Below are 105499 nucleotides of genomic sequence, written 5' to 3' on the forward strand. Positions count from 1 at the left end.
GCGGGGGCGGGGCCACCAGCCAGTCCCAGGGTTCCCAGCTCGAGCGCGCGCGGGCCCCGGGCTCCCCAGCGTCCCAGCCCGCCCGCCGCCCGCCGCCGCGCGGGGCGAGCATCCCGGTGCCAGGACCTGCCGCCCGCCCAGCCCGCGAGCGCGTCGCACGAAGGCGCGTCCGCACCCATGTCCCGGCCGGGGCGGCGGCAGCAGGCGTCCGCAGACCCTGGCGTGTGATGCGAGGCTGAGTGCGAGGCTGAGCGCGCGGCGCCCGCTGGTGCCCCGCCGAGCCGGACGCGGGAGGAGAGGGGCGCGCTCCAGCTCTTCTAGCCGAGCGCGGGGCGGGGCGGGGCGCGGCGCGGCTGGGGGGGGGGGGCGCCCCCCGCGGGGAGCAGCGGAGGAGCAGGCGCGCTGCGGGCCCGAGGGAGGGCACCGTTAAAGCTTTGCCATCAATTGCGAGCCCCGTGAGTCCGTCCCAAGCTAACGCACTAACTCCACAGCGTCCATCACGCCCCCGAGCCACCGAAGGCGGCGACACCCGATCCAGCGCACAAACACGGGTCCCTTCTGTCCCCGGATACGATTACGCGGCGGAGACACATTCAAACTCACGCGCAGCAGCCGAGAGCCGAGGTGAGTCGAGGGACCGCGCGGCTCCCGCGGGAGGACGGGGGCGGGCCGGGGGGGAGGAGATGGGCGTTGTTTGCTCCCGGAGGTGAGCGCTGGGCGCGTGGCTGCGATCCCGGGGCTGGGGGGCTGGGGGGCTGGGGTGGAAAGGGCCCAGGGGGCTGGGCTGAGCGAGGTAGGGAGTGGGGCGTGGGGGTGGGGAGCGGGGAGAGAGGTTGAGGGGCTGTGCCGGGGAGCTTTCCCCGCTGCCCGGGGTCGCTCCGGTGCTGCTCTCTGCTCTTCCATATGGCGCCCGTTGGAGGGTCTTCTTGGGCAGGTGCGCGCCGAACTCGAGACGGGAGGGGATACCCTGGCGCGGGTCCGGCCGAGGACCTGGCACTTGACCCTGGAGGGATGGGCGTCCGGGAGCCCCCGGGCGGGAGCCCGCTGCGGGCCGGCCTGGGGGGCCAGGAAGTTTCGGGCCTCCCGGGACAGTCTCCCCCTGCGCCCGCTCCCCGAAGGGCAGCCGAGCCGAGCGTGTGGGGGTGGGGAGTGTCGGGGCTGCGCGCCCCCGCCCCTGCACGCTCGCCGCTCCCTCGGTCGGGACCTTTGAGCCTCTGCCGCAGCCCGCCTGCCGGTGCGGCCCCTCCCCGGGATGCGCGGGGGCGGCAGGGTCGCGCGCCGCTCCCCACGCGGTGGCGGGAGCCCTGCGGCGTGCCCTGGCCTCAGAGCAGCCTGCGGGGAGCAGGGCGCCGTCCCCGGGCTGCAGGAGCGGGGTGCGGGGGACGGGCGGAGGCGGCGGGGCGCGCGCGCCTGCGTCCCGGTAAACTGCGCGGTTGAGCTCTAGGTGGATGGAGTTGAGCGCGGTGGAGGCGCCCCTCGGCAAGCGCTTCCTTGGGGAAAGAGCCGCCCCCGCACCTGTACCGCCGGTTCCCGTCACCTTCAAGCATCTCGGGGCCCTGGGGAGGGCGAGGTGGGGGGCGGGGCGGGAGGACTTCTCCGAGCCCCAGAGGCTAACTCCTTGGGAGGCTGGAGCGTGTTGAACAGCCGCCCTTAGGGAGAGGACGGGCGGTGGGCGGGGTTCCCAGGTGACCCCAAGTCACCTGTACTCTGAGTCAGTCAGTGTTCCTAAGACAGAGCCTTTTATCTCAGGTGGGTTGCACCCAGAAAAGATCACACAAACAAACAGAAACACGACTTTAAAAACAGTCCCTTTAAGGCTGTCCCCTTGTGTATGGAGTTTTTCAAGATTAATAGCCCGAAGGTGTGGCTGGTTGGCTATTTGCCAAGAGTGCTGGGGTTTCTTTTTCTGTAATTTCGTGTTCGAAAAAAGGTCTCCACTCAGAATTGCCGTGCTTATATATCCTTAGAGGGTAAAAAAAAAAAAAAAAAGATTGCCATTTGAAGAAAGGATAGAAGGTCCTGTTTAATTGGTATTCTAATCCTATTAGGATTAATCACACTTTATTCTCTGGAGGTTTTTAAATTAATTGAAGAGTCAGTGTTATATGATAAGGGAATCCAGAATTTGTTAACTAAGTTAAATCATAAATCAGCATTTTTCCCCCCAATCCCAAAGAGGAAACAGTGGATTTAGTTTTCTAATGTAAAAACTATCTTCTGGTAGTTAGTTTGAGGTTTGGCTTTAGGAACCTAACTATTCAGCAACAATTCTAGATCATTCCAGAGGGAAATACTCTAGTATTGTTTGATTTGCCTGCCACCCACAAGATAAAGGTGACATCCAGTGAGTGTTGTGTGATTTAGTGCCATAGGATTGTTTAAAAACTACAGTGAAGTATAATGCTTGGACATTTGGTGAAAGCTTAATAGTGTTTTTGTAGCTGGGCATAACTGAGTAGAAACAATACTTCTGACTTTTTCTGAGGAATGCAAATGTAGAGATCCGAACTCTTTAAATATATAATTTTCAGAGCTTTATGCTTCTTGTAGTAATACTTGGTGCAAAAAAAAAAAAAAAAACAAAACCCAACAACAACAACAACAACAAAACAACTTGGTGCACTCATTAGGAAATTAAACCAGTGGATTAAATAAAGATATTTACAACAAAATTTATTTCTTATGAAATCTATATTTTCATGTATAAAGAGTTTGACATTTGATTTAAGTTACTTAAAACATTTCATAATACCTTGTCAGCTTTATTACCACTTAAATATTGATGATAAAGGAAGAAAAATAACCACATGCCCAATTTTCAGATTCCTTTTCAAAGTTATATATTTATTTGTCAAATAATATTGAGTTGATGCTGGGACGCCTGGGTGGCTTTGAGCATTGAGTGTCTGTCTGTCTGCCTTTGGCTGGGGGTGTGATCCCAAAGTCCTGGGAGTACCTGGATGGAGTCCTGCATCGGCTCCCTGCATGGAGCCTGCTTCTCCCTCTGCCTCACTTTCTCTCTCCATGTCTCTCATGAATAAATAAATCAAATCTTAAAAAAAAAAATATTGAATTGATGCTACTTAATTTACACTAGATTTTCAGATATATCAAGAGAGTATGAACTTTTGATTGTTTTTATAATATATAATAATGCTCTGTTTATGGATATTGATGCCATCTGGGCCGTTGCTTATTTGCATAAGTGCATCTTCTCCATGGCTGTGTCCTCACATCATCAATTACTGAAACTTAAAAATGCAGCTATGAAAGCAAATAATTTCTAAATCTTACACTCCTATTTGCTCCCCTGGATTTAAGCTAATTTTTTTTGTTGGCTTGTCTTCATGAGCATGAATTCATAAAGAATTGAATGGTGCTAATCGTTGAGGTGTATAGAACTGTTTTTGTTTATAGTAAATGGTCTCAGTTTGCCCTGTCGAAATACTAGATTGGAGACAGAAGTACTATTCTTCCTTTTATGGTTTTTCTGGGTTCTCTTTCTGTTATCAGCTATCACTTTCTACTGCTGTCAGGCTGTGAGCGTGTCCTGCTGCTGTATTATCTGTTGTCTTTTTTTTTTTCTGTGAAATGATGTGGGCTATTGACCGAATATAAACCCTGTGGACTTTGTGACAGGTACTTGCTGTTCTCATGCTTTATTTCTGGGCTGGATTGTAAGCTATATGGCTGAGGTTCCTAGTAGGATGGCCTCTGTACATAAATGGTTTTAATACAATATTGTTTTACAGAATATTTTGTGTATAAGATCTTTAGAAGGGTCTCTTAATTTCAGACGGTCCAGTCTACTGAAAAATCTTTGCTTTTCTGAGAAATCGAAGTAGCCCTTAAAAACAGTACTGTTACAGTAGGCCAGATTGCTTTTGTTTAGGAATATGTATACAGTGATATTTTCTGTACCACTTTCTGCCATTGAAACTAGCTAGCCATATGTAATGTTATTAAGTTTTCTTATTCTGGAAGCCAGGAATAAGAAGTATGACTTGATAATCTTGATAACCATAGTTGAAGCTAAGTCAGTCATTTCAATATTATTTTGCTTACCTACGTATGAAGGAGCTACGTAATCAAATTAGTTTGAATAAATTAGTTTAATTTAACCTTAGAAAATAGTAGTAATCAACATCTTTCTAACCCAAACCATTTTACAAGCATTCATTCTTTTATTCAACAAATATTTATTAAGAGCATATTGTATTGTTGTGCTCTGGGGATATACAGACACAGAAAACCCTGGAAGGGCTCTGGCTTTAAGAGGTTAGATAGATTGAAAACAAATTAGTTTCAATAAGTGCAATATAATGCCGTAAAGTCTATGAGTGCTGTGATAAAGATATGCAGAGTGCCCTGAACAGGCATTTGGAAGTGAGCAGAAGACTAGAGACGCTTTGTAGAGAAGGTGACATAAAAGTCAGTGTTATAGGCACAGGCAAGGTCATGGGGGGCTGTTTGCCATCATAAAGAATATGGACCATTTTCTGCCCAAGTTTGTTCCAAACAAAAGAGTGATATGATGAAAAGTTAACTCTCACAGCCATCAACAAGGATGGATCTGAGGAATATGAGATAGGATTGGTGGTTTGGAAGGTATTGGAGTGATCTTGTTGAGGACCTTATACTGTAGTGTGGTAGCAGTGAGGTGAAGAAAAGGGTTTGATCACATGGATGATAAGGTAGGAGAATCTCTGGTGAGTGATTACATGGTAGGTGACATGAGGATGGGATAGGAACTTTAAAGGAGAGGCAGGTTGGAGGAGCAAGGGTGATAGAGTTCCGTTTTGGAAAAGAATGTGAAGTACTTACAGAAAATCCAACCGAAGAGGCTGGCCCAGTGGATCATTGCACAGAAGTTCCGAGTAGAGAGGTCTTGGCTGGATAAATAAGGTAGATAAACGGATGGTTAAATAGGTAGGTGGACAAATGGACGGTTAGATGGATGGATGGATGCACTGATTTAGCAGTTTTCAGTACATGGGTGGTTGAAAAAAAAAAAAAAAAAGGAAATCGATATGCCTTCCAGGATAGGTACAAAGAGTAAGAGGGAGATAAAAGCCTGGGGAATCTTAAAATGTAAACGTTAGGTGAGAAATAGGGGAGCAGTAAGGAATGAGAAGTACAGAGTGAAAAGCAGGAGGAAAATTGGGGGAGAACAGCTTTTTTAGTAGTTGAAGGAGGAAAGAAGTTCAAGAAGTAAAATTAAGTACTAAAATGAAAGGTATTGGACAGTCCTGGTTCTGCCCCTAACTCTGTGCCTTGAACTTAGACTATAGTTCTCATTTACAAAAAGAGAGTCAAAGTGCCTACACCATGTGGCTACGGTGAAGATCAGATGAGATTAAAGTCTGGCAAGCTCCCTACCTAAGAGGTTATTGATTTGCGTTCATTAAATGCTGGCTGTTTTTTATGAAAAGCGGAACTTGGATTTGGTGATTACTTGGTCTGTAGAGACTATTGCTTTCAGCAGTACGTGCTCTCAGGGTTCAAGGAGGGTGATTAAAGATATATTTAAGAGGAAAACTTGATCAGATTTACAGCCTTTGGGGAGGAAGCCGGTAGAATTAGGGGCAATTGGAAGTTTTGAAGGGAGCAGAGAGAGCATCAGAAAGCCTTCCTTGAGGAGAGGGTGGGAATTGCAAGAGCTGGGGGGGGGGGCGGGGAGTTGTTGGGATCCTCAGGACAAGCCACGCTTCTACCAGCCTGGAGGGTTCTGTAGTATACAGGTTGTTTTTTTAAAAGCATCTGGTAGGGGTAGCCCCGGGCAGCCCAGGTGGCTCAGCGGTTTGGCGCCGCCTTCAGCGCAGGGCGTGATCCTGGAGACCTGAGATCGAATCCCAAGTCGGGCTCCCTGCATGGAGCCTGCTTCTCCCTCTGCCTGTGTCTTTGCCTCTCTCTCTGTGTCTCTCATGGATAAATAAATAAAATCTTAAAAAAAAAAAAAAAGCATCTGGTAGTCAAATCGTAGACATTTTAAATGTCTTGTTAAATTATTTTTGGTATTATAAGTGAGTTCTAGTTTTTTAGATAATCTAATAAGGGATAGATTATTCATTTTAGAAGAGTCTGAACAAAAACAAGAAGACAAATGATATTAATATTTGATGATCAGAAGGTACTTTCATATCTTATATGGTCTTAAAAGTCAACACTATGGGAAGCAATTACTAACTTGTATAATAGGAGAAAGACTGATTTATTATTTGTTTTTTAAAAAATTAGGTGTACCATAGTAATATTTAAAAATGCCTACTTTTTTTTTCCCTTGGATTTTCTCTATTTGGATGAGATAATGCTTTATATTGGAGATAAACATCTAAAATTAGATTTCTGTTTTACTATGTATATACATTTTTCACCCTGTAATTAGTGAGCATTTTGAGAAAATGTTTGCATGTATGAACTGGTTTGGGAACCAATCAACAATCGAACATAATGCATATTATTTACTAATTGATTGTAAGGCATATTGGTGATTAACTTGTTATAAATACTATAGATTTTTCTTTTTTAGTTCAAATTGGTATGTTTCAGTACATGCTTATTACCATTATTCACCACTTGTCATTTGGCACTTGGCGTATACTTAGTTTTTAGAATTTAAAAAAAAATATTTTATTTATTTATTCACAAGACACAGAGAGAGGCAGAGACATAGGCAGAGGAAGAAGCAGGTTCCCCATGGGGAACATGATGTGGGACTCAAACCCAGGACCCTGGGATCACAGGATCACGCTCTGAGCCAAAGGCGGATGCTCAACCACTGAGCCACCCAGGTGCTCCAAGAATAGAAATACTTCTGTAGGTATCCCAGTTCACTAAAAAATTTACATTATAACCAATTCGGTAGATATTTGCTTGATATTGGAATATTATTGATATATAATACGTGTAGAATGATTTTGTATTTTTCAATTCTGTTTTTAAAAAATTAATACTTGATATATTTTCAAGAAATCAAGTCATAATTTTTTAGCTGTTACATTGGCTATAACTGGCTTTAATAAGTAATAACTGTGGTGCTGATTTTCCTCCAAGTGAGACATTTTAGTTTAATAATATGTCCCCATGAAATAAAAAAATATATATATATTTTTAAATATATTTTTTAAAGAAAGTAGAATCTAGTGTATGAATATGCTGTATTTGAATAGTTGTATAAAAATTCAGTTTTTATAAACCGAGTCATATTTATAGAATTTAAAATAAAGGTGATGGATATACAGATATTTGTTAATCTTTATAGGACTTTTCTGTATGTTTCATACATTTTACAGTAAAAAATATGGACAAATGTGGGCACTAAGCATATCAGTGTATCAAGAGATGCACTGCTATTTACAGCAATATCAAAGTAAATCTTTCCATAAGAAGAAACCTTTTTCCATTAATCTGCTTTGCAAATTCAAATTTCTCTAATCTATTTAAGCCGATACACACCACTAGCACACCACCACCAAACTTGGACACACCTCTGTACCACATTTTGTTTTTTGTTTGTTTTTTTAAAGATTTTATTTATTTATTCATGAGAGACAGAGAGAGAGAGAGAGAGAGAGAGAGAGAGGCAGAGACACAGGCAGAGGGAGAAGCAGGCTCCATGCAGGGAGCCGGACGCGCAGGACTCGATCCCGGGTCTCCAGGATCACACCCTGGACTGAAGGCGGCGCTAAACCGCTGAGCCACCCAGGCTGCTCTCTGCACCACATTTTGAATGGAGTTCCATCCACCAGACTTTTTTAAACTTCTGGATTTAAGATAAAGGCTTAATGTGATCCCTCATCATAACATCCCTTGTTCCTAAGAGAAGACATCAACAGAAAGATTTCTGTTGTGGTTTTTGTGTGTTCCTGTTTGTTTTAATTAGCAGTGGAATGAATGAATACTTTGGTATGTTGCCTTCCTGCTTTGAGAGAGTTGCTTTAAGATTGGATAGTATTGGATAGTGCAGGGCCTGCAGGCCCTTCCCAGTAGGTTCTCAGGAAGAAAGGCCCTGTGCTTTACATAGCTTTTGCATTTGTTGGGCTGTACCTGTTGTTCCTTTGTACACACCAGCCAATCAGAAAGAGCAGGGCTTAGAGGGAAACTGGTCAAGCAGGTTTGCCCGTCTATTTAAATGGTAAGGAAAGCAGTGAAATTTGTGGATAAGGTCAAGGGTGGAACTATTTTAAGGAATATTAATGCTAATCACTGACTCTTTCTCCAGGGTTTTGAAAATCCTTTGGGGGCATTTGTGAGAACGTATCATCAAGGAGCTAGAGTGAGAGAAAAGGGAACTGAAAGAAGGAAATAAGAAATAGGGAATTAGAACTAGGTGAACAGAGGGAAAGGAGAAACAATAGTGGAGGGGAAAACAAAAAAAGAGGAAGAAGTCAAGTGTTGTCAGTGTCCGTTCTAGGCTTTGTGTAAGCTTTGGTCTGAGAATGAGTTTAATTAAAACAAGCAAACACCTGTGGTCTTCAATATCCAATCTAGGGAACACTTTACAGGGTCAGAGCTGAGGCTTACTGGGAATATTCATGGGAAAATGTTGTAGTTAACATCTCTTAACACTAACTTTGTGTTTGAAGTACATAGTTCCCTTGAACAGTAGTGAAATGTTCTATTCATACAGCTTATTTGTAATCAAATTTCTTACTCATATACCCTAATAGATTTATCCTCATTCCACCCTGAGGGTTGTCCAGGAGGTAGTCATGTTTTATAAACCATGACCTGGGAATGCAGAGCTCTTAAGTAACTTCTGGAGATCACTAGGATAGTCTGTGAGGATTTGGTGTTGGAACACAGGCTTCTTTCCTAGAGCGGTGCCCTGGAACTATAGCTCACCACCTGCTGAAACCTGGATGCCATGGAAATGACCTTTATTTTTATTTTTATTTTTATTTTTATTTTTATTTTTATTTTTTTTATTTTATTTAGTTATTTGAGAGAGAGAGAGAGAGAGAGAGTACGCACAGGAGCGGGGGAAAGGGAAGAGTGAGAAGGAGACTCCCCATTGAGCAGGGAGCCTAGTAAGGGGGTCCATCCCAGGACCCTGAGACCATGACCTGAGCTGAAGGCAGACGCTTAACCAACTGAGCCACCCAGGTGCACCTGAAATGACCTTTATTTAATTAATTTATTTTTTAATAAATTTATTTTTTATTGGTGTTCAATTTGCCAACTTACAGAATAACACCCAGTGCTCATCCCATCAAGTGCCCCCCTCAGTGCCCGTCACCCATTCACCCCCCCCCTTCCACCACCCCTAGTTCGTTTCCCAGAGTTAGGAGTCTTCATGTTCTGTCTCCCTTTCTGATATTTCCCACACATTTCTTCCTTCCCTTATATTCCCTTTCACTATTATTTATATTCCCCAAATGAATGAGAACATATAATGTTTGTCCTTCTCCGTTTGACTTACTTCACTCAGCATAATACCCTCCAGTTCCATCCACGTTGAAGCAAATGGTGGGTATTTGTCGTTTCTAATGGCTGAGGAATATTCCATTGTATACATAGACCACATCTTCTTTATCCATTCATCCTTTAAATAACTCTTTCCTTAGGCCTCACGAGAGACTCTTTACCCATTACCTGAGATTTTCTTCCCCTTGAGCCCCTGGAATGGTTGGCTATTTGCACTCATACACTGCATTTTTATTTTTAAATAGAGGATTCACAGTTTGCAAGTCTAGCTCTGACTTCTTAGGTACTTCCTCTGTAGAGTTTCAGCTCAGCTTCCAGACTCAGGTCTGACCCCTCATTTGCCTGTCTTTGGGCATAGACTTGGGTGTCATTTTGGGATCTAGCCTCCTTTTTTCCCCTTATATCCAGCTGGTCCCTAACTCCATCACTCACTGTCTTCTTCATGAAGACCTTTCACACATTGATACTTTACACTTAGCTTCTGCTGCCTGATTCAGTCCCTGTCACTTGCTGACCACATCAGTGCCTCCTTCTCACCACACCCTGCTCCTTTGTTCCTCTTCTCTCCATCCCTTACTGGGGCCCATTTGGCTTCCAAGAGTGCCATTCAACTGTGCCATTAATTTTCACGTGGGAAATTAAGGCTTTTGGGGCCTTACTGTCCAGTTGCATTCTGATCACCCTCCAATAGGTCCCCATTCCATTTATTCCTAGAGGTATTTGTTTCAGGATATTCCCCCACCTGATTTGTCCTGCCTTTTTTCTCTCTGGACTTGCAAATTTTCATCTTTCACCATATTGACACTTAAGTTCCATCTCAGACTACTGCTTCCCAGTCCCTTTTGATTTTCTTTGACTTTCTTTTCTACTTATATTGATGATCCTTTAATACTGAATTAGGTTAATTCTCTCTCTGAGAAGATATGAGCCCTTAGAAGGTGGGCCTTTGCCCATAGTTGCCTCATAATGTCTCAGACAAACACATTGATCACAGATAGGATTTTAAAACAAAATTGAGTGGTACCTTTAGTGACTAGGGCAGTAAGGGAGACGCATTCTCCAATTTTCTATATGTATGTTGATGTTTTATCTTTGTTTGTTCTTTCCAAATTTGTATAATTCAACCTTGAAATGTTCCCTTATTTTGCTTTTAAGTGAAATGTGCTATGTAGACTGCTGTATCACTTAGTCACACCAAAGTTAGATGTTATTATCTGTTATCTCTACATTGTGAGTCCTTTGTACTCTTTATTATAATATTTATTGTCATTTAGTAGGTTTGTCTTTTTGAATTTACCTGGGGCTACTAATGGATGGAAGTACATGCACAGCTAACTTTAGGCAAGGCTAATAAAAGGAAATAATGACAGAGATAATTACATGTATTTAGTTTTGTATTCTGTGTTTATATCTGAATATAAGCACACCTGATGTCATGAAACAGTAGTTGGAGAAAGAAATGATTACACATATTAGGAAGATCTGACTTAGGAGACATTTGAATTGCTCCCTTCCTCCCCACCCCCAGATAAGACATTTCATACCAATTAATTTAAAGCACCAGTCCAGGCAGAGTTCTTTTTTTCCCTCTTCTGTGCTTTTTTTTAATTAATTAATTAATTTATTTATTTTATTTTTCCTCTTCTGTGCTTATTTCCTCCTTTGGTAATTGGCAAAATGCTCTGGTTCTAAATGTCTCTTCTTCTGTCTCCTTCTGGGCAGGGCAGTAGGAGTGGGAATAGGAATGAGCACATTTTAAGGAATTTCTTCAACCAAACTGAAAAGAAAATAAACAGGTTTGGTTAAACTATTCATAAGAAGTGATGCCAGAGTCTGCTGTTTGCCTCTTCTTAATTTTTTTTTTTTTTTTTTAAATTATTGAGCCCATTTGGGAGGTAACTATGGTATTTTGGTCAGTTAGAATTTATGTAGCATATGCTTTGGGATATCGTTCTTGTCCAGATTTCACAACTACGCAGAATCTACAGAAACAAGGTCCCCTGGCTGTCCTGCTCCTTCCTTTTGCTGTCCCACTCTCTTTCTTCCTACTCCTGCCTGCCCTTCTGGAGGTAATGTTCCTGCCTTTGGTGGGGAAATCAGAAGAGGGACCCTAGTGATTGGGGAGGGGAGGATGTGGGTAAAGGTGTGTGTGGGGTCATAGGGGTGTGCCCATCACTTACACAGGAGCTGGTATTTTATTCAAATCACCTTGTATAGTAGTAGTCCAGCCTGAATAAGAACCCCAACTGCTTTATGCTTTTTCATCGTTATTTTGACAGTAAAGATACTTTAGCTTGCAATTTTGATACTCCTTAAATGCATTCCTATTCCTCCTCATACTTCTCTGCCCAAAAAGACATGAGATGTTTTGAACTAGACATGTTGATTCCTGGAGGTCTGTATAGTGAGTATCTGTAACATAGGCGAATTAATTCAGACATTCATTCAACAAGCAGCCTATTTTTTTTTTCAAGCAGCCTATTATATGATAGAACTCTTCTGCCTTAGAGCCAGAATACATGGTGATTTTTAAAAACCTAGCATAAAATTTAAAAGTTTTTTGTAAAAAGGTTTAAAGAAGGTCATTATTAAAGCTTTTCAGAAACTGCTTTTGATTTGGGTGTCTCAGAATTTAGGAAAAAGTTAATCTATTGCCTGACATATGGCAGTGACCACTTTGGAGGGTCTTTATATGGTACAGATAAGAGATAGTGAATTAGGACCCAGGAAACCTGAGTGCTAGGTCCCACTCTGTCAGTGAGTAACTACAAACTTATCCAGGTGATGCTAGGCAACTGCCTCCCTCCCCTCCCCTCGAGAACTTGTCCCTTTCTTTACAAATGAGAAGATTTGGACTCAGTTATCTTTAGTCTTTAAATTGGGACTTTGTTTTTTTTAAAGATTTTATTTGTTTATTTGAGAGAGAGAGAGCACAAGCTAGGGGAAGAGGCAGAGAAAGAGGGAGAAGCGGACTTCCTGCCCAGCAGAGTGCCCAACATGGGACTCCATTCCAGGACCCTAGGATCATGACCTGAGCCAAAGGCAGACGCTTAACTGACAGAGCCACCCAGGCACCTCATACTTTGACATGTTTTAAATGAAAATACATATTTTAAAAATATTTGGTATCATTTCATAACAAGTGTATTAAGTACCAGTATTCAAGTAAATTTGTATTGTTTCCAAGACTAATAACAATGGTGATGCTATATGAAAGATTTCTCTGGACTTGCTTCATTATGCTGAATACCACGTGTGATTCTAGATGTTAAGAAGGCACAAAATTACATTTTCACCTGTTAGTGAGGAAACATCAGAGAAATGCATTCTGTCTTTCTACAGAACCTACCCAAATCTTTCTCTTCTGGGGAATGATATAACTTTGTTCTTTTCTCTAATAGCCCATAGTAACCTTCTCTTATGATTATGAGGTGATTATGCAGGTATTTTAGAAGACAGCATTGGTTTGTTTGTTGTTTGTTCATGTGGACTTCCAAGGAATTAAACAGAAATATCCAGAAGTTTGTTTTTGGTTATAGTTGTGCAAATGTTTTTGGTTCTAAAATGTGTTTAAGATATCACTTGGCAATTTATTTTGTGAGTGTTAATAATGTTAATGTAGAAAATGTTAAAAATCCACTTAAACCAGTGATATTAACAAAAAGGATTTTATTAATAAGGAAGAGAAACAACCTATGATATTTTGTGATCCTAATACATTTCTGCAGCCTTAAGACTATCATGTAATGATGTCTTAAAAAGGTGTTTCCTGGGGTGCCTTTTTGGCTCAGTCAATAGAACCACGTGACTCTTGATCTCAGGGTTGTGATTTCGAGCCTCACTTTGGATGTAGATACTTTAAAAAAATTATAGTAAAACAAAACAAAACAAAACAAAAACTGTTTCTCCATATGTGAATTTGTCCTGTTGTGTTGATCTGGGTCTCCTTCCCATTCACTGTGGTATTCCACAAGTTAAAATCCCAATAAAAGACAATTCTAAAAAGTCCTAATGAAACATTTTAAAACATTGCCAAACATTAGTTTTCTTTTAAGAAAGCCTGTACTTATAAGAACTTAAAGTGTCATGCAGTCTCATTTATGAAACTTTTTTCGTTTGTTTAAAGATGAGATCAGAATAAAAACAAAGAATTTCCTTATTGTTTTGCTGAATGTTGATCACATGATGCAGTTGCATGGAGATAACTGTACCAGGCTGGTTTTGAAGAGATGAAGAGAAAAGAAACCCACACTTATTCCTGTATGATTTGTATATCATATATATTTTAAAACTGGGTATGGGATAAAAATCAAAAGTGTCTTAATATTAGCCACTATTTTCTTATTAAAAAAGACAATTGCATTTTTTTAATTGCATTTTTTAAAATTGCAAACTTTTATCTCTGTGATTCTTGAAATGGTGCCTGAACTAGCAGTACCAGCATCACCTGGGAATTTGTTAGAAATGCAAATTTTGGGGACCATCCCATACCTCTAGAATCTGAAACTGTGAGGATGAAGCCAATAGTCTGTCTTAATAGGTTCTCCAGGTGGTTTTGATGCAGGCCTAAGGTGGAGAACCAGTGATCTCTGATTGTAAATATAATCAATTCAGTTTTTCCATGTGATGAAAACATTTTCGGGATAAAGAAAAACTAGGTATCGATTTCAAAATGCTTTTCTGTTAATACTTTGCTACATACACATTCTGCTCCTCAGTTTATTAAAAACAACAACCAAAATAGGTTGGATTAGTTGTTTACTTTGGCATGTTTTGCTATGACTGTGTGTAAGGGCAGCCCAGAGGTTCTCAATATTGTAATTACTTGACAAGCATTAAAAAAGCAAAAAAAAAAAAAAAAAAGGTAAAACCAAAGTCTTATCTCCAGAAATTCTGATTTTATTGATAAGCTAAGAGCTGATAGGTTTTCAGGCTTCTCTAGATCCTTTTTTTTTTTTATGATAGTCACAGAGAGAGAGAGGGAGGGAGGGAGGCAGAGACACAGGCAGAGGGAGAAGCAGGCTCCATGCACCGGGAGCCCGACATGGGATTCGATCCCGGGTCTCCAGGATCGTGCCCTGGGCTAAAGGCAGGCGCCAAACCGCTGCGCCACCCAGGGATCCCGCTTCTCTAGATCCTATAGGCATCCCAGGCGATTATAAAGTATGGTTAGAGTTGAGAGCCACTGGAACATAGCCATATGTTCAAAAACTGGCTCACTTAACCACATTACTGTCCCTTAAAAAATTATATAGATAAATTAGGTCCTTTGATTATTTTAAGCAAATCGTCTTTTGTGTATGTGCATTTAAAAAATAATTTGTTTTCCAGTAGTTACTGTATTGTTGACCACTTGAGCACTGTTAATCAGGTTTTATTATTATTAATTCTACTTCTTGGCTTTACCCTGAATCCTTTTTTTTTTTTTTTTAAATATTTTATTTATTCATGAGAGACACAGAGAAAAGCAGAGACATAGACAGAGGGAGAAGCAGGCTCCCTGTGGGGAGCCTGATGCGAGATTGGATCCTGGGACCCCGAGATCACAACCTCAGCCAAAGGCAGGTGCTCAACCACTGAGCCACCCAGGTGCCCCACCTTGAATTCTTTCTTACCCAAAGTGCAGTCCATCTGCCTGCATCATCCCATATCACCAGAAAGCTTAGAAGTAATCTAAGGCTGCATGCTAGACAAACTGAATCAGAATTCTCATTTTAACAGCATTCCTATGAAATTTGCTTCACATTAAAGATTCTTGATAACATAAAGCTTAAAATTGTGGTGAGTTTCCTTTTTCTCCATTTTTTTCTTAGCATCTATCTTAACTACTTTTATGAATGAAATCAGTCTCATTAAGCCTATTTTTAAACCATTGTTTCAGTAAGTTTTTTAATTGTAAGGGATCACCAAGACCATCTAACATCATAGCCTTACCTAGCAGGTGAACGAAATTAGGCACAGAGAAGTTAAACGACTTGTCCCTAAATTACAAAGGCTACTGATAGGGGAATCCATAGATGCATGCCATATGTATTTTTTTTTTTTTTTGCATTACAGATACTTCATTATAGGATCAATTAAAATATTATTTTCATAGTGTAAACAACTTGAAATTGGAGCTGCCTGAAAAGATAGTATTAGGTTACCGAAGTCTGGCATATATCCAAAAAACAAAATTTTAAATAGACATTGACATTTATTTAGATTATCTACCTAGAGTGACATTGATTAATACTTTACTAATACACTGATATTTCAAATTATGTTATAATTTGTGGCATTAAGTGGTAATGAGAAAGTTGAATATGTAATATTTAACTGAAAATTGAAAGGTACAGTCATGGCCTTATAAATTACTAAAATTGTATTCATGTGTTCTCGAGATATCATAGGTACCTTGTAACAGGACATTAAAAACATATACTTTGGTATTGCTTTATTCTGAGTTCCTTAAGATCTTGATCTGGGTATTATGCTTTCTAAGTACCCAGGAAAACTGAGCTTTAACTCTAGTCTTTATATTTCAGATCTACATGCCCTTCAAATAATTTGGATTTTTCAGTGCACGTAAGGATTGAGTATTAGATCCTTGTCTTTCAATCTGGTGGTTGAATTGCATCAAAATCTCCAGATACATATTAGAAATGCAGATTTTTGGATTTTTTTTCCCCCAGACTTCCTAACAGCCAATGTGATGAAGAAACCCTGGAATCTGCATTTTTAGTAACACCACAGGTGATTGTTTTGGACACGAACGTTTGATAACTATTTTATTAGATAATTAAATCTGTGTTTAATATAGTTATATTTAATCACTATTATCAAGCATTAATTTGATATATATTATATACAAGGTACTGAGTGGCAGTACCTTGGTATCCATATTATCCTATTTTCCTTTCCCCTCTTTTGCTGGTTTTTATTTTATTTTTTTTAAAAGATTTATTTATTTGTTCTCACACAGAGAGAGAGGCAGAGACAGAGGGAGAAGCAGGCTCCATCCACACAGGGAGCCCGATATGGGTGGGACTCCATCCTGGGTCTCCAGGATCACGCCCGGGGCTGAAGGCGGCACTAAACTGCTGAGCCACCTGGGCTACCCTTTTGCTTGTTTTTAATCTTACCTTCCCACCTGATGATTTCTGGAAAAGTGCCCCAGGAGGGCCCGGGCCAACTATCACTGATAAGGGTATAGCATTGGGTTTCTCATGACAGGTTCACCATCTGTACTAGATGTCTGAAAAGATACTGGTAGTGTAGAAAAGTGGTGAAGCGCAGCTAACTTGGAATGCCACGGGAACAATAAAGGACACCAGAAATGTTCTTTATAACCTCTCCTTCACAAGGAGGTTTTTCGTGTGCCCCTTGGCCCTCATTAAAATCCCAGGTGCAGAATTAAAATTTTTATTTTTATTTATTTTTTATCTTAAGATTTTATTTAATTTTTTTATTTTAAAAATATTTTATTTATTCATGAGAGACACAGACACAGGCAGAGGGAGAAGCAGGCTGCATGCCCAGAGCCTGACATGGGTCTCGATTCTGGGCCTCCAGGATCACACCCTGGGCTGAAGGCAGCGCTAAACCACTGAGCCACCCCAGGCTGCCCCAGAATTAAAATTTTTAAATGGGCTTGCTACTGATCTATTTCTTTCATTATTTTGTGTGAATAAAGAAAGATCTGCCTGTATGGTACTTTTAGAAATTTATCTTAGTCTCATTTTCTTTAAGATGACATGTCAGTGAAAGAATGTGGTATTAATAATAGAATATCTTCTATTGTGCCTTTTGATTTTGTTATTAGACACAAAAACTATTTTTAAAAACGTGAAAGTGTGTTAGAAATTTTGAATAAAAGCTTTTGACAAGTAGCCTTGGGTTAATTTGTTATTTTTAATTTGTGAAATGGAATGCAATTTCTCCCTTTGCATTTAGCATATTCCAGTTGTATTTCTGTGGTTATGTGTGCGCTTCCATACAAATACATAAGTATCTGATTTTCCCTAATGAATCAAAGCTATTAATTTGAGGAAGTAGTAGACTTTGAAAATCTGAGTTCTCTATCTTTATTAACTGCCAGCAGCCAACCTGAGTGGTTCTAATGCCTATGTAAGGTTTTTAGCCCTATTGCACTCCTAATTAATTAAAAATGCCTGACTACACAGCCAGATTAATAGCAGTATTAACCAACAATAGATGGCCTTAATTTTCTAAATTATTTCTCCCCAGCCTCCCACCCTCAGTCAGGGTGTTCCCATTTCACTGTGTGATTTTAGGGAGCTGCTTCCTTTTAGTAGTTTACTTGCAAGAAGGAAGTCCTAATGAAATTCAGCACAAGATACTGCCTGCATATGGAAGTAAATGCTTAAGCCTGGGGCTGTTGGACAGCTAGGTCTCTAGCAATAAAGCAGTTTCCCCATAGTTTGTCCACAGTTAAAATGTTTTTTCAGCTTCGTTTTCTTCTTCACATGGTGGGATATGAAAGTGGGTTATACGGTTGAGGACCTGAACTTTGGCAGTATACAAGATGCTAGATCTTGCTAAAGTTCTTATCTTCCTCAATCTTATTCTTCTTGTCTGTGAGATGAGAACAACTCTTCTCCCTTGGTGTGGTCTCAGTGTAGAATGAGATCATGCTCATAAAACCTATGAGGTAGGGAAGGTACATAGTACAAAGTACAGCTCTTTTTAAGATCTGCTGTTAATAGTGTTATGTTAGGATGGAAGACCCAAGGGGCACCTGGGTGGCTCAGTCTGTTAAGTGTCTCCCTTCAACTCAGGTCATGATCCCAGGGGCCTGGCATCGAGGGCCAGGTCGCGTTCCCAGCTCAGCAGGGAGTCCGCTTCTCCTTCTCCCCCTACTCATGCTCTTGCTCTCTCTCTCTCTCTCTCTCTCTCAAATAAATAAATAAAATCTTAAAAAAAAAAAAAAATGGATGGAAGACCCGAGCTAGAGGGCGACCAGCTTGTTCTGGTTTGCCCAGATAATGACACTGGCAGTTCCACATCCTGAAAATCCCCTCAGTTCTGGGCAAAGCAGGATGGCTGGTCACCCCAGTGCTGGAAACAGAGGCTCAAAAAACAATGACTTTAGAAAAAAGTAGTTTAGTGGCTTCCCAGAGAATGGTCATAATGGGCATGAGCAAGGCAGGGCTGATAGTCTCCTTCCACAGCGTCACTCACGTAATCTTTGTTGTTGGACCTTTCCTGCTGTATACTTCAGCCTGCATGGTCCAGGATGTTAATCATTACCATGTTTTTCTCCCAGCTACCAGGAAAGTGAAAAGTGAAACCTCTAAAGGAATAAATTAGAGATTGCACGTATCACTTCCGCTTTTAGCCCATGTACTTTCACCAGAACTTACTTTTTATCACTAAAACTAGCTCCTAGACAGGCTATGAAATGACTTTGGTCTTTCTGGCAATGAGCCGAGCTAAAGCAAAGAGGAGGAAAATTATGCTCCAGCTGTCTCTCATATGCCTATTATGACATCCAATAAATTCCAGCTTCTCGTCACATTCTTTTGTTATTTAATATCACAGTCATGGGGATTCCCGGGTGGCTCAGTGGTTTAGCACCTGCCTTCCGCCCAGGGCGTGATCTTGGAGTCTTGGGATCGAGTCCAACATCAGGCTCCGGGCATGGAGCCTGCTTCTCCCTCTGCCTCTCTCTCTCTCTCTCTCATGAATAAATAAATAAATATCATGGTCGTTTTCTTGGTCATTTACACATTGAATGTGTAAGAAGTTAATAAATAAGATGAAAAAAGATCCCTAGATTTAAGGAAAAGCTGAGACGGAATATGTATTTTGCTGCTTTCTTCCTCCAACTGCAATACACATTACCCTAGAAATTTTCTCTGTAATTCAGATTACAATGCCTCAGGCAAAAGCTTTTGATTATGATTTTGTTGAGAAGTAAGGCAATTGATAAAATTGCATTTCATTCATTTAAGATTAAAGGAAAAGATGGGACTGTAGGTGACAGTGCCTGTGGTCCAACTGCATATCCTGGTTCAAAATCGTAATTGCAGTCAGTTCATTCAGTAAATATTTATTGAGTACTTACTACATGGTTAGCAATGAGAATAAAATAGTTACCTGCTTTTACTAAAATCTCTATCCTTTTGGAGCTTAAATTGTGCTAGTGGGTACAGAAATTAGATTTTATTTTCTCTTTTAAATTAAAGTTAGCAATGAGAATAAAATAGTTACCTGCTTTTACTAAAATCTCTATCCTTTTGGAGCTTAAATTGTGCTAGTGGGTACAGAAATTAGATTTTATTTTCTCTTTTAAATTAAAGTAAAATACACATTCAGTGTTATATTAGTTTTAGGTGGCAAATAGTGATTGGACAATTCTGTACCTTCCTCAGTGCTCACCACAGTAACTGTAGTCACTATTTGTCACCATCTGATGTTATTACAATATTACTGACTATATTTCCTATGTTCTACATTTCAATTCCATGACTTAATTATTTTAGAACTGGAAGTTTGTACTTCTTAAACCCTTTTACCTATTTCACACACACCCCTCCCAATTTTCCTTTGGCCACCACCAGTCCTCTATATTTAAATCTGTTTTGGGTTTGTTCATTTGTTTTGTTTTTTAGATTCCTCATATAAGTGAAATTTATACCATACTTGTCTTTCTCTGACTTGTTTCACTTAGCATAATACCCTTTCAGTCCATCCGTGTTGTTGCCAATGGCAAGTTCTCATTTCTTTTTTGTGGCTGAGTAATATATTGTGCATATACACTACATCTTCTTTATTCATCTATCAGTGGGTACTTTGGTGACTTCCTTATCTTGGCTTTTGTAAATAATGCTACAGTAAACATATAAATTTTCAAATTTATGTTTTCATTTTCTTTGGATAAATACCTAGTAGTGGAATTATTGGATCATATGATATTTCTATTTTTAATGTTTTGAGGAACCTCCATAATTTTTTCCATAGTAGCTGCACTAATTTACATTTCCATCAACGATGCATAAGGTTCCCTTTTCTCTACATCCTCACCTACACTTGTTATCTCTTGTCTTTTTGATACTAGCCATTCTGACTGGTGTGAGGCGATATTCCACTGTGGTTTTAATTTTCATTTCCTTGATGATTAGTGATGTTGAGCATCTTTTTGTGAGTTTGTTGATCATTCTCATGTCTTCTGTGGAAAAATATCTCTTTCAGGTCCTCTGCCTAATTTTTTATCAGATTTTTTTGTTTGTTTTTGTGTTGAGTTGTGTAGGTTCTTTATATATTTTGGATATTAGCCCCTTATCACATATATCATTTGCAAATGTCTTCTCCCAGTCACTAGGTTGCCTCTTTGTTTTGTTGATGGTTTCCTTTGCTGTGTAAAAGCTTTTCATTTTTGTGTAGTTCCAGTATATTTTTTGTTTTTGTTTCCCTTGCCTGAGGAGACCTATGTAGAAAAATGTTAAGGATGATTTCCAAAGGATTACTATTCATATTTTCTTCTCAGAGTTTTTTATAGCCTCAGGTCTCAAATTTATGTCTTTAATTCATTTTATTTTCAGTTTTATTTTTGTGTAAGAAAGTAGTCCAGTTTCATTCTTTTGCATGTATCTGCTGTTTTTCCAGCAGCATTTATCAAAAAAACTCTTTTCCCCTTTTTGTGTGCTTGTGTCCTTTGTCGCAGCTTAATTGACCATGTAGGTGTGGGTTTTTTCCAGTCTCTCTGTCCTGTTCTATTGATCTATATGTATGTTTTTGTGCCAGTACCTTACTGTTTTGATTATTATAGCTTTGTAGTATATCTTGAAATCAGGATTGTAATACCTTCAGCTTTGTTCTTCTTTCTCAAGATTGCTCTGGCTATTCAGGTGTTTTGGGGCTCTGATGTAGTTTTGGAATATAGGCAGTATAGGCGGGGTTTGGTACGGTGAGGTCTGGAGCCAACGACCAGGAAAGAATTCTTAAGATGTCTTTGGTGCAAAATGGTGGTTTTACTAAAGCCTGGGGACAGGACCTGTGAGCAGGAAGAGCTGCTGCCCTGGGCTTGTGAGGGGTGGCTGATTATATATATCTGGGAGTTCGAGGTAAGGAAAGGATTTTCTTATGCTGAGGAGGATCTGCAAGATATTGGAGGCCATTGTCAAGTTAATGCTGTTTTTCCTCTGGCAAAGCATTAACATTAAGACTGTTGGGAACTTCCTGGAGGAACATTATGCTCCGCCTATTTCAAGTATCTTGTCTATGGGCTGCAGGTTATTTTTTTTTTTTTTTTTTTTTTGGGCTGCAGGTTATAAGGACATTTAATTGTATCTACATTTCCTTCCGGAAGCTAGGTTATTGATTTAAAAAAAAAAAAAAAAAAAAAAGGGCAGCCATGAGAGCCTGAGGAATGTCACACGTATCCTACCTGGGCTGGGGGTGTGGGGTATCAGTTTATGCTTTGTCCTCAGATAGACTTCTGCTCTCTCATCAGTTCCATACACATTTTAGGATTATTTGTTCTAGTTCTGTGAAAAATGCTGTTGGTATTTATTTAAAAGCACTGGTAATGATTCATAATTAGTCTTTACTTTGATAGATTTGATTTGATTTTTTTTATTTTTAATTTTACTGGATGGTATTTTCCTAGGCTTACTTATAAAAGGTGCTTTGAAGAGAGATGAAATTATTCTAACAATATTTCATGTAGTACCAAGGTTGACCTCTGGTGGTAGTTATGATTGATATATTTTTTCATCTTATTGCAGTCTTCATAATACGAAATACTGGGGAAACTTAAAAGTACTGAGAAATTTAGCTATTCAGCTTGCCAGACTACATAATCTGCTTTGGGGACTAAATCATCCAGTTCATTTTTCTAAATAGCTCAATTCACATAATAGACATGATTTTAAATTTCCCTTTAGCCTTTTTTTGTAAAGATTTCATTTATTTATTTATTTAATGAGAGAGACAGAGACATAGGCAGAGGGAGGAGTAGGCTCCTGGAGCCTGATGTGGGACTCAATCCCAGGACTCTGGGACCATGCCCTGAGCTGGAGGGAGACGCTCAACTACTGAGCCACCCAGGTGTCCCAAATTTCCCTTTAGCTTTTATTTTGTTTTTCCTTTAATGCAAAAACACTTTGATTAATTCTTGTTTAAAATGATTGGTTTTCTTTCAAGTTTTTATTCAAATACCAGTTAGTTAACGTACAGTGTAATATTAGTTTCAGGTGTACAACATAGTGTGATTCCATACTTCCATACAGCACCTGGTGCTCATCACCTTTCTTCATTCCCATCACCTGTTTCACCCCTCTACCACTCCTCCCCTATGGTAATCCTCAGTTTGTTCTCTAGAGTTAAGAGCCTGTTTCTTGGTTTGCCTCTCTTTCTTTTCCCCCTCTTTTTCCTGAATTGTTGAGCTGCTGGGCTGGCAGGCTACAAAAGCTTAAATTCTTTCCTATAGTTTATGTGCTTGCCATTTTTCTTTTCCTGTATAGTTCATCCTCATGTATACTTTTCAGTTCAGCATTATTCATGATTTAGCCTCAAATAACAAAAACCACAGAAATGATCTTTCATATGGTAGCCACTGATGATTCTCTTTTTTTTTTCTTTTTTTTTACTAAATAGGTGAAAATAGCATTTTAAAGTAGGGTTGATAGAGGTCTCCTAAGGTAGCTGTTAGACTGATACTATGACTCCTGCTTGAGAAAATGGGAAAAATGAGGGATTCATGAAATTTATTTTTTTTATCTTAAAAATAAAATCCCAGTAGTATAGGGGCAGTTGGGTGGCGCAGTAGGTTAAGCTTCCTACTCTTGGTTTTGGCTCAGGTGGTGATCTCCGTGTCATCTACGCGCTGAGCATGGAGTCTACTGAAGACTCCCTCTCCTTCTGCCCCTTCCCCTGGCTCTCTCTTTTTTTCTCTCTAAACTAAATAAATAAATCTTTAAAAAAATCTTAGTAGTATATTGGGGTGTTCTGTTGTTGAATTTCAGTGGAAGTGAACCATTGAGGTTTAGGAGCAAGAATGATAGAGCTAATTAAATTTTTTTTTTTTCCTGGTGTTCTAAGGACTTGGCCTTAGATGGATCACTTTTACAAATGAGTGTTTTGGATACACAGCTTTCAAGTAAAGTGCTACTCTCATATCCTTGCTGAATTAATTTGCACTTAAATGTTAATGGCTTCCCTATGGTGAGAGGTGTGCACTCTTATTAAAACTGGCATTGTTTCTTGTCGTGAATGCAAACATAGAAATGATTTTTAATATAAAGAAGAAAGGATGGGCTGATATGTAAAATGAAATTTGTTTAGAGTCTTTGGATTCTGTATTTTCTTCAATACTGTGACAGTGGAATACAGTCAAGTAGCAGTAGCATCTCAGAACTAAGAAAGAATTGGAGGAGAAAAGGGATTATTAGTGTATAGTGTCAGAAAGAAGTCCAATTAGATAAATGTTCAGAGGAAAGGGCATTTGTGTGAATATTATGAGGTATTTAGTGCCCTTAAAATGAGTGTTTGGGCAGAGTGGTGGTGGAGGCAATGCCAGGCTTTAATTATCTGGGGAGTAAGTAGGGTTCACTTACTGATATTTAATATATTTATATATCTTTAATTAATTAAATATATTTTAGTATAGACACTAATACTTCAAGAGATTTGATCGAGGAGAGTGGGAGTAAAGCTCCAGGGGCATGGAAATGGAATGAATGTGTTATAAATATTACATATTTTTGATAGAAAACTTCAAAAACCTGGAAATATAAAAGTGAGAAACAAAATCCCTCAATTTGAAAATCCAAATTGACTACTAGTAACAATTTATTTACTTTGTGAGTGAATATAATCATTTTGTGTATACATGTATGTGATATACATATAATTTTCTATAATACTCCATTGTAAAATGTACTATGATGTGATTAATCCTCAATTGCTGGATTCCTATTGGTTTCTGGCTATTTGCTGTTAAAAGTAAATACAGAAACATCTATGTATGCATGCGGGTATTTCTTTTCTTTAAATTTTATTTATTCATGAGAAGCACAGGAAGAGAGAGAAAGAGGCAGAGACACAGGCAGAGGGAGAAGCAGGCTCCATGCAGGGAGCCTGACATGGGACTCGATCCCAGGTCTCCAGGATCACGCCCTGGGCTGAAGGCGGCGCTAAACTGCTGAGCCACCCGGGCAGCCTGCATGCTGGTATTTCTGATGTAGAGTCATTACATAAATGTAAAATGATGTGCCAGTTGTTTTCCAAAACAGTTGCACCAGTTTACATTTTCATCACCGGCCTAAAACTGTGTTATCATTCAAAATGATGTTCCTGCAAATTTTATAAAGGAAAAATCTAGTTTGCTTTGTTCAGTTATTTGGCAGATTTTAGCTCCTTGCCTCTAACTGGGAGGTTAGGTTCAAACTGTGTATGAATGTGGTGTGGTGTGTTCGGTGGCCAGCGCTTTCTCTAAGGTGCATAGAGAAGGAGCGCAAAGCCACCTCCCGGATGCCAGCTTTAGGAGGGTGTTACCTTGAGTTATCTGTTCTAATCACTCTTTAGGCAGCTTATCTCTCTATCTAGAGAACTGATGTGCATTTTTACTTTGGGGAGTAAATGCAACTGCCTCTGCTTTACCTCCACGGAAGTGAAGGGAAGATGTAATAGATGGGGAAAACTGCTCCAACTCCTCTTTCCAGAGCTCTCCCTTGTGATTTCTTGCTCCACCCACTATAGCTCCCAGGCTTGTCCACTTAAGCTCTCCGCCATTCTGGAAGCTGTTTTCACCTCTGCTACAGGATTCTCTTGTGTGTTCTGGGCATGACTTCCTCCGTTCACTTTTATTCCTCAGTAAGCTATTCTTAGCATTTGTTTTCTAGAAATTTGTCAAAAATCTATTACACTGATGACTGTAGCCCTGCCCACACCTCATTTCCTTATACCAATTCTCAGAGATATTAGATATGCCCTTTTATGTACTTTCCTATCATTTCTAAAGAAGCTTTAGGAAGAAAGGAGTGAAAACATTTGTGCTCAGTCAGTCATCTTGGACTGGAAACCTCTGCTCCAGATGTTTCAAACATTCCAAAAATATTCTATGATTATGTAGTCAAATCTAATAAGAATCTGCAATAAGAATTTCTTTTCTTTCTGCTCACCTTGTTTCCTTCTCTTTCCAGAGATCATTTAAAGCTCAACACTTTTATTGGCTGTATTAAAAAAATTAATGCTATTCTATCTGATTTACTTTGGGGAAAGTCTGAGATAAAAAATTCAGTGATTCTGTTTCTCAAGTATAAAGCCAATTTTTTAACACTCCATTTCGATAGGAAGTTATTCCTTCCTAATCTACTTGTTTTGCTTTCTTCATCTCATGTGATGTTCGTATTTATTCAAGGAATTCTTATTTATATGAATTCTTATACGAATAAATTCGTATTTATTCAAGGCTTTCTACCTACCTTCTTGTAATTCTACCTATTTGAAGTAGAATTCTTAGGCTAAATTCATAGTGTTTTAATTATTTTTAAAAATATGTTTTAACATTTACCCTTGCTGTCCTGAGGCTTTACTGTTAATTTTTTTAAAAGCGTATTCTCTCTTGTATCTTCTAACAAGTGAACATGGGTATAATTTGGTCAAATTCCAAACAAAACAAAATGAACTATCTAGTGGGATTTTGTGAGGAATTTGTTCAGTCTACTTATGGGGAGGATTGACTTTTTTCAAATACCATCTTTCATCAAAATAATAAAGTATTTTTATACAACTAGTATTATTTCTATGTGTATGTCTTTAGGGAAAGGCTTGTTGAACTTAGTATAGCAAACAAATATCCTTTTTAGTTAATTTCAAAAGTACTTTATGTACTTTATTGTTTATGTTTTTTTTTAAAGATTTATTTATTTATGATAGACGTAGAGACACAGGCAGAGGGAGAAGCAGGCTCCATGCCGGGAGCCCGATGCGGGACTTGATCCCGATCTGGGGACTCCAGGATCGCCCCCTGGGCCAAAGGCAGGCGCCAAACCGCCTAGCCACCCAGTGATCCCCTATGTACTTTATTGTTATTGTAAATGAGTTACTTTCATCACATATTATTTAAAAACAATTCTTATGGGACCCCTGGGTGGTTCAGCGGTTTAGCACCTGCCTTCAGCCTAGGACATGATCCTGGAGTCCCAGGATCAAGTCCCACATCAGGCTCCCTGCATGGAGTCTGCTTCTCCCTCTGCCTGTGTCTCTGCCTCTTTTTCTCTCTGTGTCTGTCATGAATAAATAAATAAAATCTTTAAAAAAATAAAAATAAAAACAATACTTATTATTTTTATTAAGAGAAGAGTAACATATGTCCATTATAGAAAATGTTAAATTAAAAATTACTCTTGTAATTTACACTATTATATGCATATCGTAAGTAATATGCATATCACCTAAAATGCATTTAAGTTTCTTTCCTGTCTTTTAATGTTTTGATAGTTCATTTTCTTTTTAGCACTGAGTAATATTCCACTCCAGTTTATTTATCCATTTACCTGCTGGAGGATATGTTGATTGCTTCCAAGTTTTGGCAATTATGAATGAAGCTGCTATGCACATCCGTGTACAGGTCTTTGTGTGCACATACATTTTCAACTCTTGGGTAAATACCAAGGAGCACAATTGCTGGATCATATGTTAGTTTTGTAAAAAACCACCACCTGCCTTCTAATGTGGCTGTACCATTTTACATTCCCCCTGAGAGTTCCTGTTGCTCTGTATTCTTTTTTTTTTAATTTTATTTATGATAGTCACAGAGAGAGAGAGAGAGAGGCAGAGACACAAGTAGAGGGAGAAGCAGGCTCCATGCACCAGGAGCCCGATGTGGGATTCGATCCCGGGTCTCCAGGATCGCGCCCTGGGCCAAAGGCAGGCGCCAAACCACTGCGCCACCCAGGGATCCCTGTTGCTCTGTATTCTCTCCAGCATTTGGCATTATCAGTGTTTTGGATCTTGGCCATTCTGACAGGTGTGTAGTGGTATCTCATGGTTTTAATTTTGCATTTCCCTGATGACTTATGATGTGGAGCATCTTCCTATATGCTCCTTTGCCATCCGTATGTTTTCTTTATGAGTTACCTATTAAGGTCTTCAGCCCTATTTAAAATTATGTTGGTTACTTTCTTATTGTTGAATTTTAAGAGTTCTTTGTGTATTTTGGACAACAGTCCTTTATCAGATGTGTCTTTTACAAATGTTTTCTCCCAGTCTGTGGCTTGTCTTCTCATTCTCTTGACATTATCTTTAGAACAGAAATTTTTAATATTAATTAACTTCAGCTTATCAGTAGACACACTCTGATAAGTCTGGACTAGCAAGAATCTTACTATTTTGTTTTGTTTTGTTTTGTTTGTTTGTTTTTAAGAATCTTACTATTTGTTGGTAGTTGTATTAGTCATTCTGTTATCCACTGCAGTGATGTTTATGAGATTAAAGTACTGTTATAGTCCTTCATACTTAGTCTTGTATTTGAACAGCAGAATGACACACTTGCACAAATGATGCTTCTTTGTTGGTAATCAGTATTTTTTCATGAAGACCTAATAGACATTGTTTTTATAAGATATTTTGTCACAAATATTTGTATTTTTGCATACTTTCAGAATCTATATAGACAGAATATATGCACTTTTCTAACTTTATATTAGTACTGTAGCCACTAGTACTAAATTAATTTAGCCACATGTTAAAATTTAAAATTCAGTTTCCCAATCACAGTAACTACACTTCAGCTGCCCAGTATTGGATAGGAGGGATATAGAACATTTTCATATTCACAGAAAGCTCTATTGAACAATACTGTTCTTGAACACAGGCAGTTGTGCATTTAAAGATTTTTTTCTGTGATTTCTTTTTACTTTATAGTAATTACTGAAATAAAATATTAAAATCAAAAAGCAAGAATAGAATAAGAAGCTCAGTGAAAGGGTTGGTTTCCCTACTATTATTTTTTATTTTGTATCTTCTTTATGGTAGATAAAGCAGTGGTTTTAACTGCTACTGAATAAACTGTGTGTTTGCTGCTCAGCTAAATGCAAAAGACAATGGACAGAGCAGTTCCTATGATTGGTCCCTCAGCTGTTAATGTCTTCTTGGACAAGCAAATAGTGACAGGTAGTATTAATAACAGCAGTGGACCCTAGCTGCTGCAATAACTGTGTTTGCATAAATTTCATCCCTAGAATTAGGAACATCTCTACTGAGAATCCCTAATTTTTAATTCCTTGGATTTGGAGGCTGCACCACAGAGAGACAGTACAGTAGAATAAGGCCAGGGAAGTTTCCTCCAAGATTGGCTATTTAGGGATGCCTGGGTGGCTTGGTAGGTTAAGTGTCTGCCAACTGCTTGGGTCATGATCCCAGGGTCCGGGGGATCAAGCCCCATGTCAAGCTTCCTGCTCAGTGGGGAGCCTGCTGTCCCTCTCCCTCTGCTGTTCCCGCTATGTGTGTTCTCTGGTGCGTTCTCTCTCTCTCTCTCTCTCTTTCTCTCTCTTAAATAAATAAATAAATCTTAAAAAATTTTTTTACAAAAGATTGTCTATTCATTGACCATTTAACTATAAAATAAACTTACTTCATTGTTATAGAAATAATGTTTTCTCCAAATTTATTTTTTTAAAGCCCTTATTTAATTCAAGCAACATTTAACACAGGCTTTTATGTGCTTATAACGTGCATTACTTCTGTTTACTCTTAATGGTATAGGGTCAACATCTAGAAATAGCTTGAAAATTTCATTGGAGAGGGAAAAGGCACCTGGAGATAGATTTTTCATAGTTTAATCTTGATATTGGAAGAATCCATCATTTGCCTGCTATTGACTTTCTTTTTTGTTTTTCTTAGGTTACTTAGGTGTTTGAATGTTGAGAAGGTATAGTTGCTAAAACTGCATTTAGTTGGTGGGAGTTTGTGAGAGTAGGCTGGTTAATATATGATAATGAGTAAAAATAGATATTGATTTGGTAATGTGCATATAAATCTATTTTAAGTTGTTCCTCCAGGTAAAAAGATCCAGCTTGCATGGTTAACTACTGTTTAGATCTTTTTTCTATTTGGAGGCTAACTTAGAGTCTAAGTAAAAATTATACTGGGTAGGGTAGGAGGAGTTTGCACACTATGTAGCCCCCAGAGGTAGGACACTTAATTCTAAAAAATAACAGAGGACAACTCTAACTATTGTACATAATCTACTACCATGAAAGGTAGGAGAAGTGATAGGTGTCATGTGTACAGCCATCCTCTAATTTGCTATTTGCACCTGAGTTACAGATACAACACAAGGAAGTGTGGTCTGGGATATATTCGTTCATCATCAGTTCTTCCATAAGCATTTACAAAGATCCCGTTAATTCTCTTGGATTTTTCTATTAAAAGTTTCTTTCAGTGCCCTGAGATGAATTGGTGAATTGATAGAGATTGCATAAATAGAGACTGCCAGGACACATCAGGGTATTTAGGTAAAGGGGAAATGCACAATAAAGTAATTTTTCCTGTAGAAAAATGTCTTTTCTATAGAACTGTTAACTTAAAAGGATTATTTTTTAAAACATAATCTTTCTTTGATATGCTTTGGTGATAACTGGGAATGTAACTGCTGTGATCAAATGATTTAAAAAGAGACATACATGCTGATGGCACCCAGAAATAAAAAATCTTGGCTCTTCTTCCTGAAATTAGCATTGATGTTTAATTAAAAGATAAACAGATGTTCCATAGATACCTTACAGCGATTATTCAAAGAAGAAAGATCTGCAGACATTCAATCTTAGAAAAGTTTTATTTCAGATTTTCATAAATCTAGTTCTCTAAAAGAAATCTAGTTCTCTATTAATGATGCAGTCATGTGCTCTGAAATGGATACGTTTTAAGTATATTTCAGTTTCTGTCAGCTTTGTGGTCAGCTCTATACCTTAAAAAAATTGTCTTTCAAAAATAGAGATGTAATTAAACCAGTATCAGGATACTTTTATTTTTTTATTATTATTATTTTTTAATTTTTATTTATTTATGATAGTCACAGAGAGAGAGAGGCAGAGACACAGGCAGAGGGAGAAACAGGCTCCATGCACCGGGAGCCCGACATGGGATTCGATCCCGGGTCTCCAGGATCGCGCCCTGGGCCAAAGGCAGGCGCCAAACCGCTGCGCCACCCAGGGATCCCTCAGGATACTTTTAAACAGTGATACTTAGACAGAGTAGTGGATCACGAGAGATACTACGAAAAAAATTCTGTGGTTGTTTTGCAGGGTAAGGATTGTACTTTGTTTTAAGTGGTTTTCCGGTTGTCATTTCAGCTATGAAGTCTTACACTCCGTATTTCATGCTCCTGTGGAGTGCTGTTGGGATAGCGAAGGCCGCCAAAATCATCATCGTGCCGCCAATTATGTTTGAGAGCCATATGTACATTTTCAAGACACTAGCCTCAGCCTTGCATGAGAGAGGCCACCGTACAGTGTTTCTTCTCTCCGAAGGCAGAGACATCGCGCCATCTAATCATTACAGCCTCCAGCGATACCCAGGAATTTTTAACAGTACCACCTCCGATGCTTTCCTGCAGTCCAAAATGCGGAATATTTTCTCTGGGAGATTAACAGCAATCGAACTGTTTGACATACTAGATCACTATACCAAGAACTGTGATATGATGGTTGGCAACCGTGCCCTGATTCAGGGTCTGAAGAAGGAAAAGTTTGACCTGCTGCTGGTGGACCCTAATGACATGTGTGGATTTGTGATAGCTCATCTTTTAGGAGTTAAATATGCTGTATTTTCAACTGGCCTTTGGTATCCTGCGGAAGTGGGTGCTCCTGCCCCATTAGCTTACGTCCCAGAGTTTAACTCACTCCTCACAGACCACATGAACTTGCTGCAGAGGATGAAAAATACCGGCGTTTACCTCATTTCCAGATTAGGGGTCAGCTTTCTGGTTCTTCCCAAATATGAAAGGATAATGCAGAAGTACAACCTGCTGCCAGAGAAGTCCATGTACGACTTGGTCCATGGGTCCAGTCTGTGGATGCTGTGTACAGATGTAGCGCTGGAGTTTCCAAGACCCACTCTGCCTAATGTTGTGTATGTAGGAGGAATCCTAACCAAACCAGCCGGCCCACTACCAGAAGTAAGGTTTGCTGAACTCCTTGGTAATCTTTTCTAAATATAAAGGTCAATTTGTCAGTTTTGATTTTTGGAAGAGATAGGATTGGTTATCATTGGCTAGCAAATGCTACTCGAAAAAGTAGTTAAGACAGTAGAGCCGACTAAGGTCCCTTCCCTTGAGGATGCACCATTTCCCTGGAGCATGTTCCTTTGATGGAGCCTCTCTCCAATGCTGAGAGGCCATTTTGCCACATGGCCAATAGACTGGCTGGGAAATAGACTTTTGATTAATAACTGTAGTATGTGAGGAGAATGTAGTTATGTAGCTCTAATGAGCATAAGTGGTTTTTCTTTTAATTAACCACAGAATTTGCTCTTTTCTCTCCCATATAGCACAATGACCGGTTTCCACATCTAGATTAGGTTCACTGAAGTCAAATAAACAGAAACCATGGGAATAGAGGGTCTTCTTGTAGCAATCATAACCACTAAACAGCTTATGTCCAACAATGAAAATAAAGTAGTAATTTCTATCAAACTAAGGAGCTGACTAATTTTTAGTAAATAACTGTTTTAAAGCAATCCTGCCCCATTGCGATTTCATTTCAAAGATGGAATTGATTGTACTTTAACAAAACCCTGTCTTCTATCTAAGTCAAACGTAAGTCCTTTTTTTCTGGTTGAGCTGTCAGCGAATCCCTTTTGTCTCTTCTCCATCCCAGTTTGTTTTGTATTATTATGTCAAACTCGTAGGGGTCATACCTGCGGATCTCTTGTCGTTGGGGTTTCTTACCTCAGGCTGGCTCTCTGGATTTAATCTCAACATCTGATGGCATTTACCAGGAAGCAACAAGTTTGTTCTATAATTTTGCTCGTTACTGAAACTATTTCTACTCTTGAAAATCTGAAAATAGCCACTTACAACAACTCTACTAAATCTCTGGTCACTACATATCAAAACATTTTTAGAGCCTGACGAAGAGCAAATCTGTATTTTTTCATACAGGCATTGGATAAGGACAGTCACTGGGCAGAATTTTCTGGTGGAGAAATAATGTGATGGCAATATACAGCCTGTAGACTTTTTCTAATCCTTTATTTTTTTTCTAAAGACTTTATTTATTCATGAGAGATACAGAGAGAGGCAGAGACACAGGCAGAGGGAGAAGCAGACTCCGTGCCGGGAGCCTGATGTGGGACTCAATCCTGGGACCCCAGGATCACACCCTGAGCCAAAGGCAGATGCCCAACCACTGAGCCACACAGGCATCCCTTATTCTAATCCTTTAGAAGTGCATTTAATAAGTAATACTTTGATATATTTCATGTAACATGAAAAAAATAGAGCTTGCCAGATTTCAGGCCTGTACCACCTAGTAGTTCAAACCGATGCTGCCAGTGGAGGCCTTTGAGGGCACAGCTGTTCTCTCTGACATCAACTGTAGAGGATAGGAATTAATTTCAACTTTCCTCAGCCATTCATGAATTTAACCAAGCCCATTTCAAATCTTTAAATATTCTCTGCCAGGGTCACCACGTGATGTATTAACTACCCTTGAAGGGAGCTAAAATCAGATTTAGAAGTAGCTTCTAAAAGACTTGGTGAGATAGTCTGTCTTCTCTGAGTCATTCATAATGTTACACAGATGAGGGTTACCTCCAGGTCTTCATTTTTTCCTGACCAGAGAGGACTGCACTTTCTGGTTTCTGTTTGGGGGCTGTATCCCTCTTTTGGTCACATGATTGAAGGAGGGATGGATGATGAAAAGGATTGTTCTAAAGAATCTTTAGTCCCTGTACATTTGTCTTGAATTGCAGCAACTTGAACTATATAGCACAAGTACAGAATTCTATATTTTTTAAAGATTTTATTTATTTATTCATGAAAAACACACAGAGAGAGGCAGAGACATAGACAGAGGGAGAAGTAGGCTCCCCGCAGGGAGCACGATGCAGGACTCGATCCCAGGATCCCAGGATCCCAGGATCACGATCTGAGCCAAAGGCAGACGCTTAAACCACTGAGCCACCCAGGTGCCCCAGAATAATATTTTATGGGTTTTATTTTTCTATCCTTTAGCCTTCATTAAGATACATAGCACATGAGAATATTTCTTTTTTCCCTATAACCCAGGCTTATCTTTTCTTCCATGGGTCCTTTTGCCCATTAGTTTCACTATTTTATTTTACTTTTAAACCATCTTTGGAGTGGTTTTGGAGACTTATATAAGGTTATTACTTAAAATGTTCTCCAACTTGCATAATTTCTAGTTTGATCCAAGCTTGACTGACTCTGTGAGCCTCTCTGTTCTTTTTTTCCTCTTTGGGCTTTTTTTTTTTTTTTTTTTTTACGATTTTATTTATTTATTCACAAGAGACACAGAGAGAGGCAGAGACACAGGCAGAGGGAGAAGCAGGCTCCATGCAGGGAGCCCAACATGGGACTTGATCCCAGGATTCCAGGATCATGCCCTGGGCCAAAGGCAGGCTCTAAACCACTGAGCCACGTAGGGATCCCCACTTTGAGCTTTTTGTTTACAGTGACTACTTTGGCTTTCCCACTCAGGTCACACACACACAGACACATAAAAATATAGCATATGCATGTGTTATATATGTAGACCTAGATGCGTCTGTTATTATCATTGGAAAGTATCTTAGGTCATAAGTGTGAAGGGCTGTTTTCATTTCAGTATGCCATTTGCAAAGTTTTTCGCTAGGGAGTATTTTGAAGGATGAGGTGTCTTACCCTTTCAGATATTTCTTACTCTGTTGAGGTTTTATATGCTTAGGAACACATGTGTTCCTACTGGGATTTCTCTAGTAGATTTGTCTGATACGATAACCTGTACCTCAGGGTTCTAAGAGTTAATAAGTTTCTCAAATGCCTTTATTATTTACAGGTCATGGTTGTGACACTAAAATAATAGACCCTAGCAAGTGACCATTTAGAACACATGATTCACTAATAACAGCTTAATTGTTAACTGCCTTGGTATCTTACACTGAGAATGGATTGGAAGGTTAGAACCAAGGGAATGGTTAGAAGCTTTCATAACATTTGAGCCCAGAGAAACTCTAGAGAGCATCTAGTTCAATTCCATTAATGTAGTTTACTTTTTCCCTCTCAAAATAGAGAAAATAGTCCATTCATTTGTCACATAGGAGATTCAGGGTTTTTGGATGTCTCCTCCAAGGCCATTAAGCTAGTTTGAGGCACAGCCAAGTGAAGTGTCAATTATTTTGCTGTGATTGGATATTTTGTCAAGAAGTCTAGTCTCTTGTTACTCATATTACTCATTTTCACATTTATAGTGTATACATTATATACATTAGAGTGTATTAATCTGTGCAGAGACAAATATTTCTCAGTTCTTTATTTGATATCTTAAAGATTACAAGGACAATATGAGAGTCAAATTTTATTTATTTATTTATTTAAAGATTTTATTTATTTATTAATGAGAGACACACAGAGAGAGAGAGAGGGGGAGAGACACAGGCAGAGGGAGAAGCAGGCTCCATGCAGGGAGCCCGACGTGGGACTCGATCTGGGGTCTCCAGGATCAGGCCTTGGGCTGAAGGCGGCGCTAAACCGCTGAGCCACCTGGGCTGCCCAAAAGTTAAATTTTAAATCATACATACTCTTTCTTATGCTTTAGAAATTTAATAATAGTAATTAGAATCCAAATGCTTTGATTACAAAGTATTGTATTGGCATAAAGTGAAGCAGTTGTGTGCCTTGATAATACAGTCATTTTAAAATGCCTATTAGCAATGTGCCTACTTTATCATATGCTATTTGCTACCTGACTGCCTAGAGTATGAGTCCTTAAAATGTGTCAGTGAAGAGGAGGAGGTCTGGGTTGGATCACATCTACTCTATCATTGCAGGGGGGTAGAGAACATGAATACACATTTCTTTAGAAAAGAACATTTGCCTCAGCCAGGAAGGAGATCTATACACAGATAGATCCCTATTTGACTAGGTCCTTTAACTATTATATGTGAATGAAATAGTATCTAAGAGAGAGTGATTGTAGCTTTTAGCAGTTTTAGTAGAGGGGAATAATAATGATTCCTAAAGATTAGTACATTTACTTAGGGAGTCTATTTTTAAAATGAACGTATTTCAGGTGGTAATTTTTAAGTGATTTTTCATTAACTGAAATGGCCAGACCATGTCAGGCAGCCGATCTCTCCCACTTTTCTGTTTCTACAGCCCCGAACTGTTTTTGTACTTAATAGATTGTACTTTAACTATTGGTTTTTCACATGGCTCTCTCCCTAACTAGAATGTGGATGCCTCAAAGGGTGGATCCCCTACTTACTCATCTTTGTACCCTGAGTATCTGGAAAATGGTAGGCATTCAATGAATGTTTAAGATTAAATGAACTGCATCAAATAGAAATAGTTGCAAAAAAAAATTGGTTTCAGCAATTACAACAATGTGAATATTCTAGCCATTATCTGCTTATTTCAAATTTATGCCCACCTACCATCCCAGCCGCTAAGCAACCAAACATTCCAGGCTAAGTTATTTTAATGAATTAGAATTGCTATATAATGTTATTGGTATTGACAAAAGATCATCATGTGTTACTCAGTTGGTGAACTAAATGGTCTCTACTGTGCTCCAAATATGCATACGACCAGGATTAGTGGTATAACCTATTAGTCAGTGGTATAAATCATTCTACCTATTGGTGTCTTGCAAGATGTTTTGAGGTGATGAGGTACTCATTTGGTATACCTCAAAGGTACTTTATTGCCAGGCTTGGAGTATAAAGGGCATCTTCATTTCACCAGCGGTAGAGACGTTTTTAATTTACGAAAACAATCCCCAGGAGAGATACAGATAAGAGATAAACAGAGGTAAGAAAGAGCATGAGACCAAGGGCGGGATCAGAAAATACTGTCATTTTGTTATTTGCCAGAACTTCCTCCTAGAGAAAGGTTTTAGGGAAAATGAGACACTGGGCAACAGATTCTTTAGATTAACCACTTGTGAGCAGATCAGGTTATGAGAAGCATAAAACTGAGAAGCAAGATAATGGCTTTCCATATTCAGTTTTCATTGATTTGCCTGAAAGCCATTACTTACTATTACATATGGAGATAGAAAGCGGACTTCCCCAATAGTGAATAAAGTATCTAGGCTGAGAAATGGGATTAAAGTATCTAGGCTGAGAAATGGGATTAGAGTCTCTGGGGTTCACAGACTTGCTCCAGGATTACAGCAGATGTGGAAAATTAAGGCCATTTTAATACTATGTAACATATACATTATATTATGAAATATACAGGTAGAGATTGGATTATAGCCTTCGTACCATATTGATTAATTTGTCCACTTTTAGATAAATGTCTTTTAATCAAGATATATATCCTTCATAGCAGGTTCCTTATTCTGAATACCATCACTTACAAGGAATTTTGTAAACTGTCTTCATCTATATAATACTACTGTGCTATTGGTAGCTATGTGGGGATCAGAAAATTGACAACTCTAATGCTTGGAAAAGATTTCACTCCAATTACTAATCCTGAGCTTTAAATATTTACTACAACCTGGTAGCTGGGCAGAAATGATAGATTCACTATGGGAACTCATTAATGTAAAATGTTGTTGCAGATATTTCTTGCAAAAGCTTTATAGGTCGATCATATATTTTGTTTTTATTTTGTAGTGAGAAACCAGATTACCTTGCTAAATGAATCTGTCCAGGAAGTGTATCAGGCATTGTTTGAACCATCAATAACTTACTGTTTACCTCACTGATGTGATAATTTTCTGAGCAGCCCTGTAGTTTTAAATAGCTTATCAGTTGCTTCTGTAAGCATCATGGGTTTACAAAGATTCCCTGATATGATAGGAGACCCAAATATAATTGACGTTACAGAGTCTGATACGATTTTTAAACACCTTCCTTCCTCTGCTAGTAACTGTTTAAGCTTTTGGATTCCCTACAGAATTGTTCATTTAGATATTAATTCAAACAGTGGCTATGTCAAGGGAAATGTATTTAACTGATCATCTTTGCAAAATACAATCTTAATTAAATTGCTGTTGGTACCAGTTTTTTTTTTTTTTTTTTTTGGTATAATATTCATTGCAAAAGCTCTCATTCTAAACCAAACAGTTCTGTTTTTGAAATTAAAATCTCTACTGTCAGTTGAGTTTGCCAGACTTACTCCTGAGTGCAGATTTTGATGAGAGGATGGAGTGAGCTGGAGCTTCTGAAGATTCAGTGTCACTGGGGACAAACTACCTAATTCATAGTTTTGTTTATGGAATTTTTTTATACCAACTTTCCAGGAGCTTGTGGCAGAAGTAGCAAAGTGGAAAAACATGGACTTTTTCAGCCAAATGGTGTTGACTTTTAATCTTGGCCTTAATAGGACTCTTGGATGAGGGAGTCGGCCTCATTAGAGTGAGGATGGCAATGCTTACCTCAGAGAGATTGATATGAGAGCCATGGCAATAGCTGCTGGTGGTAGCTATTGCTTTTTATTTTTTTTTTTTTTTTTTTTTTTTTTTTTTTTTTTTTTTTTTTTTTTTTTTAGCTATTGCTTTTTAAATTGTTTTAGTAACTCTTGGTATTTAATATGAGCTCTAATTACTGAATCACTATTTTGCTGTTTTCTACATGGCAAATAGAATGGTTTTAGGGGTGAAGAAGGTATGTGGAAGAAGTCACTATGGCTTCCCTCTACTTATTTTAGGGATTGGCATTTGGTTCTTCTACTTGGAGTTTTTTTTTTTTTTTTTTTTTTTTTTTTTTAAGATGTATTTATTTATTCATGAGAGGCACAGAGGCAGAGACATAGGCTGAGGGAGAAGCAGGCTCCCTGCTGGGAGCCCTATGGGGGACTCCATCCCAGGACCCCAGGATCACAATTTGAGCCAAAGGCAGACCTTCAACCACTGAGCCACCCACGCATCCCTATCTTGGGGCTGTTTATTTCTCTTTCCTTCATCCTCTTTCTCATCCTTTTCCCCACGTAAATAGAAAGAAAATGACAAATGAGGTATGTGGGCATTAGCCCATCTGAGTTGTAAGAGATTAGCAGAAGCAGACAGTTATTATTTCTCAAGGGTAAGAAAATTAAGGGAGAAACTTCTTAGTACTTGGGAATGCTGACCTCTTTAGGCTCAGTGATACAGTCTGTGTTTTTTCAGGCCTTTATATGGAGGAGCTGAGACTCTTCACCCGTTCTGCTGGCTCTACCCCTGTCTGTTTTTCTACTTCTGTGCTTTCCATTCCTAAAGGAGTTTAGGGCAAATAAATGACTTCCTGCCTTCTAGCTGGAGACTGTCCTCACATTCTCCTCTGCATTCAGACCCTGTAAACTACATTGTTAGGTTAGATAACCTAGAAACCTAAAAAAATAAAATAAAATAAGCTTAAGGTTTTCTTCCAAGATCCAGAATGCAGACTCAGCAACCAATCCAATCTTTATCCTGACTTCTTCCTTTATCTCTGTATCTAGTCCCAATTATAATTACTCTCCTCAGTATTGTTTAGATCACAATGCCGTGACATTCTTGCTAAAACATGGGTGGTAGGGCAAGTTCGTAGGTCTGGGATGGGCATACTAATTTGTGACAAGTTCCCAGGTGATGCTGATGCTGCTGGTCTGAGGACCAACCAAAACTTTGTAGACTAGCTGTGTGATCTATAAATTTTAATTATAGTATATAACATATTTTGCATGAGAATCAACTTTTTTCTGATCCTTATAGGTTTTCTCTTTTCTAGACAATTATTTTCATTATAAATTGTGTGTATGTGTGTATATTTCAATAACTAGAAAAGCCCTGGATTCCGTTGTATATTTGGAGAGCTTATTATCTTACATCTCTGCATTGTGAAATTAAGATGATGCTGTTCAATTATCTGCCATTACTTTAAGATACAGTCCTAAACAGAACATCTGTGTGTAGTTAGCCATGTTAATAATAGGTAAGGTTTTCAGAACTAATACCCTCAACTCTTTTCCCTATTTTCATTTGTATCCCCTATTTTTTACAACATTCTAAAAATAGTCTATCTCACGTTAGTATACAGTATTTGATCAAAACAGGCAATGATTTTATTTATTTATTTTTTTAAAGTAGACTCCACACCCATTGTAGAGCCCAATGCGAGGCTTGAACTCTCGACCCTGAGATCAAGACCTGAGCTGAGATCAAGGGTTGGAAGCTCAACAGACTGAGCCATCCAGGCACCCCGAGCAGGCTATGATTTTAAAGTCATATTATGTAAATTCATGTTTTCTAAAATTCTAAGAAGTTATATTGCCAAAATCTTACCTACAATCTTATATCCAAAATTTAGTACCAAGCAGAATGCCATATACTCTTTATAGCATTCTATAAATGTTCACTACCCATTGTTGATGTACTATAAATACAAAATATGAGAAGAGATTTATTTTTTAGTGTCCGGTCTTTGTGTCAGCTTGCGTACTCAAGAAATATTTTTATGCTCTGAAAACCACTTTATCGTTTTACTTTGAAGGCACCTCTCATAAATTTGCAAATCCTGAACATGCACTCAAGCAAAATACTGGTGCCTGTCTGATATGCCCAGAGTTGACCTGAGGCAGAGAGTTGCTTTGTAGTGGGTATTTTTGTAGCAAGGAAAATCAGGGTGAACAGCCAAAGAGCAATAGGCATTCAAGTAATGGAACAGTTTTTCAGGCACTTCTTAATCCAGAATGTGCTCTAATTCCATCTGAAATCACAGTGGTACAGAAAACTCCTCCCTGCATAGAGCCAATAGAAAATCATTTCACAAAGCACAGGGGAGAGGGCTTCAGGGTGCTAGCAATGCCTGCTCTCCCTCCAATGCCTATATTCAGCCATAGGAACTGGGCGCCAAAATAAAAATGACAGAGCTCTGCAGACCAGAACCCTGAGTATTTGTGAAAGAAGGTGTATTTTTTAAACCTTGGACACAAAGCAATGACAGCCCAAGCGACTCTCTGTATAGTCAGAAGCAATTGTGCTGCCAAGCTGGCACAGAATGGGCCAGAATGGGTTACATATACCTCCACCATTTTCTTTTGGACCTCTGTCAAGTTATATTTTTGTAAATCAGCATTTATTGCTATTACAGAGACCACTTTTAGTAGAAGATTCAAGAATTCTGATTCTATCAATATGAATATAATTAGTCTGTGAACAGAGCATGCATTACAGAAAGCGCTATAAGAGATAAAAGTGCTATGGGGTATGAGAGAGAAAGAAAATGGGGCACAGAGAAGCATGTCTTTTTTCCTAAAAAGGTTTACTTCAAAGAAGAGTCCCTATTAAAATGGCATTTACATACAATTAGATTATTTCATATGGTAGCTTTTTGACAGGGTAGCTTTTCAAGACAATTATGGTTTTCTGATGCAAGAGGGGAAACTTTATGCCATATTGAGGATATTATTTGTTTCCCCTTGATTTTCTTCTGCTTGTTTCCCCTAAATATATGATATAGTAAAAATAAACTTATCAAAGTAAGCTGACCTTATTTTATACTTCTTTGACTACAGCAACTATTTAATAAATGTCATTTGAATGCTTAGAGTACTTAATTAGAGCCAGAGAAAGTTCTTTTAATAGTTGAAAATATTTAGTTTGCATAGATCTTTAAGAAGAACACTAGGTTCTAAAAAACTGAAAACCTTTCAGAAGGAGTAATGGAGGAAGCAAAACTCTTTGAAAGCAGCAATCTCAGCTCTTTTTGTTTTTGTTTTTGTTTTGTTTTGTTTTGTTTTTTTGTTTTTTTTTTAGAGAAAGAGAGTGTGTATAAGAAGGAATAGGAGAGAGAGAGAATCTCAGGCAGACACCCTGCTGAACTCAGACCCTGACACGGAGGTCATTGTGGGGTTCAAATACACTACTCTGAGATCTTGACCTACCTGAGTGGAAATCAAGAGTCGGATGCTTAACCAAATGAGCCACCCAGGCTCATCTTTTATATCCTACCCATTAACGTACCTAGTGCCACCACACTCTGCATGTATAGGCCTTAATGTATATCTTTTGAATTAATGTAATTTCTAATTGTAAAAGCCTATGTATTTGCCCAATTTATTTTCCAAAAATAAGATAAAATTGTTTTTATCGGGGATCCCTGGGTGGCACAGTGGTTTGGCGCCTGCCTTTGGCCCAGGGCGCGATCCTGGAGACCCGGGATTGAATCCCACATCGGGCTCCCGGTGCATGGAGCCTGCTTCTCCCTCTGCCTATGTCTCTGCCTCTCTCTCTCACTGTGTGCCTATCATAAATAAATAAAATAAAATAAAATTGTTTTTATCCTATAGACTTGTCTTCAAGAACTCTGGGAAGTCATGATCTAAGAAGTGAAGAATATCCAGGAAAAAGTAGTACTTTAGAAGCTAAGAAATTAGTGTTTCAAAAAGGGAGAGTCTACCAGTTATCAGTACTGCTAAATTAGGTTTTCCATTTATTAGCTGGGGACCTAGACAGGTGGTCCTATGTCACTGGACAATTTTAGTTGTTTGCTGAGTAGATAAATAGTAACAAAACACTAAATTTAGACTCTCCCTTAACATCCTCTTCTACCTGCTGTGTCAGTCCATTGGTAAAATTGAAAGAGTTCTCACTAGGAACCGAGAGAGTATATATTTTATATTCAGGGTCTCCAGTGAGGTTCTTTTTTTTTTTTTTTTTTCCAGTGAGGTTCTTGAGAAGATCACTTTGTATTTCTGGGCCCCAGGACTTTATTATTAAATTGTGATCACGTCAGTGGGTGGGGATTAGATTCGTTTTTTAGTTTCTACCACTTTAGTGATGGTGTGATATAGAACATTTTGAGCACCATACATTAAAATACATAGGGGTGCCTGGGTGGCTCAGTGGTTGAGCATTTGCTTTTGGCTCAGGTCATGATCTCAGGGTCCTGGGATCAAGTCCTATGTTGGGCTCCCTGAGGGGAGCCTGCTTCTCCCTCTGCCTGTGTCTCTGCCTCTCTCTCTGTGTCTCTCATGAATAAATAAATAAAATCTTTTTTTAAAAAAATAAATACAGCTTATATTCTTAAATCATTTTGATTTCTGGTGCAGTTATGTTGACAGAACCAAAGTCAAGCAGCCCTTTTTGTGCAGGTGTGGTTTAAGTAATAGTTCATAGACATGGAAGCTCAGGGAGGATGGATGAAGATAGCTATAAAAAAGGGTTTTTAGGGGAGCCCTGGGTGGCTCAGTGGTTTAGCACCTGCCTTTGGCCCAGGGCGTGATCCTAGAGTCCTGGGATTGAGTCCCGCTTCGGGCTCTCTGCATGGAGCCTGCTTCTCCCTCTGCCTGTCTCTGCCTCTCTCTATCTCTGGGTCTCTCATGAATAAATTAATAAAATCTTAAAAAAAAAAGGATTTTTACAATTCATATGTAGTGAAACTTTTATTTTTTTTAGTAAGTCATAAGCAATAATTTGAAATAGTATTAAGTCATTTTTGACTTACAAAATTTATAATTAAAAATTCAAACCATAAGTTTTATTTTTCACAATACAGAAAATGCATTTTTTCAGGGAATATAGTTGAATTACCACTTTTATTGAACAATTTTTTTCTTGAACTGTAATCTTGAGAATTTTAAGACACATGAAGTCATACACAATTCCGTTTCTTCTCACTTAACAAATTCTTTCAGCTTTTTATGATAGATAATCTGTGAATAGATTTTGTAAAATGTGTTTCTTCTGAAAGGCAAAAATCGAAATTGTAGGAAAAATGCTTAAAGCCTTTGCAAATTGGGTTTCATTTTGGTAAAGTTCATACTTAGCTGAATATTATATAAAAGTAAAAAAAGGAGGGAATTCGCCCCTTGTGCTGCCAAAGCTTAGAGGCATAAAAACTTGGCTTAGTTACAAATACATAATACAATACAATACAATCATCTGAGGCGTTTAATACTAACCTGTTTTGTTTTTAAGATTTTTTTTTTTAAGATTTTATTTATTTATTCATGAGAGACACACAGAGAGAGAGGCAGAGACACAGACAGAGGAAAAGCAGGCTCCATGCAGGAAGCCTGATGTGGGATTCGATCCCAGGTCCCCAGGATCACGCCCTGAGCCGAAGGCAGGCACCGAACTGCTGAGCTACCCAGGGATCCCTGTTTGTTTTTTATTACTGTGCCTACCGAACAATGCATTTGTTGTTGTTATCAATTTTTTTTTAACTTAAGCAGTAATTTCACTTAAGCTTTAGGTAATTTGCTTCATAAATAAAACTTCAAATGAGATCTATTTATATGATCTTTACCATTTAAGGGTGAAAACTTATATTGACAATGTAATTTGGGTCACTTTTCTCTTATGAAGATAGAAAAATCTCCATCATTTTTAGCTATTGAGAAGAATTAGGTGGTATCAGGAAGAAAATGAGATAGTGAAGTTATTTATGTACTCGATGCACAACTTTTTGCTAGTGAATGCAGAGGAGTTCATTTTTTTCAAAAAGTATATGGGTTTTCTGTAATAATGTTTGAATGTAGATAGTTTAGTTTATCTCTCTAGACTTGTTTAGTAATAAAGTTAAAATTCTTTTTAAATTAAGATCATGTAATGGAGCTCCATATGTAATATGCTATAATGTGAGCTTGACCAGTGAGTGACTCAGGCTAGGCCTATTTTCTTTTAGTCCAAAGAGTTTTTCAACAGAGTTGACAAATACTACATAGCTATTAGCTTTATTAACATATTATGTATAATTGCTGTTTATATTGATCACTTTCCTTCTTCCTGCTGAATAGGGCCTCAAAAGTTTTGTGTCTAGTATTTGAGTACTTTTGTTTTTCTCTTTTAAAAAGTCAGTATTAGGCACTACTGGTTACTACCAGCTGAAGCCTCACACAGCTGTGTATTTAGCATTTAATCATGCTAAGAATTGCTAATTAGAACATCAAACTGGACAAAGCGTACCCAGTGGAGTTGATACAATACCATTTTTGTTTGAAAACCATAAATAAATAATCTTTGCACATTACTGGTTTCATTAATAAGCATTTGTGTCGAGTATGTAAAGCAGCCAATCTTGAACAAAATGTTTTAACCTGCTAGGAATAATTTAGCAATATCCTTTCATCAAAATCCATGATCTCTCTAAAATATGACCAGCCTTAGTAAAAACTGTCAAGTTTACATGCGGCCTTTCGATTTCTCTTTCTTTTCTTCACTTTCCTCATTCTCTTCCCTTTCCACAGCGGCTCCCAGTAGTCTGACTGCCCCCCACCCTCCAACACACAGAAACTTTCTACACCTCTCTTCCCCTCTGCTTTGTTTTACCCCTACTCTGAACCCTGGTGACAGGAACCCCTCTGTAGCAAGCCAGTGAACCTTACTGTGGCTCCCACTGCCTTATGTTTCAAAATCCTCATCTCCTTTTCTTGTACTAAAACCACTTTGTTTCTAAATATCAGATGCCATGAGCTGTAGCAAAGATCAGGTCTAAGAAATTTGTTTAGTGCTGTGTTAATGGCTGATAGCAATTTAACGTATTACCTTTCTAGGAGTAGTGAATATTTTATACTGAAATCTGAGGTCTAGTGACAGTAAGACATAAGTCAGAAGAGTCAATACCAGTAGTGTAATTAGTCTGGTTAGTAAAAGGCAGAGGCAAATGGGTCCAGAGGATGAGGAGCACACTCTGGGTATCCTTCATATCAGTTCTTATTGCTCACTTTATGGGTGGTGATACTTTTAAGGGTTCAGACTTTTTCTAGGGAGGACAAAATGCAGCATTTTAACTTTTCCCACTCTTAATCTCATAGTCATTGTGAGTTCAGGGGTAACAGGAATGTCACCAGGCCTGACGTGGTACTCATATGATGCATGCTTAACGTTCTTATAGACTGGACTTTGCCTTTTCTGTTTCGGAATTAAATAGGCCAGACAAGTAATAATACTACATTGAGAAGCTAAGGTGTGCAGAAAATTTAAATACGTTTTGAATGTTTAAATGGCACGGATTTTATTGAAAATGTTTCCTCATTGAAAAATATGCATTTTGGGAAATACTGAGGTAATGATCATCTGAAATTCAACAAACGCACACACTTAGTAAGTATTGTTGTTAGTAACCTTTGTAGACTACCTCTACTCCACTTACTCACCTGATCAAACCTGTGTTGCTGCAGCAGCACAAGTGTCCTGGGTTACAAGAGACTGGATAGTGAGTCCCATGTCTGCCCCTTCCATCGCTTTGTCATAGCTAGCTTAGCCCCTCTCATCATGAGGCTGATCCACAAGAATTCATCAGATGCAGTTTTCTTATTTGCAAAAGGAGAAGAAGATTTTTGTCTACATTAAAAATGTTGACTGAAGATCAGTTTAATATTTGTCAATATCTATAAATTAGAGTATTACATAAAAGTAAAGGGTTATTGAAGCATTATGTGAGGACTCTACATTATGAATTTTAAAAGATTGTATCATTACCTAAGATGAGCTGCATTTTTAAGAGAATGTTTAATAGAGATCTGAGTTTGGGTGCCGTTTCTTCTGCTAACTCCAATTACAAACAGGCTTTTTCTGGCAGTCTCATCTATTGGATGACAACCAAGAGCTAAAAAAGCAAGTCAAAAAGACATTTGAGAAGCCAAAATAAATGCCAAAATGTCCAGGAACTAATGTTGGTATATTTGACTCACAGTAGGTAACCTTTAGGTCTTCTCCACCCTGAGTTAATTCACTCTAATTATGTACCTGTGAAAAAGCTTGGTTATTTTATCCTTAAGCCCATTGAAGATTAAAACAGCAAATAAATTTTTGAGATAGGCATGCTGAAAACAGTGAAAAGTGACAATTTAATAACTTGAAAGAAAAAGAAGACCCTTCCAGAATAACCATAGGAATAATATAGCCTTGCCCTCTGGAACCACTTAGTGTCTGTCATAGACCCTAAGATGTTTCTCTGTTACAGGGACACAAAGTAGAATTGAGTTCATGTGTTAGGTATTCTTTGTGTAATCAAGGACAGAAATGCATAGTGACTTTTATAAGTACTCTCACCAACAATAGACCTTAAATATCATGTAAACCAAAGGACCCAGAATGATGACGTGCACAACAGGCACCAGATGTTTTATTTTGGTTCATCTAAATGTACTTAGGTTAAGGGATCCAGAAATACTTCATTCGGAATGGCCCAGTTTATTCATTTGCAAAATGAAGAGTTTGGGCTAAACTAACTTTTAGAATTACAGGCCAAAGTATGTAACCTCATAAATCCCTTCTGTCAGATTAATATTGTATGTTTCAAAACCAGCAGATTTCTTATAACAAATTTTCCAATAGCATACAAACAATTCGATTTAGAATGATATGTGGTGTTTGCTTTATTCACTTAAAAAACATCGAAAATTCTTTTATTATTATGATCTGACCATAAAATAAGACTTAGAAATTTTTAGGTCATTTATTCATTTATTTAACAAATATACATTGAGCACTTTCTTAAATCCAGAGACTGCATTAGCTCCTGGAAACACAGGATTTAACAAAACAATCTTCTGTCCTAAGGAACTTAAAACTGGTGTGAAAGACAGATCTTAAGCTTCTAATCACATTAAATGACATTTAGAAGTACTGTGAAATGACAGGTGCCTGAAAAGTTTGGCATTAGAACCTGGGGAAAATAGAACAGGATCCACTAAGAGCTTTTCCCCTGAGGGTCCACTGTAGTTTTTCTGGATCTGTGCTGTGGAAATGCTTCTTGGGTATGACCACGGCCTTACAGCAAAACCCTTTAGGACACCCAGAACTAAAGCTCCTTGAAAGGAAGAGTAAAAAACCCCAGACTAAATTTTGACAGTCACCTGTCTCTGCCCCCCTCCCACCCACCACTTTTTTCCTTTCTTTTGTTGTCATTTCCGTAATTTATGGATGGTCACCATGTATGAGGCAGCATGCATTCTCCGATTTTAAAACTCATCTCTTGGGGCACCTGGGTGGCTCAGTGGTTGAGCATCTGCCTCCGGCTCAGGGCATGATCCTGGGGTCCTGGGATCAAGTCCCACATCGGGCTCCCCACAGGGAGCCTGCTTCTCCCTCTACCTATATCTCTGCCTCCTTCTGTGTATCTCTCATGAATAAATAAATAAAATATTGAAAAAAAAATAAAACTCCTGTCTTTTGACAGGGAGCAAGAACCTCATTCTGCTACCACCGAAGCTAACATTTTAGATCATTCTGATTTTTGGTTCATCTAAATGTTCTCTACTTATTGGAAAGTATTCCTTCCCACAAGCTGCTTGTTTGAGTAATGAATTCTCTTTTTCATTTTGCAGTTTCACCAGATTTTATAGGTTGTCTGTCACCAGCACATCCATATTCTGGTTCAGCTGTCATTCTTAGGGGTCTCTTAAATAGCAGAGGGTTTTTCTAGCTTCTCCAACACTCACTGAAGATTTCTAGGTCTCGAACTTTTCAAATCTGATTGAGATCTCATCCGAGAACATTTCTTCATCCCTGTAAAATGCCCAGTCCTCTTCATACCTATATCTTTGATTGATTGATTCAGTCACTCACTTATTGAGCAGTATCTGTTGAGTGCCTACTATGAGCAGGTGCTGGGATTGCAGAATAAAACATCTGAGTCCCTAAAACTCCGAAGGATCTTATATGCAATCTGTTAAATTTTATAGCCTGCTGGGATTCTAGTGCCAATTACAGTGGAAATGAAAGATAGCAATCTCTCTGCCACCTTCTTTATCAGACTCTCATCACTCATTTCATCCATTCATCAGTTCTGTCACCAGGTATTTACGAGGGTTAGGTGTTCTAAATGTCATGGCCAAGTAGTCTATTAACACATGCCCTCCATTCAAGGAACTGGAAGAGCTGGCCATCCTGAACACTGATGTTGTGGGCATTCTGATGTCCCTGGCTCTTTTCTTTAACAAGGACTTTTGGGGCACCTGTGTGGCTCAGGGGTTGAGTGTCTGCCTTTGGCTCAGGTGGTGATTCCAGGATTCTGGGATTGAGTTCCATGTCAGGCTTCCTGCAGGGAGCCTGCTTCTCCTGCCTATGTCTCTGCTTCTCTGTGTGTTTGTCTCTCATTAATAAATAAATAAAATCTTTAAGAAAACAAAACAAACAAAAAACCCATGGACTTTCATATTCCCATTATGCCTAGACACACAGTTGAGGCCAAGAGTCTCAGAGTGAGATTTCGTGCTCAGAAAGAGGTGCCAGGAAAGGCAGCCTTGCTGGTCTGTAGGTAATTTGGAGTGAAGAATCTGCGCCCTATAATCTTTCCCATTTCTTTTCAATAAACCTATTCCTTGTTTATTGTTCCTTCACTTTTACTTTTGGAAGCCATCTTTGTTGGAACTGATCTGAGGAGGCCTCCTGGCACTGAAGTGAGCTCAGACTTCCACACAAGGCAAACCTGCATTTTAATTGTGATTGCCTCATGTCTAGTTATAGGTTATTGGGCAAGTTACTTAATTTCTCAGAACCTCAACTTCTTTATCCATGAAATAAGAAAAATAATTTCATTGTAAAAATATACGAGGTAAATTGTAAGTGCATGGCACACGTAGACTTAGTTTCCCTTGGTTGCCTAGTGTTGTCTCCCAGAAACGGTTGGTGAGAGGAAAAGTAGACATAGGTAAGCACTGGACTGGAATGGAGATAATGGTTGCTTTATTGGATACATAAAACACAAATTGTTGACTTTACTTTTGTGTGACCTTTTGTGCATTTTCTCTTTCACTATTATGATCTCATAGATTGATCATTTTCATGTAGTTATTAGAAAAGTTCCTAAGAATTTTTCTTAGAAGAGAAATATTCCTCAAGTTCCCACTTGTGTAATATTATTCAAGAATAAAGTTATAGGGGCATCTGGGTGGCATTTTCTCTTTCACTATTATGATCTCATAGATTGATCATTTTCATGTAGAGTTATTAGAAAAGTTCCTAAGAATTTTTCTTAGAAGAGAAATATTCCTCAAGTTCCCACTTGTGTAATATTATTCAAGAATAAAGTTATAGGGGCATCTGGGTGGTTCAGTCAGTTAAGCGTCTGCCTTTGACATAGGTTGTAATCTCAGGGTCCTGGGATTGAGCCCTGCATCTGGCTCTGTGCTCGGCGGAGAGCCTGCTTCTCCCTGGGCCCTCCTCCTGGCATGTTCTTGAGCTCTCTCTCATATAGATAGTAAAATCTTTTTAAAATAAGAATAAAGTTATAGTTGTTTCCTCCAGTTGATACTAGCTGCCATCCAAAATAAATAGAATATTTTTAAAAATCATGTTAAAGTAAAACAAATGTATGGGTCATGTATTACTAGATTTTTTAAAAAATAATCTCTAACCCCAACATGGGGCTCAAGCTCACAACCTGGAGACCAAGAGTCTAATACTCGACCAATTGAGCCAGCCAGGTGCTCCTGCGTTACTGGATTTTATTCGATTCAAAGACTTATCCTAGAAAATATCATGAAAGGATAGTCTCACCTTAAAAGTGAAACCTTGGTTTTTGTGACAAATTATTATTGTCAATCTTAGAGTAATTTATGTGGAGAAATTCTGCTATACTTTTCACGTTGCTATGTTCAAAAACATTCCAGGCAAAATCTAAATGTAATACCTAAAATTAATAGCCTCTCAAAAGGCTGAGGGTGAAGTTTGAACTAATAATTTGTAATGAATCTTTGTCCACCGATAATCAATTGCTGACAAAGAACCACACAAGGCCTACTGTTGTTAGAATCTCTATCTTCATAGATAATAATGTTATCTTAAAATACAGTGTCACTATTAATTTATTACTTCCTTTCCCTCCAACCATCTCAGAGATCTGTCCCTCTTTGCTCAATCTCACTTTGTTTTTATTTCCACAAAGTAATACTTGAATTGGGTTATGTTAGGGACTCCTGGGTGACTCAGCGGTTGAGCATCTGTCTTTGACTCAGGGTGTGATCCCGGGGTTCTAGGATCAAGGCCTGCATTGGATTCCCTGTGAGGAGCCTGCTTCTCCCTCTGCCCATGTCTCTGCTTCTCTCTCTGTCTCTCATGAATAAATAAATAAAATCTTTTTTTTTTTTTTTTTTTAAAGAATTGTGTTATGTTAAATTTTGGGCTTGGTGACTGTCTCAAATGACATAATCATAGGTTCTAATTCATACAAGTGGTGAGAAAGTTATTTTTAGTCATTCCTAAAATATTAGGTCCATAGATTTTTCATAATACCGTGTTAATTAAAAAGAAAAGAGTGTTTAGTGTCCACAAATTTTGATGGTTGCTAGGCAGAGGTTAGTTCATAGACATTTTTATGAGTGGGGTTACAGTGAGCAAAGACCCAAATATATTGACAGTATTTACTGATTCACAAAATTATTTACTTCAATTAACCATTGAAGTAAGTTGATAGAAAAATGAGAGAGAGGGGTAGAGGAAAAAATTATTATGTAGGTTTATGTGTGCATAGCCTCTTCCACAGTCAACATCCTCCACCAAAGTAGTATGTTTGTTACAATTGATAAACCTACACAGATACATTATAATTACACAAAGCCCATAATTTACAGCAGAGTTCATTACTTATGTTGCCCATCTCTGGGTTTGGACAACTGTATAATGATATGTATTCATCATTATAGTATCATGTCGAGTAGTCTCACTGCCCTAAAAATTCTCTGTGCTGCGTTTACTCATCTCTCCTCACCCAACCTCTTGGAATTGTTGATCTGTTTGTATATAGTTTTGACTTCTCCAGAATGCCACATAGTTGGAATCATATTGTATGCAGCTTTTTTAGATTGATGCCTTTGAGTTAGTATTATGCATTTGAGGTTCCTCTGTGTCTTTTCATAACTCAGCAGCTTATTTCATTTTAGTGCTGAAAAATATTTCATTGTCTGTAGGTGGCACAGTTTATATATTCACTTACTTACTGAAAGACATCTTGGTTACCTCCAAGTTTAGCAATTCTGATAAAACCTCTGTAAACATCCATATAAAGGTTTTTGTGTGGACAGAAGTTTTCATTCTCTTGGATAAATACTAAGGAGTATGATTGTGGATTATATGGTAAGGATATATTTAGTTTTATAAGAAACCATGAGATTTTTTGTCTTTCAGAATGTCTGTACCATTTTGTTCTCCCACCAGCATTGAATAAGAATTCCTGTTGCTCCACATCCTTGCCAATATTTGGTGTTACTTGGATTTTGGCCATTCTGATAGGTGTATAGTAATACCTCCTTGTTGTTTTCATAAATGTTTCCCTGATGACATGATGTGGAACATTTTTTCATTAGCTTATCTGTCATGTATGTATCTTCCATGGTGAGGTGTTGGGTCAGGTCTTTGATCCATTTTTAAATCAGGATATTTGTTTTCTTATTAATTGAGTTTTAAGGGTTTGTATATTTTGGATAACAGTCCTTTATCAGATGTGTCTTTGGCAAATATTTTCTCCTTACACTATGGCTTGTCTTTTCATTCTCTTGAAATTATCCTTCACAGAATAGAAGTTTTAATTTTAATTAAGTTCGATTTATCCATTCTTTCTTTCATGGCTTGTGGCATTGTATTTAAAAAGTCATCACCATACCCAAGGTCTTCTAGGTTTTCGCCTATACTATCTTCTAGGAGTTTAATAGTTTTGTGTTTTATTAGGTCTGTGATGCATTTTGAGTTAATTTTTGTGAATGAATGGTGTACATCTGTGTCTAGATTCACTTTTTTGCATGTGGCTGTCCAGCTGGTCCATTTATTCAAAAAACCATCTTTGCTCCATTGTGTTGCCTTTGCAACACAAAGAGTTAATTGACTGTATATGGGTCAATTTTGGGGCTCTCTTTTCTGTTCCACTGACCTATTTGTCTGTTCATTTGTTAGTACCACACTATCTTGATTACTATAGTTCTATAGTAAGTTTTATTTAAAGTGAGATAGCATCCTCAACTCTGTTCTTTTTCAATATTATTTTGGCTATTCTGATTCTTTTGACTCTCCATATAAACTTTGAAATCATTTGTTGATATCCACAAGATAACTTGCTGGGATTGCATTAAATCTATAATGTTGGGAAGAACTGATATCATGACAATCTTGATTCTTCTTGCCAATGATCATGGAATATCTATTTATTTATTTAGTATTTCTTTCATTTCATTCGTCCAGAGTTGTGTAGTTGTCCTTGTATAGATCTTGCTCATATTTTGTTTGGTTTATACCTAAGCACTTCATTTTTGGGGATACCAATTTAAATGGTACTGTGTTTTTATTATCAATTCCACTTATTCATTGGTGATAAACAGGAAAGTGATGGACTTTTATGTATTACCCTTCTATCCTAAAACCTTGATATAATCACTTATTAGTTCTGGGAGTTAAAATTGTTGATTATTTTGGATTTTCAGCAGAGATTATTTTTTTTTTTCCAGCAGAGATTATTATGTCGTGTATGACCAAAGACAGTATTTCTAAATTTTCTGTGTATTTTAAAATTTTCTTCTCTTTTTTCTTTTCTTTTCTTTTCTTTTCTTTTCTTTTCTTTTCTTTTCTTTTCTTTTCTTTTCTCTTCTCTTCTCTTCTCTTCTCTTCTCTTTTCTTTTCTTCTTTCTTTCTTTCTTTTTTTTTTTTTTTTCCTTATTACATTAGTTAGGACTTGTGGTATGGTGTTGAAAAAGAATAGTGAGAGGGGACATTCTTGTCTTGTACCTGATTTAAATTGGAAGGCTTCTAGTCTCTCACAGTTATGTATGATATTAGCTGGAGGTTTTGTGTAGATTATTAAGTTGAAGAAATACCTTTTTATTCCTAGTTTAGTAAGGAAGGTATTTGTTTATCAAGTTGAGGAAATATCTTTCTATTCCTAGTTTACTAAGAGGTTTTGTCATGAACGTGGATTAGATTTTGTCAGATGTTTTTTCTGCATCTATTATATGATCATGTGATTTCTCTATTTTAGTTACTTGATGTGACAGATTATAATAATGTATTTTTGCATATTAAACCAGTGTCACATGCCTGGGATTGTATTAGATCATTTGAACATAAAACAGATACAGTTAAACTTGAACGAATTATAGGGTCTACATTTCTCCATTGCCTGAGTCAGTCTTTTTATCTTCATTTGCAATTTTACAGAAAAACAAAAATTTGTGATCATTATATTTGACATTCATCTGTGTACTGAAAGATATTGTAACATAACTGATAATTTAAAAAGTGAATCTGAAATGTTATAGTGAGAGGACAGTTCATAGGTTTTAGGTATATGGAAATTCCTATTAAGGAAAAATAAATAAACATCAATAAGAAGAGGAAATGGGCTCATTATGCTTTGTAATGTAGTAGCTATGGGAGTTAGTGTTCTCTACGCGCTGAGTAATTGTCTCCTTTTGCTCAAGTTGTTAACATGGCCCTCACATGTTTAATAAAATTGTTTCATCAGATGCAGCAATGACTACCAGGAAGATATTGAGGGTTTTCAAGTTATATTAATCTTGGTGGAGTCTGTTTGTTTGTTTCAGCCACTTATATTTTTGAAATATTAGGGCTTTAAGTCTGCAGTTTTCTTATCTAAATACGGGAAAACTTCCTACCTTCTAGTTCTGTTTTGTTGTCTAAATAGGACAGTAGAGTGAGGAAAACACGTTATTTAATGCCATGACCAGTATATTCTAGATGCTTAGTAATCAGCTATTAATTTATAGCAGGATGAACACAATTTTTTTAGTTAGAATTTTATTGATATGTTCTTCACAGCATGAGATGCTTTAGCTATTCTTTTTACCAACTTGTTAGGCTAGGACTATTTTCTTTCCCGAATTCCACTGCTGTATTTTCACTTGAATGAGCAGCTGTATAATAAATCACCCAGCAAAGGCAGCTGTATAAGCTAGCTCTCAACAATTCAGTAAATAAAACTTCATTTTATTTATTTCACCTTTCTCTTTCATAGCTATTTTAGTTTGTAAGCTATGGGATATAAGTTTGCTATTTGACTTTAGGTTGGTTTATGAGAAAAATGTGTTTATTTTAAAGTAACTTAGGTTAAAAAAAAATAAAGTAACTTAGGTTGTTATAAAGGCCCATGAAAGGATAAGTCACAGAAAAATCAATCAGGTGGAATTACCTGTTTAAAGAGATTCTCCTCTTGCATTTAGAGAATTTTTTAAAATGCAGAATATGATGTTTTTCTTTTGTGAATAATTATCTATAGGCCTCTGAGATATATGATCCCTAGTCGATATCATACTTTGATATCCCATAGTCGATATCAGAACAAAACTAGAAACAGCTGTCCCTTTAAAGGATTCTCTTTCTCCAAGATGGGAAATCACCCTTGTGGGTTTTGAAAGAAAAACAAAACAACCTTTTTGGTTCTTGTTATTTTAATAGTGTTTTAGTTTGTATAATTTTGGCTTAAGATCCAGGGTAAAAACTGTGGAAGGGCAGGGCCCAGTATTTAAGATGCATGGTCACATTCTGTCTGATTATTTTATTTATATTAAGTTATAAAAACAATGTCTGGATGTGAGAAGATGGCATTGACCTCAAATGTGGCTCTTGTGTTCAGGAGGATGGAAAGAAAGACTGTCAATGTAAATTTAAAATTTATTAGTTACATGATATTGATCAATGATAAAGCACCTAAGTAAAATACTTGAATTTTATGTGGGGCAGTTAGACAGGGAAATCCTTGGGAAAAAATGTAGTGCTGAGTCATAGGGTATCAAGGAGAAGTAGTTCATGTGTTTTGTGGCATTCCATTTGGTGCTGATGAGTTGCTTGTGGGGCTTAGAAAAACTGTTACTGTATTTTCCTGAGTGAGTTAATAATACTTTAAATAGCTTCTTCAGGGTAATATTTTAGAGTCAGTTACTGTTTCACAAACCAAAAAATAAATCACTCAAGCTTTATTATTTTTTTTCTTAATAGTGCTGAGCTCATTATTTGGCATATGCAGAGTAGGTACCCAGTGGATCTCTGTTGGATGCATGAATGCATTTATCATCTTTACATTAGTTTCTCAGATGGAAACTCCCGACTTCAGGCATCATACATAGCAGAGTTATAGAAAGGGAATCTCTTTGGCGAACTTAGGCATTCTTCTTTAATATCGTACTGAAAACTCTTGAACCCATGGTACATCAAAAATGAAATACATTTTTTTGTAAACTCCTTCATTGTTTCTCTCTCTCTGGCTTCAGCAAATACTGGTGGTTCTTCACTGGAAATGATGTCTGTCCCTTTCTGTTTTATTTCCACTCCCATTTTTTGCAAATTATAATGACTTCACATGTGAACAATGACAGAGCCTGCTAACCTGTTCCAGGCTTCACCTGTCAGTCTCAGTGGTCTTTTTTTCCCTGACTCTAATCTAGCCCAAAAAAACTATGGGTTAGTCTTCAAGTATTATAGCACTGTGAAGTTACTTCTCTCACGACATATTCTCTGGTTCTCTTACATAAATGATCAAATTCAAAACCTGAGACTTGTAGTCCGATCTACCTGCTTGCTTGTGTCTTTCTAATGTTATTTCTCACAATTTACTCACAACTGATCTGGTCCTCAATTTTTTTCTGCTCCCCATTTTTAACATTGTTCCATTTGAAAGCCTTTCTAGACCCTTTTTTTGAATTCCAAAATTGATTTTAGCACATCACACTGAATTGTGGCAGACACCTTATTTCATCTCTTATGTATGCCTGGAGTTGTAATATTGTAGGCCTTCTGTAAATATGCATGGAATGAATGAGTTCATGCAACTTATAATTGTGGTCTATACATTTTTAATTCTTTACCTGCCTAAAATGTCCTATCTTCATTTTTTAAAAGCTTTTATCTCCTTTCTTTTGTTCAAGTAAAGTTTATTTAGTGCTGAGTACCTGCAAGACACAATACTGGGTGCTTAATATGTAGTGGTGACTGTACTTCTCTGCATGGTCTTTATATAGCTGACAGTGGTGTGCTTGTCTCGTATATTATCATTATAATGTACTGCTTTGCAGGGAATCATCACATTGCTACTTATTCATTGAGATCTTTATGTATTAATATTCCTAACCCGGCTACTGACTCATTAAAGTCATGTTCAGTTTCTAACTATAATTAAACATGTATAAATCAACTCACTACATACTATGCACAGAGGTAGAGGCATCCTGACCATCTTCAAGATTGAAAATAAGGAAACTTTGTGGGAGGAATTCAAACTATATTTACAAAGAAGAAAATTTAATTAGCAAATAAATGAACAAGTCTAGAAATTGGTCAGAAATTGTTAGGAAAGTCATTGTAGAATTTCTTGAATGGGAGTAAACATTCAAGGATCCTTAAAAATTAAATCAGTGGATATCTTTGGTGTGGACTAACCATGAAGAGGCATGAGTGCTTCCCAGGCATCATTCCATTTTATATTCAGGCTTGTTAATTAAACAGAACTGTGGAAGACACGTTGTGAACATAAGCAGATGTACCGGCCTCTGCATAATACAGTGTTCTTGTTTATAGTTACTGTATGTCAATTCAGTGTCTTTTATTTGCCAATTGGGGCGATTTTCTGCCCTGAAGACTTTAAATTTAATGAATTTAGCCTTTCTTCTAAAGACGTTTGCCTCTTTAGTACCTGGAGTTTATAATGAAAGATTCCTTATTTTGATTTCCTTTATTTATCTTCATTGTGTAAGACTCAGCATATTGAACCGATTCTGAGCAGGTCAGTATGTGGTACCATTTGTGTGTGTGTGTGTGTGTGTGTGTGTGTGTGTGTGTTTTAAGATTTAATTTATTTATTCATGAGAGACAGAGAGAGAGGCAGAGACACAGGCAGAAGGAGAAGCAGACTCCACGCAGGGAGCCTGACGCGGGACTTGATTCTGGGTCTCCAGGGTCACACCCTGGACGGAAGGCAGCGCTAAACTGCTGAGCCAGCCACGCTGCCCCCATTTGTGTGTTTTACTAAAACTCCACAGTGTATGAGAAATGGAGAGTATATACTTCTTGCCTGTGATGGGGAAAGGGAGGGTTGTGTCATCAACCTGCTGAGTAGTATTATTTGTTTGTCACCTTAGTTACACAGATAGTCTATTTTTAACTTATTATTATTATTTTTTTTAGTTCAATCCAGAATGCTAAATGACTGATACTTAGGTTTAGGGTTAGGAGACTGTCTGTAACAGGTTGGGGGAAAAGCATTACTTTTTTAAATTTTGCCCTATGACACAGGAACAGGATTTGAGTTATATGTACTTTTCATCCAATTTTCTCATGAATCATAATTAAATTAGAATATATTTATGAGGAAGAAGCAGTTTTTGTACATTTTAAAAACTCCATTAGCAGTGCTTCAGGTGGATTAATACCCATGCATTATAGCAAAAAAAAAAATTAAAGGAAATAAAATAATTAAATGATAAAGTAGAAAACACAAAATATTTAGCAGTTGCAAAATTGGTTAAAATTTCTTTGTGCATGTCCTTGTTTTCCGTCCAATAAACTGCAAAGAGGAGGGTGAAATGTGGTCTTTGAGGGTATAATACAACATAGTATCTTTTCACTGAGCAAGTAAAAAAAAACAAAAACAAAAACACTCTTTATGAACGAAATCCTTGGCTTAATACCCTCGAATTGCATAACATTATCCTTCTTAGGAACTTAAAATAATTTTTGCATTACCTCTTGTCAGTTAGTGACTTGCTTCAGTTTCTTCAGATGTAAAAATATAAATTGTTAGGATAACATGAATTTTAGCTCTTCTTCAAACTTTATTATGCTGGAATGATGCTGGATTTTCAGGTACAATGCCTGGTCCCCTGAGTACTGGATTGGTAATATAGTAGAGTATTCTAGTTTCAGAGCAACACAGATGACCCCGACATTAGTATTATATTAATAATTTGCATTACAGTACTTCTCAAACCTGCAGGCCATGCAATAATGCATGTCGTCACCTGTGTGACACTGGGAAAGCAAGGTCCAATCAACCATAAGTAATGGACATTTATTTGAAGTCTTCTATTCTGCATTCTTCATGATTTCATCACTTAGGATTACATTTTAATATGACTAACAGAAAACAACTAAGTAGCTATCCACAATGGCAGTTATTTCTGCATCACATAAAGGAAGCACTAAGGTGGGCAGTCCAGGGTAGTATGGCAATTGTGTCTCGTCAGCAGGGATCCAGCCCTCTGGTCTACCATCCTGGAAAGCCGCTCTCATCCTCATGGTCAAGATAGACTGCTGCATTGCAGCCATTGGAAGGCCCACTCTGCTTACAAGTCATTTGTCCAGAACATTGGCTAGTTACGTATTCATGCTCAGCGTATTCAAAGGCTGAGAAATGTCTTTACTTGGGCTGTAGTACGCCTAGTTAGCTGTAAGTTGACAATTGTTATTAAGTAAGTGGAGGAAATGGATATTGCTGGGCAATTAGCAGGTCTCTCCTACAGTGATAGACCTTTATTTGTTTTATTATAAAAAAGGATTTAAAAGTTACTTATGGGTTAAAAAATTTATAGGATAATATATTTATTTTATGGCTTTATGGTGTGCATTCCTGGTACACTTGGGTGTTTCCCCACTAAGAAATACAGATTTACATGTGATTGTTTAAATTTAGTAAAGATTGATTTAAATGGTAGGTGAACTGTTATACACAAGCTATGTTTTGAAAAAAAAAAACTGTGTTTTGGATCACAGTGTTTTTTGCTTGTTTTTTATTTGTCTTTTGTTTTGTTTTTTAACTACATTGGATTGGTATGCAGAGATTTTTCCTAAGTGAGCTCACAGGGAGATTCTGCATTTGCCCCGAGGACCTGATGTTTGTTAGGATCACTGAGTTAGTTCCCTCCTCCAGGCGTTAAATTCTTTGCAGGGATTCCAGCCCTGTAGTCACATTGGTTACCTTTGGAGTTTTATTATTTCAAAATAACTGGCAATTGGCCAGCCCTGGAGCCCTTCTTCTTACAATCATACCTATGTATCCTCTTCCTGGAGAATATTGCATATTACAGGTAGCACTTGTTGGATAATTTTCCCACATTCATGTTCCTCTGTATGAGCTACGTTTTAAAGGTTCATATGCTTTTTTTTTTTTTTAAAGATTTTATTTATTCATTCATGAAAGACACAGAGAAAGGGGCAGAGACACAGGCAGAGGGAGAAGCAGGCTCCATGAGGGGAGACCAACGCGGGACTTGATCCCGGGACTCCAGGATCAGGCCCAGGGCCGAAGGCAGGCGCTAAATCACTGAGCCACCGGGGCTGCCCAGGTTCATATGCTTTGAAGCAGTATATATACTACTACTACATACAAATACATTAAAGTTGTCTATTTGTACTTGGAAATGATATACATGCATTCTTACATTTTTATGAAATACTTAGTCCAATATTGTGACTATGGTTTCTAGTTCCATTAAAGAATTTATTTCTTGGTGACGTTTTTGATGCTTGGTTGTTGGTTTCTAATTTATTTGAAGTGTTATTCAATTTGTTGGAATCAGCTGCCAAGTGAGAGGAATCCCGGGTGATCTCATAAATTCAGGAATTCTTTTATTCTCTTTTTTAAATCTTTGAGCTCTCTGGCATCTACTCTTTATCTGATCGTGCTCATTTCTTTCTTTTCCACAGAAAGCAATTTTTCTTCTGTAAATGGATAAGTTGTCTTTCTATTCTGCAACATCTTACTGCTTTTTTTCCATTGAACAAGCCCTTCCCTTTGCCCAAAAGTTCTTTTTTGCTCTACCATTTCCTGTCTCTAATATAAATTTGTCTACTTGTAACTCATCTCTTTAAAAACTCCTTACTCTATTGATCCTAAAAAATCTTATCTTTGTTTTACTCCTTGTTCCTTCTCCATTTTTGTTCTCAGTTTGCCCAATCTTAGATTTTCGGAGCTAGAGGAGATACTTGAGATCTTTGCTGGCAAACATTTTCCTTATAACTTGTTAAGGGGAAGGAGCGCCTTTTTTTTTTTTTTTTTAATAGTTTTCTTGTTTTTCATTCTAGTGAATGATTGTCATACTAATTTTCCTTTGGAGTCCTAGAGTAAAGTAAATCACATATATCAAGAAAATATGTCAACAATTTGAGTTAAAAAAGATTCTTTCTCTTTTTCCTCAGTTGAGAATATTTGAAGAATCTTCTTAAAGAATTACTTAAACCTTTTTCTTTAGCCATATTTCTTTTTTACAATAAAAAATTCTCACATTTTAATTTCTTGTGAAATTTAAGAGAGTTTTAAGACTTAAGACAAATACTAGTTGGTTTTCCATATATTTGTCAGTTTTGCTCTCATTCCTATTGTTTCATTTGGTTTTATTGCTCTCAGTCTTACATGCTCTGATAGGGGCATGCCTTCTCTGCTACAAAGATATTTCAGTTTCATAAACTTTTTAAGTGCTTACTGTTAAACCTATACAGAGGGGTGGTTTTTTTTTTTTGTTTGTTTGGTTTTTTTTTGAACAGGTAGAGTAAGTCTGCAGTCACTGGTGCCCAGGAATGGGAATGGAGAACACGAATTTGCTGTCTCAAAGTTCCCATTGGAACAGTGTTATTAAATGCATCACAGCTAGGTTCTTAAGATATCTTCCAAATGTCTTTTAAATTAATAAATGATCCATAATATACTGAAGTCCTAAAATACAACTTCAAATATCCTGATTACCATGTATAACAATAACATTTTGTGAAAACACACATAGATTTCAGAAAAAGAAGACATACAAATATTGGAATAAATCCATTGGAATTTGGAATAAATCCACTTGTAAGTTGATGGATGTTTACATTGGTTTGATTTAGTAAAGCAATAATGAAAATTTAATGTAAGCTACCAGATAGATATGTATTCAATGAATGTGTGGGTATACATGAATTATGGTCAATGCAATATTTTGGGTGCTTTGATATTCAAGGAATTATAGTCTGCTAAATGCTAAAAATCCTAAAAAGGAAATGATATATGTATACAAATAATTTTATCACAAGTTCAAGTAGAACAATACCATAAGAGAGATATAAAGTACTATCAAAGGAGAGACAATAATTTCTTAAAGTGGACAATATCTAGAATTGGTGTAGAAGGTGGCATTTGATCTGACCTTGAAGGTTTTGTTCAATATGGATAGATGGAAGTAACATGATGCAAGGGGGACCAGAACGAACACAGTCACCAGGTCGGCAGTGATGGTACAGGTTATGAGAATGATCTAGTGTGGTTCCGTGTAGAAAGTGAGAAACAGATTGGCATTGGATTGTCCATGAAAATTTGAAGATTTTTTTCACGGATAAAGTTTAAAAAATGGAATTAAGAACTTGAGCACTAAGTAGAGAGTATCTGAATGAGACTTTTTTAACATGCTGGTTTGGATTGGGCAGTAAACTTTTATGAGAGAGCCCAGGAGTGAGGATAAAAAGAGAATGGCGGAAAAGCAAATTTTGGGCTGCTCATTCAATAATAGTCTTCTACTACACACTTCTTTTTTTTTTTTTTTTAATTTTTATTTATTTATGATAGTCACACACACAGAGAGAGAGAGAGAGGCGCGGAGACACAGGCAGAGAGAGAAGCAGGCTCCATGCACCGGGAGCCTGACATGGGATTCGATCCCGGATCTCCAGGATCGCGCCCTGGGCCAAAGGCAGGCGCCAAATCGCTGCGCCACCCAGGGATCCCTACTACACACTTCTTTAGGAGTGTACTGGTTAATCATATTAATGGAAGAAGTCATGATATTGATGAATTAGAAGAGCAAATGAATCCAAATTTTAGTTCCACAGAGTTGACTTGAGAATGTGAATAATTTGATGGGAGTGCTCCTGTAGGAGCAGTATCCAGAGACAGAATGAGAGGCAGGACAACCCCAAACATGATGTTTCTCCTTCATTTATATAGCCTTTGATGGAACCAGCTAGGATTTTTATTTTTTTCTGATCTTCCTGTTCTCCATCCAAGCAATGGGTGAGATTTGTTTTGTAAATTGTCTTTATATAGGTTAATACATGAAAGATTACACCATCCAGCAGGCACTGTTACCATGGCTCTGCATGTTCCTGCCCCAGGTAGAAGTGCTTTCCCTGAGATGACACAACTGCTCATGCCAGGATCAATGCACCATTGCCCAATACCCCTTCTGGGTCATTGGCTTTGTTTCATAGGAGGCATGTACTTCCTGAATAGTTGTGGAAATAAATTATCTGAAAGAGGAGAGAGGTTAAGGGCAAAGGGTAGATCAGTGCCTAGTTTTCCAGTCTGTACCATCACTCACCTCAAGCAACAGCAGAAGTAAACCTCTCCTGCCTTCTTCCTGTCCATGTACAGTATTCGTGCTCAGCATGGAAAGACATTAGAGTTAGTAGAAATATCTATATAGGATGTGATCTTATTGCATATTTGGTTGTTGTCTAGCTTCATAGACTTTTTTTAGACATTCGAGAGAAACTGACTCAGGTGCACTCTGATGATAGAGGTGCACTCAGAATAGAGGTGCACTCTATTGACGTGGAAGGATCTAATTAAGTGATTTACCCTGGAAATAATATGAACTTGACTGGTTCTAACCAATTTCTGCATTTATTATTCTTTATAGGTTTATAATCTGGGAACACCAAATATACCAGTATTGATATCAGAAACAGAGATTTTCTTTGACTTATAAAGGGATTCTTTAGTTTTGCCAAAGAATTTTTGGAATTTTACTTAATTGAACTATTAATGTGTTTCTAATTGGTTTTGGAACCAGTTACATACAACTTTTAATTGCTGATTGTCACACATTCCATTGGGAATTCAACTCTGAAATCAAGAGAAAACTGAGCTATAATTTATAGAAATTTAATGTAAATGTGTTTTTTAAATCATTTATTTCCAGGGTCTCCATATCCGCAGCATAGAGGGAAGAAATAGGACAAAGCTAGTATCCATGTGCTGCTGATAGTGAAGCCAGAACTGGACTCTGAACTTCTGGATGGGAAACCATACCTATCTATTTTGTAGTCCTGACACCTAGCTCTTGGCACATAGAAAATGACGAATAAAAGTTTAACTGTTATTGAGTTATTGAAGAAACGAATATGCCTGCAGATTAACTACGGGCAGTGCATGCAGTCCTTGGTAATATCAGTATGCTTCAAAAGGGAATAGGGCTGTAAGAATTATTTTGGAAAAATACCAAGTAAATATTACTTTTTCCCCTTTGAAGTATTGATGTGGACCATAGGTCCATTGCTCAAAATTAGGTTCTTTGGGCCTGAGGTTTATTCGTTATCTTACTTTCTTAGAAATAGCAATTTAGATGAGTTTAAAGCCACAAAACTAGGCTTTCAGTGACCATAGTTACTTCCTATTTTCTCAGCCTTTTCTGTGAAAAAAATTCTAGGACTTCATATGAATCTCTTAGCCTTGTTTTTAACATCCATCTGTGACTCTTGAGAAAGTAACCAAATAAAGATCCTTTGGGATGTTTCAGTTACTTGAGCTGCAAAAACAATATTAGTGACTTTCTTTTTTTTAAGATTTTATTAATTTATCTGAGACAGAGAGAGAGAGAGAGAGAGAGAGAGTGAGAGTGCTTTCGCGCAGAGGGAGAGGGAGAAGCAAACTCCCTGCTGAGCAGAGAGCCAGATGTGGGACTCCATGCTAGGTCTCCGAGATCATGACCCAGATGAAGGCAGAAGCTTACCTGACTGAGCCACCCAGATGCCCCTCTTAGTGACTTTTAAACAACTACTTTTTAATGCCCATAGAATCTGTTGGTGAAGGATTGAGGCAGTGAATGACTTGTCTGTGCTTCACGTCTGCAGTCTCATCCGGAAGACTTGAAGTAGAAACTGGAATCATCATTAGGCTCATTCAGTCAGATGTTGGGCTGTTGATACTGACTGTCAGCTGAGACCTCAGTTGGGGCTGTTAGAACTCTTTTTTGTGGCTTCTCCATGTGGCCTGGATTTGCTCGTAGCTCATGGCATGGTGATCAGGCATCAAGGGTGCACGTTCCAAGAGAGAGAGAGAAGCAGGTGGAATCTGTATCCTTTCTGATGACCTAGCTTTTAATGTCACATAGCATTACTTCTACTATATTGAGGAGAGCAATCACGAGCCTGCCCATATTCTAGAGGTGGATATAAACAGCCTGACTTGATGGGGAGTAGCAAGGTTCTGAAAGCACATGCGGGACAGCAGCCATTGCTTTATTGCTGGGAAAATCCAATCTACCACACAATGTAACTTCCATGCCTTGTACTAAAATAAAATGATTGCTCACAAATGATTAATAATTCATAGCTCCCTAGAGCACTTTTACCAAATAGACTATTTACCAATTCCCTGTTACCTATTTTTTAAAAATCTGCAGTTAAAAAATGTGTTAAACAGATGCTGAAATTGATGGAGGGAAGTTTAAAAGTAAAAAAAATAGTGGCTTTATTTTTGGGTAGCCCGGGTGGCTCAGCGATTTAGCGCCACCTTTGGCCAAGGGCATGATCCTGGAGTCCTGGGATCTAGTCCCATGTCGGGCTCCCTGCATGGAGCCTGCTTCTCCCTCTGCCTCTCTCTCTGTATCTCTCATGAATAAATAAATAAAATCTTAAAAAAAAAATAGCTTTATTTTTATTTCTCAGTGTGGTGAGAAATACAGGTTTGTTGATATTTTGGAGGGAAAGTAGTTAGGATGTATAATAAAATGAGATTGTAAAAGGAGTAAAAGGACTTGACTTCATTCTTCTCTTATGTAAGTAAATAATGAATACTCAGCTTCTAGGTAATTCCTCTCAGTTTCTTTTTGCTATATGCTATTTAACTTTTCTCTTGCCTTTAATCTAAGGCGTCTTAGTTCAGACTTACAACAATGGCATACTTTATAGCTCTCAGCTATATTATGTGATTGAACAGGGAGTTATAGTTTATATGGGAATTAATCAAGTTCTAAGAAATATCAAAATTGATATGATCTCCCTTCCTCAAACTTCCTTTTTTGTTTGTTTTGTTTTTTATTCTCTCCTTTTGGGTAAGGTGCTGATTTTGCTAGTCAGGAAGTTCTTTTCTTTTCTGCCTGAGCAGGGCTGAATGCCATTTCTGCTCAGTGTGAAGGTGGGCTGGAGAGTCCTAGCATGGGACTGCCATGATCAGATTAAGTTGGAGTGAACATAGTGGTCATTTTGAGGTTGTGATTTGGTTTGGGATCCTCCCCAAAGTAACTAGATTGATTCTAGGATGAGTTTGATGTTCTATGGGGTTGCTTGGACCAGAAGTGCAAGCATGTACCATCAACTCTTACATTCCAACTTACTGAACTAGAGGATCAATTTTTAAAAAGCGCTGTGAACAGAAGTGTTCCTAATTTATACTGCTAGGTATTCTAGACCCAGAGTCTCTTTTTCTCACCCTTCCTTGAGAATTGCACTAATTTATTTCTTCATCATATTCTTTTTGAGAGAAAGATAAAGTAAGGAGACCACCAGTCCTATTGTCCATAACACTCATGTGTTTCCCCTTGATGTAGTTGAGGTACAAAGCTATGTCTGTAGCACATTGTTTCCCTCCCAAATTTCATATTTCCCACTGCTTTCTAGATAGTTCCACTTGGAACAGAAGTGGACACAGAAATCTCAAATTCATTATGTTCAGCTATAAGCTCTTCTTACTCCCTCAAACCTGCTTTCCTAGATGTTTCTTCCCTTGGTAAATTCTGCAATGATTCCAAGCCAGAAACTTGAAAATCTAAACCCCAACTTCTCCCAAGCCCTCACTAAGTCTTTGGTTCTAATAAACCCTCAGTGCATTCATTTCATATTCTTCTCACCAGCCCAGCCCTGGTTTAGATCCTCATCTGGTCCTCCCTTAGATCCTCCTCATCTCCTCTAAACACCCCATGATGATCTCTCCTTGTATGAATTTTACTTTATTACAGCCATTTCACTCATCTGCCTTCATCCTAGACATGGACTTTGCCTTGTTCATTGTGTCTTTGTAGTGTAATAGTGTGATTATCACAAAGTTTTGGGGTTTTCCTGGAAGGAAGGAAGGAAGACAGCTAGACTGGCTGGCACATCTACCTTTATTTTCTCTAGGCAAGCCCACATAATCTAGTAGCTAAATCTGAATTTAAAAATGAGACATTAAAAAAAAAAAATAAAAAAAAATAAAAATGAGACATTTCTCTAAAATGCTCAATGTTCTCTTTGTTGGCTCAAATTTCAGAGAAAAGACAATCTTGTTTATCTAATTAACTGAAAAAAAAAATAAAGCAATGATGTGTTTATCTTTTTAAGGATGTAGATTACTATTAGGTCTCTTGATTTCTTAAAATACATAGTGAGCACCAAGAAGAAAGTCTTGTGTATAAATTCACACAGAAGTGAGGTGATAAACGTCCTGGGAAAGGAAAGCACCTCTCACAGAGGAGATCAACAGAGAATTAGTATCCTTTGTCAGGGCTTTGGTAAATCACTGTCATGTAAGGAGGAAATCTCAGGCACCACAGGGCAGACTGTATCTGGAGGAATGAAGGGCAGATAAGGTATCCAAATGTGATGGGAGGTGAGGGTAGAAAGTTAGGTTATGGCCGTGCTGTTAAGAATGTAAACTTCCTGAAGACAGGAATTTTTGTTCATTTATTCTAATGATATGTCTCACGTGCCTAAAAAAAAAAAATGTCAGGTATGATAAATAGCAGGTGGTCAGTAGTATTTGCTGAATTAATAAGTGGACTTTTTGAAACCCACCAAATTTATTGGGACACTCTTTGATAATTGTGGCCTTTTTATTCCCTGGCAAAACTTAAAACATTTAGCTGACAGCAGATTGTGAAGGAAAGCATTTTCTGGGATCTCACATCTGTATGCTACACACTAAGATGTGCAAAGAAAACGTATGCCTCCTCTTTCTGCATCTTCATCCGTCCCCTCCATTCTCACTCTTTACTGAAAATAAGCATACTCAGATCTCTCTCACTCTCCCCAAATCTCTGGATTTTAGCTTCCTTTTGTAACAAAGAAAGATTTAAATATCTTTTTTTGGACTGATTTTTTTTTTTTTCTGGTAAGATTTCCATTTCCACTGGCTATTTACCATTGCTCCTTGCCATGATTGTAACCTTGGGACATCCTGACTGTGCAATTTCTGGAAGGTCTTAAGAACTTTGAAACTTAACTGTCTCCAAAGTCAAATCGAGGTTTCATATTTGCCTACTTTTTTTTTTTTAATTTTTATTTATTTATGATAGTCACACACAGAGAGAGAGAGACAGAGACACAGGCAGAGGGAGAAGCAGGCTCCATGCACCGGGAGCCCAACGTGGGATTCGATCCCAGGTCTCCAGGATCGCACCCTGGGCCAAAGGCAGGCGCTAAACTGCTGCGCCACCCAGGGATCCCCTGTCTACTTTTCATTGTAACTGTAATAGCAAAAATTAAAAGCCTTATGAGAAAGAGAGAAGATACTACAGAATCCTAGTGGAAATGAATACACCCTTCTAAGGTACTTAATTTCATTTTCCTGAATGTTCGATGTGTTAATAAAAGATCATCTGGGGTTTTTAAAAAGTGAACCATCACATTGACTTTCATCACTGTATTTCTTCTTTATGTTAGTTGTGGCTTAAGCCTTTTGGATAATCTTGGAAATCCCTTGAATATTCTGAAAAACTGACAACTGGATTTGATACCACATGTAAAACAGCTTTTTGTACTACTTCTCATTTGTTTGAACAAACTTTATTCGGAAGAATCTCAAACATGGTGAACAGCATATAATTGATAGAAAATATCTTGGTGCAGAATGACTTTTTCCCTTCTCAACATGGCTATCATTTCAGTCTCTATTCAGTCTATTGCTTATCAGACATCCTGTCCAGGGAAGAATAACAGGGTAATTTTTGCTTAACATTGCACTTTTACATATTTGATCTCATTTAATCTTCACAATGTCCTTCTGAATATTATCAGCACTTTTAGAGATGAGAAATCTGGGCTTGAGAGAGAATAGGAGACTTGAGTGAGATCACACAGCAAATTGTGGAACTGAGGTTTGAACCAAATCCTTTGCCAATCAGATCAGTGCTCATAATGGTTGGTGCATTTCATCTTGAATGGGAACTTTCATATTTATATTTTCAATGGTACTTTTTGTTGCTGTTTAATAAGTCCTGGTTAACTATCTTAGCTGTAGCCAAAGGTGAAGTTTGATGTCCCACGATGTTTTATAAACATTTTATATCAAAATGTTCATCATTATCTTACCTACTGGGTTTTGCAGAATGAATATTTTGATTCTCTGCAGCCCACCTGACCAAAGTGGAACATTCTTTATGTCAGGCACTTTAAAAATTGGAAAAGAGGCCTATTGATGTTGGTGTTGGAAACAAGAAAAAAGGTCCCTCTTCTCCCATCGTCATCTCTGTGTAGGATTCTCTCACAGTCCAGGCATTCTTCGTCTCAGAATGGAAGAGGCTGACAAAGGATGCAGTGTTACTGCTTTCTCAACTGTGCTGGCCCCTGCTCAAGGCTCCTATTTTGTGGGGAGAGAAGAGAGTAGGTTTGGGACACAGGCTGCCATCAGGATAGATGTGATACTAACTAACCACAGCAGCCCGATCTGTCCCCAGGTCTCAGAGAGCAGTGAAAGATCTCCCCAGGGGTCTCTCCAGAGTCAGGTGCCCTCAGAATGAAGCCTAGAGAAGACAGAGGTGGGCCTACACTAGCCAATTCTTCTGTGTTTTTGTTTGTTTGTTTGTTTTTTCATTGGTTCTGAGTGATTATCTTTTAAAAATCTGCCTTTGCATTTCTGGAGTTAGGATATGTTTCACATGGGCCACAACTAATAGGAAGTTTCTGTTTGTTTTGGAATAGGGGGCTAAGTATATAAAAAAGGAGTCACCCAGTGATTGTCTTCTCTAAATGACTTGGTATCTTGCTTTCTACTCCTTCTTTTAATATTTATTCACATCCTTCATTTTTGGACATCTATCATGTCAAAATCTTATGTAAAATCAATAAAAAAATGTTACACTTTGGGAGCACTTGCTCCCCCCCCCCCCCCCCCAATCTAACTCTGTGTATCTCTTGGCTCCCGTTCTGGCCCAAGTCTAGCTCACAGAGCCTGGCTGGTTCACCCTGACTTATCCTAAACAGCTCCCCATGGAAGGAATAGGGGAGAGTGCCTTATTCTCCCCATGACCAAGTCGAGGCATGTGGTGAAAAGAAATCTGGCAGTCTTGGAAAACAAATCCTTGTGTATCCAGGTCATGATTATAAAAAAATAAAAGAGAGCAAATACATTAACCCCATGATAAATATGTTATCCATATTTCCTTATTTTGCTTTCTCCTGTTAAAGACTAAGACACCTTAACCCTGCAAAAAGATAAAGTGATTATTTTTATTGTGAGGTTCTCTTTTCAAAAGCTTATATATATATATATATATATATATATATATATATATATAAGTGCTGATTTCCTGCTTAATATTTGATTTATTATTGTGATGATTTTTCTTTCCTTTGCATTTGAAAAATGACACAGTTCTTCCCCAGACAGGGAGCAGGAAATACCATAGAGATAGGCTCTGGCTTTGGATCTGTCATGATGGTCCGAAGCATGGGGAACACTCTGCAGCAACCACACATCCATGCTCTGTGCTTGCTGTGCCATCTAGTGGAGCAGTGTGCAGCCCATGTGCTGGCCAGTTGAGTATAAAGGACTGAATGCAATTTTAATTGTTATGGTATGTGAAGCAAAGTGTTTATTCTGTCCATATATGCGCAAATACCCGAAACATACTTAAGAAATGGTACTGCTAGTAAATGGCAGGTGAAGAATCCTTAAAACAGATGCTAAATACAGGAATAACTAATAAAAATCCCCAGAATGAAAATTAATGAGGGAAATCTAACATGGCAAATATTAAAATGTGTTATATATAACAGAAAATAAAAATCTTTGGCCCTGGCACAGGAATAACTGGGTATATGGATCAATGGAACAGAATAGAATTCAGAAATCCACTGAGATGGCAGCATTTTACATAAATGAAGACAAAAGGAAATATTCAATAGTGTTGACGGAACTGGCTATCCTTTGGATTAAAAATAAAGATGGATCTCAGTCTCATTCTTTCCTCCAAAAAAGAGATTCTGGATAATGAGGCCTTAGAAATTCGAGAAATGAAACTCTAAAATTACTAGAAGAAACTATGGGCATTTACAAGATAATCTTTTTGTTTTGTTTTTAATTTTTTATTTTTATTTATGATAGTCACAGAGAGAGAGAGAGAGAGAGAGAGGCAGAGACATAGGCAGAGGGAGAAGCAGGCTTCACGCACCGGGAGCCCGACGTGGGATTCGATCCCGGGTCTCCAGGATCGCGCCCCGGGCCAAAGGCAGGCGCTAAACCACTGCGCCACCCAGGGATCCCAAGATAATCTTAATGTGGGAAAAGTTTGCTAAGTCAATAGGCCCAGAGGCCATTTGGGAAAAAACAGTTTATCCTTACAGTAAAACAAGAAAATTGATGGAAAATTATAAATTATTATAGAAATAATACTTACAGGTAAATACTGCATTTGATTCTTTTTTAAATTAAGTTAAAATGGATTAAACTATATATTGACATAATCTAACAGAGGACTGTGTGAGACCACAGAGAATAAGAGATGAAAGAATTTGAATCTGTTTCTCTGGCTAGCATGTGAAACTAACTAAGCGTCTTTCCATGTGAATGCCATTTGCTTTCCATCTGTGAAATGGGTATTTCCTGATGTGGAAATTTTTTTCTCATTATTTTGTTTTGGATATCAAGCTTTTATTCTGTATATTGAAACTATTTCTGCGTCTAGTTATTACTTTTATTATTGTTATTTTGCTTTTTTAAAGTGTCTTTTACACTCTAGAAGTTTTATTGTTCTATAGCCAGATCTCTCAGTGTTTTCTTTCTGACTTCTGGGATTTGTGACTGGACCAGGAAGGCTTTCCACACCCAGAAACAACAAAAGTATTTTTTGAGGAGTTTTTTCAAGTACTTCATCTATTTTAATTCATTTTGACTTTTTAATTCCTCATGTAATTCATATTAGTGGAGGGATCTAACCACATTTTTTCTAGGTCAGTGGTGGATGACTCTTTTCCCCGCTGATGGAAATGTTCAGTTCCTGTGTACACGACAGTCTGGCTCTGCCTGCTGCCTTCATGCTCTCGCTTCTCCTAAAACTGAACATTTCATAGAGATGGCTCGAGGTTCTAGAGTGCATTCTGGTATGTGGAAGGAAAACTTTCTTTACCTGTTCTTGTTCAATATCTTCTTGGCCTTCCTTGTACATTTTCTTTTCCAGATGAATTTCAGACTGCTCTAGTTACATAGTCCTCTTAGATGTAGGCTGGCAATGCATTGAACTTAATTTTATAAAAAAAAAAATTGCATCATCAGAACACTGATGTTTCCTTCCTAGCAGATGTTACATCTTTTCACTTACTCAGTTTTTCTATTTTGTTCTTCAGTAAAGTTTTCTTCATATACATCTTATATATTTTGTTAGGCTTACTCTATTCTTAGATATGTCTGATTTTTGTTGATATTATAAATGAGGTGGGTTTTCTTTTTTAACTCTAAATTTTTACCTGGTTTCTGTCAGGGGGGCAAGGACAGTCCAAACACCTTCATCTTTAAAGTGTTAAATTTCCAGAAATTTTTTTTTTAACGTCAAACACATTTGTTTGAAGGTTATTATTATTATTTAAGAATTGTTAAATCAATTTGCACTTTATAAATTCCAGAAAGCACTGCATATGTATCTAGAAACAAGATGCCATCTGGGGCCTCTCAGTCCTTTAGAGAGCCAGGAATACTTTTCATAAAGTTCCAGTTCCAAAGTCTTCACCATGAGTTCAGCGAATTTGGGCTCCCTTTAACCTCCAGTGCCTGCAGCTTTTCCTGCTGCCTGAGTATCACCCTTTTCAGCCAAATCCAAAACCCATCCCCTTCTGTGTTCCCATAAAACATCAGTCACCCCAAATGTTTTGCGAATTTAGGCTGAAAATGAAAGATCATAGGGGAGGGGGTTATGTCCAGGAGCCCAGTGTCAGGCTCACTGTTTCTTCCCTGACTTTTCATGTCCCTGCTTCCTCCAGCTCAGGAAAATAGCAGTTTGGAAATGACCTTGAGGCCAATTGGAATATTATCTTCTAAAAATATTGAGTGCTTTTCTTGAAGGGAACTATAATGAGCAAAATTTTCTCTACCCCCTCTTATATCAATAAAGGCTATATACTTAAATATAAATGGTTGAGGAGTATGGTTGGAAAAAAATCTAGAAAAATAGGTTAATGGACTTTATTTTATTTTCTATTATGCAGGACAAAGAACAAACAACTGAAGTATTTATTGCATAGAATCATTTCAAACTCAAAGACCTTTTGAGTCCTTGGGAAACAAAATTTAAATAACATTCTTACTGTAAGGCTTAGTATATCTGAATGTAAGCTTTTTTAAAATGGCATTGACCCTGAAATTTTAATCTTTAGAGAACTGGATAGTAGGTGATAAGTTACTTGAAGATGAACCATAGAGATAAAATGTAGTATTTGAATCATTCTACTGTGTAACATTCCTATTTGTATTAAGTACATCCGGCTTAGGACTGTATCTAAAATGGAGATTTTAAATCAGTTTGCTCTTGTTTCTTACTTTGAATCCACAGATAACACTGTTATATTTTCAGTACATGTGATATTCTTGGTAAATGTAGCAGAATATAAATTGAAAGCTTTATTAATAATTATAGCCTGTTTTACCTGCTCAGGAGCTAGGATGGTATACCTCCTTCTCCTTCCATCACCATCTCAGTCATCGAGTTACCCTAGTCGCTAACTCATCTTAGGCATAAGAAGTGGTACCCCCTTCCCTGCTTAGAATGAGTATAATAGAGTGTTAATACAGATCTCATTAAGCAATAAAAGAAAAGGGAAGAAAGCAAAGAAAAGAAAGACATAGGGCGCCTAATGTTCCATATAAATACTTGGTATTAAGCTAGGCAGTGATGCCATTGTGATGACACTTCTTACTGTGCAGTTACCCTTGCTCCTGCCCCAGCAGTAAATCAGGGTATGCCAGAAATGCAAAGAGCATGGAAGACGCTGTAGTAACTCATTCATCCTGAATCAGAGATATGCAGGGTCTGTGAGACGTAACTGTGACAGCCCACTCTGCACATCATGAATATAGAGTGGGTCTGTCCCCTGTTTTCATGCCTATATTATGGCAAAGGTGTTGTCAATGGACAGCACATTTGTTTTCCTTCCAGTGGAATTATGTGTTCCTCAAAGTGCTGTGGCTCTATTAGCTTTCATATGGGAAACTGAAGCTCAGCGTCTTTGACAAAGACTTACTAAAGGGATAACTTACCATACAAACAAATTTGTGCCTATAGAATAAAACAAAGCAAGGAGAGTATCCCTTAAAACTTACTGCTTTCATTTTCAGTATAAAGCAACCATACCAGTAAAAATTTCTGAATGTGTCTTCCTCCAAGATGAGTCCTACAATGCTAAAATTGTCCCTACTTAACATCACATCTGCTATGGCCCGGCATCTGTTGACTGTCTAAGGACAGGTTTGAGAATTTAACATTTTCCTACACCTTGAGAGAGAGCAACCACTCAGAGATCTCTAGAACCCCTGGATGCCTCACTATAGATCACATATGATTTGTGTTCTCTGTGAGTTGGAAAAATATTTAGAGAAATAGTAAAACTCATTAGACCTATGGACCTTTGGAATATTAGCTAACTCCTTCTCATATAACAGAGTATGACTTATACTCTTACCATATAACAGAGTATGACTTCAGGATGAAAATCGCCAAGCTTAGACCAAGATGAAGTCAGCCCACTCCTGAAAAAAACCCAAACAAACAAACAAAAAAAACACAGACAAACAAAACCTCCTGGGTGGGAGTGGGAGTGGGGGTGGGTAGTTCATGTCCAATCCACATATTTCACTTGCATCCTCATATAAATTTATACCCATGTTTTAAATATCATTAACTGAGATCTTAGGCCATTAGCTACTGATTTTTTTGTTGTTGTTGTTATTTGTTGGTCTTACCAAAATAGCTATCTGCCCTCCTCATTTTAGTTCATGTCATCAGATGAAATATTTTAAACAAAAACAGTTATTTAAAGAAAAATTTTATATCCTCTACTACCTAATTGTTTAAGAAAATTGTCTAAAATTTTTAAAAAACTGGGTTGTTGATGAAACTGATTATGAACTGATCTTTTATAGAATTAACTGCTGCATTTTGATTTATAGGATCTCCAAAGGTGGGTAAATGGTGCTAATGAACACGGCTTTGTCTTGGTATCTTTTGGAGCTGGTGTCAAGTATTTGTCCGAAGACATTGCTAACAAACTGGCTGGAGCTTTGGGGAGATTGCCCCAAAAAGTGATTTGGAGGTAAGGTAATGATGTCCATTACTTCTTTAATTTTCAGTATCCCCTTGCTTGGCCTGCCAGTCCCAGTAAAGCACAACACACTGGTTCCCTGGAAAGATTTGCAGGATCCCCCTGACTTTTCATTTTGATTTTTAGTGTTTTGTAATATAGGGACTAATTTATAAGACTCTGAGATGGACAAATAAAGAAATTATCAAGCCTATAGCATACAAAGAAACTGTGTTGCAAAATGATTTATCCTTGTCTTGGATGCATTTTTATGTTATCCTCAGTTTTATAATCTTTTACATTTCTGTTGGTTATTGTCATTTTAAAAATTGTTGTAGTTACATGCATTTCTATATACCTCCTATATCCCTTCAAATCAGTGTTGGAATGAGGTAAGAGTGATAGATGAATGAATAAACAGGTAAAATATTTCATGGAACCTTTTGTCCTTTATAATGCTTTTTATTTTTTGTATCCAAGAGACCAGGCCTTAAAATAACATAATAACTTGCTAGTTAATGCTAGTTAAATAGATCAATAGATTACCCCAGCTTCCTGTGGGAAGCACTGCCCACAAGTGTCTGTCTCTGGACTTCCCAACTCACTATGTAAAAATCAGACCTAAACACCATCTACCATGTATTTATTTAGTACTGACACTGCCATTGGACACCAGGGATACAGCAGTGAACAACATCGGCCCCAAAATCTCAAGCCGTTCGTTACAAATAGGGTCTGAGTCGCATGGGTCTTTCCTTTATAACAACTGTGTAAGGATTAGCTCTCACTTTTCCTGGCTGAGTTATGAAATGGATACATATTTTATCCCAACTGTTTAGCACTTTTTCCTTTGGATGCCAGTTCTATTGCATTTCCTCTATTAGGCTTAACCCAGAAAGCACCCTTCTCTACTTTGGACCGTTTATGTCTGCTCAGCTCAGACTCTTGCCATTCCCTCAGTCATTAAGCATGTTCATGGTTTATCTTTCAAAGATCAAGGCAAGAAACAACTTAATGATACCCTTCACCCCACAGAACCGTCTCTGGCGCCAAGCGAGAGAAGAATGCTCTCTGCTTTCTTTGAATTCTCACTCCTTCCCCTGGGCTCCAGGTGTCAAAGACTAGAGCTGTCCATTGCCCAGTGATTGCCCTCTCTGCTTCTCTCGTGTTTCTCTTTCTGGGTTCTTCTGGAGAGTGACTTCTAGCACAGGTTTATTTGGATGCTTTCCACCCCACCCCCCATATCTGTAAGTGGGTGAGAAGAGCTGAAGAAAAATAAATTTCAATAGAAGCCAAGTGTTTTTTCCCTCTCAATCAGTGAAAATGTGAAAGAGAAATTTAAAATTTTGTTGTTATTAGAGCATGATTTCCTTCTTAAAGATATCAACAAAAGATCATTTAACATTTATTTTAAATCGAATCATTTAACCACAGAATCCATATCAGGAGTAAAGTTTGGTTTTTGAAAGATTCATTGTCTGACGTACATTTTAGGTTTTCCGGAACCAAACCAAAGAATCTAGGAAACAACACTAAGCTCATAGAATGGTTACCACAAAATGACCTGCTTGGTAAGTCAGTGACATGTGGGTACTTACCTGGGCTTTTAGATCTTCATTGTGTAAATGTGACTTTTGTACTTGAGCATCTTGTATAATATGCAGGTAGTTTATCATAGAGTCACTATGTCATCCAGTGTCTCATCTTACTTAGATTTCAAACCAAAAAGTCAAATCTTTATTTATTAGAAAATAATTCGTCAGGTATAATCATTTGGGTCTATAAATTAAAGTTCTTAAACAAGTCACTAATTTTAATTTTCTGGAAAATATACTTAATAAGCTATATAAACTAGCAGTGAATAAAGTTATATCTGATTAGATTAATCAGCTAAAGGTAATAAAACAGTGAAAATGTAGATTTGAGTTTTATTACAATTATATCTCAGAACTCAGAGAAATTAAAGGTTACTCATTTGTTTGAAACCAAAGAGAAGCAGAAGGCCAAGGAAACAATTTATCTTATCTTTATTTGGTTCATCTGTTTAGATTTCCCCTAAAATCACCAGACATTTATGGACCTATTTTTTTAAGATTTTATTTATTTATTCATGAGAAACAGAGAGAGAGAGAGAGAGAGGGAGAGAGAGAGAGACTCGCAGAGGGAGAAGCAGGCTCCATGCAGGGAACCTGATGTGGGACTCGATCCCTGGACTCCAGAATCATGCCCTGGGCTGAAGGCAGGCTCCCAACCGCTGAGCTAACCAGGGATCCCCTTTATGAAACACTATTAAATAAACACTTGATTTATTTATTGGGATTCTGATCCTTTTAAAAACTAAAGTAGCAATTATGTGCATTCCTGGCTAGTTCGAAGATATTTGAAATAAATAATTTAACTGTTCAATAAGCAGAGATAGTAAAACTGTAATTTCATTAAATTTCTAGAAAAACGTGATGCCATAGTATCCTTTAAGATATTAAGGAAATTATAAAAATGTTACTGATTTTTGGCAATATTGACCATCATTTGTTCAATAATACTAAAATCTAACAAATTATGTAGGCGTCTTTAAGCAGTATTCTTTTAAAATAGGTTTTTGAAAAGTATCTTTTGGAAGCTACAATGTCCAATCCTAAAAACCAGCAAATTGAATTTTGTAACTGAAAAACAGTGAGGTATGTAGCTGACTTTAAATAATATTCTTAAAAATAGGATTTTGAAAAGTATTTTTTAGAAGCTACAAAATGACCCATCCTAAAAACCAGCAAGTTGAATTTTGCAACTAAAAAACAGTGAGGAATTTTCTTTAGATACATAATTCCTTTTGCTCTACTTCATTTTATATATAGTGTTCTATAAGTGACAAAATCGAAGAAGAAACAGGGCAATTTACCTTTCTTAATACTTGTATTTTTTTCTTATGTCTTTACTATTATGACTTCAGATTCCATAGAAGGTAGAAAGAAGCAGAAAATTTAAATAAGATAATCTTGGCCATCAGCCCTTTCAGCCCCACAATGATACCACAATTTGGGAAAATCTGAACTGTACTCATGGGTTGTACAGCGAGATGTAGCTTCTCAGTGGTCCACACCCAATGGCCTTTTTCAAATTCCTACCTTTTCTGGGCTCCTCAGAATCTCAGTTCTCTGCCTTTGCCGAGATTAGTGTCATTTTTATCACCAGGCATGACTTTGTGGGTCCTCTGTTGGCTTTTAACAATGATCAGAAGATTCCTCCAGGATGAGAAGTAGGAACCAGACCACTGTCTTTCCCCTCCCTTCCTTGCATTCTCCCCCCTGTGCTCCACCCACCAACACTGCCTTATTTTTCACTGCAAGGTTTTGTTTAGGGAAAAGGTTTTGTTGCTAAAAAGAAAATTTGAAATGCACTAGGAGGGCAGATCCATTAAGTGGGCTGAGTTGAGAAGTTATTTGTAGGCAAAGGTGACACTGAGCTACTGACCCTATGAGACATGGAGTGGAAGGGTCCCAGTGCCCAATTGAGACCAAGGTTCAATACCTGGAGTCCGTTTTACTTGTTGAATATTTAATCTATTTATTCATGAGAGACACAAAGAGAGAGGCAAAGACCTAGGCAGAGGGAGAAGGTGCGGGGCTCAGATCCCAGGATGCCAGGATCACGCCCTGAGCCAAAAGCAAGCGCTCAACCACTGAGCCACCCAGGTACCCCCCAAAGTCCATTTTGTACCTGGTGTGTGTATATTTAAAAGATTTGTTGCTGCAAGCTGTAGTTCCTTTCTGGCCATAGCACACAATTCCTAAATGCACTGTTTTCTTTGTCCTACATTTCTTGTACAAGGCTTTTAGTGCCTTTTATGAAATATAGGCTGCTCACAAGGAGATCTGGGTTTTGAAATACCTCATTAATTTTGATAAATTATCTTCTTTTATCCCCATGACAACTAGATGTTAATGATGTTCCATCGCTTACAACTAATTTTTATAAGTGTCAGTCCCTACTTCTTTATATACCTAAACAGTAAAATTGGACCCTAAAATTATGAAGCACAGAAGCTAACATGACTTGAATGTTGTAAATACTTTGTGCTGTACAGTATTCCTCCTTGGATAAGCAAATAAACTCTTCATGGACTTAAGGAATCCAGCCTCACATCATAACATATTTTTTTTTACAAAGTGTGTTTTATTTATTAATATAGATAAATGCTTGGGTATCATGAAGTGGATGTCTATTTTTAGTAGAATGTGGTTGCACCCTGGTATTTTGGCCTTTCTTACTTTTGGTTCCTATTTATTAATGACCACTTAAATAGATGTGACTAGTCAGTTGGTATTCACGTATTTTTTTTTATTATTATCTTTATTATAAGGAAAATACACAGCAAAACAGAGCTGGAAGGTGATGTGGGTGGAAGATCTGGAAAAACTTAATCACCAACAACTGCTCAATAACCAAATAAGCTGCTCAAACATGACTTCATGCTGTGAGGGAGAGTGATTTGGTCCTTATCTTTCCCACCTTTCCAGATTCAAGGAAATCTGCTCTTAGCAGGGCTGGGCCCAGGGAGCCCAGTTTTCTAATCTATTCCCTTCTTGGGAATTTGGGAAAGGTTATATAGTTCTCAGCCTTTCAAGATACAGAAGACAATACGGAGAAGGAAAGGACGCTACAGTCCTTTGGTCCAGTGTTCTCCCCAGCCCCACCCCTCAGTATTTGTTGATGCCAAAGAGATGAACCCCATGGAATTGGGGTAACTTAGCCAGCAGTATGCTGAGCAATGAGGCTGTGTTGATGAGAAAGTGAGCAGCATCATACTTGGTGTGGAACCTGGCCAGGAGGTAGAGTACGATAGAAGAGATGCTGAGGAAATTTGCAGGAAGAGGTATTTTGGAGCCCATAGTCCATCTGTTCCCAGTGTGTCAGCAGCCGAGTCTTTTCTTGGTCAGGTGTCTCAAAGGGTGTCCCTTTCACTGCATGTAAGAAGACATACATAGCCAAGGTATGGATGATGTTGGTCAGGGTCCAGAAAATAGGAATGCTGAAGAAGGGGATGCTGAGTAAAACCACATGCAGCAGTCCTACCAAGGCGATGTAGGCCAGCCAGATGCCCAGGCTATTCATCACTCCAGTATTGAGATCTACTTCTCTGTGTGCAACCCCCACATTCATCCTGCTGGCTTCAGAAGCCCATCCGACTCGAGGCGTGGCATTCACTCCCACACATTGGTATTTGTGTTTGAGGCAAAGTTGTAATACCCTCCTTGAAGCCAGAAATTTTAGCCATTTAAAAATGGCTTTTAATTAATATATACAAATCAGTTCATTATTTATATGACAAGCATTTTAATTGATGTAGAGCAGGAACCACTGAAATTAAGCCTTTAAAAATCCTATATCTAAAATGTATGTTTTCTTTTTTTAATCCTTTTTTAGGGCATTCAAATATTAAAGCCTTCCTGAGCCATGGTGGTTTGAATAGTATTTTTGAAACTATGTATCATGGTGTACCTGTAGTGGGAATCCCACTCTTTGGAGACCACTATGATACTATGACTCGGGTCCAGGCAAAAGGCATGGGGATATTGCTAGAATGGAAGACAGTTACTGAAGGAGAGCTATATGAAGCATTGGTGAAAGTTATCAATAATCCCAGGTAGGTTTTCAATTAATATGAAAGCAGATGAAGTATATATACCACAGCATATTGTCAATAACCGATTATTACCAAAAAGTTGTCAATAAACCAGTTATAGAAATATCCTTTAGATTCCTATGTCTAATGCCTTCTGCATGTCTTCCATAATTTGAAAAATAAGAATAGCAGTCATATGGCCAGCCTTGTATGACCTTGAATGATATGCTACCAGGACTTGCCAAAGTGAGGGAGAAATTACTGTGGGAACAATCATTGGGTCCCTAAAATGTGTCAATGAGGGTATTGTCTCCTTTAATACTCATAATATATGTATATCACTGTTTTCATTATTAACATTATAAAGATGAGGCACTTGAAACTCAGCTTATAATTTGCCCATAGGTGCCCAGCTACTAGAGTAGAAATTTGAACCAAGACTGTCTGATTCCAAAGCTGATGCTCTTTGTATTGACCGGTGCTGGGTTAACCTAGGACAAGTACCACCGAAACAGAGGTTTATTTACTCAGAATTACTAATCAGAATCTTTGATTTTTTTTTTTAATTTTTTATTTCTCTAGTTAATCCAGTTAACTACTGAGTCTCAAAGGGTTTAGAGAGCTGGCTTGTATAGTTTTAAAACAATGCAGCAGTTTTCTCCATTTTTACATGACATTTAATTAATCTTGCATTTCAAATGACAGTAGTATTTTTAGGACTATAAGCTTTTTCTTTTTATACCTGGGAGATACGGCTTAACAGTGGATTGAGAAACATTGCCATAGTCTTAATAAACAACCGACAATAAGAAAATCCTTTCATAGAAAATGATGCAGATTTCATATAAAAGGGTATATCCAAGTGCACTGAGGTTCATTTACTGCCTCATATGGGCTCAAAGGCAGCCTTCATGTTCTGGCCTCTTAAAAGGCTCCAGTGTCTTGGTCACAACTCCTGCACTGGAAGTAATATGTTCTATGACCCGAAGTGTCTTAGTATGGAGATCCCTCTGTCTGTGTTCTATAGCTCTTCTTTTAAAGTCAAATATTTTTCCAAACATGATGTCTTTATGAAAAATGATATATATCTTACAGTTGTTTTTAGAAAGGTTTGTAAAATGCAGCCCTAAAGTACATGCAGAGCTACTGCGATTGGATTTGTTCTACAGAAAAAAGCGAGAGGCTGGATTATCCACATATAATCCTTCTGTCAGTGTTCTTTGAGATGTAAACAGGGTCTAATCAGAAGCTACCCTATAGTCATAGGTCACATTGCAATTAAATCCCAGTTGTGTAATTTTCAAGTATACATAAGTAATCTGATTTCAGGTTAATCATTAAGAGGTCATTTTCTGTGTGTGTGTGTGTGTGTGTTATACACTGTATATGTGTACATATACACACATACATGCATATATATGTACTATATATAATGTCATCAATGAATGGCTTCACAGTGGTGTTTCTCAGCTCCTTTTCCTCTGTTTTATAATAGCCCCACACCTTCACTTAATGTTATTTTAAATCAGAGCATAGTTAAAGCTCATTGCTTAAAAAGGTGTTGGAACAAAATTCTGCATTTTTCTTCATCTCTTTCTTTTAGAATCCAATGAATGTACGTACTACTTTTCCTGGTTGAGATTCATTGATTAATAGTATTTAAAAGCATATGGACAGAAGGAGTATGTGTGAGTAAGAGGTATATTATAGCAAAAAGAAATCAAAACTGGGGTTTAGAGTCAGAAAAAACTTGAATCTGAATTTCAACTTTGTAATCATAATCAGGTTACTTAAGTGTTTCTGATTTCCAATTTCCTCACTTGTTTAAGATTTATTTTATTGTCTTAATGTAAGATACTGTGTTTAAAGCACTTAGCACAGTGCTTGGCACATACTAGGTACTTAATAAAGAATAGTTGCTTTTATTATTTTCCTCACTTTTAGCTTGAGAAAGTTACAATACTGAACCTTGTATCTACATGATCTTTCTGTGTTCTGCCTCCATTCCATAGCTACCGTCAGAGGGCCCAGAAGCTTTCAGAAATCCACAAGGATCAACCTGGTCACCCTGTCAATCGGACTGTCTATTGGATCGATTACATTCTTCGTCACAATGGAGCCCATCACCTACGTGCCGCTGTCCATCAAATCTCTTTCTGTCAGTATTTTTTACTGGATATTGCCTTTGTGCTTTTGCTTGGTGCTGCCTTGTTCTACTTCTTCCTGTCCTGGGTGACAAAATTTATCTACAGAAAAATCAAAAGCCTGTGGTCTAGAAATAAGCATAGCACAGTTAATGGACATTACCATAATGGAATTCTCAATGGCAAGTACAAAAGAAATGGCCATATTAAACATGAAAAGAAGGTGAAATGAGCCAATAGTCCACAAGATAGTAACAAATCTGTTCAGTCATTGAATTTTTATCGCTATAATTTAGCCTAACAACTACTAAAAGTAAAATGTTGGTAAACAATTCTAACACTCCGTTATCTGATCTTACTAACAAAATTTTATGGAATTAAGACGGCTGTAAAAAGCACAAACCTAAAATGCAAAAATGTATTTTATTCGAATACTGATAGAGAGTTTTGGCACTGAACCTTTTAGAAGCCTTAATTATTTAAATCAATTAAGTGACCACATCAGACCTTAGTTTTGAATCCTGATATGTGTGTATCCCAGATGAGGAATGCTTTCTTTTCTCTTAAAAAGATTTGTTTGTTGGTGTGTATGTGTGTATGTGTGTGTTGTTCCCTGATTAAGAGAATATTTAGCTGGCTGCTTGGCGTATTTGTTGAAGGTCCAGCATCCAAGAATGAAGTAGAAAGACAGGCTCCAAGTGTTTCTTTTCTAAAATTTAACATACATGAACTCAGAACACTTTACCATGAAAGAACACTTTTCCCTTAAACTGAATGCAATGGAAAAGATAAATGGCACCTTTTTTGTACCTTTTTTGTTTTTTTTTTTGTTTGTGTTAGTTTTGTTTTGCTTTTTGTTTTTGTTTTTGTTTTCCTTTTCTTATAGACTGTGGAAACTTGTGGGGGGAAAAATACTTGCAGTTAAGTAAATGTATAAATCAGTTGTCATATTTTACTTTTGTTTTCCCCCATCAATAATTTGCCTCTAGAAGAATTTTATACTTTTTTTCTCTTTTGTTTTAATGAATAACATTATGTTAAATGCATATAAAGCTCTGACTTTTGTTCAAAGTACTGAAGATTATTGCTTATGTGGCATCTTTAAACAGAGCCGTTATTTGAATGTTCTTGTAACTGATGGCTTTTTTATAATGTAATTTTTGAATGTTCAGGTGTTATATTTCCAAAGTTTTAACTTAAAAAAAAGTCTTCTTCATCCTTTTTGTTGTCTGGGCCACACAATCCATATTATGTAGGTGCCAACATTTAATTAAATGGAACATTACAGTTCTCCATATTGGTACCTTCTCTGAGAGGTTTGAGATCTTGTTAACAGATCAGACTTCACGTTGTTTTACAGAAGTGACAGAGAAATTGTATCAGTTGCTTGTGAAAATGAGTTTCTAGTTCTCTCTTCACTTCTTCATACCCTCCCCCCCCACCTCAGTAGCATTTTCCAGTCATTGTGGCTGACACAGAACAATGACCATATTTGCTTGAGAATAGGGATGCACATCCCAGACATCATAAAATCAGGACGTCCTGGCTAGTTGGCAACTATGAGTTTATTCTGTGTCATTCTGTTTACTTAGCATTTGCACTACACATGTTGAGTGTATGCTTTATTTATTCGTAGTTGGAGATCCCATGTCTGACAACTGAGAGTAGAAATATACATTCACCTAATGACATTCACTAACATGGGAAGAGTCGTGAAAATTCTAGAATGCTGTAAATCCTTGTCGTACACTATGACATACAACTTCATTACACTCCCACCAGGAGCCACTCTCCTCTACTTAGAAATAATGTCACAAATAGTTTTCTAATGTACGATGCAGACAAATGTACTGCTCTCTGAATACTTGAAGAAATGGTATTATACATATAAGCCTATTAGTTATACCTTTTTACAATCTTATCATTATGTTGCCGTTAAAAGGGAAAAAAGACTGAGGCAATGAATGGTGGGATGGTAACCGGCTTAGAGTGTATGAATGAGTTGATTTTACTTTTTTGGAATTGGATGAATTGACAGTAGGCACTCACTGGATGATTAAGCATAAATTAATCTCCACTGTGATAAAAACTTAAACAATAAACATGATTTAAAACTAGAGAAATGTTGTTGGAATAAAATTTTTATTCAGATTTTATTTCACAATATTATGTATATCCATTATAAGCTTGTTTCTAAGACATGTCTCCCAACTTTTATATGTGTATATGAGTGTAAAAACAAATGTTACATGGGAACTTTTTTTATTATTATTAAACAGAGAGATTTACCTTAAAAGTACATCAACATGGATCTTAAAATTACCCAGAATTAAGAATGTTAAGTGTAGGTATTTACTGATCATTGTTGTTGTTGTTGTTTGTTTTTTTTTTTTTTCCTAGTAAGCTTATTGTTAGCCAGTTTTGGTAAATAGAGTGATTTTAAATTTTCCACATTTGGGCTAGATTCTCTAATAAAGTAAAGTTTTCAAGAAGGTATTTACTCTTTTGTTTTTTAAAAAGAGCCTCTGCATGTATTTTCATAGCTGGTCATCATCATATCAAATGCAAAGGAGAATTAAGATATTGATCCATTTTTCCTTTAGAGCCATGACTTCTAATATTCCTCCACATAGACATAAGGACAGAATTTGGATGTCCAGGATTGGAGAGAGCTAATGTTTGGGTGAAAGCAATGGTTTACGATCGAAGTTGAAAGCTAGAGATTCTGTCTTGAGAATGCAGAAACTTCATATTACAATTTGAGGACAATCTCCTAGACTCGCAATACTACATTGATCATTTTCTGGTAAGATATTCTCTGATGTTTATCAACTTAGGCTTGGGGGTGCTATCCTCCAGGAATCACCTCTGAACGTCACCCAACCACATATTTACCACCCCACCCCTAGGTTGTGATATACAGCACCCCTCTCCAACTGGGCTAGGATCTACCACACTGGATCCTCAGAGGATGGTCCTTCAAAAAACGTATCTGTGATCTGATATCTGCCCCTACCTGCCTCCTTCCCTGCTAGGAACCATCTCTAGTGTGATGAAACACTAGAGAGTCAAGATATAGCATCCTGGTCCCCCCACCACACACACACACACACACACACACACACACACACACACATTTCCTACTTCAGTCAAGACGATAAGAATATCTGTGCTTGAATGGTATGATAGATTCTGATAACCTGCCTTGGTGTCCTGCTTCCAGCTTTTCACTATAATTAGGCATATTAGACACTGTAACTAGATGTTATGGAGCATAAAACATGCTCAGAAATTAAAACAAAAGAAGCTCATTTTATTGTGAGAATATTTTTTGAATGATTACTATTTATAAATGATAAGCACCTTGCCTGAAGCACACAAACTCCTCTGGCATTAAGTGCTTAATCAGGAACATCCTCATCTTTTTTTTTTTTTTTTTTTTTTTTTCTTCAGAGAACTGTATATTGATTGAATCCAAGTTTGGGTGTCTGAGGGTCCTGAGATTGAAGACTAACTCCCAACAGTTACTAGTCTTTAAACATTTGTATTTCTGATTTGTATAATGATAATTACTTCATGGGCTTATCATGAATACATACACACACTCACTCTGTATACCGGCCACTGTACTGAATGTTTTAAACACATTGTGTGTGTGTGTGTGTGTGCACCTGTGTCTATGTTTAAAACATTTAGCATCATGGCCAGCATGAAATGAACACTCAAATCTGTAGTTGTTAATCCTGGATATACTGAATAGACTAACCTCTGTCACAGTATTATGCTTTCAGTTTTTGAAAGTTGTGTTTTGTTTTGTTTTGGTGTTTTATTTGACAGAGAGAGAGAATGAGCACAAGCGGGGAGGGGGGGGAGGCAAGCAGAAGGAGAGGGAGAAGCAGGCTCCCTGCTGAGCAAAGAGCCCAACATGGGGTTCAGTCCCAGGACCCTGGGGTCATGACCTGAGCCAAAGGCAGACACTTAGCTGACTGAGCCACCCAGGCACCCCAACGTTGTTGTTTGAAAAAAAAATATGTTTTATTAATGCATTCAGCAAACTTTTACTGAGTCTTCTACTCACCCTGATGTTGTCCTAAGCACTAGTGGTACACTATCCTGTCAGTTGTCCTGTCTTCTCTCTTCACAGCCCAAATCTTCACCAAAGCCCAAAATGCTACTAAAATTGAGTGACTCCACTGTGAAAAGAGAAGGTTTAAAAATGAGAGAACCAAAGATGACAAAACCATTTCAATGAATAATTCAGTGATGTTTTATTATTGAATGTGTAATTAATTCATTTTCATTTTTGCTTTTAAGTAATTCAGCTGGTTTCTAAATACTAAATCATATTAGAGAATGCTTATTTGTAACTAGTATAGTAAAAAAAATTGAAATAGCAAAATTTTAAATTTTACATGACAAAGTTTAATGATTATATGAATTCTATTAGTGAAAATTCTTCAAAATATGCATACAGTAAGGAGCTTCCTATTCTGCATATTACTGAAAGAGTAAGATTTTTCAGCCAGTGTTGAAAAACCTATGTTTCATGCAAAACTGTTAGTGAAATTTTTGGAAGATGGCAAAAACATTTTCTAACAAACTTAAGTTATAAGTGCCTTAGGAATCCATGCATTTAAAATCTTCATATTGTCACTTTTCTACAAATTCTGCACAATGTTTCAGGCTCACTATTACTTGGGTGTTTAGGTTGTTTAGTTGGGGTTAGGGGAAGAACAGCATGGATGTTCTTGTTTTTCAAAATATGGAAACTAAAAGGCACACAATATTATAGAATTGACATTCTTTACTTTTCAGTAAATAGGAAGAATTCATATAGTCTGCAAGAGTATTGACAATATGCTTAGTTCATGTAATAAAACCAGATATTTTTCAACAGAGCAATATGTAATCCAAGTTGACTGAAAAATAAGAATGTAAAATGATGTTATTAAAATAAAACAATTATAATAGTGTAAATCTACTCAAAGAAGGCTAACACCAACATTAACTATCTTAGGTATTACAAAGCATTTCATTTATTAACTAATAAAATCTGAAGTTCTCACTGAATTTTATCTGATTAAAAATATTTTATTGTTATGTGATTTCTATCTTCAGTTAGTTTTTATTCTTTCAGTAACCTATTTTGTGCAGTAAGTGTTCATTCCTTATTACACAGAATTAGCTTGATTTCAATATAATATCCACACTTTTAAAAGATTATTTCTACTGAGCCATGGATACTTAGTCCTACTATTAAGATCAATTTTCCATTTAGGTCAGAAATAAGGTAAAGAGTGTAACCAAAAAGAATTTGCCATCGAGATCTTAGATGCAAATAGATAATTTTGCTATTCATTACTCTTTTACTTACTATACCACTGCACTGAAATGTCAAACAACTAATATTTTTGAAAGGAAAAAAATTTTAAATCCATGCTAATTTTACTTTAGTTACCCTTATGAAATTTTGGCTGAAGTACATGGGTATTACTTACTTTTAGCAGAAAATCGGAAATTTTGAGTATAAATATCTTCGGTAAATTGCATGTAATGTTAAATTTCATGTTAGTGTTGATATGTGGTATGATATTTCTGAGTGAGTGCATTTTGTTCACAAATCAAAAGAACTGGCAGTTAGAGACCAGGTGTCTAGAACAGCCCAAGGCTATGATATCATGAAAATGGTCAATTCTGTTTCTGATCCTGATTCATCATGGCCTCTGGATATAAGTTGAACTTATGAGTAAGTAGGCAGTTCTAGAGTTATTAAAAATGCCAGTTTGAACAAAATTAGTTGAGCCTTGGCCAATAGGAAAAAAAGCAAATACTAATGATGTGTATGTCAAAGTAAAAATATACTAATATATAATGTTAATACTAACTCTCTTTGTACGGGTGTGTACATGTGTATAGTTAGCATTTAAATTATACTAAACAAATCTTTACGGCGATCCCTGGGTGGCTCGGCAGTTTAGCGCCTGCCTTTAGCCCAGAGCATGATCCTGGAGTCCTGGGATCGAGTTCCACATCGGGCTCCCTGCGTGGAGCCTGCTTCTCCCTCTGCCTGTGTCTCTGCCTCTCTTCTCCCTCTCTGTGTCTCTCATGAATAAAATAAATAAATAAAATAAAAAAAAATAAATTATACTAAACAATTCTTTAGAAATTAGTTTCTAAAAAATTAAACCAAAAATTCCTTCTTTATTTTTTAAGAAGGACAGTATATGACTTAAAGTCTATTTCAAGAAACAAAAACGTCTTTGAAACTGAACAGAGTTCAAAAGAACTAGCAAGTCTTAACAACTAGGTTAGATGTACCCCCATAACATTTCTTGATAAAACATTGTGAAAATAGGGTGAAATCGTTATAAAATCAAGCTACTGCTCTGAACGTCTTCTTTCTGGAACTTCCATCTTCGAATTTATTCTAGAAGAAAAACATTTTGAGACTTAGATTCTAGTTATGAATAACATTTTGTCTTACAATGAATTCAGCTAACACATGACAGTTTCTCATGGGGGGGGGGGCGTCTCAGGAAGATGAAAGCAAGGAAGTTTATTCAGGCATTCCACAGATCCAAGGGAATGGATGTGTTGATTTTACCGTTTGTGAAAACAATTAACTTTGAGTATGTCAGCCTCTGGTTCCAGATTTCAAAGTATGTACTGTCCCTATTTTGTTCTCACCCCCACCCCCCCCCACCCCTTCTCTCTGCCAAGCTTTTAGTTTCCTCTCCTGGGTTTTCCACCGTTCAGTGTTTTCTGAGTTGCCTTACCATTTCCAGGTGTGAGATGCATGGTTTGTGCCTATGTATGTAATGATGCTTTTGTTCTTTTTAACCAACTATGGAAACACAATTGGAAGCTTAAGAATTACAAATTAAAGAAGGCTAAGTTGAGAAAATGTCCAGCTGCATTAAAAAAATCTTCATTTATTAATTAATATTTCATTAGAATGTAAGGTCCATCAAAAGCAATGAATATATAGATAGTGCTTCCTTCCAGGTGTGGGGAGGAAGGCTTGGCTGAGTGCCCGGCCCTTTGGCTGTGGGACCCCATGAACTGATTCTGGGGCATAGTTCAGTGATCTGTAAACTGTCAAGCCGTGCATACCCTTTAATTTCCTCTTAATAAGTCAAAATTCTTGTACAACTGGTTGGTATGGAAAGAAACCCTACTTTCTCCAGGGGAAGCCTGCCTCTTATGTTATTGCTGCTTCTAAAAGGATCTGCGCCAGGATGAATTTTATCTCTGATTCTCTTGACTCTCACTTGTTTAGTAGTATTGCTCATAATCTCTGATATTAACAGAAGATGCTGCAGGTGCAGCCGGCTGCCTGGGAGAATCAAAGAAAGGCCCAGAACTGATAGGTGGCAGGCATTCAAGAACCTATCTCAGCTTAGGGTTGTAGCAGGTTCACCTCCCAGGAAGCAGTAAAGAAAGGTGTGGGTAGCAAGACAAGGACCACCTGGGGAGGAGGTAGACGTTTCAGATAGAAAGCTGCCTCAGAATACCTCCTCTGCTCTTCGCTATGTATTTTTATTCACGTGCTGTATCTCCGTGATATTCCAGAGAGGCTTATCTGAATTGGATGGATGGCTTTCCAACCATACAATTTGTATTTTGGAATGGCAATCCATCTTCTTTAAAATTTTATTTATTTATCCCCCCAGAGAGAAGGCAGGAGGGAGCAAAAGCAACCAAAGAGCTTTAAAGGTCTTGAATATAGAACGCAGAGAAGTTGATGGGGTTTGGGAAATGTGAGACTTTGGCAATACTCAGGTATCTATAAACATATGGGCCCTATTATGTTGTAGATAATCTAGCAGTGTGGCTGTCAACATAGGTATGATCCCTGGGTGGGGGGGAGTAGAAAGAGTTAGCTCATGTTTGTGCACGTAGAGATGGGAAGGTGCAAAACATCTCTCTGATGGCTATCATACATCTTTTCAAATAAGAGGGAAATGACTGCAATTCAATAATTGCAAAAGTAAATAGATTCAATTAGTAGTTGATTACATGGAATTTCAGTTTCATGGCCAAGCGTGTTCTGTTAATCTGTCAGTTTCAGATGTCAGCTCTAGTGTGTCTTCAAAAGATTTAAGAGCTAAAAAATGTTCCCTTATTTTCTATGTCAGAATGTTCTTAGTTTACCAAGCATCTCTTCTTCATAGCCATCTCTATCTCAGTCTACTGTTCCTCACATCACTGGTTAGGAAAGTACTAGATATTTATGGTAAATGTCTTCAAATTTCTTCCATGATAGATTCATTGAAAACTAACTAGAAAAGAAACAGATGAGGGAAATAGTACAATTTTACAAATGCTATTTTAGAGTCTCTATGGTTTAATGCCATCTATATTGCTTTTTTATTCTATTAAATTAATGGTAGCCTTGTAGTTTCTTCTACAGCATCACTTCCTACTCCTTAGGCTCTAAAGTTTTGGTCATACAAGCACCATCCTAAAATCCTTTAAGCAAGTACAGAGAAAGATTTTTATGCTTTTCCTTAACCTTCAGAAAACATGCATTCTTCATTCATTCAGTAACTGAATGATCTGTTACTCTATCATTGTGTGTAGCTTGGGATGCCATGTTTTTTTATATCTTTGAGATTTTTCTAATAGTCTTTGCTTTTAGATTCCAAGTTGTAAACTAAAAATTGTAAACTGTGTGTGTCTTGCTAGTTTTTGGCTATGATACAGAACATTATTCAAAGCTGTCTGTTCCCTGACCTTCACTGGTATTTCCGTCTCTGAAGGGCCTTACCAATCAGTCCAAACGCTCTCATTAGTTCAAGATAGGAGAACATTGTGTTATTGTCAGCATCAAATAGCTCCAGTTGCTCTTGTTCCGGTGTCTCTTCTCCTAGGAGACTCTCCATTTCATTATAAGTTAAATATCCATTTGCATCGTTGTCAACACCATAGAAAAACACTTGAAGATCTATGAAAATGAAAGGCTTTGCCTATTTCAACTCAGATTTTGAATGTCAAGCCAAATACCTATCACCCTTCAGAACATCACTGTGTCCTCATTGTGTTTTTGTGTATGTGTATTTGTTTTTGGGTTTTTTTCAGTTTCTCACACACACCTAGGTCCTCATTACCCTCCCCTTTGGCTTTTACTGTAAAGCTCTTCAACAAAACAATCGTTCCCTTCCTTTCTTTTAACAACCAGTTTAATCCTCTTGCTTCATTCTACTCTGAATTATCTGATTATTCACTTTAATAATTATCCTTCTGTTATCTGTGTTCTCTTGTTGTTTTTATAGTTAACTTTAAACTCAGTGTTTTGTTTTATATTTGCTTCATTTATTAATTTAAACATTTTAATGGAATGTTTTCCATTTATCCAGTTTTTGACCATCTATTGGATCTTATTTCTCTTCTAAAATGTTACTAAAAACATCCATCTAATTGTAATTTTCTTTTTATTCTAAGTACTTGACTTACCTTGCTTATATTCATTTCCTACATCCCATTTGTCTAACGTTTCTTAATTTTACATCAAAAGATGCCTACTCTTTTTTGCTATCTGCTCTGAACGTACTGACATCTCTCATGTTAAGTTGGATGTCATCTATAAAATTTATTTTAGTTTACATATAATCAAATCTTATTTCTTCATTTATAACACCACTAAATAACATGCCTTTGTCAGAATTCTTATTATCTTCTCGAGCTCACTGCTATAAATACTGCCTTTGTTAAAACACAATCAAACATTGTTTTCTGTGTTTCTAAAGTGCCAGGCACTGTATGTGATATTGGGTATACAAGGATGAAGAAGGCATAGTCCCTGATTTCAAGGAGACAAGGCCAGCTAGTAAGCAGATTCAGTGAGCAATGGAATATACATCGTAATGTAGGTATAGACAGTGTGCCATTGAAGCATATAAAATAGTGACAGAATGTTCCACCTAGGTTGTAGTAGTTGAATTATAAAGAATGAAGGCAGAGAAGTAGATAGAGGTAATTTTTGAAAGGTGTAACGTGATCAAAGACATTGAGTTATGGGAAATGGTGGCACAGCAGGAAACGGCAGGTAGTTTGGTCTGACAGGCATGTGTGGTGAAGGACGCATGACCACCATACTGAGGAAAAGTATTTCTAACTGACCTTGGTCTTCCCTTTGGATCTTCATTTTATCATTGTGAGACACGACGTGCATTGCTTTAGCTGTTCAATAACTTTCCCCAGGATATGGGCTTTTGTGCCTGAGTGCTGACCACCTGATCACAGGGCACAGCTTTCAAAACTATTAGTATCAAGCTTCTTACATTGCACATCATTTGACATAGGCCCTTCTGTCAAGCTAAATTGTAGAGAAAGACCAAAGCGTATCACTTTTAAGTTTACTTATGCTTGGAAATCTGTGAAATACTTGTAATATGGCTACCTTCTTCTTAACTGGTTTGAAGTAAAAGAAAGGAGATTTTTTTTCATTTTAAAATATGAAAGAGTATGTTCTGATAATGAAAGAATTAAGCAAAAGCAACAATTTATACACCTTTTTTTTTTTTTTAACTTAACATGGTAAATGAAATGCCTAGGAATACTGACCAACAGAATGCCCCAAAATAATAGTGAGAAAGTAGGGATTATGATTATTTTGGTGGTCATGGGTTAAATGGGAATATAAAGATTACAGTGTAATGTAGTCTGTGGCAAGAAAAGAGAAATTACTATAGTAACAAGAGTAACAGGAAATATAACTGAATGTTATATAACCTTTAGAGATTTTAAATCTAGCCGTACGTACTATCCAATTAACGCTTGCTCTTCCTACAGTTTTTGGGTTGAGTTTAGCTTTAGCAGCTATACCCTGTTTTTGTTCATCTCCATGTCACAAAAAACATTATTTTAAACACCAACCCAGGGTCCCCAAATCAGATCACCTGGCTTCTAAGCTTGCCAAAAGTGTGGAGGGAATAGAATAGGCAAACCAAACTTCAGTATGCCTGAAGAAGCCAAGTGTGATAACGAAGCAATAATGACATCCAACTATTAAGTCAGTAGTTAGCTCTCTTCCCAGATTCAGTGACTTCTCTCTGCCAGTCAGTGAGGAAGTGAGTCTTAACAGCTTTAAGAGAAGTCCAGGTTTGTTTGTGGAGCCCCTGCAGCTGTCTTCTCACTCCTTTCACTCAGGTTTAATTAGATTCTTCTAGCTCTATGGGCCCATTATATCCTTGGAGCTGGCAGTAAGCCTCCTTGCAGATGAAGGCTCCTCCTTGCAGATGAAGGGAAGTAAAACTTTTTTCCTTTGATTCATTTTTGGAGACACAGTGAGGAAAAGGGGGGGTGGTCAGCAGCCTCGAGTTTCTACCCACTAGAGGCTGATAATGGTGTAATCTTCTAACAGTTTTAAAACTCCAAAGTCTAGATATTGACATTTGGAATTATGTTTGCTTTCATATTAGGTCCAGGGCTACATTCAGATGAGAGTTAGAAAAAATAAGATTTAGCTGTCTGATATCCTGCCAAACCTGGGAGTTTAAGATAACAGAGCTGGCATCAGTAGCTGGGGTGGGAAAATTGAGATTGGTTTTGTGCCTCTTCAATGAAAAGTAATTTAAATGTCAACTCTAAGAGAACTTTAGTTACAGCCCTCATTGCTCCTCCTAGGAGTTTCGCTCAAGTGATTTGACTGAGAAGGAATCTAAAGTTCCATCTCTCCAAATCCTGTCAACTATTTTCTGAAAAGAAAAAAAAAAAGTAAAAAATACAAACTACACAAAAAAGTCATTAAATAAAAAACTGAGGGTATATCACTGACTTATTTTACACTCACTGTAGAGAACAGGAATTAAATAATTCCTAGAAGAGGTTCTATTATGGGTCATGATTTTATGTTTAGGATGACAGCTACTTGGACAGGATTAATTGAAGATTACACCTTCAGTTTCTGTTTAAGGAAGTTGTATTAGTGGCCTTTAAAGTACTTCCAAATATTGGGTGGACCATCTGACAAATTAGTGTCATATTTCCTTCGTGTTGTCAAAGCCATTGACCTTTTCTTCTCTTCCTCTTCAGTCACCATCTCCAAGCAAATAGTTTTTTTTGTTTTTTGTTTTTTGTTTTTTATCATCCAGGCTCCACCTCTGAAATACTCTACTAACATCCCACCCTCTGGCTAGTCTCCTGTCATTCCAGTTACCTTTTCCACTACATTTTATTTGTATTTCATTACATGACTTTTATTTTTTCATCTCAATCTAAAATGTTCCCTCTGAAACATTTTCTTTGATAATAAGTTTGGGCCTTTAAACCCTAACTTAAAAATCTATAATCAACACTCACAAAATTCTTGTTTCTACTTTCCTGTGGGATCCATCTAGCAAAAGTCCAGCCCTGGATCAACCCAACCACCTATATTCTTCATTCCTGTGCCTGGATTGGTAAGTTATCCTACAAAAATCAAACAGCCCTATGGATCGATGCTACTAAAAAGATCACTATCTTCATATTAGTGAGACTGTCCATGATACTCATCTTTTCATTTGCTCCACTTTGGCTTTCGCACTCTTTTTATTACTTTTATTTTTAAATTTATTTTTGTATATTTTTTGTTGGAGTTCGATTTGCCAACGTATAACACCCAGTGCTCATCTTGTCAAGTGCCCCCCTCAGTGCCCGTCACCAGTCACCCCCACCCCCTGCCCACCTCCCTTTCCACCACCCCTTGTTCATTTCCCAGAGTTAGGAGTCTCTCATGTTCTGTCTCCCTCACTGATATTTCCCACTCATTTTCTCTCCTTTCTCCTTTATTCTCTTTCACTATTTTTTTTTTTTTTTTTTTAGATTTTTAAAAATTTATTTATCCATGAGAGACATGGAGAGAGAGAGAGAGGCAGAGACACAGGCAGAGGGAGAAGCAGGCTCCATGCAGGGAGCCTGATGTTGGACTCGATCCCAGGACTCCAGGATTAGGCCCTGTACTGAAGGCGGCACCAAACCTCTGAGCCACCTAGGCTGCTCCCTTTCACTATTTTTTATATTCCCTGTATGAATGAAACCATATAATGTTTGTCCTTCTCCGATTGACTCATTTCACTCAGCATAATACCCTCTAGTTCCATCCACGTTGAAGCAAATGGTGGGTATTTGTCGTTTCTAATGGCTGAGTAATATTCCATTGTATACATAGACCACATCTTCTTTATCCATTCATCTTTCAGTGGACACCGAGGCTCCTTCCACAGTTTGGCTATTGTGGACATTGCTGCTAGAAACATCGGGGTGCAGGTGTCCCGGCGTTTCATTGCATCTGCATCTTTGGGGTAAATCCCCAGCAGTGCAATTGCTGGGTCGAAGGGCAGGTCTATTTTTAACTCTTTGAGGAACCTCCACACAGTTTTCCAGAGTGGCTGCACCAGTTCACATTCCCACCAACAGTGCAAGAGGGTTCCCCTTTCTCCACATCCTCTCCAACATTTGTGGTTTCCTGCCTTGTTAATTTTCACCATTCTCACTGGTGTGAGGTGGGATCTCAAACCTTCACTGTTTTCCCCTCTGGTCTTCTAATTTGTCAACTTACCTCCATTGATTTCTATGGATGATCTTGCTTTTATTGGAAAAAAAAAATAATGTCCATAAGTAAATGTTCCTTCATCATTTTGCCACATCTAATTTATTTGTTTCCACACCACACCTACCTTGTTCTTCCTTTCTATAGTTTCAGTGAAAAAAATCATGATCTAACAAAATAATGAGAACATTCATGTACTTTTGTTCTTAGATCTAATTTCATTATCTAGGTTTCACTTTGCAATTCTTAATTTTTGTGACACTATCAAAACATCCAAATAAAAATATCTAGGAGATACTCAAATACACAGATTTAGAACTCGGGAAAGAACATCTGGCTGGAGATACCCATTTGGGTTTTAGCCACAAATACAGATTAAGTTGTGGCAGAAGAAAAGTTTCTGGCACATAGAACACACTCAGTAATATTGGTTGTTTCTCGTCTCCATTTCTCTAAGCTCTTCTTCATTGTCATGTCCTCTCCTAATTAATGACACTAACTTTAATACAATCACACAAGCCATAAACCCTGTTATCATTTTAGGCCTCTTCCTTACTTACCACCTCCATCCAGTAACAAACATCTTTGATAGTTCTACCTCCCTAGCATCCTTCAGGTCTCTACTTCTTTGCCATTGCCTTAGTTTATCTGGCTACTTTACCTGACTTACTGACATACTTCTGTAATTTTCTTCCTGCTTCCAGATTTCCTTCTCTACAAACTATTTTCCTTCAACATAATGAATGATCTGTCAAAACACGCAAATTTGATCATATTACTTCTTATCACTGGTCCCTCCTGAAGCTGAGTGTTTTCATATTTTCTTTAAATTTTGTGTCAGAGTTGAATAGTGAGATTTGCTTCAGGGCCTGTAGCTGGAAGCCTACAGCTTCCTTTGGAGGGGTTGTGAGTGGCGGCCCCTGACATGAAGTTCCAGACAGCCGGCCGGACTTGCTTCCACCCTCCTGCCCTTGGGGTAGCTGTCTCACGAGGGGTTCTTGCAAGACCCTCTGGGGTTGCTCTGCTGTCCTCAAGGAATAAAAGCCTCTATAAGCCAGAGCTGCTATGCACCAGATTTTGATGCCTTTTAAATACCTTAATGCCAGTAGCACTAGAAATGCTTTCCTATTTAAAATAAAAGTTAGGGGATCCCTGGGTGGCGCAGCGGTTTAGCGCCTGCCTTTGGCCCAGGGCGCGATCCTGGAGACCCGGGATCGAATCCCACGTCAGGCTCCCGGTGCATGGAGCCTGCTTCTCCCTCTGCCTGTGTCTCTGCCTCTCTCTCTCTCTCTCTCTGTATGACTATCATAAATAAATTTAAAAAAAATTAAAAAAAAAAAATAAAAGTTAAAAAAAAAAAAGTTCCTCACATGGCTTCCTATTCACAATAAGATAAAACTTAGACTGGCATATAAGGCCTTTCAATATTTAGTGCATGGCAACATCCCCAAACTTATTTATTGCCACTCACTACACTGTCTCACCAGCCACATCAAACAACTTGCAGTTTCTCATATGTGCTATGTTCTTTAATAAATATATGCTTACTTCCTTGCTTTTTTCTTTCTTTCATTTTTTCTTTTTGTCTTTTCTATCGCCCTTCCCCATTCCCAGTAACTTCTTTTTCCTCATCTTCCCTTAGTTCTGTCCTCACCCTTTTCTTGAAGAACGTTTTGCTTTTTAAATCTCACCTCGTATGGTACCTCTTAGCTGAAGACTCCTCAGTCACAGTTATGCCTCTTGCCCCCAATATCTCTTCTTTTTTTTTTTGTACTTGTGGCCACTGGTCATAACTGTTCACATATTATTTTCTCCACTAAATACACTGTATTGGTTACTTTTTAAGTCTGTTTTCCTAGCACTTAGCACAGACCTGAGACACCTAGGAAGCCCTGATAAAATGTTTGCTTAACGAATGAAAAGACATTTTAGTTCTCTTTTGCCTTACTGCTTCCATACCTGGGATGAGAATTTGGAAGTGGGAATAGAGCTAAACTTATGAATGATGAGACAAACATATTTAACTTTATCTGTTGACCACTCTGTCTCAAATAGGTCTTCTTTCTAGCTTTCTCCTAGCACTGAGTACATATCTGTTGTTCTCTATTCTCTGCTAGGCTTTCCCATTGCTCCAGTGTGGCAACCATGTCTGTCCTGTTCATTGATGTATAGTCAGTGTCTGGCACAGGCTAGGTTCTCAACAGAGGCAGTGGACGTAAGGAATTAATTCCTTTCAGGGGCAAGCCTAGGGGAACAATGGGAGAGGCTCTGTTTCTTTAAGGTCACTTGTTCTTGATCCTCTAAAGTTCACTTTAGTTGTAACTCTTTGTGTCTGTGTAGCAGTTCCCTTTCTTCCTTGTCTTCATTAAGGTATAGGTGTTACAAACTAAAGCATAAACATACTGCTTTTCCATGTTTATTGGCAAACATGAATTTAATATACCATGTGTTACCATGATTTTATACACTGTATACATAGTTGTGTGTTATAATGTATGGTATCAAATTATATCTCAATGAAGATGGTATTTTAAAAAATACAAGCAAGTGCAAATATGTTATTTTAACCAAGTGGAAAGCCCAAAAGAATAACAACTAAGAGCCGTGTCAAAAAGGCAGGGAGCATATGGTCATTTTCTTAAATTCTTTAAACACCATTTCCCCCATTTTGGAAGGCTTTGCCTTTTCACAAAGTACAATTAACATGCTATTCACAGATATCCAGGTAATAGAGGAGTCATCAAAACTTTTTATAACTGGATGAGTTTCACTCACAGCATTAGTGTGGCTTAGTTTTATGCCTCTAAAACTTTAATATGAGTCATTTAAGTTTATATGATTCTTCTTTTCATTTTATAGAATAAACTGTATATAGTGGATCTGCAGGATAAAATGAAGAAATTGTACTTTTAAGTGATCCCTTGCCCCAGTTATTTTAGAGTTAAATATATAAAAATATATTGAATGGTTTAGCAAAATAAAAAGCATATGAACATATAATTAAAATCTAACACCTTATATTTATAGGACAGATATTCTAAAAATAAGATTGGTGGTAGGGAGATAAATTACTTCTTACTTGTTGCATCTTTTCCAGATGATAAGAATGGGTACCTAGCTGTACATCATATTTTGAAACTTACCTGTAAGATTCTTTATGAATGAAATAACTATCCAGTATTTCAGAATCTACTACACCTTTAGGGTCTTGTGTTGGTTCTGGAACACCTTTTTTCAAAAAGAACAAAACAGTCAGTGACCCTAGTCAAAGAAATGTGAGAAAATGAATAGTTACACACTTCATGTAGCATATCTAGGCAAACAAACTTTAGGTCTAAATCACCACTCTAACTCTGTAATCATCTGGATTATAGTGATCTGGAGCAGAACGTTCAATCTGCTCTTTGAATTTTCAGTTGTAAACACAATAAAAAGCCTACCTGTTCCCACAGGTTAGTGTTTCATTTCTTTCTCCCTTCTTGACTCAGTGTTCTGTGCATGTGTCTCAGACTCCTCAGCAGAATCATTCACTTCTTTGTTCATTCAAAAACACATCTATTGAGCACCCACTCTGTGCTAGGCACAGAACTATGTGATGTAGATACCAGGTTGAATAAGACATTGTCTTTGGCACAAAGATTCCACTGTCTAATGATAAACTTGACAGCAAGGGGTTTTTTGGAGGTGTGATGTAGAAAGTGCCCAGGTTGAGATTTCTAGTACAATTAATATCCTGAAATGTAGTTTCAACTACCTCTATTAAAGCAGATGTGGTGACAATGACAAACATAAAAAGAATGATTCCAAATAGCTCAATAACCCAAGCAACAGCTAACCTCTCAAGAACTCTACAAGAAATTTTGACTAAGGATAAAATATCAGATGGCCTGAATCAAAAGAGCCCTTTAGGCTGAAAGAAATGGAAGATCCAGGAGTTTTCTGGAGAGTAGGAAAGGGCAACTTGCTGTGATTCACATCATTGAACCCATATAAATCTTATGTGTTAAAATTGGGATCCCAAACTTTTTAAATGTAAGACCACTCTGGCTCTGGACTTTGTGAGAGTCATGGCTCTCTCTGTAAGCATCACACATACAAAGTGGAAATCTCTACCTCAGAGGCAGGTAGTGAAGACAGACAAATTCTCAGAACACACACTTCTGAGTATTATGCATTGGACTAACCATTGCACCAATTTCCAGGCATGGATCTTCATCAGATTCTCCTGCGAAAACCCAACCTTATCTGCTTATTCACCTGGAATGATCCAACTATCTATCTACTCTACACTTGCTGCAGAACAGGGGGATATTGCTGGAGAACACAATGGTCCTGACAAGCCCAGCATTATATGCATAGCCCCAATCTTAAATGGATTCACAACACTGCTCACTCTTCCCTCTACTCTTTCTTTATATATTTTTCTATTTTTACATTTTCTTTTATTATTCCTCCACAGTTCTTTTTTTCCCTCAGGTTCAGGTGAATTTACATCATACTTTTTTTTATAAGATAGAAATAGGTATGAATTTCCTTGTGTACATACCATGAAATCTACCAGCCTTCCCAAAACTGGAGTCTTGGGCCCTCTATGATCCCACGGAGTACTATGCCTTTGGTTATTACACAGATGTTGACATCTCAAGTTTATACCATTAGCCCTTACCTGTTTGTAGAGTTCTCAACTGTTTAGGTGGGATCTTTGCTTTTCAGACTTAACAGCACTTATAATTTAAAATGTCAAACACAGAAGTTTTAGATTCTCCTAGGACTTTCTGGTGCTGTCTATGGTACTAATGGGGCACACCCAGTTACTCAAACACCTTGATTGCTATAGTTTTCTTTTCTTTTCTTTTTTAAGATTTTATTTATTTATTCGAGAGAGAGACAGAGACGGAGACACAGAAAGAGAAGCAGGCTCCATGCAGGGAGCCCGATGTGGGACTCGATCCCAGGACTCCAGGATCATGACCTCTCCAGTTGCTTATTATCTAATCAGTCTTTCCTAATTTCTTCATTATCTAAAATCCTGTCTTATTTATTTAAATCCTTATTTATTTTTTCTTCCTTGTTTATGTTTATTTCTCTCAATAAGAGTGCAACCTGAGAACAGAGATCTTTGGTGTTGGGTCCCCTGTTACATGATACTCATTAAATAAATATTGTTTAATAAATGAAGGCTTAAGAGGTGATATTTCCAATAAAGGATGAGAACAACAAAAGGCAATCCAAATGTATTTCTGTTGGTAATGTTCTATCTCATAAATATCTTTTCCTTAGATATAAATAAACCTTTAAAGCATAACAATTTCCTCCAAATCCTGCCCTGGTCAACATGGACTTGAATACCAAGAACTACTTGGTTGCAAGCCATGTGGACTATCCATACTAAAGTTCAAAGAAAGGTTTGTGACATACAGTGACTCCATATATCAATTAACTTATCTCAAGCTGCTCATTTTCTCCATTCATGAATTGTTGGTAATAATCACTGCCTACTTGCAAATGTAACTGACAGAAATAAAATATTGCCCATGTTAAAATGTTTTGCCAATATGTTACTTTGATTAATATTACATTGGGCATTTAGATTATTTACAGAAGCAGTGATTAGTATGGAAAAATACACCATCTCTCTTCTCACAATTACTGTCATGTATCATTTTTGTATTTATTCATTCTTGCAACAAATACATAGAGTACATAAAATGTGCCAGGAAATGTGCTGCAAGATAGGTAATGAATTAAACATCTACCAAGCCCACACTTTCCTGACTATCACACTAAAGCAAAATTATCAGTATAACCAATGATCAACATACCAGGAACATCATAACTTTGACTAGACATTACATATGGCAGTATTGGAGTATAAAATTTCTTTTCTTTTTCTTGGGAGGGCTGAGTTGGTGATGAATATGAACTTAAATGTTACATACTGGTTATATTCAATGTATTCTCCAAAATATCAAGAATCTCTTTAAGCTGTGAAATCTGCAAAAAAAAAAACATCATCCAGGTCCTAGAAAGCAAATTATAATTAGTGAATGGTTAAAGAAAGGTAAAAAAAAAATTACTCAGTTAAAATAGGATCAATTTTATCACATTATGTCTTGGAAAAAGATATGCTACAAAGCACATCCAGGAAAAATATTTAAAACTCAAAGTGATTTCTGATAACACAGTATAAAGAAAAAAGTCTATATTTATGATAACTTGTTAATTATTTAAATTATTTTATTATTAATTTTTCTTTCTTGATGTCTTTAGGTTTAAAAGTCTACCAATCCAGTAAACTTCATTGTACTCAAAACAAAGAAAAGAGGTGATTATATTGGATTATCAAATAAAATTATATATATGGCTTTGAAGTTTGCTCTTTAAAGGAATTTTATCATAAAATCTTAAGCAAATAATTTCATTATTATTTCTTGTAGAGATTAATTCAATGAATGAAGAGTATAAATATATTCAAATTATTTAAGGCAATTAAACTTTGCAAAATTGCCAAATTCTTGATCTTGGTCATAATAATGCTCATAGTGATATGAACAGTTCGAATTGTGAATTAGAGTTATAATTTCCCACATCAGTTATGTATATCATGGGTGAAAGGGCCAACCTATGCTCATTTTCTAATGAAAACTGGAGGGAAATTATATTCACATATATTATTATATTATAGATATTCTACATACACATTATTATTAAATAAATACATATAATACAATATAATATACATCGTATACATATCAGTAGTGGGTGAGAAATAGAGCAAATCATTTTTCTGACAGAAGCCAGACAGATCTGATGACTACATGCAGAGTCAACGATACTATGAACAAATCTTTGGTGACATCTAGTGGTGAAATAGATTTATTTATTCATTTTTTTCAAGGCTTTAAAGATACTTGTATATAATCTTGAGAGATGCTGATATAAACTGGAGATTGGAACAAAATGGAAAAACAGTAAACTTTTCTAAAACTGTTAAAAGCAAAGTGGAAGGCAGAAAAGATAATCAACTTTTACTAAAAATTTTATTGTGAGAAATTTGTGTAGAGATTAAAATTAAAAACAATTAGTTTAAAAAAACCAATTAGTTCACCAGCTTATATTATAAATATGTTTCTTTCTGCAATTATACTTAGCTTATGTGAACATGCTCTGATTATGGGCAGAAGGACCACATTTGCTTGTTCTAATGAGGTGAATCCCAGTAATAGAAACTTGTAACAGAATTTAGATGGAAACCAGTAGAGAACCAGTGTATATATTTTCTATGTTCTGTAATCTACCATTATTCTTTGTAGTTTATTACCATTATGTTTTGGGGATTATGGAGTATATATGTACTTATGATTAGTGGCTGCAAATTTTGTTGATCCAGATTCCATTTTATATGTTATTCAAGCAAGGTAACTTGCCAAACTATGAAGTCTTTTATTTTTACTAGACTATGAGGTACAAAATTATCTATATTTTTACAAATGAACTCAGATCTTGAGTCTGCATGTTTCAATAGCAGAAACACTGTGCTGGAAATAGAGCCTATATTCAGATGTATATCTACTAACAAAAATCAGGTTAAATTATTTAATATTTTTAAACTTCAACCTTATTTTTAGAATGAAAATATTGACAAACTAATGAAATACATTTGACAAATTCCAAGCTTCTTCAATCTCAACTGTCTTTGATTTTTGTGACTATCTATATGCATTACTTACTTTTTGGAACAAAATTCTATCAGAGTAGAGAAAAAAATCCCAATTATATTTTCAAAGGCCGTGTCCACATATTGCAAGTGGAATTGGAATTTTGTTAATTATCCAGTTAATTTAATTACTTCAGGCATTTAAATCCAAACTCAATTTTTCATAGCCTCATTTACCTACATTAATGTGTCTGCATTGATTAAATTAAATGTTTAGTCTGCACTAAGCCATGTTGATTTAACCCTGTAAACTAACAAGAAAGTAATAAAGGAGTACATAATAATGTAAATTACTTTCTCAAGGGAAATATACATTTTCTGTATGCTAGAAAGCTGCATTGCATTAATCATAAATAAGAAATATTTGAAATACATGATCAAAATGTTCAGGACAGTTATTATTTTTATTAATTCATTTAAAAATATATCCTGAGTGCCCACCAAGTACCAAGTGTATTGCATTTACAATGGAGAACAGTGGACTCAAATCTTCATGGTACACAGTCAGTCTAGCTGAGAAAATTGATATTGACAGAATTTGAACATAAGATTCTATGGGAATTTATAAGTACAAAAAACTAACATAAAAAAATTTAGAATTCATATTAAGAAGGAATATTTATTCTCTACTTCTAGATGCCTCTCAAAGATTTTCAAGCTATTTTAGTTTGTGTTCTTGCAGGAACTAAAAGTGAGGGCTTTTATTTAAAGAGAATTAAAAGACATCAAGGAGTATGATTAATTGTAAAGTGTGTCACAAGTAATGACTTTTCAAAAAAAAACAAAGTAAACTCAGAACCACTCTATAATAATGCTGTTTTCATTGATGTTTGTCTTGATGTTACAGTGAATGGAAAGAAGTGTCTATAGCTGGGCCATCAGGAATTTCATAGGATTGTATGAAGCTATTGTTAATGCCAACTGTCATGAATATCAAGGTTGAGGAAAGCAAGCCCTTTACCTTTGCCTTTGAGTATCTTCTGTAGTATATAATTTTCCTCGGATTTGGTGTCATATGTGATTCCTGCACCCTTCTGTTTTGTCTTGCCCCAAAATACAGACATTAAGGCTGCAACTGGCATCTTCAGCTATGGGATTCAGATTTGATAACTCTAATCAAGGCCTTCATGTACACCCAGCCTTGCTGGGGTTATGCTATTGCCACAGCACAATTTTACAAGAAATGGAAGTTAAGAAAGGCTGAGAGACATAGAACTAACAAAGTTCAAACTAATAAAGATAGAATAAAACAAAATAGTATGTAATTCTACAAATGTAAATGTCCTTGTTTTAAGGAATTCTTTCTTATCTTCATTAAAGTATTAATGCTTTTTTTTTTATCAGTGTAATCATGGTGGTGTGTGTATATTATTTTTGTTTCTTTTTTTCACTTGCCTTATAGAGCATACATTTTTCCCACACTACTAAGGATTATATTTATCAGTTGTAGTTTTGTGAGATAGTCTACCAGTCTTGCTAAGAAAAATAATTTTGGAACCATCTTTGTGTTTGCTATTTTTGGCATATTTACACTAT

General features: G+C 37.3%; 1 protein-coding gene and 1 pseudogene across 5 annotated transcripts; one reads left to right on the forward strand and one right to left on the reverse strand.

Annotated features, from left to right (window-relative positions):
* Nucleotides 1–376: 376 nt before the first annotated feature.
* UGT8 (UDP glycosyltransferase 8) lies at nucleotides 377–105179 on the forward strand. Of its 5 annotated transcripts, XR_012023257.1 has the most exons (10): nucleotides 377–624; nucleotides 30729–31552; nucleotides 74821–74963; nucleotides 76446–76522; nucleotides 80373–80592; nucleotides 82584–82729; nucleotides 85349–85521; nucleotides 95057–95116; nucleotides 102517–102571; nucleotides 104811–105179. XR_012023257.1 is itself a non-coding variant. In XM_072810223.1 (6 exons), the coding sequence occupies exons 2-6, from the start codon at nucleotides 30731–30733 to the stop codon at nucleotides 82945–82947; spliced, it is 1626 nt and encodes a 541-aa protein (XP_072666324.1). In that variant the 5' UTR covers nucleotides 379–624; nucleotides 30729–30730; the 3' UTR covers nucleotides 82948–84838. The 5 variants fall into 5 exon arrangements, 1 of the variants encoding a protein (XP_072666324.1); XR_012023256.1 differs by lacking the exon at nucleotides 95057–95116 and having other exon boundaries at nucleotides 104811–105178; XR_012023259.1 differs by lacking the exon at nucleotides 95057–95116 and having other exon boundaries at nucleotides 378–624; nucleotides 85319–85521.
* Nucleotides 79646–80108, reverse strand: LOC140623694 (ORM1-like protein 2 pseudogene; annotated as a pseudogene).
* Nucleotides 105180–105499: the final 320 nt, after the last annotated feature.

The sequence above is a fragment of the Canis lupus genome, chromosome 33, assembly GCF_048164855.1.
Source record: "Canis lupus baileyi chromosome 33, mCanLup2.hap1, whole genome shotgun sequence".
NCBI lineage: Eukaryota > Metazoa > Chordata > Mammalia > Carnivora > Canidae > Canis > Canis lupus.

What these genes read in the sequence shown, in the direction of transcription:
- UGT8 (XM_072810223.1), top strand. Translation starts at nt 30,731, where the DNA reads ATGAAGTCTTACACTCCGTATTTCATGCTCCTGTGGAGTGCTGTTGGG. An exon ending in CAGCCGGCCCACTACCAGAA is followed by an intron (nt 31,553 to 74,820) that starts GTAAGGTTTGCT and finishes TTTGATTTATAG; the next exon opens with GATCTCCAAAGGTGGGTAAA. An exon ending in CCCCAAAAAGTGATTTGGAG is followed by an intron (nt 74,964 to 76,445) that starts GTAAGGTAATGA and finishes CGTACATTTTAG; the next exon opens with GTTTTCCGGAACCAAACCAA.